This window comes from Sesamum indicum, linkage group LG12, assembly GCF_026168435.1.
Source record: "Sesamum indicum cultivar Baizhima isolate 11 linkage group LG12, ASM2616843v1, whole genome shotgun sequence".
Classification (NCBI taxonomy): domain Eukaryota; kingdom Viridiplantae; phylum Streptophyta; class Magnoliopsida; order Lamiales; family Pedaliaceae; genus Sesamum; species Sesamum indicum.
In genome coordinates, this window is record NC_142668.1 from 10,895,583 (window position 1) to 11,021,585 (window position 126,003).

Sequence of the window (126,003 nt, forward strand, 5' to 3'; positions counted from 1 at the left end):
AAAATAATAGAAATAAAACAATAAGAAAGCTTTGTGTATTGGGTATTGAGTATTTATGAGTGGAGATCCTACCATATTTAAAATATTTATTTTGTTGGATTAGGGAGGGTCTAATGTGGAGCTATTGGATATGATAATAAATAACGTAAATTACAACGGTCTCTCCCTAGGTTTGGTATAATAACGAATATCTTCTCGTTACTTGAAAAATTACAAATACCCTTCTGATGTTTGATGAAATTATGTAATTTTTATATGGAGGTATGAATTTGTTAAATTTGCCTTTACTGTAATTTTTATTTTTTAAAAAAGTATTAAAAACTTATAAAAAATCGAAGGGGATGTATGAAATTCTTTTAAGAATTATAAAAAAATTTATCCACTTAGTCCATAAAAAAAATTAAAAAAATAAATAAAATTATAATTTTTAATCGCAAGTATATTTTGTCAGTTCACCATAAAAATGGATAAAAATCTAACAGATTGGGCTAATTGCTAGACGGTCGTTAAAATTAGGGGAGGTATTTGTAATTTTTCAAACAACAAAGAGGTATTTGTAATTATACCAAACTTAAAAAAAGATAGTTATAATTTTACCCTAATAAATATTTTACTACTGCAATAGGCTTAGGTCTAGATGTTACCCGCTCTTTAACAGACCTATTTGAAAATCTGACCATTAATTGGATTTCTAATCTAGTGCCGGTGACCTAATTTTCTTGATCACGACTCTTATTAGATCCTTATCCCATGTTTTAATAGCTTAAAAATATTTAATTATATTCTAAAAATAATCTCACAAAGTGTCTGAATAAATAATATATTATAGTGTTTGATATAATATATTTTTATACAGTAAAAAGAACCGAAAAATCATCAAAGTATTAGAATTTAAAATTATGTAAATAGATCATTTTGTTTTGGGAAGACAACGTTAATGGTACGGAGGGTAAAAGTGAAAATACTAACAAATTTATGAGTGTTTTTTTGTTTATTAAATACAAAATTAAAGACCTTACAAAATCAAAAATATTTCATTTTAGAATCTTATATGTTTTTCAAAATAAAATTTCGACATACGATTTTCAAGAATTTTTAAGCTCTGAAACGGCTTATAAAATACTTTGAGGAGCTTATAGCTTAGCCAAACACCCTCTTAATTAAATTAAATAGAGAATAGCTAGCGGATAATCCTAAATAAATGATAAATCTTTATGTTTTGGGCTATCAATTAGGCCTTTAATAAGCTTGCGCCCAAATTTAATGAATATGAATTTATTTCAAATTCTTTTTAAATGGAATCGTTTGAAATCCTTTCTCCAAATTCTTCCTTCAAATTCAATCCATCAATTCTAAAGTAAACTAAATAAATAATTGTAACCGTCCTGTCATGAGATTTAGTGTAATTATCCTATCCTGAAATTTAATGTTATTATACGTAAACTCTCTATGATTTGGAGAATTATATCTAGTATATCTAAAATTTGCTTCCGTCTAACAAACAAATTCATCCGTTAGTCAAAGTTCACCGAATTTGATGATATTAATAAAAAAAAAATTATCAAAAATTCATATTTACCCCCATTAACTTATTATTGCATGTTAAACAAATATTTATATTTATATTTTCACATGTTAATGCATGTAAGGAGATATATCTTCATCATTATAAGGATAGTTTAGTCATAAAATATTTGTTTGACCTGAATAAGTCTATCAATGGTAAATATTTATTTTCATTCAATTTTTTTTGTTAATATCAATAAATTTAGTAGATTTTAACTAACAAAAAGACTTATTTATAAGACAGAAACAAATCTTAAGAGTATTGAATGTAATTTTTCAAATCACCGAAAGGTTTACACGTGATTGAAAAGATTTTAAAGCAGACGAAGAAGGAAATTGAAATCTTGAAATTCCATTAATAGATTGAAGAGAAGAAGGATAATATATATCCAATACAATTGCTGCTATTCTAATGAACCAGTGAAGAATCAGTTAAAGAAATCCAACTAACTCAACGTCTGAAAACGACTAACAAGTCGCTGTTCCTATTTAACAAAAAACGCTACTCTATTAGTAAGGGAATGAAAGACTAAGACTACAACTAATAAAGGCGTTAGGCATCATTTTGGAAGTTCTAATTCAGTCTTTGTATTTAAATAGAGTAAATTACAATTACTTTTTTTTTTTTAGATTTCGTATAATGATAAATATTGTTTCGTTGTTTAAAAATTGTAAATACTCACTTCAAATAAAAAATAATTATGTAATTTTTAGACGGTGAGGTGAATATTATCACTTTGCCTTTTCTAAAATTCTTTAGAAAATATAGAAATGAATAATCTATAAAGAATATTAATTCATAAAAATATCTTAGAAAATTCTAAAAAATATATAAAAAATTATGATTCATAATCCAAAAAGACATTTTGATCAAATCACCACAAAAATTGGATGAAAACCTAGAAAAAGCTAACAGATTATTAGACGATCATTATAATTAGGGAATATTTATAATATTTTTAAATAATAAGAAGGTATTCATAATTATGTCAAAATCACATTGAGTAATTTTAATTTACCCTATTTAAGTATGCATAGAATTTAATGAAAAGGCAGACGCATTTTACCTTGGAAATTTTTTTACCTCCGGATTATAGTTCATCTCAAAGTACCTCTTGCTTTTTTCTTCTTCCTTTTTTTTTTTATTTTCAATTTATATTTTATGATTTTCAACCAACTTATTCTTATTTTTATTTATCAGATAAAATAAATTTTAGTTTTTTCAAATTATTTTTTTCGATTTTCATAGAGAGAGTGCCGAAAAGAATGTGCAAATTTATCGAAATTCTTTCTTGTTCGTTATTTGAAACTTTTTATTAATTGTTCATTATTTTCTTTGATAACTTTTATTCAAGTCTCATGATTTTATCAATGATGAGGTTATCTTGCAATATTTTCAGACATGGAGATTCATACTTTTCAACCCACATCTCGTTGAAAGAGTAATCATTGTAAGGATTAATTGTATTTCTATATCTGTGTATTGCATTTAATTTGTAATATTATATTAATTTAAAATTTATAATATAATTAATATCTTTATTTATCAAATTAATTGATTAAATTTATAGGCTAAACTAATTTTTTAGCTTCACTACTTCCTACATTGCACCTATACTTCAACAAATCATCAAGTGCAATATCGAACATGTATTGGACATTACCACGACGCCAACGTACCTCCAACATGTATCGAAAATGATATCATTTGTGTGTCTAAAAATTTAAAATAAAAAAAAAAAAGAAAATATGTTGTTTGATACACTATTTGGCTTATTCGACGCGTATATGGGTATGACTAGATTTATTTTTTTTTTAATTTTAAGATGTATGATGGCTAACAAAAACAAAAAAGAAGAAAAAATCTATTTGACTTGTCACTCCTGAAAATTGTAAAAATACCTTTAATTTTTTCGTATTAGGTTATTCCTCTCTTTTTTAAATCTTTCTTCTCCATTATCTATTTCACTTGGAGAACTCACACAAGAAAAGTCCGAATTTATATTTCAAGCTCTATTTACTTATAATAATAAATTAATTATATATCTTTTTAAAGTCATGTGCTCGAAATATTTAAGAATATAGACTTAAGAAATATTTTATATTATTTTAATATTGATTTTTGTTCTTTACTTTATGGTGTTAAATATCATATATTTTAATTTTATGAGAATATATATATTATAGTCGTGTCAGTACAGTATTGTATTTAAATTTTTAAAAATTTTATTGTCGGAGTATTCATGTCATATCGTGTTTGTATCGTTATATTTGTGTCCATGCATAACCTATACTATTTATTAAAAATGCGATCCCTAGAGTCATTAATTTGAATGGCAAAATATGTAATGATAAAAATACCTTTAAATCTATTTACTATGCACAAAATATTCATTTCTTTAATCAATTAACTCTCCCAATAGTTCTGTATTCACGACAGAAAAATATATGTATATTCATACATATATATATATATATATTACAATTGTATAGATAATATATTACTTTTCTCATTTTATACAATCATCGAGTGTGCCGAGTGTCAGTAACTTAGAACATTTTACATATCAATTGAAAATATTTACATTTTTATATTTTTCGACAACTGGTTAACTATAATGGTTGTGATAGTCTAATTTTAAATAAGAGAATTTTATTTTAAACAACTTAAAATTTTGGAACATTGAAAAGGAAAAAAACGTGGAAATTAAGAACAGAAGAATATATAAAGATAAAAACCAACGAATGCAGAGAGCGATATTACTATGAAGGTCAAATAGCAACCATTGGAAACAGAAAATAGATATAAATGCCCACAAATCAAACTGGGCTCAGCCCACGCCAATAGTTCCGAAGAAGTAAATGAAAAGATCACCACAAATTTATTGTTGTTCGACAACTTTGGGACTTCTGCGAGATTTTCGTCTGGATTTCAGAAGGATCCTAACTGAATTCCACTCTACTATCCCTGAATTCATGGAATCCAGCTACCCTCCGCCGTAACTGACCAATGATTGATTCCTGTTTCCAGTCAAAGCTCTGATTCCCTTTCAGTTTCAGATGGGATTTATTAGTGGAAAAAATCCTACCGAACCCTCCTCAGAACTCGTATCCCCCCTCAATCCTCCAGCAAGAATGGATCCCTCTCCCTCCGCCGCGGACGGAAGATCCTACTGGCGTTTCAGCAAAGAAGATTTTTTCCCCGAGCCCACCTTCCGGAACTTCTCCACTTATCTCTCTGCCCTTTCCGAGACCCCCCACCGGCTCAAGGACCGTGTCCTTGGTCGTTCCTCCGATGCCAATGAGCTTATCCAGAGCAAGAAGCAATCGGAGAATGAGATGAAGAAATGCCTCACTTGGTGGGACCTCGTTTGGCTCGGGTTTGGCTCCGTTGTCGGATCCGGGATATTCAGCATCACCGGTCAAGAAACCCACGATCATGCGGGGCCCGCAATTGTCCTCTCTTATGCTGTTTCGGGTTTGTCGGCTTTGCTATCTGTGTTTTGTTATACTGAATTCGCTGTTGAGATTCCTATTGCTGGGGGTTCTTTCTCTTTTCTCCGTGTGGAATTGGGGGATTTTATTGCTTTCATTGCTGCTGGTAATATTTTCTTGGAGGCGCTTGTTGGGGCTGCTGGGTTGGGGCGCTCTTGGTCGTCTTATGTTGCTAGTATTTTTAAGAGTGACCCGGATTTTTTGAGAATTAAAGTTGATTCTTTTGCTGAGGGGTTCAACCTGTTGGATCCTTTGGCTGTGGTGGTTCTGGCGATCGTGAATGGGATTGCCGTGATGGGGACTAAACGTTCATCGATACTGAATTGGGTTGGCTCCATATTTGGTGTGGCTGTGATTGTGTTTATTATAATAGTTGGATTTGTCCATGGGAAGAGCGAGAATTTGGTGCCTTTTTTCCCTCATGGGGCAGAAGGGATGTTCACTGCGGCAGCTGTGGTTTACTGGTCGTATACGGGTTTTGATATGGTGGCTAATATGGCTGAAGAGGTTAAAAATCCTTCAAGGGATATACCAGTGGGCTTGGTTGGTTCAATGTCTTTGATCACTGTGGTATACTGCTTGATGGCATTGGTGTTGGCAATGATGGTGAAATACAGTCAGGTGGATGTCAATGCAGCTTACTCTGTTGTGTTTGAGAGGATTGGGATGAAGTGGGCTAAGTATTTGGTGAGTATTGTTGCTCTAAAAGGGATGACTACGAGTATGCTCGTCGGATCAATGGGACAGGCTCGATACACGACTCAGATAGCAAGAGCGCATATGATTCCTCCTTATTTTGCCTTAGTTCATCCAAAGACTGGAACACCAATATATGCAACACTTTTGACAACCACAGGTAGCTGCATTCTTGCCCTGTTCTCGAGTTTGGATGTTTTGTCGAGCGTGTTGTCATTCAGCACACTCTTTATTTTCATGCTTATGGCTGTTGCATTGCTCGTGAGAAGGTACTATGTTAACGATGTCACTCCAAAACGTGACACTATCAAATTTATGGTGTCATTGTTTATTATTTTTGGTTCATCACTTGGGATAACAATTCTTTGGAGTTCCAAGCAGAGGGGATGGATAGGGTATACCATCAGTGGAGGGTTCTGGGCTTTGGGAACTTTTGGATTGGCATTGATTTCGAAGCACAGAGTTCCAAAAGTCTGGGGCGTTCCTCTTGTTCCGTGGTTGCCATCTCTATCTATAGCTATGAATGTTTTCCTTATAGGATCTCTTGGTACCGTGGCAATCTGGCGGTTCTTCATATGTAGTGCCATAATGCTAGTGTACTATATTTTGGCTGGTGTTCATGCCACCTATGATGTGGCTCACATGGATCGACAAGAACCGAAACTCGAAGAAGGAGATAGAAATCCCAACAAAGGGATCTTATAGTTGGTAACCACTTCATGATGCCTTAACATTTTAGTTTTTTTTTTTTTTTTTTACATTGTTGTTGTAGTTTATGGTCTTGGGATTTCTCCAAGTGTATAGCTACTCCTTTGATTTTTGGTCCTACCATCTCATGTTCATTCACATCTCATGTAATTATAGACTTGACATGATATCTGCTTCATTTCCCATAATCTTAAATTCACCCTAAGAGCTCTCAACCTCATTTAACTTTTTCAGTAAAATGTCCCTGCAGTTGTCCAACTAGTGATTAATATCGTCACAGTATTGTGGGTATTTGAATTGTAGCCATATGCTTGTACTTGTTTATGTGGTGATATTCCCAACTTTATTAGGTTTGATCATGACAAGTAGTTATTCCCTACCTTGTAGAAATAAGTAGCTGATTAGGAACAATTGAGGAAGAATTTGGATAGAGGGCAACCAAATGTTTATAACAATTTAAGATGGATCGATGGTGTTTGTAGTTGGTACCAATTTGATAACTGGTTTTGGGTGCTGCTTGAGTGTGATTACTTCATAGTGCTGGTGCCGTATTGAAACACTGGTTTCGTGATTATGTACTATGTTTAGTCGACCAATAGTAATAAACGGACATAGTGAATAGGACATTAAGAATATCAGATGCACTTTCTTGAGTAACTTGCTGAATAAGATGGCGGAGATATCCTTGTATAAGAACAATTGCAGGATGCATGTGTACTATTAGGAAAGATGTATTCGATCAAGTCCTCCCACTAAACCACTGCATGGAAAAACAGACAAGCTTACACACAGACACACAAAAACACACATGCATATATAGGTTACTTATGAAGTTTGATTACTGCTGCAAAGATCGACGGTTTTAAGGACTTGGATGAAGTTTTAAGTGCAGGCTTATCAAATCACTTCAGCCATTCATTTTTGTTTTTCTCTAAGATGTCGAGATTGTTTGCTCCTGTTTGAAGTCGGCTTCTTCTTAGATTGACTCTCATTTTTCCCTGCGATCCTGGAAAATGTAAAGCATTTGATATAGTGCTGAGCTAATTCTCCATGTTCACATCATAAACTGCAGGTTTTCATTTTGCAGGTGTATTTCCTCAAGATTTGGTTAACTGTTGTTCATGTCCTATGTTGTATTTTTGTAAAGGAATATCCTGAGCTGAATATCATTTCCCATCTCTGTGTTAATATCGTCATAAGCTCCTCACCCCCTGTAAGCTACAGGCAGAAAGAACCTAAGTCTTATTAAATGGCACGTGTGGGTTTCTGCGATACGAGAATCTAAGCGTGTTTTGGTAAGCTTATAAACTTTTAAAAATATTTTATAAATATTTGAAAATTCTGAAAATATATTGAAAGTATTCATTAAATATTTGAGAACTTATAAAATTATGATTGCTTACATTTACAGGTTTTATGATCTTATCTTTATAAAAAAAAATTATTTTTTAAAATAGGATGTCCCGTCTTTTGAATCTCAAATACTTAAGATATGGAGCTCATAAAATCTTTTAAATAAATTAAGCTAAACACACTCTGTATCTCCTGATTCCGACAACACAAGGGAAGAATCAAAGCTATTTTCCCTTGTAATTTTGTTGGTCTTCTGGATCATACATATGGTATTTAATATATTGGATACAGGGAATCCATTTCGCCGTCCAGTAGCGAGAACCGTCTTTTTGATTGGTACCGCAGTCGCTCTTTGGTTGGGTATTGGTGCAACATTACCTATTGATAAATTCCTAACTTTAGGTCTTTTTTAATTTGATTCAATTGTAAAATAACACGACGTGTGTATCTAGGGAATAGTCGCTTCAAAGCGAATTCTCCCTAGATACATCTATTGAATAAAATTCTGAATTTCTTTCGAATATATGAATTGTGCTACAGATTCAAAACCTATTTTCATCTTAATTAAAAAAGACGAAAAAAAATCCAATAGATTTAAAGCTTCTTTTTTGGTAAATCAATTGCGAAATGTTTTTCTATAATGCCCAATATCTCTTTTACATCTTCTAGGCGAAAATGTTCAATTTTCATAAGATCTTCTTGACTGTTATTCAAAAGGTCCAATAATGTATATATATTGGACCTTTTGAGGCAATTATAGACCCTGGGAGACAATTCGGATTGATCAATAAAAATCGATTTCAATGCTATTTTGTTTTTGTTTTTTCTGAGTTTATCCAATTTATCGTGAAAAGTAAAAGGGGATAAAGGAACCGTGCGTTGATTGTCCTCTAAAGGTAAGTTTTCTTCTTCCTTATGTAAAAAGGGAATAAATAAATCAATCAAATTTCGGGAGGCTTCATGAAGTGCTTCTTTCGGAGTTAAACTCCCATTTGTCCATATTTCGAGAAAGAGTATCTCTTGTTTTTCATTCCCATTCCCATAGGAATGAATACTATGATTCACATTTCGAACATGCATGAATACAACATCTATAGGATAACTTCCATCTTGAAAGTTCTCTGGCATTTTTATAAGATATCTTGCGATTTCTCTCGATTTCTAATCCAATACAAAAATGAATTGGTTCTGTCAAGCTAGCTATATGTTGTGTATTGTCAACGATTTCTACATAAGGTGGTAAGATGATATCTTGAGCAGTTACATATCCAGGACCCTTGACACAAATAGACGCGTCACAAGTTCCATATAGATTACTTCTCAATGGGTAGGATCTTACCTTTACTTGGATCCACAGATTAATTGTAAAACCGAAATTCAGACCCAATGGATATTATTAAATTTAGGTTCAGATCCGGATCCATTGGAAAATATAAGTTGTGTTTGGGTTAAGTTTTTACCCATCAATACTCATGGGTGAATTTGGACCCAAAAAATATTTTTTTCCCCTAATTCAATTAAATTTTTTTATTGATGTATATTCAAGTGAACAAATTTAAAAAAATTTAAGACATCATAACGTTATGTATCATGTAATTGTTTAACTATGTATGTTTTTAAATTAATAAATAATTGAATAATCAATTATATAAATATATTATCATGCTAGGTATATTTTTAAATGACCCATAATTTTATCAAAGACTACTAATTTTTAAAAGTCACGGGACTAAATTAACAAAAAAGTATACTTATAAGACTAAAATTAATCATGGGTGAAGTTACCAGACTAGAACAATAATTTTCCGTATTTTTCATTTTGAAAAAATATGAGATACGTGGTAATCAGCATGTCAAGCTAGTCCACTAGGGTATTAAGAGTAGGGTAAGACATATATCCAAACCCATAAATTAATCCAAAGACCCTATACAGACCCAATGAATATTATTAGATCAAGACATAGAGCCATTCAAAAAATATAAATTGAGTTTGAGTTGGATCTCTACCTATCAATACTCATGAGTCTATATATCAAATTTGGACCCAAAAAATATATTTATTTTTTTTCCAATTCTATTGGATTATTATTTTTCAATTTATCTACATTCAGTGAACAAATTTAAAAACTTAAAATATCATTTTGATTTTCTTTTACATGCTTCTACCATGTCGGAAGCCATCAATATAAGAGGAGTTTGTTGGAGATTTTTTAACATGATGTGTCTCACAGTATTAAAAATACGTACGACGTGTCGTCCCCATTGTCCATTGAGTCATTCTATTGGATTGGGCTTACTTTTGGGCCTAGCTGATTAGCATAAATAGATGGCTATAAGCCCAATACTTTGCTCATACACTAGCAGTGCCAAATCTATTGGGCTATTTGTGGGGGTCTGCTTCTTTAGCTTTGGACTTGAGAAGTATGAAAAACGAAACAAAAAAAAAGGGGGGGCAATAAGAAATAAAGAAAAAAAAATTCATCAAAATTTAAGCCACAACTGAGAGTGACATAGAAATTTCATTTGAAAAAAAAAAAAAAAATCCACAAAAACCAAGTAAGAACAAAAGCCAACAATATCAAATAAATGAAGAAATAAAAAGACTACGAGTTCCAATAATAGTCTATTTAATTCTGATGCTTATTGAATTGGCATTCTGATGCTAATTAAGTTAGTAACTTTTTCAGGTGGGAGTTAATCAAAGTCTTGTTAAATATAGTTCAAAATGAGTCGAGGAACTTGCAAGAGTTTTGCTACAAAGTGTAGAATAACTTTGGTCCTTACGAAATTCTTGCAGTATTCTAATTTTATATAATAATTCTATTAAATAACATGAATGATAAATTACAAAGAGCTTCCTAAAATTTATCTTAATTACAAATATCTCTTCATTATTTAAAAAATTATAAATACATCCTTGAAAATACAAATAACGTAATAAAGACACCCTCACAATAAACTGTCGCAAGAAAGTATTTATAATTTTTTAAATAACGAGTAGGTATTTATAATTATAACAAACATTTTAAGAAAAAACTATCATAATTTATTCTAACACGAATGACGTAAAACACACGTGCTTTTTGCTAAGAAATAAAAATTAAAGTATATTTTCATATATAGTCATTGTCAAGTTTGTAGGGGCGGTAGTACTCAAAAGGGCATGATGGGCCGCAGTCCGCAAGAACTACAGTTGTCACCCAGTAGAATTACAACACCTAAAACCTTTGCAGTGTGAATTTCACGTATTGGCTCAAGAAGGGGATGAAAGTCTTTATCCGCAGTTAGGGTTTGTTGGTAGGGTTAAGATAAGTATTAAGAACTGATGGAAAGAATATGTTTGGCGTGTGAATGTGAATGGATGGATGGATGAGACATATACCTTATCCTCATTCCTCTCTCTCATCTTTTCACCTCACTGATTCATTATTGTATCATCATAAAGTGGAACATTGGCACACACCAGTTCACTCACTTTTCCCAATTTTACCTCTGTTTTTTTCTCTGATTTACCAATGGATAACTCTGACAAGTCTGCGGGTCACCAGTCATGCTTTAATCGACTCAACAACCAGGTTTCGTGAACAAGTTTGAAATTATGATCGTATTGTTAGTGTGGGTATTTATTTCAATTAATTTATGTGAATTTGTCGTGATTTATTAATGTATCGAACACTAATGATGTATTGCTAAGTTGCTTAATTTATTAAAATATTAATATAATCATATAACTTTTTTTAAGTAAATTGGTATGTTAACACCAACAATTATAACAAGCATATACAACTCAACAACTACTATTACAGTAGAAAGTAATTACTGTTAAAATAGAATAATAATTCAAAATATTGATGGGATTTGAACCCATGAACTTATAGTTATGAGGCATTAATTTCATCAATTGAACTACGGCCTCACTAGCGACACAATCATATAATTATTGATGTCTTAAAAGAAAAAAAATCGACGAGTTGAGTACCATTTGATTAATTACTTTAAAAATATCAAATTAGTTTTTAATAATAGTGTTTTAAGTTTTTGAATGGAGTAACACTTGTTCATCATTGATTCTTGAACAACATGTCAACATTAATCTTTGTAACGAGAAAATTAATGTCGATAAAGAATTTCAATAATGGTCTGTTTTTTTCATTGACATTATTATGTTCTAAGAATGATGAGTTTTAAATCCCATCAGAGTTATCTAAATCCACTAAAAAAAAGAAAAACTAATTAAATTTGGTTTAAAATTTATTTGAGATTTAATATTTATAACATATAAAATTACAATAAAAATTACTAAGTTTTAAAGTCTCCTAATTGGAAAATATTAGTATTTTAAGAACTAGACAAAAAATTTATCAATTTTAATTTTTTTCAATCTTCTATTTTCTTACAAAAAAGAAAAAAAAAGAATAATACACGGCATTATTATTACATAAATAACAAATTGATTAGTCATGCATCAGACTCCACTTTTACGGATCAACTTGAGATTTTCAGTCTTGATAGTGATCGAGGAGGGGGGGGAGGCAAAATTGTAATCCAAATTTAGACTATCTCCCACTACAGAAAAAAAAAATATAATATTACCATAAAATATCAAGTGATAATTCTAAGTTTATTATAAAAATATATATTAAGTGATGATAATTTTTATCTCATTATTAGTGATAAATATTATGTATAAAGTTTGTCATTAAATATGATTAGTGACTACATAATGTAATCATAACTATTATTTATTGTTATTAGGCCGTTGCATGTGTCATTAATTGTCTTTAATGATAATTTTACGAATATTTTTTTATTACTAATTCTAGCTATAGCAATATAAAAAAATATTATTATTGAAATAAAAATTTATTATTATGAAAAAATAAATATTTTTATTACTAAATATATATAATTTATAACAATATTAAAATTATCACTTAATCTTTTCGTCACTAAACTTCTAAGTTTTTAGTGTCCATGAATAGCTTCTTCTATTTAATTTTCGACATCTTAAATAAGTATTTTGAATATTTAATTCATTATTATTGGATAAAACAGAAGTCTTTTCGTAGAATGAAAAGAAATAAAATAATTTTAAATTTGATAAATCTTATAAAATGGGAGGTTGTGATCATTTGGACAAAACTCATGTCTATCTATTTATATATATATATATATATATATATCAGAACGATTGTTGATAAAAAAAAGTCAATTTTAGTTGAATACTATTTTTTGATAATTTTGAATTTTTTAATCATCAAGAAAAAATATTATTGATTAAAAAATTATCTATTTTAAATATATTGATTAGCTATTTCATATTTATCCAAATCTTATCTCTAAAATTATATAAATTTTTAAATTGTCAAGAAAAAAATCTTATTGATTAGAAAAAAATCATATATTTTAATATATTAAATATTTATTTTGTATTTATCCGAAATCTTATATCCAAGATAATAATTGAATTTTTAATATCCAAGAAAATTTAATTGGCCGAAAATATTATCTATTTTAATCATTAAATACTTATTTTACATTATCTAAAACATATCTTTCAGATTGTGATACTAACTTAATTTGTATCTATCTTAAATAATTACTTAAAAATTATGTTATCCATCATAATTTGTATTTAAATACGAGAAAATACTTGCATCTCTTCATTCAATATAGATGGATTTAGTTCTATTAATTTTCTTTCTCCAGTAAATGATTTCTAAAGTTAACCTTTATATGCTTATTTTCATTATTTTTCTGTATTACAGTGAATTAAAGATTTTTAAATTATACATAATGACGATCGGTGCTCCGCCCCCGAATCAAGGTCTTGGTCGTGCCTGCTGCTGTGGCCCTCCCAGCCCTTCCCAGGATGAGCCAGCAAATGCACCTCCGGACCCCCCATCCTCGGAAGGAGTCTCCTAACACCTTCGACCGTGGCCTTCCTAGCTCTCCCTAGGAGATTCCCTCGCAGTGGGGTTAGATGCAGCAGCGGGGGCTAGCGTTACATAGGCCCTGGCGAGGCCGTGGGATGCACCATCACCACCACTACCAACAACGCCACTACTTCCCTAGTGGCCCAGAGGTGTTTCATCAGCCTCCGGGATGCAAGATATGTATAATATTTGTTGTTACTTGATTTAATTTTTTTTAATTTTGAATTGATTTTAATTTATCACTTTTAGATCCGAATGCAATTTTCACATGGCCATCAATTTTGCGGTCAAGGGCATTATCCGCATCCTTGGGCCAAAATATTGCAGATCTCATAGGAGGACCAGCTGTTCTAATTCTAAAAATTGAAGTAATAATAATATTATTTAATTTTTAAGTTATGTTTATATTTTTTAAAATTAAAAAATTGTCAATTTTTCTAATTTCATACTAGTGGGACTGAGACGACGAGTCGATGTTCAAGCTCATCAAGTCGCAGGCGGGAAAGTTTCTGCAGAAGCAGTTTGCTGACGCACGGAACCAGGTGGCTGATCGAGCCCAGAATTCCAAGCACAGTCGACCAAAAATAAAGTCAACCTGGCCGCCAACCCGAAAGCAGCTGTGACCGTCTACCGCGGGGGCTCGTCATTCATTGGGGCGTACAAGCGGAACTAGGTAAGTATTTCAAATCATATTAGTAATTTCATTTAATTTTTTTATTTCTAGTCATTTTTTAAATTAATTTTTAAATATGAGACACAACTCAGACGTCCCTTCACTCAGATGTAGGTGTTCGAAAAGGTCTACAAAAAGAAGGAGGATGACCAGTGGAGCGGCTCGAAGGCAGAGGAGGTCGCGGTAAGTAATTAAAAAAATTTACGTAATTTATTCTTTTAATTTTATATTATTTTTCTAATCAAATTATTTAACATGTGCGGAGGAGATGTTTTTTAGAATGATTGAGGAACGCTAGAAACAATAGAACAACAATGAGGAGCCTCCATTATTCTCTCAAAGCTCCGTGGCCCCGAAGGAGCAACAGGTTTGGATGTCAGCAGCGGTGGCCGGAAGAGGGGCAGAGTATTCGGTCTCGGGCGGTCTCGGCTCCGAGGCCCACCACTCGATTACTGGACCATCCCGGATGACCAGTCGACTGTCCCTAGCCCTCGCCAACACAGCCGCAGTGCTCCGACATAGATGATCGGGTGTTGGCACTCGAGCCCTACATCAGAACCATCGATCCTCTAGTGCTCGAGCCTCCAGTTGATCCCCCGGCAGCTGACGACGACAACAACGAGCACGCGGCCGCTGGGGATAAAAAATTGTTATAAATATTTTATAATGTATCGTTTAGCCGCGGTAGGCCTAGCTGTTACAAAAAAAAAAAATCGTTACAATTTTTTTTTTTCAAAAAAAAAAGGCGTTCCCACAACTTTTCCAATAAAATAATTTTTTCGTAGTGTATTTAATAGAATGTCATAATTGTGTGAAAGTAATCCTCATGCAATACAAATTGGTAAATCAAATATGTTGCATATGTAGGAAATTATCTTTGTCAATAATAATCAAAATATATTAAAAATTTAAACTACTATATTTTATCTATTAGAAATAAAAAAAAATAATTTATGTAAAGAGTTCCTTTTATAGCACAATATATTATAAAAAAATTATTTAATTTAAAAATAAAAAATATATAATAATACATTAGCACGGGTTGATGCTAATAATTATATATATAAGTCATAAAAAAGGATAAAAAATTATGGGATAGTTACAATGTCATCTTTTAGGATTTGATTTACTCATAAATAGATCCCTTCAAATCTGAGAAGTTATATATAATAATGATATAATTAGACCAAATCTGAACGAATGGCACTATATTACTATGTCCAAAATCATTCCACCAGTAAGGTTTTTTAGTGACTTCTACTATTTTAGACATATTACGAAATTTTGAAAATTTAATTATATGTATTGGGATTGATAAATTTGGATCTAAGAATTTTAAAAATGTAATAACAAAATAGTTTAATTTATTTAAATAATTTCATGTTACATGGATTTTAAATCTTGAACTCTTATCTAAACTATTTTTTTGAGTTATTTTGAAATATTTCAAATGCTTCTAATATAAATCTACTCGAAATTTCTTCCCAATTGCTTCCCTAAAAAGAAAAAAAAAATTGCTTCCCTAAAATAAATTCATATGAAACTTAGCTTTGACTATAATTAATTAACTGTAACGTCTTGGGGACAAAATTATACTTTTAGTCCTATAAAATAAGGGATTCGATATTTTTAGTTCTCTATTTTATGGAACTTTTAAAATGGTTCCAAAATTGAAAAAATTCGACACATTTAGTCCTTTACTTTATGGGACTTTCAAAATGATCTGAAAATAAAAAAAAAAAAAGACTCGACACGTTTTGTCCTCTGCTTTACGGGATTTATGGGACTAAATTTATTTAGTTTTTTCAATTTTGGTACTATTTTTGAAAATTTCATAAAATATAGAACTAAATATGTCGAGTTTTTCTAATTAATTTGGACCGTTTTGAAAATTTTGTAAAGTACAAAACTAAAAGTGTTGAATTTTTTATTTTACAGGACTAAAAGTATAATTTTTCACCCCGGACATGAGAACTATCTCCAAATCCACCAAGTGCATCCTAAAATTCGATTACGAACAATTCACTGAAATGGATAACAAATGAATAATTTGAGTTTTTTTTTTCTTCCCCAAAAGCTTATATGGTACTTATCTCATAAGATCTTAATCGATGTGGGATGGAGCATTACAATCACTCCTCCTTCAAAACACGCCGTCCTTGTCGTGGCGTGACAAGCTCATGATCAGTCATTGGGCTTCAAAATTTTAGACATAGCTCCTACAAGACCGAGAGGCGGCTCTTGTGCATGTAGCACTTTGTCTGGCAAGTTCAAGAGGTGGTTCTCACACACCTCTAACCGACTCTGGTACCATTTGTCGCGCCAAGGCCTACCAGCCTATTGGACTAAAAAATTGCCTCCAAATCCGTCGAATGCATTCCTGAAATTTAACTATGAACACATAAAAAAGGAATGTCCAACAGATGCACTTGACTTCTTTTGATTAATTCTTATATAGTACTTGTCTTATCAAATCTTCTCGATGTGAGACGGAGTATCACAATACTTATCTCATGAGTTCATAATCAAGTCAACATTTATCGTGATTTTAGTTAGGGTCAAAGTACTTACCGTGGTTTCTAACTATATACGGTCAAAATATTTGTCATAATTTTTAGCTATAACTTATGATTTAGCTTCGTCTATGAAGACGACGACCACCAATCATTACAAAATCACGATTAATTTCTATCCATAATAATTTTTCACTTTTAATCACGATAACCAACCATGATAAAAAGATGATATTTAATATAAATAACTCAAATAATAATTGACATAGAGAGAAAATGATATTCAGGTTTGGGAATGGGACCAATTAGTTTGATGATTCCAATTTGGACACAAACACTTGCACGCACTCATCAAATCACACATACATGTCAATCACTTGCGACCTATTTAATTTGTGTGATGATGTCTGATTTGAAGCTGAATAATATCCTCAGAATTTCACCTTTGACTCTACCACTACCATAATTGGATGTCGACCCCATTTCTATTTTGCTTGTAATAGTCAATAACATGCCATTTTTTAAATATGTTGAATTAGAATTGATCATTGAGTACAATGTATGAAGATGTATTATGGCAGGTACATGTTCATTTCACATTGCAGTGGTGCAATCAGAATTTTATTTTTGGCATAGAATCTTCCTCAACAATTTTATTCAGGTATCACACCTGTGTTTTTCTTTTGTTTCTTTTTTTTTTTTTTATTTTCTTCTTGCCATGATTTTATTGTAATTAATTATTTCGGGACAGAAAAATTTAGCGTGATATCGATTTAACTGTTTTAATGGGAGTTTTAAATTTAAAAAAATAATCATTCATGTGTTTCATACGAAGAAAAAAAGGTGAATTTAGCTGTATATTAAGTGATGACAATCTTGCCCTTCTATTCCATAAAAAGAAATTTTTTTAAAAAATAAGCAAAATCATTTTATAGTCTATGTAAATATTTTGATCAGTTTATCATAAAAATAAATAAAAATTTAAAAAAAATTAATAGAATGAATTAATTATTAGACGTACCTTAAAATTAAGGGTATTGATAACTTTCCTTCAAAAATTCGAATTTCAAAATTGACATTCTATTCCTCCCATTGGATTTTTCGTGTACATACGCGTCTGTTGCCAGCTTGAAAGTGATGGCCAATGGGAAAATTAATTCAAACATTTGACTGATTGTAGACCAAGGAATACTTCTGTTGACCAACTACTACATTGCATGTCACCTTCATGGGTTGAGACTGCATCCCCCCCCACCCCACCCCACCCCACCCACACACAACATAGAGGATCCATGCTCAGTTGTATACAGGCCGGGTTGAATTGACCTGTCCGACCCATAACTCAAAATGTGAGTTTATATGTGAGGATATGTGGTACAATTATTAAAATTGTTGAAGTATTTTTGATGGATCAATTCCAATATACTTTTATGTACATTTTTTGTAATTTTTAAGAATTTAAATAGAAAGATCAGACCTGAATCAAATACGTTCAGATCTTCCCGGACATATTTTGCAGTTATGATTATATTTAGACCAGAGATGAGTCTATTAATAGTGTCCCACCAAAGATGCCAATTACATTAATATTGATCAGTTTGGTACGGGGATAATCCTTCTAGAATATACTAGCAACTTCAAAATCATGGTCTCTTGATCAGTTTAATATATGTGGTACACTATTAAGCTACTATAAGAAACATAATAATATAATTAGTCAAAAATATTAAATAATAATGTTCAACATGAGGTACCGTACTACATAATGCTATCATCTGTAACAATCAACAGAATATTTCTAATACCGTTAATTGTAAATAATGACAAATTAAACATAATTTTTATCTCTTCATTTTTTTTTAAAACCACTAAATATATTACCTTCCTACAAAATAAAAATAATATATATAATCATTTAATATTCTTTTTTTTTTTTTTTTTGCCATAGCAAGCACGATCAACTCTTACTAGAATATTGAAGTGACATTTGGAAAAAAAGAGTACAATACTTGTTAACATGTTTTAATTTTGGGTGAAGAGAAGTGATTGCAAATCGAAACCCTTATCCGATCCCGTACCTGCAGTCCGTCAAGCATTAGAACTATCTACATTGTCCTCAGAGGATAATCCAATGGTTTGAATACAAAATTTTACCATAAAAAATCTGGTGTTGGAACTTTGAATGTGTTGGTGTATAAATATAAACATATAATATTAATAATAGAAAAAGGACTGCCCATATTCTGTAGTCAAACCTTCAACCTGAGAAGTTGCTTTCATTCTGGACAATCTTATCCACCTTCCACCAACATTGGGATATTCGGATCATGAGCTACCAATGGCCAATCACACCAATTATTGATCCAACTTCTTGAATTCCGTCTATCCTTTTCAAGATTAACAGTCACATTTCAATTCCAGAATTTTTGGACAAACGCATGTGGTCGGAAGCGAATTTTTCGCCTGCAATGCCATCCCGACACATCATTTTATTTTTTTTCTTTGGTAAAAAAGAAATAAGATGCAATTGCATTATTTCTCGTTATAGTATAGAGAATAGGAAGTTCTCCATTAATTATAATTTTGATTCGGATCATCTTCTGACGATTATATTTTTAGAAACGGAATACAAATTGTGATATGAAAACACAATAATGGTCAAGATTGCATGAGTCCTTATCCTGTAAAAATCCTTCATTGTTAAATTAGTGTGGAATTCAAATTTTCTGTACTAAATCCGATTATCGTATATTTTATTTAATTCGGATTAGATTTCATATGTTTGATTAATATATATTAAAATTTTCACATAAGACAGAACATGATATAAAATAAAATGTCCAATCTAAAATTCGCACAGGGTTCCCCCCTCCAATTTGTCGCCATGCTTTCCATGATCAACAACCACACAATCTAGTTCAAATCGGATCTATAATGACCCCAATTTAAAGTACGTGAATCTTTAGCATTTTGGATTATTTTTTCATATCCTAAGAACAAATTATTGAATTTATCCATATCAAGTTCATAACATATGTATGAACTCGAATACTCAAAATTTCATCTCACCTAATTATATTTTCATTTTTATGAAATTCCTTGCGTATCAAAATAAATGTACATAATTAGCAAGCAAAGAGGCCTAAACCCTAGATTATATCAAAATAAATACACAACACTACACATGCCTTTGGTGTGATTTATTCACATAAAATTTCATATTAATTACTCACTTTGTCATGAACCAAATTAAGTTGATATCATGCATTGTTAAATAAAAATTGCATAATATTAATATCCTAACATACAAAATCTAATAATTCATAGATTTTTTTATTTAATTATATAACCATGCAATTAAGTGACAAGACATAAGTATAAATGGTGTGGGCTCTGCCCGACCTATCCATCATAAATAAGAAAAGGCCGGGGTAGACTTTCTTAAGTCCCCAAATTAACCCATTGTAGTCGTAAATTTTTTATCTCACTTTCATGTTACGTAATAATATATACTAACACGTGTGATAATATTTTTATTTTTGAATTAAGATTTAATTATTGATTTTAATTTTTAAAAGAGATGTAAGTATTTAATGTAATAGAAGATTCCTAATGAATCCCGTAGCAATTACGTGTAACCGCCGACACATGAACGTACGAATGAATAAGCGCCACGTCACGTCCACCGGTTGCCACAAGTGGCCGGCCCAGCGGTGGACACGCTTAGGCTACAGCAATCATACGCAGAAGAAGGGGTCGTTGGGTCTAACATTGCTGAAAATAATAAATGCGAAGGAGAAGGGTGGTAGTTCGAAATTCTAATCATGAACAATCATGCAAGAGAAAGAGATGGAAGTGGTGCGAGGGTTTTAAGGATCTGTAGAATTGACTGTCCAGATGGGGCCCCCGTGTCCCCCCCAACCCCCTCCCCAGCCTGAAAAGGGTAGGCTGACACCACTCATCGATCACCCAACCCCCCTTACGATGTTGACTACTGCTCCTGCTTCATCAATTCGGCTTCTAAATTTATAAAAAAAAAAAAAAAAATCATCAGGAAAAGGAATACGAGTAAATTATATTGATACACCTTAAAATTATGTCATATCAATATTCAATAAACAGCAAAATTTACACAAATATTTTTTGTGATATATTATATCAACATTCAGAAGTATATCTGTAATTTTACAAATAATAAGGAACGTTTGTGTAATTTAATTTTAAAATAAGTTATATTGCACTTATTTAGGGGTGTATTTGTAATTTTATAAATAATAAAGAATGTCTAGTAATCTGATTCAATATTAGGAGATGTGGATAATTTTTCTATAAAGTATTGAGGCAATGAGAATGAGTTATGGGTGGAAAGTTTTTATTCTATCTATTCTGCCCAAAAATAGAATCTAAAAAAATATCCTTTTTAATTTTAAGATTGATGTATATAGTTGCAACATTCTTTTGCTATCGTTCTTATCCAAAAAAACGTGATAATCTTATCCAAAGTTCATGAGGTGTAGGTTTACAGATGCATCATTCATGACCGTGCTACAATGTCCTAAATTGAAATGAAATAAATCTTAGGATAATTGTGACGCTCTATCTTCATATTTGGTATGTGATTTGGAGGCTTAATTCAGCCGAAGAAATTCAAGTTTTATAACTTCTAAAATTATGAGTTCGAACCCAGTAATATGCGTAGGATGTTGTTTCTACTTTAATAGTAGGTGTTGATTAGATTAAATTTATTTGAAAGTATTGATGCTAGATACTGATATTCGAAATTCATCACTCTTACTTCAAAAAAGACATTTGGTCTGTGATTTAAAAACTTACACCTAATATTTTTAATGTTTGTTTCTGTCTAATAAATAGATCCCTTCGTTAGTCAAAATTTAATTCTGTTGATGTTAGCAAAAAAAAATTGCATGAATTTCTATATTTACCATCGAATTACTTGTTACTGATCAATCTTTTTTGATTGGTGATAAAATATTTGTTTGATTTGCAATAAATTAGTAATAAATATAAACTTTCATTTAGTTAATCGGGATAAAAATGAATTTTATTAAATTTATTTTGCTAATATCAGCAAATTCTGTGAATTTGACTAACAGATGGATATATTTATTAGTCGAAAACAAATGTCAGAAATACTAGATATAATTTTTGAAGTTATATGGGACATATATATGTGTAACCACACCAAACTTAAAATGAGGACGATGTAATTATCCTAAAATTTATATACTCAACATGTATATATATTACCGAAACATGTCATTAATTTTACAATAGAAGATCTGCACTATCAACATTCATCAACAATATTCATATAATTAAATAATTCAAAATATGATATATCTAACAACTCAAATACCTGCCTTAATATATTATTTAAATGAACCGCCTGAAAAAATATTCCATTTTCATCAACATCTGCATTTAATGTTTAGAGATCAAACTAAGAAACAAATAAATTTAAATTTTGAATTTCAGTAAAAAAAAATGTATATTAAAATAATAGAACTTCGTTCCCTTTTTCAGCTCTAAATATATTTTTCAAAAGGAAAAAAAAATAAAAATCTAGTTGCAAGACATCTCGCAAAACGTGAAAAGCCTCCACCTGAAGCAGGCAAAGATAGCGATAAATAGTATTTATATGGTTCGATCGATATTTCAATAAAGTGAATAATATATTAATATAATTAAAATTAATTAAATAAATCAATAAACTTATATAAAATAATACAAATACTCAGAAATTACGGTGCCAATTATGTTGAGTTTATCGGAGACATCGAAATAGAAGGGTACGTGGTATGGACAACCATTCTAGTTCGCCTATGTTTGTAATTCATGTTCAGATGCATTGCATCCAAAATTATACAATTTCCATGTGCATACGGCACGTTTCATGTTCAAATTCCGACATATTATATATATAAATAGAGTAGTTTATTAATATATATTTAAATTTTTCTTGCTGATAATTATATTTCAATTTTTTTTTATAGAATATAATTTATTATATCATTCAATACGTTCAAATTTAAAAAATTGATTCGTACATTCAAACGAACAAAACAAATAATAAATTATTATAAAAATAAATATATATTTGTGAGACTTGAATTCAGATTGATGTTTGGGATTGATTAATGTGGTGTGTCAGATTTGAGCATATCTTATCCGTAAGGTAGTTCTGGTGATGTGAATGAACAAGAAAGGCACATATTATTAATTGAAAACGTACCGTAAAGAATTTGCAGCTTACTATATATCTTAAGTTCTTAACTACCAATAATCGCTATTCTTTCTCATTGTCGGTGTTGTCCCACTCATGTTCACCAATTATGAGCCCAGTGTAGTTGTTCTATAATTTAAGGTAGGTGTTGATTCATTGTTCCATTATAAATCTATAACTTTACCTCCATTAATATATATATATATATAAAGATTTCTACATTTATAAATGATGATTTTATTTAATTTAGATCAATGATGTAAATTTAAGATTAGAGTGATATTGAAAATGAATACATTACTCTTCTATGAAAAAAATATAGCAATTTATCCCCTATACTTTTTAATTTGAAGCAATCTACCTTCTATATAGAGAGGTAAATTGCTTCATTTTTAAAATATAAGAAGGTAAATTGTTGTATTTTAAAAATATAGGGAGATAAATCGCTATTTATTTTCTCATGAGGAGGTAATTTGCTCATTTGCGATATCACAAGGGAGTTGTTTGCATTTTTTCCTTTAAAATTATATACTTATATAATTAAATTTTTAAAAAAGTGTGATAACTCATGTATTTTATATATAATTACAAAATTAATTTTATATATATATATATATATGGGGAGTTGGGGGAGCTGATGGCGACGAGAGGGAGAGGAAGGACGACGGCGACATGGTGAGAGGGGGGGGGGGGGGAACCAGAGCAGGTGGGGCAATTGGGGGGCACGAGGAAGGGAAGGGAGGTGGTGGCGGTGCGATGGCTAGGGGAGGGGGAAACGTGGCAGCGGCTGGGGTGGGGGTTTGTTTTTTTTTTTTTTTTTTAAAATAAAAATATATATTATTATAAATATAAAATATTATATAAATTTAATTATAAAATAATATTTTATTTTTAAATATTAATAAGTATTACATTTGAGGCGCGTATAATAATATCACCCTCTTAAGGAGGTAAATTATATGAACGGTTATATATTGTATGAACATAAAAAAAGTGTGCCACAACGATTAGTATAATTGAAGAGCACCTTTTTTATGTCTTTAATTTATGATATGTCAAATTTTAATTATTTTATTATTTTTTATTTTATCTCTTCTAACTTTCCCTTTTTTCTCTTTTCAAATTTCATATTCTTTTTTTCTCCCATTTTTTAATAAGTTCTCATATTTTTTTTATATTTTTTATTTAATTAATTAATATATATTTTTAAAATAATTATTACATTTTAAACTCTAGAATTAAGTGCACAAACACATTTAAGTGTGCATATATATTGTATACAATATGAACTGATGTGAGTTTGGTTTACAATTTCTTTTTCGTAAAGCGTGTTTTTGATTTTGGTCTATCGTCTGTCGTCTGTCGTCTTTTAAGTTTCAAGTACAATTACATGTTATGGATATATTGAATAGGCCTCAATTATTGTCATCTAATATCTAAATCGGGTAAAGTCAGTTTGCGTGCGTCAGTAAGGATTGAAGTGTTTGTAAGTTCAATGTAATTGGACTAGTCGCATGACATGAGTGTTGTAAACCATCGATTTATGATACACCGGACGATCAAGATACAGAATGGCGTCATCAATTTGTATCCAGTCTATGGCACAAAAAAATATGCGGATTTCTGGAGCGGACGGTTATTTCTTCATTACTTTATAGGCATTTTAATAATTTCATCATTTAGTGAGTGAAATCCACGTTACGCACGTCAATTATTTATACTATGATTGATTTCAATATGTTTACAATAGAGAGAATTGTCACATATATATATATATATATATATATATATGATGCATAAATATTAAGCAAAATTTCCATCCCCATATGGTGTAAGAAGTTGTTATGGTTTAACTCTCATTATTAAATGATTTGGAATCTGATTTATACAAGAAAAAAACCAATACATATATGTATACGAATTTTCAATCCAAATTATATAAAGTATTTTTTGTTTTTTAATAAAAAAATTTATTGGTTAGAAAATTGTTATTTGCGTTTACCTCCCTTGAAATATTAGCTTTCGTATACTTCTCCCTTGTGATGTTTAATACCTCCATTAATTAATTTTTTTGAAATCCAAGATAAAAGAGTGGGCCATCATCAATCAGCTCTGCTGATATGTAACAAATATATTAAACCCATAGTTTTTGCACTTAAAATTGATATGAGAGGGGCAAAAACAACTTCAATTTAGTAATATGACTCCGCACACAGTAGGGGTTCCTCTCTCTACATCCCAAGTCATGACACACTAAAAAATCCCTAGCTAATTTCCTATATCAGCAGGATTGGCCAAAACAATCAGCTATAGTAACCACTTCTCATATTTTGGATTGATTGAATAAAAAACACGCAAATAAATATAACTTTGTCCAAACCATATTTTGATTCTTGTGTTAGTGAGTTAATATTTGTAGCTTTTCTTCAACGGTATGCCGCTTGATGCAAATAACATCAGGATTCTACTCTCAATCCTCCTATAAATAAAGGTTATAGTGCATCAAAAAATGTAACTCAAGTGTTTACACTCTTTACACTTTTTCTCTCAGCAAACAGAGCGGATTCTTGGCACTCCACTTGCTCACTTTAGCTTTCATTATTTTATTTCGTCACTCCATATTAATTATTGCACCTTATTTTAAGTGTTTTTCTCAACTGCTTTCGGTACTGACTTAAACATTAGAGTGTTAATCCATATTTTTCAGATTATTTTAAATTTTTGTTGAAAAATTATTTGACCATTCTGATATTGTTGGACCCTAACATGCATCAATTAAATGCACTGACTCTGTATAACTTAACCATTTAATCGATTATTATAACTTAAACATATTGCTATTTTTACCTTTAAAAGCTCTTTCCTAATTATTCCATTTAGTTGCCTTTAGTGACTTGCATATTTATTCCTTCGAGTTTTTTTTCCCAACGGGAAAGAACAAGAAATCAAAGTTAATTTTTCGAAATACACATAATAAAAGGGCACAAAACTATCAAGAAATCTTTAAACTCTAATTTTAATATTTTAAATAGACTTAAATATCTTTTTTCCTCAAATTTTTTTGTTCAATTTAATTTATTACTCATGTTTTTGTTTCTATAATTCGACGATCAGTTCACACAGTGCAAACACAATTTTTCTTAAAAGGGTTTATAGAATCACTCTTATGTTTCCATTTTTGGAAACAAAATAGAAAGGATGCAAAAGCAAATTAAAAAAAATTAAAAAAAAAGTGAACAAAACACATGAGAATGAAATTCAAATTAACAGAGTAAATTACCTACAGAAGTTAACATATGTCTGAGAATTTTTTTACTCAAATTAATTGTAGACAATCAAAATTAATTATATAATAAGTATAATACACTTATTATAAAATTTATATAAAATTCAATTAAAATAACTAATAACATAATAAATACGATAAATTTATCGTAAGATTAATTTGATTAAATGATACCTAATTTGAGTACGAAGTTTTATGCTCTGCCCTACCTACCACTGTTGGCACCGTCCCTAAGTAAAGTTGTTTCAGACAATTCAAGTAAGCAAAATGGCAATGCACTTACCATTCTAACTAATTTACCTTTACTTTTTAGGGAGTGGCTGCCGACTTCCGTCTCCTCCCTTATTATTCTTCCTATTGACTTTTTTCTTCACAAAATCTCCTCCTCAACCCCCCCCACCCCACCTCCCTACTAAACTGCCTATAAATAGCGAAGCAGCTCTTAAGGCCCATGTCTTTATATATAAATATATATACACACACCTCAGCCCTCTCCTACGACTTCTCTGCAATTCTCATCCCATAATAACCAATGGTGGTTCTCTCAAAACCCGCTTTCGACCACTTCAAGAACTGCACCACGTTCTTCCCCGGTATCCCATTGGTGGACCTATCCAGGCCCGACTCCAAAACGCAGCTCGTGAAGGCCTGTGAAGAATTCGGATTCTTCAAAGTCGTCAATCACGGCGTCCCCATTCCCTTAATCAAAGAATTGGAATCAGAAGCCGTTAGATTCTTCTCCTTGCCCCACTCTGACAAAGCAAAAGCAGGGCCGCCCGACCCGTTTGGCTACGGCGACAAGAGGATCGGCCCGAATGGTGATGTGGGTTGGGTCGAGTACTTGCTCTTGACCACCAACACTCACTCGGGTTACCAAAAGTTCGCCTCCATTTTCGGTGAAGCTGCAGAAAATTTCCGGTGAGTTTTCCTGAAACAGAGTCCCAGCTCAGAAGTTGGCTTTTTCCAAAAATTGCGACTTTTTCTCCTGACAGTTGTTTCTTTCTCTGTTGCTTCCTCAGTCGGGTTGTGAATGAATACGTGTTGGCTGTGAGGAGAATGGCGTGCGAGATTCTTGAAATGCTGGCGGATGGATTGAAGATTCAACCAAGAAACGCTTTTAGTAAACTTCTGATGGATGAAAAGAGCGACTCTGTTTTCAGGCTGAATCACTACCCTCCACGCCCCCAGGCCCAGCTCCAAGACCAATCCAACGGCAGGAATCTAATCGGGTTCGGGGAACACACCGACCCGCAAATAATTTCTGTTCTCAGATCCAACAACACTTCGGGCCTTCAAATCTCACTCAAAGATGGGAGTTGGATCCCTGTCCCGCCCGATCAAACTTCTTTCTTCATCAATGTTGGCGACTCGTTGCAGGTACACCAATACCACCCCAACATTTCCTCTCTTTTTTAATAATTAAAAAAAATTCTAACCAAAAATAAATTCAACAGGATTTGAATCAATTACACTACACATTCAATATATTTATTATATGATTGAAATATAATTTTTAAAAATTAATAATTAATTTAGTTCGATCAATTTAATTTAAATAAAAAATTTGAATAATTAGTATAAGTATAACAGTGAGTGAACGAGTATCTAGGACCGTATATTAGTAGTATACCGCACGCTTGTTCCAGAGATGTGTACGTACATGACGTGTGTGTACTTTCTTAGAATTTTCTACAACTTCGATTCTTTTACCATGATTTGATGTTTCCTAGGTTTGACTACAATTATATAGCTCAAATGTATCTTGTGAGCCCACGACACCTCCCTTCTTCCATGCACGCGTTTTACATTAATTGTAAACATTTTTTTTCAATTAAAGTACAATTAATCAAATGATAAAATTCAAATTTTCTTCATTTTTACACAAACATACATATACATCATATAATAACTCAATTTGATCCGGTCCGATAACAGTTTAAAACCCACACGAGATAAAATCATATAAATACCACGACAAAAAGATTTCTCACGTCACAATCACCCGAGTCGGTGCCTTGCAGTAAAAGAAAAATAAAAACACGAAACCAAGAAATAACGTGAATTTCGTGGGCCGTCCACGTTTTTTTCTCTTTTTTAACTTTTATTTTTCCAGAAAATTAAAATACATTATGAAAAATAATTAATACATACATAGTTTGAATTATCTAATTATCGGGACGTGCAGGTAATGACCAATGGGAGGTTCAAGAGCGTAAGACATAGGGTTGTGGCCAACAGCTCAAAATCAAGGCTGTCAATGATATACTTTGGAGGACCACCACTGAGTGAAAAGATAGCTCCATTGGCTGCACTAATGGAAGGGGAGGAAGACAGCTTGTACAAGGAGTTTACATGGTTTGAGTACAAGAACAATGCTTACAAGACAAGACTGGCTGATAATAGGTTGGGCCTGTTTGAGAAAATTGCAGCATCCTAGTTAATAATGTTTTGGTCATTTCCTAGGTTAGAGAGTGTTAAGTGGTGGTGGTGTTCTAAGTTGTATAGGGTTTTCTTTAGTAGTCATCATGTATACATATATAGATGGTCAAGTTTGTTACCCTTTTTTAGTTTTTTGCTTGTTCATCATTTTGATTTCGCTTCTCATATATATATATATATACACATGATGTACACTTTCTTGTTAATAATACAAAGTTCCACGTTTCAAATGTCGGTTGTTGTTTGGTAATGCTACAATAAGTCTATCTTGATGAATTACTGGTGGTAATAATTGAAGTTCTGATCGTACAGTGTAAAAATGAGAGTTTATAATTGTGACTTTTATACGCAGTTGGTTATTTTTAATTAGATTTATTGAAAAATTTAAGTGGGTCAGACCTAACTTGAAAGTTCTTGTAAAAAAAAAAAAAAGGAAAAGAAGAGAGAGAGAGAGTTTTAGCCTATTGTCATACTATCAATACATAGTTGGTAGTTTCTATTTTTTTTATTACTGGGCTTTAAATTCAAATATTCTGATTTGTTTATTTATGTTTTTAATTATTTCAGAGATAATAAAAAATATGATGAATGTTTGAATTGATTTTTTGTAAAACAGTATCATTCAAGGTGTTTTGCTTTATTTTTATTCACCCCTCTCATTAATGTAAATTACAGAACAAATCATAATAAAAATTCTTAAAAATTACATATATTTAATCACTTTTATTTTTCTCTCTCGATCTTATAAAAATAAGAAATAAATACATTTACTCCAATTTGACTATGGTCTATTTTCAAAAATGACCTATTTCTTTTTAAAAATTGCACATACACCTATTAGAAACATTAACATTAGTTACACAAATTATTCCTATATTTTAACTGTCAGAGATAATTATTTCTAATTACATAAAAATAAGAATAATTCGTATAAATAAATTATAAATTGGGGGTTTTTAAATATAATTATTTCTAAAACAGAACAAAGTGAAGAAAAAACTTGTATGATTTCTAATTCCAAATTTCCAAGGACTAGGGAAGTACTCTAATTTCCACTGTGGTCCCTAAATTGGAAATATATCTTTGTCAATTTGCAAAAAGGTTTTGTACCAATCTCTCTCTCTCTCTCTCTCACACACACACACACACAAAGAGATAATAAGCAACTTTTTTGTGTTATTTGGGTAATCACTTTAAAAATTAAATTCAATCAAAACCTTTGATAAAATTTACAATTTATTATTTTTAATTCGCCATAATTATTTTTATCTAATTACTAATTATGTGCCATTAAATAATTTTTTAATTTTTTCATTAATCTTAGAAATCAGGTAAGGTTTGCAATTGAACTATAATATGCATTTATATAATTAATTATGAAATTTTGAATTCAAAAATTGAAATTCATTTTTTCCCTAAACAATTATCGCATAATCAATGATACAAATGTGAAGTCAAATTAAACTAAATAAAATTGTTTCCGATTATAAAAAAAATAAAATAAAATTAGGGCAGTCAATTTCATGTGGCAAATGTCAAAGTTCCAGAAAAGTTCAATATAGAAAGTTTGAGGTACATTAGTCCTAGTCTATGTGCAATGATGCACACTGATTTGCTTTTGTGTTGGGTGGTTAAAGTGACAGCCCATAGTTTGAACCTTCAAACCACTTAACAGTTCAATTGATCAAATTTTTTTTTTCATAATTTGTTATCTATTATATTATTTAATATATTTAAATTCAAATATTGATTTAATACATCAGTATTTTTAATACTTTTTATTATTTTTTTTCTAAAGTTAAAATAATAGAGTGCACCACGACTGATCAATAGACTTAATTCTGTAGCTCATGACCAAGGTAATTGAGTCCATAACTTCATAAGGCCCAAACATAGGTCTAATTTAACAGAATGACTCAACAAATAAAAGAATTTCAAGTCAGACAAGCTCTCCATATTTTGGGTCACGTTTGTTGGGAATGACTAATGTAATGGGCATTTTCTTGTCCCACATAGGTTGTATAAAATCTTTTTCTTCTATATATATTAAACCAACTTATTATTTTTGAAATGAGAAGTGTGGTTAGGTGGATTTTAAAAAAATTACCACACGCATGCGTCCATACCGGTCAAGACCGAATTGGGCACGCGTGATTATGTATTATTTTGGGAAAAATTACATTTAAAAAGTCCTTCACTATATATATTCAGGAGGATAGCCTTGTAGCTCAGTTGTTAAGTGGTCTATAGACTTGAAGAAGCTATCTAGATAGCTGTGAAGGTGGGCCGCCTTCTATTAATGAAAAAATAACAGTTCTTTCTAGAGCACTTATCAGATACCAAGATATTAGCGCAATGCCATTAATAATGCTTGGAACTTTTATTGCGGAACAACGAATACTGAAAAATTCATACATGATTATGGAAATCTGAATTTGAGCTATTGAAAATTCAAGAGTTATATCACTCTCGTTAGCCATATTGATTACCTCACTTCACTATACATTAATCCAATCGAAAGATATTAATACTTAAGTATATTACTTCCTTCAACTCAGAAATCATATTCTTCTTTTACATTAGTCATTTGTGGGGGATTGTTGGGAATGACTAATGTAATGGGTCTTTTCTTGTCCCATATAGATTGTATAAACTCTTTTTCTTCTATTTATATTAAGCCCATTTATTATCTTTGAAATGAGAAGTGTGGTTAGGTGGATTTTGGAAAACTTACCACATGCGTGAGCCCGCTCGTCATGTCCCGGTCTGGACAAGACTGGGCATGCACGGTTATATACTTTTTTGAAAAAAATTATATTTAAATCCCTCATTTCATCACGTTTTTAGACTCTTAAGATGACTAAGTCATGGAGGTTGAGAAAAATTCTCCTCACCTCGATTTTTCTCTTTCGTTGGTGAAGAGTCCGATTTTACTTTTATTGGTGAAGAGTCCGAATTTTTCTTTTGCTAGTGAAGAGTCCGACTGTTTAATTTTCTCAACCAACCGAGCTAGCTCCTCTATAAATATTCTCAGTTTCTTATACATTTGACACACAACAAAAATTCGAGCTCTTCTCTGAGTGTTGTTGCATTCGTTGTTCCAAGCTCTCTACCATGTGCGCGCATGTTAGAGAATTATAGTTGTGTTAACCTTGGGAAGCAAACGGTTTATGCTACTAGCATTGTGGTAGTACCGAAATTTTACTTTCAAAACAGTGATTTGTCTATGGCACAACTCTTAATTTTCCAACAGCGTCATACTAAAAATGTTCCAACTAATCCTCTCTCTCTATCTCTCACTCTCTATATATATACATATATATATATATATTTATATAATTCAACAGGATCCAACCAAATAAGCAGTAAATAATTGTCTCCCCGATTTTGGGTTGATTGGGCAAAGTACCTTGCAATGATCATATCATCATCAAGATAACTCTATATCAACTTCTGATTTTTTTATTTTTTTGGTCAATGGTATGCTGAAATTCTAGTCCAAAGCCTCCTATAAATAGAAGTGTAGTCAATTTGGTAAGATAAGTCATTTTACACTCTACACTCTTTTTCTCTTGGCCAGCAACAAAGATATTTACTCCCTGCCACTTCATAAGCTTAGTTTAGATTATATCTCGATATTTTACCACTTCACACCAATTAGCGCACCACTATTTTTTATGTTAATTCAAGTTTTTCCATTTCTTTTTTCAGTAAATTAATTATTGACTTAAGTATCAAAGTGTTAATCTCTATATTGCAAATTAGTCCTCCTTTAATCTTTGAATTTTTTTCAAGATCATTCGTCCGTTGGGGGTGCTGTTGGACACCGGCACGTGTCAATACTAAACCAACAAACTTGTTGAAAAATGAGACAAAAAAGCAGCAAACTACTATAAAAGTAGATAGACATTCGTATTAGTAGAACTCAAACTCTCAATCTTACCAATCGAACAAGACCTAATTGACGATCGGATTAATTAGGTACATAATAAATATAACAATATATGCGATTAATTATAGTTTTAAATTACATATTAATTACATAATAAAATTTAATTTTATTATATATAATTTAATTAATTCAATGAACATACGATTTAAATTAAAATTTCATGCTCATGCTAACGGTGGACATTGGTACCAAAACTCACGTGCTAGACGAAAAGTATGGGCCTGCATCCTTATTTACCTGGATTTCATGCTTGAGTGGCCCTTGCTCTTATGGGCCTCTGCTTGATCAATTATTTATTTCTCCGCAGATCTATACTATTTATTAAAAGAAATATTTAAGTTAATTTTTTTAGTTGCCATTATTGTCATATAACAATAATTTACCCATTTTTCAGTTATTAAGATATTAATATTATATATATTTTTTATTAATTTAAACTTATAGATGGGGTGATTATTTAGTTTGAATGTCATTGCCGTTCATTTATAAAAAAAAGAATTACATGTAGGGTTTGCACATAAGGTGAGCACATTAAGATATTAATATTAAGGGATAATTGCAATGCACACCTCTGAACTAGGTTTAATGTAATTATACGTAGATCCCGAATGACTTAAAAAAATTATATTTAGTACCGCTAACGTTTATTTCTGTCTAATAAATATACTCTTCTGTTAGTAAAAATTTACCGAATTTGTTGATATTAGCAAAAAAGCTTAGTGAAAATTTATATTTGCTCTCGATTGACTTATAACTGACCTATTATAGATGAAATAAATCTTTTCTTGATTGAATTACCCTTATACATTTTTACATTCTAATACACGTGATAAGATATATTTTCACCCTTATAAGGGTATTTTGGTTAGAAAATATTCATTTGACATGTAATAAGTGAGTAATAAGTCAATTGAGGGTAAATATAGATTTTCAACCTTTTGCTAATATCAGAAAATTCAGTGACTTTTGACTAATAAAGAAATTTATTTGTTAGATAAAAATAAATACAAGAATACTAGATATAATTTATAATCATATAAAATTTACGTATAATTACAACAAATATCAACAAATTTTACTCAAAGAATTCTATTCATGAAGGCATGCATATCCATTTTGAATCTGAATAATATCGTCAGAATGTGTGAGGAATTTTAATTACTTTGACTTTACCACTATCATTAGGACTATAATTCATAATTTGATGTGGACAAACCCCATCTCTATTATATTTTTCTTGCTTGTAATAGTTAGTAAAAGTATTTTTTATATATATGTGATGTAGACACGCATCCCACGTTGATTGCAAATGAAGAGTTTGAGTGGCTTATAAGCTCCAAAATCTCTTTTCTTTAGTGAGGCATCTTTTCAAAACAAATTTGTGAATAAAGTCAGAGCGGATAATACCTCGTGCAATAAGACACTGATCGAATCGCGAAGTGCGAACCGCATCAATACATTTGCCTAAGATTTCAAGTCTTTTTTTCCCCACCAATACAATGTATGAAGATGTTGTTGTCCTTTGACAGATGTTGACAATGTGTTTGGGTTTGATCACAATTTCTTTTGCTTCTCTACGCAATTTTCAATCAATCAAATGGACATGTTAGAAATGAAACTTAATTAAGGTGTGATCATGTAACAAAGCATTCGTTATTTGTATTTGACAAGTTTCTGTTTATTTTATCAATGCCCAGCCCATGCTAGAAGGTACACTGCTGTTAAGTTGAGAGGAAATAGCACTTTTAATCCACGAGTTCGACCTGTCATTTTTTGTTATATTTATTATGTGATTAATATTTTTAATCGATAATTTAAAAGAATTAGTATTTTTGATCCAATTTTTGTAAGATTCAACTTATACAAATGTGCAAAGGATATGATTTAATTTTTGGGAGAGAAAAGAGAAATAGCTATGTTTTCTTATCCTATTTTCCTTCAAGATTTATTTTTTTCCTCAAAATATAGTTATATTTTTTTTCAGAAATGGAAACAAATCAATTTTCTCTCCAGCAAAAAATACTTAAAAATCATATGCTAGACACGTATGCTACACAGTTAAATTATAGAAAAAAAAGTGAATAAGGACCAAAAGTACTAATTTTTATAAGTTAAGGAACTAAAAATGCTAATCTCATAATGAATTGAATCAAAAGTGAAACGGGCTTATAACTTGTTGAATAAAAAATGTTATTTTCCCGTTAAGTTGAAATCAGAATAATGGGTGAAGTGTAGTCCGCCTACTATGGGCCCAATAAATCAATTTTCCCTTGTCCAATTGTATCTCATATCTAAGGTGGGCAACTGCTCATATATTAAAAGTTCAAATAGTTTAGATCGGGTATTTTATCAAATTGATAAATATAAAATTTATTTAATCAATATATAGTAATAATATTTATCATTCTATAGTAACAAATGATAAAATTATCCTATCCCTGCAAAAGGCCATATTTATTTATCATTATTTTATCCAAACCTAATATGTAAACTACACCTAAGCAAACAATATGAACAATCTCAACACTATATTATTACTTTGTTACTTTGTGCTCCTACATTTAATTTTGATAATGTGGGGGTTGGGGGTATGTTTGGTAGTTTAATATATTGGTATGAGAACTATCTTTGATATGTAAAATTTTTATTTTTGTTATTTATAAATTAATAAAATCAATTTTTAAGAAAAAAGAATGAGTGAATTACACAAAAATAAAGGGCAAAGTATGTAAAAAGCATATAATAACTTTCATATTAGACACAAAAGAATATTTCTTTTTATAATTAGTATAAATAATTCTAATCAATGCTATGTGCGATGTGACCAAACACCACTGTAAAGTATTTGTTCACTCTAGCCGGAAGATTTTGACATTGAAAAGACGGGAAAAAAATATTTGCGACTTATAAGTTGTCAAACCCTTCATTTTGCAACCGCTAAAAAAGGTTGTTTGCAATTATTTAAAATAAATATTTATCATGTTATTGTTAAAACTAAATTGTAAAGAGAGTTTTTTATTTACAAATTCTACTTTTATTAAATTGTTTAAATAGAGTTGGTTTATTCCAAAAGTTATAATAACTTCTTATTAAATTCTACAGTTTATTGGTAAATATTTAAATTGAAGCGTTCTCTCAAATACTCTAATTTCAACTTTTTTTCATTTCTATTTCTTTTTAACCAAAAACATCCGTCTTGCGGTGCCGCTTCACTTTCAAGTTCCCGATACTTTACTTTCGTGACAAAAAAAAAAAAAGAAATTATTGCCATTTGTTGAATTTTACTTTTTTTTTTTAAAAAAAAATACGACGTATTTAAAACAAGCAATATACTATTACAACATTCGGTGTGCAGTATAACAATATTTTGAAATCAATCAACAACTTCAGATGGAAAAAAGAATTAACATACACTCACTACTATAAAATTAGACTAACAACTATATGCGTAGAATTGAAACTTACACTTAAAAAAAAATAAAATAAAATTATTGCAATTTGCAGACACTCCTAAACAAGTCCTATTCAAGATGGATATAAAACGAAATTAAATTAAACTTTATGTTTATAACAACAAATGTATTAATTCATACATAATTCAAAATCAAAATTATCTAACAAACTTATTTAAATTTAAATTTTATCATACATAACGAAAAATCAAGAGTGGCAACTGTTCATTTCTTAACTCACAAGATGTTATCTTTTTTGACTTTCTACATTTATTTCTTGAAGCCAAACAGATTCTTAGCCCTCAATTTGGCTGGCAGTCCAAAACCCTAATAGAATCTCCATCCTCTACATTTCCTAGTTTGAGTTGCAAATTCATAAACCCATCACTCACCACAAATCCTAGCCCTGATCTCATCTCATTTCCAATGGAGAGCGAGAGCACCAACAGCAATGAAACCGCACCTACTCAACCGTTGCAATCCCTCTCCATTTCTCCGCAACCCCAGTAATCTATCTTCTCTTTCTTGTATAAAATAGTATATATATATATGTATCATTTTTCAATGGTTTTTCTGTTTAATTTTGTGTTCTCTTTTGGTTTCTGTACCACGTATGAGATCTGATTGTGAATTGTTGGATGAAACTATTGTAGGTTAAGCGTGAAAGAGAGGTTCGATTTAATAAGGAGCATTGGTGAAGAGTGTATACAAGAGGATGAGTTGGAGAGACTGTTGGCTAACAAGCCTCAGCCCATTTGCTATGATGGATTTGAACCTTCTGGCAGAATGCATATTGCTCAGGTCGCTTATTTTCTTTTTCTTGTATTATTTCGCAGAAGACTTCTCCTTTTTTACTACTATTTTCCATTCTTAAAGGGTCAGTTAGTTGAACTGGTATTCTCTAGTGTGTGTGAAACTTTGGTGCTCCTTGTAATTCTTGCCTTGCTGGGTCAAATTCTTTAACGTAAATTCATACCACACAGAAAAATGCCAAAATTTTCGTGCCTCATATTTGATTGAGAGTGGGATGATTCTGCATTACCTGCAAAATTTTAACGTGACAGAGCAAAATCTAAAGAAAATTGTAACTCATTCTAGTTGGATATGTGATTTATACTTTCACTGTCTGGGATATGGTTGTCTGTTGCTGTATTTTTATTATGTGTTCTGCTTCTGTCTAATTATGCAACTGCAGATGATGTATCTTTTAGCATATATTTTTTATTTCCTTATATTGCTGTTCTCTATCTATTTTTTCTGATGCTTAACTCTAGCTATTTCTAGGATGAGGATTGTGTTGCTTATCTATTATGTATGGGCAAGTGATTTGATCAAAATAAACATCTTAAGCTCCCAAGCTGCTTCTTTAGGAAATTAATGCCTTTTCCCTGGAAGACTAAACATCTGTAAATGTTGAAAATGGAGATGCTATTATATTCTTATCTGTGATAATCTCTGATGTGTGGCCTGTATTATATCTGAGCAGGGAGTTATGAAGGCAATTAATGTCAACAAGCTCACTGCTGCTGGCTGCAAAGTGAAAATATGGATTGCAGATTGGTTTGCACAGTTGAACAACAAAATGGGTGGTGACTTGAAGAAAATTCAAGTGATAGGCCAGTACCTGATTGAGATATGGAAAGCTGTAGGAATGAATATTGAAGGAGGTCAGGTAGAATTTCTTTGGTCTTCTGAAGAGATCAACTCCCGGGCTCATGAGTACTGGCCTCTTGTAATGGACATAGCTAGGAGAAACAAGCTTCCAAGGATAGTGAGGTATAATATTTCTTCTTTCAGTTGATCTAAATGAAAATAGAAGGATTTAGAGTCATCTCTTTCTTCTCTTCTTGGGGCGACTTAGGTGTTGTCAAATTATGGGCCGCTCGGAGCAAGATGAATTGTCGGCAGCCCAAATTTTCTACCCATGCATGCAATGTGCTGATATATTTTTTCTTAAGGTGACTTTCGTACAAGCAAATATGTGTATTTTTTGCTGCTTGTGTAAATTTAGAGATACTGTTCTATTTCTCAGATGAATATTGTGTACTAACTTTTGTTTACTAAGTTAGCAGATAATAAGTGAACTTTTTTCCACATAGATATGATTTTCCTATGCATGAAGAATAAGTTATCGATTATACTTGTACACCTATAAGATTGAGAGTTAAAATGATCTTTTTTATTCAGGAGGAACATAATGGATGATTAAAATGATGTTCTATAATCCAGTTTAGTTTGTTTTGTGCATAATTTTTAATCATATCCGTGTATGAACCTGGAGTATTAAGTCTTAGTTGTTGTGTAAGTTGCTTTAATTTCCTTCCTAATAGATTATGCCGATTGTTAGGTAATAAGATTATTTACAGCTTGTTGTGTGTCATCTGATGTTCAGTCAGTGGATTTGAGTTTTAGTGCATGCCAGCATTTTTTCCAGTATGCTTTGTTCCCAATTTGTGATGCCCTGTCCCTAGTTTTATAGCGTGGGCTATATTTGGAATCAGTATTTAAGTCCATATTCAATGTAGGTAGGCTGTTGAAACAATTAATGGACATAGACATTACATGAATAACATTTTATTTGATCCTTGCTACTAATATGGATTGTTTTAGCATATCACTGGTTTCATGTTAACTGCTGTATATTTATTATAGTTTGATCTATTATGACTTCCATAGTCAATTTAATTCAAAGTACATTGGTGCTCTATCCAAATAGGCCGACATCTGTCAGTTGGGCATGGACCAACGCAAAGTCAATGTGCTTGCAAGAGAGTACTGTGATGACATCAAAAGGAAAAATAAGCCCATTATATTGTCCCATCGTAAGCATATTCATACTGTTGGGATTTAAAGTTGATATCCGTAGTAAAATTCTCATCCAGCAATTCCTTTTTTGTTATTATCTCTTATTTCGCATGCAGATATGCTCCCTGGTTTGCAGGAAGGGCAAGAGAAGATGTCGAAGAGTGATCCATCATCTTCCATCTACATGGAAGATGAAGAGGTATTGTCTGATCCTAACAAGGACAATATCAGTAACTTCTAATATAGTTCATCTACATATTTATCTGGTTGCTCTGGTCCCTTTTCTGGTTCCTTTTTTGTTAATATGATTCTTCAAAATATTTTACCTTTGAGCTGCTATTAATTTGACATCAATGAAGTTTACAGGCTGATGTGAATTTGAAGATAAAGAAAGCATTCTGCCCTCCAAAAGTGGTGGAAAAGAATCCATGCCTGGAGTACGTCAAGTATATCATTTTCCCATGGTTCCACGAGTTCACGATTGAGAGGAAACCAGAGAATGGAGGTGACAAGTAAGTCCTGCTGTCTTCCTATTGCTTATCCTCCTTTGGTGTACTTGCTACCAAGTCCTGGAACTGGGAACTTTCCAAATTTATAATCTTAAATTTATTAGTCCCTGATTTATTGTATGGTTGAATGTTGAGTTTTGATGCAATATTTGATATCTATCTTTTACACAAAATCATGCCTCCTTCAGGACCTTTAAGAGCTTCGAAGATTTAGCCAATGATTATGAAAATGGGGAATTGCATCCTGGAGATCTCAAACCTGCTCTAGCAAAAGCACTAAACCGGATACTACAGGTCAGAATTGATGTTACATTATATCCTGTTTATCTGTCATACTAAATTATTGGTTTTCATTAGTGATTAGTCTTTTTGAATAACCCAAGCATTTGGCTCAGATGGGATGGGCACTTTATGTTATGTACATAAAATAGACAGCTATCTTCTCAAATCTCCAATTCACTATCATCAGATTTATTGGGCTTCTCTGTACATAAGATCCTAATCTTTTATTTGAAAACTGGGGATCGTGTATCATAGGGGTAACAGTTTACATGGTCCCATAGTTAGCACCACTAGTGAAACCTTGTCTTGAAACTGAGACTTTTAGTACCAACACAATGTTGAACTTTAGAGCCCTAGGAAGTGAATCTCTGTGCTCAAATTGTTCTTGTTCTTTCATCCTCTGTCTATTTACTTGGCTTATGCATCTGTTTTGCAGCCGGTACGTGATCATTTCAATAATGATCCTAAGGCTAAGGAGCTAGTGAAAAGGGTGAAGGTATGCACTGTTGACTTCTACCTCTGCTTTGCAGTTTGGAACTGAACACAAACATGTAGACGTAATGTTAATCCATTTCACAGTTTTAACTATTGAAATAGAAGATTGTTGGGGCTACAACGAGCTGAGATATTGAATATTTTCTGGTAGATACACAATAAGGATGTGATCTCGCCTCTGAATTCTTTTTTTTCAAGAAATGGAACATTTGTGCTAAAGGGCAAGTAAACAATCCTTCTCATACCTTTGGAACACAAATTGTTAAATTTGGACTTTAGAGAAGAGAAGATATATAAATAGTACCATTACAGGAGAAGTCGACAGGTACAGTAAATCGAGTGATTTAATACAAGAAAATAAATAGAGTAGTTGCAACTTTTGCCACCTCTTATTTGATAGTGACCTGCTTGAATACTCAAAATTGTAATTACATATCAGAAGTACTGTCTGACTGGTAATTCAACTCTTTTGCTCATTCTCTTCTGCTGATGTTTTCAATTTTGTAGAGATCAATATATAAGTGATGCTAAAAAAGTAATAGCATAGGTTTGTTGAATACATATTCAAATGCGCTTGCAGCATGAATATTATTATGTATCGTGCCTACTAAATTATGTTGTCACTCATGCTTATGATATGTTATTCTTTTGCTAGCACCTCATGCATTTTTCTTTCCCACCAATGCAGAGTTACAAGGTAACAAGATGATGCGGAATGATAGCAAAACTTGCAAAACGACATACCTTGAGTGCTTTATTAAAAAGTGGAAATCAACATTACGCATTTTTGTTCGTGTTAAAATACAATGATGCTGTTATTGTTTGATAATTTCGGAGGCTTGTCACTGTTCAACTATTATATTTCTATGTGATCAAAGACTTGTATTTGAATAAAGAGATAGTATTAGAATTAAGTATTTAATTTTCCCAGTCATGTCTGCTGAATTGAATTGAGCCCATCTTTGCAACACCAACATTTGGTAGAAACAACATTCTGTGGGCACAAGGGTTGCCCTTATATAGGGGCTTCATGCTCTCTCTCTCTCTTTTTAATAATTAAAGATTCCATTAAAATGAATATCAAAAGTTTAAGAGTGAATATCAGGATATTCAAAATTAATAAATTCATCCCAATTTGAAAGAAAAGTTCACTTAAGGAGTGCATGGCTGTTACATACTTGTTTGTCCATATGGGTTTCATCTTCAATTTCAGTGCAGGAGGGGGAAAAACTATTGTGTCAATAAGACAATTATTGAATGAAATTGTACATAATATTATCAACAATCCGTTGTAGTCTAGATGGTTAGGATACTCGGCTCTCACCCGAGAGACCCGGGTTCGAGTCCCGGCAACGGAATCTTTTGCTTCCTGATCCACGTTACGAAATGTTAAAAATATGCAAAACATCAACAGCAAAATCCGTTGTAGTCTAGTTGGTTAGGATACTCGGCTCTCACCCGAGAGACCCGGGTTCAAGTCCCGGCAACGGAATACTTTTTGTTTCTCGCTCCAGATCCTTTTTAAGTCATTCTCTTGCATCTGTTCCTACAAGTATGTACTTCAAAATTCGAATTTTTTGCTCTTCTGTATCTAGAAAACATTAAAATCTTCGACTTCATGTTGGATACTTTTCACTAAGAAACAATCTACAGCGACAAGATATAAAAACAACTCATCTCTATCCACTATATATGAAGTCGAGAATGTGTCGCCTGAGCAATCCTCCTTACCAAACAAGACCTTCTGATTACCAATATCATAGAGAAACCTCACATGCTGCTGCTGAAATGCACCTAGTATCGTCATGTTATCCTTTGCAAACATCGTCAGGCAGAATCCATCACTCCTAACTTGAAACAAGCTTTTCGGCCCAATCTCAAAGTTGGCTCCTTGGAAATGGAATGTCATTTTTGGAGAACTACTAGATCCTCGTCGCAGCCAATAGCACAGTTTTACTTGAGAACTAGAACCAGCTGCTATTCTACTCAGATTAAACCGACTAGGATGTTGCATTACTACTCTCAGCACCTCATTGTGCGCATGCGTCTCCAAATAGCTGCCACTGCATCAGATGTCTAAGATGCAACCACTAGGAAAAGTGCCGCTCGGCTGGTTTAGACGTCGCTCTCGACGCTTATATCCAATAAATTCACTCTGTAGTTGTAGTCATTGTACTTCAAAAAACTAGTTTCACGTAGAGCTCTAGAGGACTTAACGTCGTTTCCAAATCTTAAGATTGTTGTATTAATGCGGGAGTCGGGGCAGGCAGTAGCAGAAACTTTGCCCTGATTTTGAGCCCATTTGGCCAATTAAGGAGAGTGGAGATCTGTTCATGCCCATAATACCTGTCACTGATCTTCTGAACCGGCCGACTTGGTTGTTTGCGCAGCCAAGAACGACCCCTTCTATTCTTTCATAGGCTTTTCCGTGTGACGGGAAGCTGAAAGTGTCGACTGATACAATGCCTGATGCTGATTCTCCACTGCTGTATAGTAAGTAGATAAGAAAGTCCCCATTACCAAAGTGCCTGAAATATCGGGCATAAGGGTGATCGTAAGGTAGTTTTCTGTAGGAGATGGAGTTCCGAGGATCAAAGATCTTGGTTGAAACAGTTATTTCCAAGTTAACTCACTCCCTGGATCGAAAATGAAGGTCTTTTTTGCACTTGGTGTGCCCATTTTAGCCTCAATGGTGTATACGAAGTTTGATGAGCGCGTGATCCGGGGCCGGAGTGTATCAGGGAAGTACCAACTTTTTGATTCTGGAGTTCCATTTGTTTCATGGAAGTTGGCATCATGGTTCAAAGCGTATCGCCCATAATATTCGATGTCTTGTATTATCGATTGAATCTGATGATATCACCAATAAACAAATGCACGAAAATGGCCATAGAAAGTTGCTGACGAAGTTGCAGCAAACAAAGGATGATGACAGAGCTTCCTGAAGAAGATGACAGAGCCTAAAATCTCTCCACGAGTTCAAACAACCCACGCCTTTTCTAGTTGTTATACGCTTTATTCCTTAGTTGCTTAATGTCAAAGTCGCACTTGTATAAACGTTTCTATTATTTTGTACGTCTTTAGTTAGCGTAGAAATCAGTTAGCATTAGTTAGACTCTGTTGGCAGCAGTTAGTTTCTCTTCTCTGTATTAAAACACTTCAGAGGCAGCCATAGTAGATACAATCAATACAATACAAAGCTTCTGCATACAAAAAAATTGATCAAATGACGAATTAAATTAAATCTTGCAGCTGAGATGTATTGAATATTGATAACTCTCGTCAAAAACAATGGGTCATCAAACTTCAGTGTGACGATGCACGTTTATCTTAAGCATTTTTATGATTAATTTTATTGATGTTTGATATGATAAATTTTCAGTTTGTTTTATAATATAGTAATTTGTGATACTTAATTTTCTTTTTTGTAATTTTATTATTTTTCTTGGGAGTTTTTGAGCATTTGATGATATTTGCAGCCGATGTGGAACAATACCCACTGATATTATCACCAATACCGCGACTTTGAACTATGGTTGGCATTGAGGTCTAGTTTGTGATGGAAAGAGTCGGAGTTAGGAAAACATGGTCGAACAAGCTTTAGGCTGAAACCTGCGGATGCTGAAGTCAGGCAGAGGCGACAACGGAGCAGCGATAGCCGAAGTAAGATTAACAGCAGAGAGGGAAATTTTGTAGCCATGTTTAGGCCTATATACACAGCATTCTTGATCTGATATATATAGATAGGAGTTGATAGTTTTTCAGTTGCTTTTCTTGATAAGGAGATGTGAGTTTGATTTATGTTGTTGTCTGCAAAAGAAGGCAGAGGATTCTGGTTGATTATGCAGCAATTAGTAAAGAGAACATCCGCACATATCCTTTACATAATGCAGCACTTATCTGAATATCTTTTTCAGGCAAACAAGTTGGATGGATGTAGATTTGATTAGAGCCACTCACAAAATTTGGGAAAAATAACTGTTTACTTATAAATTATGGTAAATTACAACGACTCTCTTGATATTTGTTTTTACTATGAATATCTCTTTATTTTTTAAAAAATTACAAATACACTCCTTAAATTATAAATACCCTAACAAATACCCCATGTGACAGCTCATTGTAGGGAGATATTTGTAATTTTTCAAACAATGATGATGTATTTGTAATTAATGCAAATATCAGGAGAGCCTCTTGTAATTTACCCTTTAAATTATCCTATCATTCGTACAGAGGACATGACAGTATATTATTGAGGGGTCATGCGTTCGAATTCAAGTACTGTGCCCATTGTTTATCTATAATGTTATAAAAGAAAATTATATTGGCACATCTACTTTTAAATATTCAAATATATCCTTTCAATAAAATTTGATCATAATAATAATTTCAATATTTTTAATAAATTTATTAAAATATCGACACCTATACTTTTGTCATATTATGTTTTGAAACAATTAATATTACATAACTGATAACTAACCCATTAAAAAGATGATTTCTTTATAATATTTAAATATTATTGCATACATATAGAGTGTATATAAAGAAAAGAAAATATTAAGTTGCACAAAAATATACATGTATTTGTACTTTAGAGTGTGTGTTACTTGTGATTGAAGATGTATATGAAATAAATGATCCAAGAAAAGAAGGGAAAGAAAAAGTGCCTTAGATATAAGATGTATATAATTCTTGCTTCTTAATTTATAACTATATATATATATATTTATAAGGGGTGATTTATATTTATTATGTGATACTAACGGAGACTCTCGTAAAATATACGTAGTTAAGACAATGGAAAAAAAATAAAAAAAAATAGAGATAATTACATCTATACCACCTAATCTATCATTTATTAACAAAAATTATTCATGATATACACACATAAAATTATGAGAATGTTATCATTCGCTTTAGGAAAGCCAAACAAAGGGAAAGAGAACATAAAATATATGTAAACGGATGCTAGAAATCAATCATTTGTGTAGAACTTGTTCCTTTGATTAACATCACTTGGCTTAGCAAATTCAAGAAATTCTACCTATATTCAATTTTATCAAATTTGGATTGATAATAATAAATGTGATACATTTATTATGTAATTAGTCCAATTCGATTATAATTATAAGTGTAATAAACTTGTCATGTAATTAATTTTATTAAATCAGATGTGGTATGCAGTACAATTTTTCAATAAATACTTTGTTTAACTAGTGATGAAAATCAATTAAGCCTAGACAGAATACTTGGCGAGAAATAGGTTTACGTCTCAGCAATTACTATATCATTCATTTATGATGGTTTGGTTCATGGATATTTGTCGAAATTTATATACAGAGCACAATATAAAATACAAACTAAAATAAAATCCAAAATACAATATTTTTTATTTCCTTCCACTAGAACTTGAAAATTACATGACTGCGCCCACATGCCATCCAGTGCATATGATCAATCAAGCTTTATCCTGTGAGCAATCCTCCTCACGAAACAAGACCTTCTGATTGCCAATATCATAAACAAACCTCACATCTTGCTGTTGATATGCACCCAATATTGTTATCTTATCTGGAAACATGGCCAGGCAGAATCGGTTGTCGAGAAAAAGAAACAGGTTTTTGGGCCCAATGCCGTAATCGGCTCCCTGGAAATGAAATGTCATGTTTGGGTAATTTATGAATCCAGGGCGAGGACTATAGCATAAATCTCCTCGACTGATCGAACCAGGTGGCAGTCTGGTCAGATTAAACCGATTGAAATGTTGTATTAGTACTCTCTCAACTTCACTATACACACGAGTCTCGATCCTGCTCACTGCACATCCTGTATCTAATGTGCAGCCCCTCGGGAAACTGCGGTTTGGTAGGTCTAAACGCCGCCCTGCAACGCTTATGCCAAGCAATTTCACTCTATAGCTGTAGTCTCTGGTGCTCAAGAATCTGGTTCCCTGTAAATCTTCAATTTTCTTAATGTCGCTCCCGAATCTTAGCCGTGTGGTGTTGACGGGGGAATTGATTGGAGGAAAGCAGTAGGAGAAGCGACGCGCTGACAACGAGCGCATTTGGCTGATCAATGAGACCGGAGATCTGTTCATGCCAATGACACCAGTTACCATGCTACTGAAATAGCCTTGTTGGTTGTTTGCACAGCCAAACACGACCCCTGGTATGATCTCGGGGCCTCTCCTGTGTGATGGAAAACTGAAAGTTTCGATTGAGACAATGCCTGTCGACGTTTGCCCGCTGCCATACGCAATGTTGAACGTGAAAGCTCCGTTGTTGTAACGGGCAAAGGATGTGGTCCATCTGGTTAAGGGGTGATTTCGAGGAAGTTTTCTATAGGTTCTGGACCTTTTGGGATCAAAGAGGGGATAATTTTGTTGAAAACAGTTAACGCAAGGCGTGCACTGCGTCCAGGTTAACTCGCTGCCTAGATCGAAAATGAAGGGCTTTTGGCTGCTAGGCGTGCCGATGCCTGCATCAATGGTGAATATGTAATCTGCTCGGGTGATCCGTGGACGGATCACATCCGGGAAATGACCAGTTGATTCTAATCTCTGATGGAAGGAATTGGAGTCGGGCAAATCTCTTCGAGTGAGCCTTAAGCTGAAACCTGCTGATTCTGAATTCAGGCATTGGGAATGAGGGAGCAGTGCGAGCTGAAGTAAAATTAACATCAGGAAGGGCAATTTTCTAGCCATGTTTTTAGTTCTTACAGCATTCTTATGGTATCATGTGTGCGTGTTTGTGTTTATATAAGATGGAACTTAGTTTTTTATTTGCTTTTCTTGATGAGCAGCAGCATGAATATATGGATAAGAGCAAGTGTTAATGCAAGAATTCGATGGAAATTGAAGACGACCTCATCATCATCACAATATTCTTGTTTTACATATGTACTGAAGATGTAATAAACATATCTTTGTCTTAAATCACAGTTTCTGTTTGGATATATGAGAAAGAAAAGTTTCCCAGGTTTGACTTTAAACCGTATAACTCTACGGAGATTTACAAGAACATTACACATATATAATACACACATAGAATAACTAGGCATTCGCATTTGTCGGAATTTTAAGGGTAATTTATTTCTAACTAGAAAGATTTACATTACTCGCATTTGTGAAAAAATGGGTTCAGAAAATGCACAATTATGTGATATGTTTATTGTTTTGGATCCTATTCTATTATTTACTTGTAATATTTTTACCATTATTGCATAAAAATATAGAGAACAAAAGGGTGGATCTTCTTATGTTATACTATCTAATACATATTGAACTTTTAAATAATTTTTTATATTAAACATGTATGGGATATAAATAAATTTAGATACAAGATGAAACACTAATTGAAATAGAGAAATCAAATTGAATGGTTCGTAATAAAATAAATTAAGAAAACATGTAACAAATCCGTTGTAGTCTAGATGGTTAGGATACTCGGCTCTCACCCGAGAGACCCGGGTTCGAGTCCCGGCAACGGAATGTTTTTTTTTTTTAAAAAAAAAAGCTTTCCAGGTGTTTGAATCTTTTCCACTTGCTTGAACGGAGGCCACTAAGACTAATCAATCATCAGAACAAGAAACAAAAAGGAGTTAGTTGACAAGCTAACGGCAATTTGCAACTTTTTGTTAAAAATTAATAGAATGATGCTAATAGGAACAACTTTACAACTTTTCTTTAATGTTTTGGGACAAAAAATAAATTCTCATAAATCATGTGATCAAAACGGATACTAATCCTATTTTGTGGGAACAAATATACAATTTAGCCAAATATAAAGGTCAACTAAAACTTAATCGAACAATGGATGGCGGGTAGGATTTGTAATGCCACCAAATTAGGTGGGAATGGGATTACAAATCTGGATCAATCCTACATTTGGTGTCCATATGTAGCCCGGGCTTCTCCAATTAACACCAAATTTAACATTTAATGAAGTAAACAATCCATAATGCCGTATTGAGTTGGATATGTAGATACATCATAAGATCTTATTTATTGGTCGGGATTGGGCTAGAAATCCAATCCAATTCCCAACAATCTGTTATTTACGTTTTTTATATTATCGCGGATTCTGCTTACGGGGCATGACTAAGGTGAAAAAAAATATGATTTTAGTCCTATAAATATAGAGGATAATATATTTAGTCCAAATATGTCATTAGTAAAACTAACCAAAAAACTAGAAATTTTCGAATTAAAAAAGGTCATGTGCTAATTTCCCGTTCATGAATTTTTCGACGATGTTTAGGTAAAATATTCAATTATTTTTAGTTATAGTTCTCAATTGTAAATTCAAAGTCGACAAGGGTCAAAAGTATCATTTCCTTATAGTTATAAGATCAAAATAATATTCTCTCCCTATTTCCTATTTTCATGAGTTGATAAATGATATTAATGTTTTTACTTTATTATGAGATATTTTTGTTATTTCACTACTTTTATCACATGTCAAAAAATAAAAAGTAAACATTAGATAAATATATCCCACAAAAATCAATCAATTCCTCAAACAATATAAACTAATATGTTGTTTACAATGTGCAATAAAATTATTGATAAAAGTATGATAAGTTTGTGATGTATTTATTTATTTTTAGTTATATTTCATGATTATAGTGGGAATTTATTATTAATAGGTCAAAATGTCCAAGTCAAGTTGTCACCTCATCTCCTATATAATATTGTGATTTTTCTAATGTGGTTATATATATATATATATATATATATATCGTAGTCATGAGGTGCACTATAAACTGTAGTTAACATCTTCCTCTCAGGAAATTCTATTTTAAATTGGACTCGATTGAATTTGAATTAATTATATGGCAAGTGCAATACACTTGCCGTGGATTGACGTATAATTTAAAAAAAGTGATACTACTCTGTGTTTGATTCGATCAAACTTGACCCGAATAAGAATTTTCCCTCCAATAAGTTTTGAAATTTTCTCCATATGATAATTCTTAATATAACAAAATTTCCTTCAATTAACAGCTAGTTGTTGTTGGCTGAACAAACATGGAATAACTTAAAACTTGTGTATAGTTTTGCTATAAAATCCTTTTGTGTGTGTGTTTGGGGGGGGGGGGGCGCTGGGGTGTGGATGCCTTTTATTCCTTATGATGAATATTGTATTTTTGTATTTTCTATGTTGAAATTTAGATTGATTTAATCAGCATTGTTTGCATGTGTAGTTTCTAACTAAACGTTTAAATTGGTGAAAATACAACTCATTATATGTATTAACATGTGAAAATGTATAAAAATATTTCATTATAAGAAATTCTATTATAATAAATTAGTAATAAGTTAATTGAGAGTATATATAAATTTTAGTCCAATTTTTTTGTTAATATAATTAAATTCGATAAATTTTTAACTAATAGATGGATTTATTTATTAGACAAAAACAAACCTTAAAGATAATAAATATAAATCTTTAAACCACATAGAATTTATGTTTAATTACGCCAAACTTTAGAGAAATACAGTATAACTCTCCCTAAATAATTTAAGAAAACAAATAATAAACATAAGAAGGTCATACCACAAATCCGTTGTAGTCTAGATGGTTAGGATACTCGGCTCTCACCCGAGAGACCCGGGTTCGAGTCCCGGCAACGGATTCTTTTGCTTCCTGATCCACGTTACAAAAACTGTTAAAATTATGCAAAACATCAAGAGCAAAATCCGTTGTAGTCTAGTTGGTTAGGATACTCGGCTCTCACCCGAGAGACCCGGGTTCAAGTCCCGGCAACGGAACTTTGATTTTTCACCTTTCCAGGTAATGCGGTAGAAGTGAAGTTAGCACCCCTGTTTCATGTCTGCACCTCTGTTTCATCATTCAAGTAATGATACTTGACACTTTCCCGCTAGCCTCAACGGACTTCTCTTCTTACTTTAAAATTGGCATTATGATAATGAACATAAAATTATATTCTTACAATGTCTTATTCTAAGATGTTTGCTGCTTATCTTTTTGTTCATCTTATGCTAAAAGGATGCAACTCTGCTTCTTACAAAACAATGTTTTTTTAAGCCTTCAGGAGGCCCTTCTGCTGGACGAAAAACTCAAAGTTTTCAGAAATGCAACCCCAGCTTATAATTTTCCGGAAACTGCTAGAACATGAACAGGCTGCTTTACGTAGATTGAGGTTTGATCTTCTGAGATGGAGATAAGATGTGGATCTTATGTCAATTATGACAAACACTGTAAGAAACCAGACATTTACATTATTGAGTTACGGTTAAATATAGTCATATTCCAATACTTGGATTAAGAGAAAATGAACTTCTGAAATTGCAATCAGGAAGCCGTCTCTGGCACTCTAGCAGCTATCTCTAGCAAACGACAGCTTATCATTGCCTAAATCATACAAAAGCCTAATATTCTGCTGTTGATAGACTCCTAGAATGTTTGTCTTCGGTTCTCCCAACAACTGTAAACAAATGAAATTCGCCATAAAGAAATTTCTCCCGAACATGAACAGGCTTGTTCCGTTAATTTCCAGGTTGGCTTCCTCAAAATGCAGTACCATGCTTGGAAAATTTCTGAAACCTCTTGGATACTTATAGCATAGATTTTTCGGATACTTTCGGTCTGTGATCTTCTTGACGTTTCTGAACTGAGCAAAATAGCTTGAAAATGCGTTGATGACAACTTCATAAGCCTGTTCTTCTATTATACTGAAAGGAGCACCGGTGTCAAGAATGCAGCCTCCATCCAACGAACCCTTTGGTATTTCCAGTGTTGTCCCTGCAACACTGATGCCAGTCAAGTTCAATCTGTAACTATCCTGAACCAATTTTCTACCTTGTGGGTGTTTCAGAAATGGCGTTGTTTGGACATTTTTGCCGCTTATAACAGCTTCTTGGCCGACACTGAGAATTGAATTCCGTGGCCTGGATGATCTCAGTTCTGGCAGGCAGTAGGAGAAACGGTGCATGGCCCGGTTGCCAAATTGCCCAACCAGAGAGGTAGGGAAATTTCCCATGCCTAGTAGCCCGGTGAGTGTGGTTTGAGGGCCGAGAGGGCCATGATTATAAGTCCCGCAACCAAAAACAACGTCTTCCAGGCGCTGTTGCTTGGCTCCCGAGAAGGAAAAGGTATCCATCGAGACGATCCCGTCAGATGATTGTCCACCACGGCTCTCTACGAAATAGTAGCACTCAAGAACAGTGCAGTTGAACCAGCGCGCCAGGGTGTGGTTTCTTCGCACTCTTTTGAAGGAGACGGATTTACTCGGGTCAAAAACAGGACAATCCTGCTTGAAACACTTTACGCATGGCTGGCATTGCGTCCATGTGAGCGGAGCAGCGGTGTCGAAGACGAGCGTTGTTTTAGTAGCAGGTGTGCCGACACCTATATCCAGGGTGAACAACGGCGAGCGCAGAAGTAGCGGAAGCTGGAGGCTGTTTGCATGGAGATTAATAGCTGAATTCTCCATCCCAAATTTTCTCGAGAGTGATATTAAGTTGGAAGCTCGGATTCTTGAGGTCTTAATGTCTCTCCTGAAGGCTTTCAGCGTAGAAAGATTTGACTGAAATAGAGGGGAGTTTGGAGAGTCTCTATGGATAATTTCAGTGCTAAAACCCTGTGAGAGTGAAATGATGTACAAGAGACTAAGCATAACGCAAGCCATTCTTGTCATGTTTTATCAGAAGAAAGTGAGTTATGGCTTATGCTTGAATTTCTTACTTTCAGATTTCACAATGTGATGAATATGTCTTTGTCTTTGTGGGTATTTTAATACACCTCCAATCTTATGTAATTTAAGGATTATATAGCAATAATATAGTGCCAATCTCCAACATCTTTTTGGCTAACATTAATTAAGGTTTACTACGTTTTACTCTAGTGCATTTCTGTCCAGTAACCAAATTATATCAATGTCTAATTTACATTTGATTTGGTTATTTTATTAATGAGGATATCTGTTTTGGAAATTTGGTGAAATCTTTTTCATATTGCAGGAAATGATTGAAATTAAAGGGAAAGACTGGTTTGAAACCCGAAGCAATTGGAGTTAATGTCCGACATCTATGGAAAAAAGTAACTCATGTCACTATCGGTACCTCGTTTCATATATAGTGACAATTTAACCATAATAATTATGATTGTAATTCTTATATTATTACTAATTACTTGTCATTACGTATGAGTCGTTACTTATGACAAAACTAAAATTACACCCATTCTTCATGAGTTTGGTGTAATTTTGTATGTAAATCTTTTTGTAATTTGAAAATTTATATTTAGTATCTTTGATATTTTCTTCGTCCAACAAATAGTTCGCTAGAAAAATTTACGAAATTTGCTGACATCAGCAAAAAGATTGAATGATATTAGCTTTATTGCAGACCAAATACATATTTTTTTACGACACTACTCATACAAAAGTGAAGATATATCTCTGCCCATTAATGTGTGTGAAAATAAGTAAGTATAGTTCCGTCAGAAAAGATTTTTTTTGAGCTGTAATAAGTTTATAAAAAGTCAATAGAGAGTAATTATGAATTTTTATTCAACATTTTTGTTGATGTCAACAAATTTCATGAATTTTTATTCAACATTTTTGTTGATGTCAACAAATTTCAAAATTTTACATAAAATTTTAATGCAATTACATAAAATATGAACAATATATATATTTTTAATGATAATTTTAAAATTATAACTTAATATTTTGTTAGTATTATATTATCTTTTTGTTGCGGTGTGCAAAATATTACCTTGATCACATTTCTGTCGGTTGTGCTTTTATCACAAGTTCCCTCTTGATTTATTTCGGACCTGATTTGCCCATGTGAACAATCTTGAAGTTTCTTCGTCCTGTTCAATTAAAATCTAAGGATAATTATATTTATATCTCCTAATTGATGGTCTATTCATATAAATTATTTATACTTTTTATAATTACACAAATCACTTGCGTCTTTTAAATAATTATGTACCAGAAATGTCAACATTACACAAACCATCATCTGTTTTTTGAAAAATTGGACTCTTTCAAAGTATCGACACCATTGCAAAAATTATCATACTTTTTTACTGTAACAAATGATTTGTGTAATTAAGCAAAAAATAGGAGTACTTTATATAAACAATCCGTAAATCAAGAAATGTAAATATAATTATCCCTCAAATTTAATACCGATTGGAAATAGTAAATAAATGGGTAGGCTTCACAAAATAGCTTTGAATCAACAAGGAGTTGGCCAAATTATTTAAGTCCATCCAGATATATTCGGTAATCAACATGACAAGAATCAGAAACAACCATATAGTTGTGATGTATAATTTAATTTTTCAGTACAAAATGAGGTTTACTATTGGAAGATATCAAGCAGCAGCATCTCTTGAGCAATCCTCAGGTGCAAATGAAAGCATCTCATCCTTCAAATCGTACACGATTCTCACGTTCCGTTGCTGATAAGCCCCCAGAAGAGTCAGGTTTTTTGAGGCCATCATTGCCAGGCAAAAGAAATTCCTTCTAAACAGGAACAGGTTCTCGGATGGTACACGAAAATCAGCTCCCAGGAAATGAAATGTCAGGTTTGGAAATCTTTTGAAGCCTTTGGGCTGTGTGTAGCAAAGAAAACCTGACGGGGCTCCGTCTCCCAGAAGCCTCCTGACATTCTTGAACTTGGAAAAGTACCTCTCAAGTGAATCTTGTACAGCAGAATAAGCATTTGTTTCCAAAAGACTAATTGAACCACCTGAATCGATAACACAGCCCCCTGAAAATGTACCTTGTGTGAGTCCCAACTTCTGTCCACCGATGCTGATATCGACTAAGTTCAATCCGTAGTGTACAGCATATTGATTGTGTTTCAAGAACGGCGTGCTCTGAGCATTCCGTCCTCGTATTTTTGCTTCTACACCAAATTTTACATATGATGCTGAGACTTTTTCGGTTAGGCAATATGAAAATTGTTCTCTGATCAGGCCTCCAAGCTGACGAGCAAAAGAAACGGGCTGTTTATCCATTCCTAATATCCCGCTGACTGCATTTTTAGCACCGAAAGGGCCTTTGTTAAATGTTCCACAGCCAAATACCAGGCCAGGCACTCTGTAGGGAACATGGGCCGCAGTTTGGAATGTGAAGTCCTCGACTGAGGCCATTCCTGCTGAAAATTGTCCGCTATAATACCCAACGTAGTAAGCACATCCAAACACGGTACATGTGAAGGTCATGGCAAGTTTGTTCTTTACAGGCATTAATTTGTAGGAACTCGACTTTCTAGTGTCAAAAAGAGGCTCCTTTTGTTTGAAACATTGGAAACAAGGTTTGCATTGTGTCCAAGTAATGCCACTGCCTGTGTCGAAAACCAAAGTTCTTTGTACAAAAGGGGTGCCAAGGCCTAGCTCAACGGTGTAGATAGGTTCGGTGAATTTTAATGGAAGCCGCAAGGAGATGTTTTGGGGCTTCATTGAATTTCCCTCACTATATATTTCACTCCATCTTTGAAAGTAAGAAGCCCGAGCTTCAGAAATTTCAACGTTTCTCTTGAACCGTTGAAAATCAGAAAGGTTTGGCTGGTATAAAGGAGAGAGTGGGGAATCCCTGTGAATGAGCTTCAACCTGAAACTGCTTGACATCGAAGAAACACATGGAAGCGACGAGATTAACAAAAGATTCATGGAGAAGATGCAGATCACCGTAGCCGTAGTTTGAGCCATGTTTGAGAAGAATCGCAGGAGATGGAGACAGAAGAGATCAAGAAAACACTTTGCGTATATAAAATTTTGTAGTATTTCTTCTTTTTCTTTTGACTGTTTTACATTTAGTAAGAGATAATGCATTGAGTTATTAGGATATGCCTTGTGATTTGCTTTCTTTTCGGAGTAATTAATTCTATTTTCCCTGTTATAGTCTTCTCTGGATCAACCACATCAACATTTTATACAAAAGGAGATCTTTTTGCAATTGATTGTTGAAAGCACTGTAGCTGAATGCAACAGGTGGTGAGCTCATGATACATGACCATCCTATAATGAATTTTTTGCCTTTACATTCTTCAGAATCCAAATGCAAATGCTTGATAAAATTTTGAATGCCATGTAACAAAAAGCTAGGAGCTTTCAAGTCCATTCTTTCTCAAAACCAGCTTGAAGCAGAAAAACGTGAAAGAGGCAGCGGAAACCCAACGTTCAAGTCAAATACGGTTGAGGGGAGTCCCATTGCAGAGAAATGTAGCTTCTGAGTATCAATGTGTACATTGCAGTGAGAAACGGTGGAGATTTTTGTCGGATTTTCTCATCATGATGAGGAAAGTCATATTACGGTTTAGCACATTTTAAGCAGACTAATCAAAACCGCATCTTTCAGGGTTACTTAGGAGACTTGCTATTATGAATTCTCAATGGTAGTGACACATCAATGTAAGATGGTCGATATATAGAGCTAGAATTTTCGACTTCTTTCTCCATATGACAACCTCTGATCTATTCACATCACAGTAAAGGAAAATGTAATAGATGATCCATTGATCTCAAGTGCAGTTCTTGTGAAACATTAAAAAGAGTAATTGAATACATCGATTATATACTTAATTAATGAGGCCCTGATATTTCAAGTGGTTTTAGGCCGTAGCTTCAAGAATGCAACCATAGTGAATGATACTGGTCAAGGTATGGGAGCGAATAAGAATGGTAAGCAACCATATTCCTTAGCCTCAAGACATCAGTAAGAATGCAGGAGGTTTTAAGGTTTTACTTCTGACCCTTCTTTTTCCAAAGATCTCCCAGCATTCTGATACCAGAACCTTTCCTTTTTTCACCTCCAAAAACATCATCAGGGTCATCATTCAGTCCCGGAGAGCCTACATAACTGCCATATCCACCAAGGGGTTCGAACGAATTGGCATAGTGTTTATCCATGGATCCACACCTCTGAGATATCCTCTTGCCGTTCATCTCCACTCCCCCAGCCAGAACAGATGCTGCGGCATCTGCTGCTTTCCTCCATTGCTCAGTTTGTATACGAAGCAGTTTCATCTCATTTTCTAATTCCTCCTTTGCTTTTTCAGCAGCTTCTAACTTTTCATTTATCTGGACAAAACTGATTCGACTCTCTTCCAGCTCGTTACCAGCTTTATCCAACCTCAACTTCAGATCATCAATCTCGGATTGAGACGATGATATCTTTACCGACTTTTCATCAAGCTGGCTCTTTAAACCCTCATTTTCTTGACGAAAAGCTTCCAGTTCTTTGTCCTTCTCACCTAGATTGGTCTTCAGCATGTTTATCTCATCATTCTTCAAAGACAACTCGTGAGATAATGGATTCACTGGCTCCGACATGGCCGGTGATTCAGACGACAAGCTGACGGATTTAGGATTAAGTTCATCTTCATCTGCTGGCAGTTCTGGCTCACTCTTAAGCTCCATGGTTACTTTCTCGATAGGAACTTCAAACACATCAGTTTCCTGCTGCACATCATCAGATGTTTCATAAGCAGTAGTTCTCTCTTTCTTGTTCAATATTGCGGTCCCAATCTGGGTAGAGTGCTTCTCTTCAATTTCCAACAGCTCAGGAACCTTTTGCTGTTTCTTTGATTTCTTCTCATGTTGATCTTGTGCTGCTCTTTTGGCAGCCTCAGTTGGGACTAATTGGCCCTTCAGACTTTTGAGCTCCTCCTGTGCTAGGCTGAGTTGAGATTCCAGATCTGCAATGCGAGTTCCAAGTTTCTTTTGATTCAATGGATCAGATTGGGATCCTCGTGCTGGTCGACCCTCAGCCAGTTTTGGGCTTCTTTCAGCTCTGGGACGAACATGCAGTGGATCAGAATCAGAGCTGGACGCCCTGATATTAGGCGGGCCTCGAGGAGATTGCCGGTGAGCTATTTCTGTTACTCTATTCATGATAAAATAGAGACGATCAAAATCCATGGAAAAGAAAACAAGAAAAAATTTAACAACTGTTTAGCAAGAGAAGAATCTTAGCTCGAGAATACCTTGATCGTGGCATTTCTCCGCTTAAAAAGACAACTAAGCGAGTTTGACAGCAACAAAGGAGGTGAAAAGTACTCAATTCGATCTGCATGGTTGTAATGGAAAAAGCAGATGGATTATTTCAGTGTCACAAATATCTGCATTATCTTTCCTTCTAATAAACTTTGTTACAGAATTCAAGTAAAATCAGGTATTCTTTTTCCTTTGTTAATGAAACAGAACAGCAATTTACTTAGCTATACAACTTTATTTTTGTTTCTTACACAATGCACTCCAGCAAAGCTTGGACAACCTCAAGTCTCATATAACTTAGAATAGCAAAGTGCTCAGGTTTCAAAGTGGCATGTATACTAAAATCTCAAGTTCTCAACTAACACAATATCATTGAGAGAAGAAACTACATCCTCTTTTCCATGAAATAATTTTGATGCAGCAAACAAGCCTCGCTACTGTTTATTGGATCTACAAAGAAAGAGTCCATAAAGAGAAAAGCCACCAAAGAACAGAAAGCGGAGACCCCATTATTCAGAAAATGAAAAGTTCAAGATAGCAGTCAATTTCTTCGGCATCAATCTTTCCTGAGCCCCAGAAATCAAGAATCCTAAGACAATTAAGACAAACCCTTCATGTGAGATCTCAAAGTGGTTTATATGGCCCCGGAAAGAAAACTGGAAAAAGGTCTGGAGAAAATAAACAAAAGTTTCCAAAAAGGAAAGCAGAAGCCATAGCCAGATAACATTGAGTCACTCAAGTACAGTGGAAAATATTAACAAACATACGTAATATTATAAAATAAAGGGATTCTTCTCCATCAGCAGAACGCAGACAAGAAGCAGCAAAAACCAAAAAAATGACAATATTTCAACAAAAACTCACCCTGATCACGTTCTACTTCTTCTTCTTCTTCTCTCAGTTTATACAAGTGACTGAAACAGCAGCAATTCAATGGCTGGCAGCAACGGATGAAGACATAAGAAAAAATAAAGAAAACGGCTTTAACTTGGAAACAGTTGAAATGGCTTTCAAGAACGGATTTGTACAGTACCCGTGAATGTATATATACATCGACAGCTCTTCTTGGGGCACGAGACAACGGAAAAGCTTGAAAGGGATGGGGGCTGGAGCCCGGATGGAAGTTTGAAAGTTTGAATTAAAAGGGGTGTAAAAGGTAATAAACTTATTTAGGATAAAAAATATGAGTGACTGTTGGGATGCAATCTTTGAGGACGATGATAATAAATTTTTATGTAAAGTAAAACTCGTTTTTTTTTTTAAATTTATCATAATTATAAATATTTTTTATTTTTTATAAAATTTATAAATATTAAATTATTTTTGTTAAAATTATATAATTCTTGTATGGAAGTTTGAAATTGTCAACTTTATTTTTATTATAATTTTTCTTTTAAAAAACTAATAAAAAAATAAAAGAGATGGATGCACATTTTTTAAAAATTATAGAAGATCATTCACTTAATTTATAAAAAAATTCATAAAATTTTAAAAAATAAATATAATTATAGTGTTTAGTCATAAGGGTAGTTTGATCAATTCACAGTATAAAATAAATAAAAATCTAACAAAAATTAATAGGTTAGGCTAATTATTGAACGACCATTAAAACTAAGAGATATTAATAATTTTTTAAATAATAAAAAATATTTATAATTATATCAAATTTCAGAAAAACTTATCGTAATTTATCCTAATTTTTTTTACTAAAGTTGAATAGAGGTAGAGGAAGTAGTAACAGAGTGTAAGTTTGTTGCTTACGTTTAAAAGAAAAATAAGCACTGCAAAAAATTAAATGATGAGTTAATGTTATTATAAATTATAGGTAAATTATAATGATAAGTCCTAATGTTAGATTCAAATATACAAAAACTCTTGACATTTTACAAAATTACAATTATACCTCTTGAAACTGAAGTTGTAATTATAAGTACACTTCTATGACAATAGTTTACATAAACACCTCCTAAAGTATATTACACTAGCACCCCTAAAAGGGTGTATCTGTAATTTTTCACTAACAACCTTAAAAGGGGTGTATATGTAATTTTGCACAAAATATTGGATGTTTATGTATTTAAATCTAATTTGAAGAAGTGTGTTGATGTAATTTTACCTCAAATGCACTAATTAGTGACAGTTGAAAGCAGATAATCACTTGCAAATATTTCAAGAAAACACCAAAGTGGCCAAATAACTTTACACTTTTATAAGTTTGACATAACTGAATAGTCCATTTAATTAGATTTTTGGTAGAGAATAACATCAACTTCAATTAAAAGAAGAAAAAAGAAAGAAATTGTTAGAGAAGTAACATAATATTTAATTGCATCTGCACATGCTAACCTAACATTACCCTTAATTAAATTAAAATTATTAAATACTTATATTCGAGTTTAATTTGAGATTATTTCAAATTTGAATAGTATCTAGCGTTTAGATTTTAGTTCCGATCTCATGTTGTAGGTACTTCTTAAGTGTACTTCTGCTCATAAAGATTGATAGATCTGATTATAGTTCTCGAATGCTTAAGTGAATAAAATTAATATGAAGTAAAAATCGAGAATATACCTAACAACAGATACTTGTATGTATAAAAAATCACCAATTAGTGTGATTGCAAGCAAACCGTTGATTTGTGGATGATTAGATGATTACGGAAGTGATGAACGTTATTCAATCAGCTTCAGATTGAATCGACTTGAATAGAAAACACACGGGTGTTGGAATATTGGGCCGCTAAAAGATTATGAGTGGACATTTTATTAATTTGAATTGTCGTGAACGTGATCCTAATTTCGACATTGACTATTAAATGAAACTTTTAAAATAGATTCATTTAGAACTCAATAATATTGTTGGGACCCTAATTTCAAACTCGACAATTTAATAAGTTAGCTAAATAGCGTTTGACAACGAATAATGCATAAAGTATAAATAGTTCATTTATTCAACTTTTTCATTGTAGCCGATTTTTTGAATATTGCCATTCGTAAATTATGGGTGGTTGATAGTTCAGTCCTTTATTAGTTAATTATATTAAATAATCCAATTTATTAGTTAATTATATTAAATACTCCAATAATTGTTTCTTTAAAATATAATCTCAATCTAGAATTAATCATTGGGGTCCTTTATTTGAAAAAAAAAATGAGGGGCTTAAATTATTTGAATGAATCGACTACAATTCAATTATTAGTTTTTAATGAATAATTATATCATTTTTTTCAAAAACTTGGTGTAATTATACATTGATCACCTATGGTATAGAAAATTATATTCAGTTGTTTTGATCTAGAAATAGATTTTTTTGTTGATTAAAATTTATTAAATATGTTGATATTTGAAAAAAAAATATCAAATAAAAATTTATATTTACTCGAATGATTTATTATTATTTTATTAAAAGTCAAATAATCTTTTTTTGGTTACTTATTAAAGTCGACACAATTGGCATAATGCAATTGTAATTGGATAGAGCTAATAAATGATGGACAGAATGAAGATAAAAAATGGTGGGGAAGGCGGCGGTGAGTAGTTAGTTCAAATGGGTCCAAAAAAGTAGATGGGCTTTTATGTATTTTAAAGACAAAGCATGTGAAGGTTAAATGTAAATCCAACTACTCCCTCCGACCATAACACCATCAACATCTTAAAATATTTTGAGTGTGATTGGCTTAGAAATGTATATTCAAAATAAAATAAAAATTCAATGAATAGTACAATGACTTAATATATATATATAACATATTATTTAACTTGACAAAGGGAACTGCATAATTACAAAAAACAGGCTAAATATATATATATATATATAATTACATCAAGTACTTCAAAATTCACGTATTTTGTTATATGACTGAAACAATCCACCTTACAACTTATAATATGAGCTGTCAATAGCTTTACATGTGGCGCGATCTCAATGGACCAACATGCATCCGTAGAATGGGGCACGAGCTATAAATACCCCCACAATTATTCATTTGGCATGTACATTGCTATATATTTATGGTTCATTTTAGATCTTGGGACGTATGAGTGTGGCCTATCAACTGACTTGAAGGTCAGAACGGTGTTAGTAGCAACGTTGTAGCTAGGAGCTTGTTCTTTATTAGGGTTTCTAGTTCCGTGGGGAAAGAGAAGGACTTACAACAATATAGGCCTTAGAATATTTAAACGTGAAAACATTTTCTTAGGTGTTACATATGCAGACAACTCATTTTATGCTTTCGAAAAGCACACATGCTTTAATAAATAGGTTTATGCTTTTTTTGTAAAATAATTTCATCATATTTTTTTATTTTTAACTATAATAATTAATTAATTATGATGAAAGTCATATTTCATTTCATGTTGAAAACATCCATATAGATTTTCGGGTGAGTAAAGCTCACGCCCCACTTGAATATTTATTTAAATATATATTAATTAAATATTAAAATATCAAAAAAGTATTTCAATTTTTTTAAGTTATATTATTTCATAAATAGTATTTAAATTAAAATTTATCATTACATGTAACATAAAAAAATAAAATTATGTCTGTTTAAAGATTAATATATATACATAATGTATATATATAAATGAAAAATATATTTACATATTAGTTACGAATTCTTCATTTCTTACTATTAAAGATTAACCGCGGGAAGAGGTATACATTATTTTAAAAAAGACAGGAGTTGTTCACCTATTACATTAATTCAAGGAAAATTTCAACTAATTTTGCATAATATTTATCCCTGAAATTAATTAAGTTTAAGTCAAATACTTATAGAGTAGAATACCATATCTTGTCTAGGGTTTCGGTTCTTGATCATTTCTCCATCTATCCGATTAAGAGAGAGAGAGAGAACTCCTGATCATCATGATCAAGATCCATGAAGTTGTTTACACTTTACAAAGCAAATAATTGTAACTAAAGCAGACCCACCATTCAAAGGTGATGAAAGGTGGATGTTATTTCTGTTGCATTGAAGAGAGCAAGAAACTGTAACATGCGGCAATTGAGTATGCATAATCGCTAATGTTAAACCAATAACAATTCGTTAAAGACCGGAAGACATTCTAAGAACAAGTAAGAAAACCAGAACATGGAATAACAAGGGTTTTAGCGATTCTCAGAAAAGAAAAATTGCACCTTTTCTATAAATCTATTATACGCTATTCTACTTATGAAAGACCTAAACCTTCCTTGAAACCAAAGTCGCACCGGACTCCGCAACGTAATCGTAACGCCCAGGATCCGATTTGATGGAGAACGCAGCACGACAGGAAGGGCACTCAAACTGGAATCTGTAAATCTCAACGCCTAAACATGAGTCCTTTCCTGCTTCCTCTTTCAACCCCCGAAATCTGTCGCCTTTGTACGTTCGCCTCCCACACTCGTTGCACCGAAGGTCAAACGGAATAAGCATCTTCACCGATTTCTCCATACTCAATCCGAGAAAATTGAAGTTTGAGATGGCAATCTTGCTCAACAATGGATATCTTTGTTGTTTGTAGATTGTTTGTGACTGTAGATGGTGTGTATATATAGAGAAAGGATGAGAGTTTCAAGTTGATGAGGACTGACTCTAGAGTTGTCCTATTTGAATTGAACTCTCCCACACATAATTAGATGAATCATGAGTGGGCTAGAACACATAAATTAGAATGAAATACTAATATTGAATAATATTCTATGTTCATAAAATTAGTTCCCTTCATATATCGGACTAATATTATTCCTCTATAAAAAAAATAATATTCTATATTTATGAAATAAATCTCATTTTTTATCCTATAACTATACGTTGTAGCACCAAAATTTTCAAAGTTCCTATGGAATTCATTAGTTACAAATCCTTTCAAAATTTGGAGAGTTCTTCTGACTATGGAATTCATTCCAATATATACATATATATATATATATATTATGTAATGTTACGGGCCGAAATTGCCAGGGTCAAATTTAGAGACCTTAAAATACTATCCACTAAGTTACAAGTCAGTTTTTGCAATTAACCCTTTTTTTTTTTAATAGTGAAAGCTCCACCTAAAAATTTAAGTCGAATGTACTTAAACGAACAATTTTTTGCTCACATCAATATTGTAATAAGATAATTATTTGATCACAATGGGTTCAATTTGAGTAGATTATTTTTTTACTTTTTTATGTTTTCATTCTTTTATTGTTAAAAAAATTTCATTGGTGGCCTCCTAAATTAGAATCAAATTTAATGGATCTCTAAAGATTTTATTTAGTTAGAATTTTTTAGTGTTTATTTTCAAATTCAATGATATTTGTTAATTACACATATTTTCATTAGCAATATTATATTTTTGGTCCTAGTTATAGGTCGTTAGTACTTTTGGACCTGTAACTTACTTCATTTACATAATTTTAGTCATTTTTTGATGAATTTATTTTTTAACATTTCACGTTTGATTCTTTTTTTTTTTTCGGCAATTTTAGTCAAGTGTTGAAAATTTTGGTGCTACAACGTATAGTTATAGGATAAAAAATGAAATCTACTATAAAATCATGAATATACAATATTATTTTTTTTTATAGAGGAATAATATTACTCCAATATGGAGGGAACCAATTTTATGAACATAGAATATTATTCAATATTAGTATTTCATTCTAATTTATGTGTTCTAGCCCACTCATGATTCATCTAATTATGTGTGGGAGAGTTCAATTCAAATAGGACAACTCTAGAGTCAGTCCTCATCAACTTGAAACTCTCATCCTTTCTCTATATATACACACCATCTACAGTCACAAACAATCTACAAACAACAAAGATATCCATTGTTGAGCAAGATTGCCATCTCAAACTTCAATTTTCTCGGATTGAGTATGGAGAAATCGGTGAAGATGCTTATTCCGTTTGACCTTCGGTGCAACGAGTGTGGGAGGCGAACGTACAGAGGCGACAGATTTCGGGGGTTGAAAGAGGAAGCAGGAAAGGACTCATGTTTAGGCGTAGAGATTTACAGATTCCAGTTTGAGTGTCCTTCCTGTCGTGCTGCGTTCTCCATCAAATCGGATCCTGGACGTTACGATTACGTTGTGGAGTCCGGTGCGACTTTGGTTTCAAGGAAGGTTTAGGTTTTTCATAAATAGAATAGATAGGTAAATAGAATAGAGTATACATATTAGATTTATAGAGAAGATCCGATGTTTCTTTTATGAGAATCACAAAAATCCTTGTTATTCAATGTTTTGGTTTTTTTACTTGTTCTTAGAATGATTTTCTCTATCACCTTTGAATGGTGAGTTTGCTTTAGTTGGAATTATTTGCTTTGTAAAATGTAAACAGCTTCATGGATCTTGATCATGATGATCAGGAGTTCTCTCTCTCTCCCTCTTAATCGGATAGATGAGGAAATGATCAAGAATCGAAACCCTAGACAAGATATGGTATTCTACTCGATAAGTATTTGCCTTAAACTTAATTAATTTCAGAGATAAATTTTATGCAAAATTAGTTGAAAATTACCTTGAGTTAATGTAATAGCTGAACAACTCCTGTGTTTTTTAGAATAATTTGCACCTTCTCCCGCCGTTAATCTTTAATAGTAAGGGATGAAGGATTCATATATTATACTAATATATAAATATAATTTTCATTTATATATATATGTTATGTATATACATATGATATATAATATATATATATATATTAATCTTTAAATTGAGATAATTTTATTTTTTTATGTTACATGTAATGATAAATTTTAATTTAAATACTATTTACGAAATAATATAACTTAAAAAAATTGAAATAAATTTTTGATATTTTAATATTCAATTGATATATTTTATAAATAAATATAATGTATTAAAAAATAGTTAAAAATGTGTAAATGAAATAAATTATAGGTCCAAAAAATACTAACGACCTATAACTAGAACGAAAAATATAATGTTGCCAAAGAAAATATGCACACTTAATTAACAAATGTCATTGATTGTACATATAATACTAAAATATATATAAAAAATAATTTCATTGAAAACATACAAAAAGGGGGAAATACGTACATTTAGTTGTTGTACGTACATGTGAAAGTTAATTTCTCTTTTTATAATATTATATAAGCAAAAGTGAGTTCAAAGAAAGAAAAAAGAAAATTTGATGTCAAACAACATATGAAGGAATATAAAGTAGGGAGTATTATTTGAAAATAAACATTAAAAATATGCTGAAATAGTAGGCCACCAATGAATTTTTTCAATAATTAAAAAACCATAACACAAAAAAGTAAAAAAAAAAAAAAAGATCATTTACTCAAACTCAACCCATTGTGATTAAATATTATCTTATTACAACATTGATGTGATCAAAAAGTTGTTTATTTGGATACATCCGACTTAAATTTTTAAGTGGAGCGTTCACTATGAAACAAATAAGTGTTAATTGCAAAAACTAACTTGTAACTTAGGGGGTAGCATTTCAAGGTCTTTAAGTTTGACTCTCGCAATTTTGCCTCGTAACTTAAAAAAATGTGGCAGTTACTGTCCTCCAACTAAATCTGAACAAATTATGAATAATTTTACCCCTCTATAGCTTTAAAAAGAGCAGTTTAGTCATGTTTCGCAATTTTAACATTTTGCTGCACCATGCTCGCCGAGAATGGTATCAAAGTCTAAGTTTACTGAAAAAATATTTGTTTATATTGCATTTAGATATTATTTTTCACTAACGGATGAGACTCTTTAAGAGAATGGAAAAGAATAAAATTGGAGTTACAATAGGAAATACTTTCAGATTCTAAAAGATCGAAGATGGAATTTCTTTATGGAAATTCTTGAAAAAGGAGAAGATTATCTCCGAACCCCAAATGAGGATTTGAGTTATCACAATCAGGAGTATTTCCAAATCTTGAAAAAATAGAAAAAGAATTTCGTCCTAGGAATTCTAAAGAAGGCTAGAAAGCCGGATCCTGAACCTCTTATCCAGAAAGTGCTACTAGGAAATGCGATAAAAAGCATACAAGCAAATATTATTTGGATATGTGAATTTATTTAGATAAATACAAAGTAAATTCCTAATTAATTTAAATTACATGAGGTCTCGAAGAAATGAATTTTTTTCTTTATAATGTAAACAATTAAAAATATTCAAAAAAATTATTATTTAATCAAAATTACCTGAAATTGCTATATATATAGATAGTCATTTTTATATTATTAAAACATAATTTTCTCGTGCCTTGGCATATAATACTAACTAGTATTCAGTATAGTTTAAAGCTGGGATAAGCTCAGGGTAAATTACAATTGATTTGACATAATTACGAATATTTTTTTATTATTTAAAAATTATCAATACCTCCTAATTTTAATTGTTGTCCAATAATTAGCCCAAATTCATCCGTCTCCATTTGATTTTATCTATTTTATAGTAAAATAATCAAAATATCTTCATGAATTATAAATTATAATTTTACTTATTTATAAACTTTTTTTATTAATTAAGTGGGCAATTTATTTTACCATTTTTTAGTTTTTTAGATCCACATTGTCTGATTTGTTTACAAAAACTTTCATTTTCTTTAAAAAAAATAAATAAGAGGACAAAGTTGTCAATTTAGGCGCTTATTTAAGAATTATATAATTTCATCAAACTTTAATTGAATATTTATGATTTTTTAAAAAATAAAAAAGTATTTGATATTATGTTAGACTTGATGAGATCTCGTTGAAATATACCCAAAAATTTATTAACAAATTACCCTATCTCTTAAATACTGTACACCAGAATTATCCCTTGTCAAGAAAAAACTACTGTTATTAGCTTTTTCCAATGATCTTCTTCCTTTATCCAACGTAATTTACAGATCACCCTAACCTTTTTACATGCGGAAGTCTTGAGGGGGTCAAATTAGTGGACTTTTTGGTGGAGAAATCACATTTATCTTTCACTGGAAAAAAAAATTATTATTGATTATAATTTTAATAGCTATAAACTAAAAATTATGATAAATAATTTTTATTGGTCATGGTCAAATAAAATCGATGCAAAAATATAGATTTTCCACCATAAAAAAAGTTATTTATCATGGAAAGAGCTGTGGTAAAATATTTGCCATATCTTTTAGTCATATCAAATATTTTAACTACCTTTGTAGATACCACGACCAACAACTATTGCATGATCTTAGTCAATAATTATTTGTTATGATTATTTTATTATTAAATATGACAATTAACTATAATTAAATATTACAATTTTTTTAGTGTTTGGTCCTCAACATTTATACACCTACCCGTCAGCGTAGAAAACTCGTGTTAGGCATGCAGTCAGTAGATGTAGCAACTAGCAAGAACAAGGGACAAATTGACCAATCAAATCAACACATAGGTCCAACTCACGGCTGCCATAGGCACATAACTTTATAGTACCATACTATTCAGAAATATTCCTCAGTATAATCCATTTACACCAACATAGAATGAGACGACTACATATAATATATAAGGCTTAAATATATTTTTAATTTTCTAATTTTGATATTTTTATTTTTTATTTTGTAAGATTATAGTCTATAACTTTGTCATATTTTGCAATTTTTGTGTGCTGAATTTTGCAAAATCGTCGAAATAAATCATGTGTCTCTCACGTGGTTCATTTAAATAAGAATCTTTGTTTCAATTGGTTCGCTTCTGTAAATATAACGACTTTTAAAAAAAAAATAACGTGGCACATGATTTGTACGCATATTTATATTTATACGATAATATTTATTTTTAGAGTTATATATAGGTTTTTTTTTTTTTTGGAGAGAGACGATGATGTATAATTACCACAATCCAAGTATCAGCCTGTCACCATGGTATATGCGTCAGTGCTCATGCCACTCTCCCAAAAGGACATTCCAGTAATCTGTGTCGCGACGTCTCCACCTCCGCTCCACAGAGAACACAACTTACTTCCAGTCCGGCTTTCTCCTTTCAATATTGCTTCATTTACCAACAATAAGCATTAAAAGGAATGGACGAAGTCGAGAATGCACATGAACGATCGTTGATTTATATTGCCAGCTGTAAAAAGAGGTGAAAAAACTATTACAAGTTTATTTTATTTGTTTCATATGTCATACATATCTTTCTTAAATTTTAATATCGAATCACTGTAGGTGTTAATTTTACTTTTATTAGTTTCTTGGTGATTGTGCATTAATTGCACTTACCATTTTCATCAGTTTCTTTTGAAATCATCTCTGTTCTGATTATTACGGCTTTTAATATCTGATAAGTCATGCATGCACGGTTCATATAAATAGTATTGGGAGAAATGGTACTGGTAGTTGATTGGACTTTAAAATATTTTGAGCGATTACTAAGCACTCTTCATTTTCACTCTCTATCTATGAACTTAGAAGTCATATTGTTTTTTCAGCTAAACAATTGTTAATTTTTTAGTTTAATTATTGAGATTAGTGTGCGGTTGTTTTTTTATGAAGAATTGATGATCTGCTGTGGATTATGGCTTCTTGAAAATTACTGAAAAGGTTGTTTTAAATAATGGGTTCGTTGCATTTAAGGCTTTTTTCTGAAGCAGTTGATTTTTTTTTTTAGTTTTTATATCCTTATGTTTTTTTCTTTTTAATTGGAATCCGGTATTTTTTTCGGGTCTATTGCAGAATTATTGATGACACTTCCTCAACATTGTTTCTGCAATTTCTTTATCAAATTGTTGAGCTTAATGTTCTTCTGTTTACATTCGTCTCACTTATTCTTTTTTTATGATGAAATATTACTATTTCTATACAAACATAATAATACAAAGATTTGATTTGTTTCTATATATCCGTATTATTAATCAAAACTCGCATACGAGTATAATACTAAAAATTATATGCAATATATTTAGCAAGAAAATAGCATTCTAGATTATTCATGGTGCATGATGGAAACTATTTTGATTCTATTTTATATTTATTTATTTGTGAAGAGAATGTTAAGAGAAAAAAAGCAAAAGTTCGTGAGGGAAATGAAACATGAAGTAGTGGGTTGAGAAAATTAAATAAGTTGCAATTATGTGGTTATTAAATTTAGTTGAAATTATTATCGTGCCTAACTTTTTTCTTTAAAGAACTAGTATAAATTAAAGAATACAATAAAAGGATACTTAATGCATGGTTAAAAAATCAATTGGGGAGTATATTAGTGGTAGTCGCAGTCATTAGCTCACCTTACTTCTAGCTAAATGGGTCAATTAATCCTAAGTTTTATACTAAAGTTTTTATAATTTTTTTTTTGTAAAATTCTTTTGAAAAATTAATTGTTTGTTGATAAAACCCTTTTGTTGTACAAATTCTTGGATGCCTTATATTTACCTTTAGTTCATTTCTTCAGTTAAAAAAATTGGTCATAATAATAATTTTAATATTTTTTAATAATGTCATAATTATTTTTTTTTTCCTTTCTCTCAATCCACTACTCTATGTTTTCTTCTCACAGTCTCCATGTGTTTTGTTTTTAACTCACAAGCTTTATATTTTTAATAAATCTATAATTACAGTTTAGTTTTTTGTCTCGCAACTTCTCCTACATTTATTTCTTCTCACAAATTTCTTTCTTGCTCCTCACCTTAAACTACGTATATATCTTTTCACAAATTTTTTCTTTAATCTCACATTATGATTCTTTTTATTTGCTTCGCACGGACCGCGTGCAACAACTACTAGTTGAATAAATTTCACCGAGTATAACTCAACTTCTATTACAAACACTACAAGAAAATTGTTCAATAGCAACGAGAAAAAATTAGCGTCGAGATAATTAGTAAGTAAAACTCTCGTTACTAATCTATATTATCTAATACAAGAATTTTACTTGCTAATGAATTTAGTAAGGAAAACTAACCTGCTACAAATTTAGCAACGAACTATTTGAAAGATACATTAAATAATATAAATTAGCAACGAAAATTTTACTTATTAATTAACTCGACGCCGATTTTAGCATCAAACTTTTTGTAGCTATTGATCATTTTTCTTGTAGTGAAATAAATCAACAAGCGTAGGCTCATTGAAATGTTTTTATTTGTTAAGCAACACAACAAATCGAAAAGAGAGAAACAGAAGCAGATGGAGACACTAGGAAAAAATTATCATTGGCTACAACATCAATGGTCATCGCAAAAAGTATGGTAAATAATTATTATTAATCTTAATTAAATAAAATTAATGCATAAAACTAACTTTTTTACTGTGAAAAAATTATTTGCTATATCTAAGAATTATGGTAAAAATATTTGCTATGTCTTTTAGCCATGACAATATTTTAGCCACCTTAACAAAATTACGGTCAACAATCATTGTGTGGCCATAGTTGATAACTATTTGCTATAATTATTTATTATTAACCATGATAATGAGGTATGATTAAGTATTATATTTTTTATAATAGTGAGAGATCATGATGTGAGTTATGTGAGTAAAATAGGGGTCAAAATGAAATTTTACTAGAATAATTAAAGGTAGTAGATTTGTTTATATACTTCACATAAATGTATAAGGGTTTAATTACCCTTACACCCTCTCTAAAATTATGAAATTTTGCATAATCTTTGGTTTTGTTTTTAACTTGTTTTGGGATATTTTGTGAAAATAGAGAGAGAAAAACAAAGATAAATAAAAATAAGTTAGAGATAGTGTGTATGTTTGGATTTATTTTTGGAGATAATATAAAATAAGTATGGTATGTTTGATGTTGGGTAGTGGGGAGACAAAAAGTATTGTTGATTGTCAAATCATGTCTCTTTTATATATATTTATATATATATATGTGTAAAAATATATATAATTTATTTAGTTGTGAGTGATTAAAATAAATATTATTTTTTAATTAATTATATTTTTTGGACAAAAAGTAATTAAAACTGTTTTAAAATAATAAAAAATATATCCAAAACTTACAAAACCAAACAAGACAAACATACACTATATTTTGGCCCATCTCAAAGATGGGCCAAAATTGAAACCAAACATACTGTTGGTTTCTTTGAGAAAATCTTAAAATTATGTTTTACACCCCTTATGAGATTTCTCCGTTTACAACTGACCCCTCTCCTTAGGGTTTGAATCAATGGAAAATGTTGATATGTGCAAAACAATGATATAAACTTCCAATTTCACCCGTCATTTGACGTTCCTCTGGTAATATTTTTATAATTATATAGGGATAAATATAATATATGTAATTATAATGATGTAATTGCAATAAAATACTATTTTAGAATTATAATTATTAGATAAAAAATAATCATTTATTAATGAAAATTTAAGTCATTTTTTTATACTTTTTTTGCTTCATATATATAGGATGGGTGTACATTATTATTGCATCTATTTCTTATAGCACTACACGGAGTAATTGAATAAGGTATTTTCAACAAATAGATGCAACAATGATGCTAATCTCACCTCAAATATAAAAAGTAAAAAATAAATAAAAATAACTAATTTTTTCATTTATCAATAGTTATTTTCTATCCAATTGCTATAATTAAAGAATAGTATTATTACAACTACAGCCATTTGACTTTAAATATTACATTTACCATCTCACAAATATAAAAATATGACCAGGGCAATGTTTAAAGAAGGAAATAATATTGAAAATATGTGTAATTTTTTTTGCTGAAATCATCATTTTCTGTTCAAACTCTAACAAAAGAGTGTTAGTTATAATAAATGGAGAATTTTCGAAAAAGAGTAAGTCTAAATTTAAATTTTTTGGGTGAAACCGTAATTTTTTACTTTTTGAAAGAGAGATTAAGTGTAATTAATTCAATATATAATTCCAAAAGTATAAGATAATCTTTTAATTATCTACACTCTACCTACTCCGATTTTTACATAAGATGCTTGTTCTGTGATTAGATAACTACTCTCTCTTGTTATTGGCGGCTTGCGGTGGAGTCTGAATCGACCACACAACATGCGAATCAACTTGTCATTGAGTTGAAATGTCTGAATTTTAGCAGCCAAAAATTAAAATATCTTTCTTCAGTGTAAATAATGGAGGATTTTGGTTGACCTGGCATGGAGTTCCGCTATCTCAGTTCGGAGTCTATATAAGGTGGACTTCTTGCATTTTAAATCCAAGCACAAGCCCATGGCTTCCCTTCTACTTTCTTGCAGCTCCACCCCAACTACCACCACCACACCCACTTTCGTCACAGCCCCACCAGGTTTCTTAACCCATAATGCAAAACGAACCCGTCAATTTAATTTGTCGTGCAAGGCCAGAAATGGTAACGATGAGCAGAGAGAATCTCCCGGAAAAGAGGAAACGTTCCAGGGTAAATTCGACAGAAGAAATTTGCTTGTGGGCATGGGAGGCCTGTATGGTGCGGCAAATCTTGTTTCGGCTGATTATTCACCAGCATTTGCGAGTCCAATTTCAGCTCCTGATCTCTCCAAATGCACGAGAGGTACAAATCTCAACACGCAGCAGCCATTAGACGTGAATTGCTGCCCCCCGCTGTCGCAGAAAAGCATTGATTACAAGCTCCCGCCAGTCACAAAGATGCGCTTCCGCCCTGCCGCCCATCTGGCTAGCCAAGAGTATATAGCCAAATATGAGAAAGCGGTTGAGCTGATGAAGGCTCTTCCTGAAGACGACCCACGAAGTTTCATGCAACAAGCAAATGTCCATTGTGCGTATTGCAACCTCACGTATGAACAAACGGGGGACCCGTCCTTGAGACTTCAAATTCACAATTGCTGGCACTTTTTTCCTTGGCATAGATGGTACTTGTTTTTCTATGAGAGGATCTTGGGCAAATTGATAGATGACCCAACTTTCGGGCTGCCGTTCTGGAACTGGGATAATCCTCCCGGCATGGTCATGCCAAACATGTTCGTAAAAAAGGATTCTCCACTGTACAATCCGCGGCGTAACCAGGACCATCTGCCGCCGGCCACCACCGATCTCAACTACGCCGGCAAACCCACCACCGATCCCTCCAAGATAATCCCCAACAATCTCACTGAAATGTACAGCGAGATGGTTCGGAACGTCTCGACGTTGGAGGACTTCTACGGAGCAAAATACGTCACCGGAACTAAACCAGATCCAGGGCCAGGGACGGTGGAGCGCGGATCCCACACAGCGTTGCATGTGTGGGTTGGACAGGCCACGCCCAGCGGAGAGGACATGGGCAACTTCTACTCAGCCGGACGGGAGCCTCTTTTCTTCAGCCACCATGCGAATGTGGATAGGCTGTGGTCGATTTGGCGAGGCCTGAGGGGCTCGAAGCCGAAAGACTTCCCGGAGTCCGACTGGCTAAACGCAAATTTCCTGTTTTACGACGAGAACGCACAGCTCGTGCGCGTCAAGGTTGGCGACACGCTGGAAAACCAGAAAATGGGATATGTCTGGCAGGAGGTGGACCTTCCGTGGTTGAAGAACAGGCCGACGGCCCGCGTCAAGAAATCCAAGGTTGCCACGACTTCGACTGCCCCCAAGGCGACGGAGACTGTTTTCCCGGTGAAACTCGACAAGGTCGTTAAAGTGTTGGTCGACAGGCCTAAGAAATCCAGGAGCAAAAAGGACAAGGAAAAAGAAGAGGAATTGCTAGTGATCGACGGGATAGAGGTGGACACCGCAAAATTCGTGAGGTTCGAGGTTTACATTAACGACGAGGACGACAAGGCAGATGAAATAATCGACAAGGCGGAGTATGCGGGATGCTACTCTCAGGTGCCACACAAGAATTCGACAAAGGTAACGAGTAAAATCAGGTTGGGATTGACAGAGCTGCTGGAAGATTTGGATGTTGAAGATGATGACAAGATACTGGTCTCTTTGGTGCCAAGAGCCGGGGGCGAAGACATTACCATTGGTGGTATCAAAATCATCTATGCTTCCTGATGACCAGTGCAGTTATCTCATAGTCAATTTTTTCTTAGTAATATTAATAATCTTAATGTGTGTTGCATCAACAGTTCGTGCCAGTGAGAGGGTACCTTCTGCCATTGCATTTCTGTACATGTCAAATGAAGCAACTTGTGAGGTGTATAATTTAGAAAAAGTCTTTTCTAATTTGAATAAAAGTTTCTTCATCCTAAGTTATCATCTCAAATTGGCAGCTTCCTAGAAAGCCTTACGGGGCATCACTGTAGGAAAATTGAAAAAGAAGCAGGTACGAAGGAAACATCCGATTCAAGGAATGTGGACTTGTCATGGAGCACGTGATCATGCCCTGGTTTTATTTTCTTCATGGACCATTACGAACTGTTTGGATGATTATTTGAGTGGACATTATTCATCGACACGGGTAATATTGTGTTGTCACGTTCCCCTCATTTTTTTTAACAAAAGAATTAGGATTGAATAAATTTTGCACACTTAAAATATGGCCATTATCGAAATAAATATTACTTTTGGTTCTCTAATTATACTTTTATTCGCATTGAATTCTTCAAGTTTCACATCCTAATCCAGTTATCGACATTGTTGCTTTTGTTCCAACCTTCTCGCCTGGAAGCTAGAAGGAAACTCTTATTCGAACCAAGTGGAAAAAATTGGGATGTTCATCAATATTTATATCTATATTTATACTATATAAATAAAAAGGACTTTTTCTCTTATAAATAGTGATTATGACTCTACAATACATTTTATCATTATATCAATAATATCCTTAAGTTGAGTTTTTTTTTTTTTGGTTGCTTTCTTTCTTACTTTTTTTTCTTTTTTGAAATATGATGTATATTGGTTTATATATATTTTTTCTTATTCATAATATATTTTAAGAAAAAAATATTATTTATCATATGCACACGGAGGGGTCATGCTACGGCGACTAATTATTATAAAAGAAAGAGGGTTTATAGACTCAAATGGTACTTTTGATACCACAACACCGAATTATTATAATCCCAAAAATGCCCTTCAACTTCTCAACTTATGTTAAATTAACTACTTAATGAAGTTTCTTTAGAAAATTAATTCAATGCAATACATGTACTAAAACATTAATTTACTCTCATTTTGTTGAAATTTATTGTTAATCGAAATTAAAATAACTTAATAGTGTTTGTTTTGCATGTATATACAATCATCATTATCAATAAAACATATATTCTACAATGTCTAAACTTTTAAATTAATTTGAGTAAAATATATATTAATAATTACTGTATTAAAAAAAAGTTACCAGATAATTTTTATGAATGATATTGTAAGACATATGATAAATTTTAATATAAAAGAATAAATTGAAAAAAGTTACCATATCTTGTCTAGGGTTTCGATTCTTGATCATTTACCCATCTATCCGATTAAGAGAGAGAGAGAGAGAGAACTCATGATCATCATGATCAAGATCCATGAAGCTGTTTACATTTTACAAAGCAAATAATTCCAACTAAAGCAGACCCACCATTCAAAGGTGATAGAGAAAATCATTCTAAGAACAAGTAAGAAAACAAAAACATTGAATAACACGGATTTTTGTGATTCTCAGAAAAGAAACATTGGATCTTCTCTATAAATCTAATATGTATACTCTATTCTATTTACCTATCTATTCTATTTATGAAAAACCTAAACCTTCCTTGAAACCAAAGTCGCACCGGACTCCACAACGTAATCGTAACGTCCAGGATCCGATTTGATGGAGAACGCAGCACGACAGGAAGGACACTCAAACTGGAATCTGTAAATCTCTAGGCCTAAACATGAGTCCTTTCCTGCTTCCTCTTTCAACCCCCGAAATCTGTCGCCTCTGTACGTTCGCCTCCCACACTCGTTGCACCGAAGGTCAAACGGAATAAGCATCTTCACCGATTTCTCCATACTCAATCCGAGAAAATTGAAGTTTGAGATGGCAATCTTGCTCAACAATGGATATCTTTGTTGTCTGTAGATTGTTTGTGACTGTAGATGGTGTGTATATATAGAGAGAGGATGAGAGTTTCAAGTTGATGAGGACTGACTCTAGAGTTGTCCTATTTGAATTGAACTCTCCCACACATAATTAGATGAATCATGAGTGGGCTAGAACACAAATTATAATGAAATACTAACATTTGGATAATATTTTATGTTCATAAAATTAGTTCCCTTCATGTTATCGGATTAATATTATTTCTCTATAAAAAAAATAATATTTTATATTTATGAAATATATCTCATTTTTTATCCTATAATTATACGTTGTAGCGCCAAAATTTTCAACACTTGATTAAAATTGTCGAAAAAAAAAAGAATCAAATGTGAAATGTTCAAAACTAAATTAATCAAAAAATGACTAAAAATATGAAAAATGAAGTAAGTTACAAGTCCAAAAGTACTAACGACCTATAACTATGACCAAAAATATGATATTGCTAATGAAAATATGTACAAGTAATCAACAAATATCATTGAATTTGAAAATAAACACTAAAAATTCTAACTAAATAAAATCTTGAGATCCATTAAATTTGATGCTAATTTAGTAGGCCACCAATGAAATTTTTTTAACAATAAAAGAATGAACACACAAAAAAGTAAAAAGAAAAAAATTACTCAAATCGAACCCATTGTGATGAAAAAAATTATCTTATTACATTATTGATGTGAGCATAAAATTGTTCGTTTGAGTACATTTGACTTAAATTTTTAGGTGGAGCTTTCACTATTAAAAAAAAAAAAGGGTTAATTGCAAAAACTGACTTGTAGCTTAGGGGAAAAAGGCTCTAAATTTGATCCTGGCAATTTCGGCCGGTAACATTACAAAATATATAAATTGGAATGAATTCCATAGTCAGAAGAACTCTCCAAATTTTGAAAGGATTTATAACTTAGTTCGAATACTTTTTTTGGCTAATTTTTTGTGATGCAGCTTCTGACAGAGCAACATAGGTTGGAAAATTCGAATGCCTTTTGGACAACATAATAGATATTGGGACGGTCTTTCCAGAATCCAAGTTTGTAACGGTTGTTTGTTCGAAAGGCAATCCCAAAATTATTGGAATGACGGCAGGATAGTTTAAAAGAAAGTTGGAAAAAAAAAAAAAACAGCTACTCACAAAGGTGCTTTTAGCTTTTGGATTAGAATTATTATTTTTAACGGCTTTAGAAGCAAAATATTGATATTTCAACCATCTCGGAAATATTTTTTGAAGCAAATAGTTGAAAAATACTTTAGACGCTCTCACAAATATGAAAATTTATACGTTTGATCACAGACTTTAAAGAATATTGCACTTTTGATTCCCATTTACAGGTCTAGTACATTTGGATGTCCCATAAAATAAGAAATTGTAGCACTTTTAGTCCAATTGGATAAAGAATAAAAAATTGTGGGACGATTTCATGAACTATTTATAATGCTACAAATTTCTTATCTTTTGAGTAATTTTAAATTTATAATGACAGTAGTCGATAAATTTTATTAAAATTGATTTAGTTTTACCATTTAAAAATTTTAAAAGTTATTTAAATTTCCTAACTGATAATGATGAAGTGAGTCTTGCTATGATGATTAGTTTTTTCTTTCTTTTGGATAAACACTAATTAATAATTATACAAAATAAATTATTATTGAGTCAATGATATATGTTATTTGATATATATTAATCTATTTTTTTTCTTATTACTATCTATATACGTACGGAACATTCAGATATTCTAGTTTATTATGTATTAGATATTAGATAATCATATCAATTATTGTATCTTATACAAAATATTGTATAACAAATATCATGGATACATTATAATAACTCATAACTAATAATCAATTCAAGGAATATTTCATATTATTGGATATATAATAAACTATAACTGATATTTATATTATCGATATCTCAAACCAAAGAAATTAGAATATGTTGGATAGTTAGATATTTTGAATAAATATGTTTTTGATATACTTAAAAAAATAGATAAATAGATAATATTATAATATTAATTAGATTTTTTTGGTAAATACTAAATTTTCGTTTTTCTTTTTTATATAAAAACTTGTGGAAAGTACTGATTTGAGGTTGTCCACATCTATGCATAGGTTAGGTGGAAACAGAACAAACCACCATCTTTCAACACCTAAATTGGAAATCTGAATGGGTAATGGGATATGAAACTAACAGTTAATTGACTATATTCCGATCAAGAACAAGGTACGAAGTAAAGAAGTCGCAACCCAAGAACAAAATACAACGATGCACAACTCATTGAAATACTTCAAATTTCTTGCAATGGAAACAGAACACACCATCAAATGCTCGAAAGATGTTCCAACTGCCGAGAATCAGAAAATATGTTGGCTGAAGATCCCATTTCACCCTGATCTGGGAGGCGATGGAATGATCTTGATACCACCAATGGTCACGTCATCCCCATTGGATCTTGGAATGAGGGTCACCACTATCGTATCATCATCAGCTACATCAATGTCCTCATACAACTCCGTCAATCTCAGACTAATGGTGGACTTGCCCTTCTTATCCTTAGTCTTGTGCGGCACCTGCGCGAAAGTTCCTGCGTACTCAGCCTTGTCCAGCTCTTCGGCATTATCATCTTCGTCGTTTACGAACACATCGAACTTTATGAACTTGGTCGTGTCTGTTTCTATGTTTTCAAGAACCAGCACCTCGTCGGCTTTTCCCTTGGCGGACTTGGGAACCAAAACCCTGGTGATCTTTTTCAGATTGAGAGGGAAGAGATCCTCTGGCTTCTGGGCACCCTGCGAAATCGTCTCAACTTTTGCTTTGGCGGCCTTCCTCGGTGGCTTGTAGTTCAACCATGGAATATCCACCCTTTCGAAGTCGTATCCCATTCTCCTGTGGTCTAGGCAGTCGGCAACTTTTACACGCACGAGCTGCTTATTTTCGTCGTAGAACAAGAACGCAGCGTTTAAGAAATCTGGATCTGTAATGTCCTTTGGAACGTCGGTCTTCAGGGTTCGCCATATCGACCACATCCTATCGACATTAGCGTGGTGACAATAGAACAGCGTGTCCCTTCCGGCAGAGTAGAAATTTCCCATGTCTTCTCTGTATTTATTCTTCGGGTTTCCAACCCACACGTGGGCAGCCACATGAGAGCCACGCTCCGATGAGCCCATGCCCGGGCTGGGTGAGTTTCCAGCTCTATAAGGCTGCCCCATGAAATCTATAGTGGAGTTGACGCTGCGAATCATTTCACTGTACATCACAGTGAGGTTGTTCACCACTTTCTGCAGATCATCGCTAGCCCCCGAGAAGCCAAGATCGATGATAGCTGGGGGCCTGTTGGCCTGGTTGCGGTTCGCATTATAGAGAGGTGACCCAGTGTTATCAAAGATCTTGGGCATTTGCATGCCCTTGGGGTTGTCCCAATTCCAAAACGGCAACACAAAAGTTGGGTCATCAATCAATTTCCCAAGAATCCTCTCGTAGAAATACAAGTACCACCTGTGAAAGGGAAAGAAGAGCCAAGAATTGTGCACCTGAATGTCGAGATTCTTGTATCCAACCTGATCGTGGGCGCCGTTGCAGTAAGCACAATGGATATTGGCTTGCTGCATGAACCCGCGAGGATCGGTTGGATCGTCCTTGTCGAGCGCTTTCATCCGCCTAATAGCTTCCTCAAACTTGGCCAAGTATTCTTTGGTGACTTTATGAGCGGCCGGCCTAATGCGCATCTTGTTAACCGGCGGAAGCTTATAGTCTATGATCTTATCCGACGGCAGTGGGCAACAGTTGACGTCAAGAAGATCGCCGGTGGCTACGTCGCGGGCCTCACCACAAGCCTTGAACTCGGGCGCCTCTATAGGAGCTGCATAGGCCTGTGGATCAGAGACGAGGTTGGCTGCGCCATACAGACCACTCAAGCCAAGAAGCATGTTCCTGCGGTCAACTTTTCCGTCCGCTGTAGGTTCCTGGTTTGCAACACCTTTGCAGGAGACCTGAAAGCGGTGGCGGCGACTTGCATGAGTGAGAAAATGGGATGGCTTGGCGGAGAAAGGCTTAGAAGAGGTCGCAGTGCGGTGGCCGGGATTGGGAGCAACCACCGTGCATAAAGATTGAAGGGAAGCCATGGTATGCACTGCAATTGCTCTCGGGTAGTGGACATATATGTATATATATAATCAAAACTCCGCGTTCAAATTCTCTATTATTATTGGGATAACGTTTATTATATTACACTGCACCAACAGGTCATTGAACAAGTTGCCCGAAAATTATAGTACTAAGCATAAATTATTTATAGAACAATTGGGACTAGTTTATGTTTGACACAATATACCTGTTTTCCATGCTACGGCTGCGCACAAAATTCATGTTATTTAGTATTTAAAGAAATATATTTTATACATACAGCGCCTATATCTTGAATAAACTATAAATTAATGAAATATTCAAACTATGTATGATTTATTCCCCAATAATATCCAAAGAAAGGATGAAGTTAACTACGAAAAAATTTAATATTAAAACTAACATCGACCTAATTTGCAAGTCAAATTTTTATTGTTAGTTATCTATATTATTTAACATGTATTTTAAATAATTCATAGCTAAAATTATTAGCAAATAAATTTTTATTACTAATCCATTAACAATTAAATTTTTTTTTATTAACTAATATAGATTAGCAACGAGAATTTCATTGGTTAATTAATTCAAAGTTAATTTTTTTCATTCTTATTGTTGAGTCAGTTTCTTGTAATAATTTATATATTGTGCTATTTCAATAATTACTCAAACTAGCAAATACTAAAGAATGCAAGGTTTGGATTAGCGTACTTGTAATATATCATATATGTGCTGATTAAAATTATGTTCTATTTTTGCTATTCATTTATAAAAATAAAATTTCACATGCCTTGTTCATACATGAGGGGAACATATTCAGATATTAATATTAAATAATATTTTTTATTAATTTAAATTTTTCAATAAAGTTACTGTCTAATAAAGTAGCAAAATTAAATGTTAATTGAAACGAGATATTTAAGCATCACATGGGCAACTTGGAAAATGTCATGATTTCACATGGGCACGAAATCAAAAGTGCACCAATGATTTTTGGTAAGAGTCTGGCCTTTTTCAGAAATATATATATATATATATATGTAATAAATTGAAACTTTTAGGCTTTAGTCGACAAGGGGGTAGGTGAATTACATTGGTTAACGTTACTGTATTATTTTCTTAACAGTTTTTTATGTCCATTTGACTTAAACAAAAACATGGTCTGGTAGGTACCAATAATATATTTATTTTATTTGTATACAAATTTTGCATATGACGAGACGGGATAACATATTAAATATTAAATAATTCTTTTTTTAATTATGTGGACTTTTAATAATTGATAAATATAAATTAATGACAGGTCTAGTAATTCGTGAGACACATATCAATGTTACATTTTGCCTTCTATTTATATACATAACAAGTTGCTTTAATTGGTCATGTTATTAGTAGTGAGGTTGAATTAAGTCTCTTGAGAAGCCTACCGACACTTATATTTATAATCACTACAAAAATTATGATTTATTCTTACACTTAATTACTATAATTAAAAGAGAAAAATTGTGGCAAATACAAATCAATTACGTCTTTGCAACAGTCATTAGCCGTTACGTTCTGTAAGTATGGCCAAAATATTAATCATGATTAAAACCATGACAACTGTTTTGGATATGACTGTAATTCATGGTGAGTATTGATCAATCGTGAATAAAAATTTATATTTTTGCTTTGATTTTATTTGACCGTAATTAATCGTATTGATTTATCATAATTTTTTGTGATTATTTAATGTACCGAAAATTCAATTTTTTTTTAGTGAAGCATAACCTAAGCAGAGTGCAATTTCATTATTAGTTTATTAATTAGTATTTGATGAGCATATATCAATCTATTGTCTAAGATGTTAGTTGGCTTAATTAATAAAATGATATTAAAAAAATGCAATTTTAATGCAAGTCGTCGCCCGTAATTTTTTTTTTAGAAAATACAAAACACGACTGGAGTCGTCACTCTGAGCGTGATGACTCCAGCAAATTTTATATTTTAAAAAATAAATATGAAGTCATTACTTGGAGTAACGACTTCAAAAAAATTTTGTTTGGGGGGGTTTCTGAAAGACGGCTGGAGCCGTTCTCGGAGTAATAACTCTAGCCAATTTTTTTTTTGAAAAAATAGTAATTATTATAATGTATTTTTAATAATAAATTTAATTACTAATTATTTATTTAATAATAAATTTAATATTTTTATTAATATTATGTACAAAAATATATATATGTGTGTGTTAAATGATGATTTTATACACAACTTTTTATATATGAGATATTCTTGCTAATAATAATTTTTATGGAGTATCAATGATCGGTTGTCTGAATGGTGAGCAGAGGTCTTATAATTAAAAGATTGTGAGTTTGATTCTGCAGATGTGAAGGTATTTAGTGTACTTTTAATAGTGGTATTTCTTTTTTTGTGCATTTTGAATTTATTGATTGATTTCGAAATATTTGATGTATTGCATACTGAATATTGTAATAACAGTATTATAATTTAGAAATATCGATATTTTATTTATAAAGAAAAAAAATTATGAAATAATAGGTACTATTAAAACTATGAAATTAAAATGAGCAATTACCATCTAGTAATACAGTTGGGTTCCTTTGATCAAGACCCTGGCCTTTTATATTAAGCTAGGCTCATTCATCTATAACCCATAATTGAATATATGGATTAATTATACGTAGAATTTCTCTAAAAATATAAAATTATAATTTTTTTTAAAAAAAAATAAAATTATACTTATACCTCTTTGAGAAGTGATTCTTTATACTCGATTCTCTTTTATTAAAATTTAGATGAAAAATGCTAAATCTAACCAAAAAATTGCATAAATTTTTAATTTTATCCATCATTTAATAATTTTATATAATAATTTTGTATTTATGAAGAAAAAAATATATGATATTAACCTCACTCTCTCTCTATATATTATATTTATCTCTTTATAAGTACAAAAATATACATGAAAATTAAATGAGGAGCAAAATTTAAAATTTATGTATTTTTCGTTGCTTTCTTCAGCATTTTTCATCCAAACCCTAACGGATGAGAGTCAGGTGTAATTGAGAATTTTTTAAGGGGGAATAAGTATAATTTCAAAAAAAATTTAGAAAAAAAATATAATTTAGTATTTTTAGAGGGAATCTAAGTATAATTAACCATAATCAGATAATTGAAACATAATTTATTTTTAAAGACTGAATTGGAAAATTCTGTCAAAAAAATAATGGAAAGTTTGCTTAGGACGAAAATTGCAAAATGTTATGAGTTAAAGGCGATGATGTGGTGAGATAAAAAAAAATATTGGAATCATATACAAGCGGCTTAATTTATCAGATGTAAATGAAATTTTTAGTTTTATATATATAGATGAAAAATAAAGTATAAATTAAAATATTAATTTAAAATAAAATAATAGAAATTACTTGGGCAGAGTCTCAATTGTTATATCTCATCAAATTATACTATGAATTTGATATTTTTTTATTTTTAAATTAATTATATGATAAATAAATTGGAGCATACCTTAAGGTAAATTGGAACATAATTGACTAGTTGTGCCTTAGCGTGGGGACTGAATTTTTTATTTCAAATTCTGTTACTCCCATCGATCTCGCCTTTTTGCCATTCCTTCTTTGGTAGCGACAAATTGGACAGATTTACCATATATACACGATAAGTAAAAAGTCCTTTCAAAAATAAAATAGATGATGTAATTTTTGCATATATGATAATTTTTTCACTATTATATATATTGAGTAAATTAAAGCGAGCTTTTTTATTTTTTGATATAATTAAAAATATCTCTCGTTATTTGAAAAGTTATAATTACTCTTTTTGATTTTAACATTGGCCAACAATTAGCCTATTTCGTTAGTTCCTATTATGTTTTTATTTACTAATTTTTTTGGTGAACGGATCAAAATGTCCTTAGATTATGAATTATAATTTTACTTGTTTTTAAAAAAATAATATTTTTTATAGATTAGAAGGGCTAGAAGGAAATTTCACCCCGTCAATTAATTTTTTAAAAGAAAAAAAAAAGCAAGGACAAAGTGGACATTTTTAGGTCTTTATTGAAGAATTACATAATTTCATTAAATATCATGAGGGTATTAATAATTTTTCAAATAATTGTGTGATATTTATAATTAGGGTTAAATACTTTCACCACCGCTGAAATATCACTCAATTCGCAAAATCGCCCTATAAATTTAAAATGTACCAAAAAAAACCCCTTTTATTAACTACTAAACTACAAAAAAACTTAACAGCGTAAATGTTTAGCAACAAAATTATGTTTATGCCCATTGCACATCAGCCCAAAAAAATAAGTCAATATGACATGTTATGACACATCAATGGATATAATGTAATTCCAAAAATGTCCAGAATGAGGATTCGTTCAAATAATATTGTGACTTGCAGCTTGATTCGGGTCGAAATCAACGCGATCTTCTTGGTCGAGCGAGCTGGTCTTCCAAGCGGTTCGAGGTCGCTACTTTTTCCAGACAAGTGATTGGGCCCTGAGAAAAGAAACAGATCGTTAGGTTTGTTGGGGTGGCCCCCAACTAAGACCCTCCGATGCTTAAGTTAGTGTTTGGTTCGGAGGTCGTTTAAGTGGGTCGCTTAGCATAATAGCGAGTTGAAGCGACCTGAAAGTAAAATATGGTCAAGACAACGTACCCTTTATACACTGACCGGGAGTATTTATAACGTGGAGCTGAGGGTTTGGTTGATCCAATGCGCATCTGCCACGTGTAGCGACCCGACCCAGTAAAAAGGCGCAAATCCTGCTGATGACGTTGTAATTTTGTGCCTTTTTAGGAGCAAAATTGTCCTTTTGCAATGTCCAGAATACGGGTGCGCTCAAATAATGTTGTGACCTACGACTTGAAAAGCAAGAATTTTTTAGCTAGAGCTGCTACCAATGGACATTGCAATTGTTGGCCCAAAACAAATGTCTCACAATATTTCTAAAATTTCCTGAATTTATGTGGGTAATTATTGCAAACAATCAATAAATTGGTGCAAGGAAAAAAAACTCTACTGCCAACCGTTTTTATATTTTTGAACTAAAGTATTTTGGTTCTAATGGCAAGATGGTCAATGCCATGTCAACTTTTCTAAACGGCTAGAATAATGATTGCAAATAACAGGTGTCTTTTTGGTAGGATATATTTTAAGGGTCATTTTGTAATTTGAATAATAATTTATAATTGATGAATATATTTTATATTTATAATTATGTCAAATATGATTAGCAACTCATTGTAATTCATGGTATTATATTTTGCTGAAGTGATGTTAAATGCAATAAAAAAAGGATACGGTTTTCAAATAGCTGGTCCAATGCGCTCAATAGTAAGTGCCTGGAATCTATAATCTGACGAGTAAAAAAGAAGAGGAAAGCAATTAGGGAAGGTGCAGAACGCATTTTTATTGGATTACAAACATATTCATACATCGTGTAGTCAAGATAAGGTACAGAGCAGACAACCATAGAAGAACACATGATTCACTGCTTATTGGCACAAGTAATTGAAGTTCTGAATTCGTTGAGTGGAGACAGGAAACCTGGCTTCCACCAACTGCTCGACAAAAGTTTCAAAAGACCAGAAATCCTTTGGTTGAAGGTCACCTTTCACGCTGATTTGGGAGGTGATGGAATGATCTTGATGCCACCAATGGTCACGTCATCACCATTGGATCTTGGAACGAGGGTCACCACTATGGTATCATCATCATCGATATCGATGTCTTCATACAGCTCGGTCAATCTCAGGTTGATGTTGGATATGTCCTTCTTACTCTTAGTCTTGTGCGGTACCTGGGCGAAGGTTCCTGCGTACTCGGCCTTGTCCAGCTCCTTGGCATTGTCATCTTCGTCGTTCACGAACACGTCGAACTTTATGTATTGCGTTGCGTCTGTTTCTATATTTTCCAACACCAGCACCTCGTCGGCTTTGCCCTTGGCGGACTTGGGAACCAAAACCCTGGTGATCTTTTTCAGATTGAGAGGGAACAGACCTTCTGCCTTCTGAGCACCTGACGAGATGTTCTGAATTTTGGTTTTGGCCGCCTTCTTCGGTGGCCTGTAGTTCAACCATGGAATATCCACCTTTTCGAAGTCGTATCCCATTTTCTTATGGTCTATGCAATCGGCAACTCTTACACGTACGAGCTGCTTATTTTCATCGTAGAACAAAAATGCAGCGTTCAAGTAATCTGGATCAGTAATGTCCTTTGGCACGTCGGTTTTCAGAGTTCGCCAAATCGACCACATCCTGTCGACATTGGCGTGGTGGCTATAGAACAATATGTCCCTTCCGGCAGAATAGAAATTTCCCATGTCTTCACGGTATCTGTTGTTGGGGTCTCCAACCCACACATGGGCCGCAACGTGAGAGCCACGCTCTGATGACCCCATGCCGGGGCTTGGATTGTCACCCTTTCTGTATGGCTTCCCCATGAAGTCCAGAGTGGAGTTGACACTGCGAATCATTTCACTGTACATGACAGTTAGGTTGTTCACCACCACCTGTAGATCGTCGCTAATATTGGATAAGCTAAGATCGATTAGAGCCGGAGGTCGATGGGTCTTATCGCGGTTTACGTTGTAGAGCGGTGACCCCGTTTTATCAAAGATCCTAGGCATTTGCATCCCCTTTGGGTTGTCCCAGTTCCAAAATGGCAAACAAAAAGTTGGGTCATCTATCAATTTCCCAAGAATTCTCTCGTAGAAATACAGGTACCATCTGTGGAAGGGAAAGAAGAGCCAAGAATTGTGGACCTGCAGGTCAAGATCCTTGAATCCAACTTGATCGTGGGCGCCATTGCAGTAAGCACAATGGATGTTGGCTTGCTGCATGAAACCACGAGGATCCGTGGGATCATCCTTGTCGAGCGCCTTCATGCGCCTAATAGCTTCCTCGAACTTGGCTAAGTATTCTTTGGACACTCTGTGAGCAGCTGGCCTAATCCTCCAATTGGTAACCGGCGGAAGCTTATAATCTATGATCTTGTCAGTGACTGGTGGGCAACAATTGACGTCAAGAATATCGTTGGTTTGTACATCACGGGCCACACCGCAGTTCTTGAACTCGGGAGGCTCTATAGGAGCCGCATAAGCTTGGGAATCCGAAACGAGGTTGGCTGCGCCATATAGACCTCCCAAGCCAAGAAGCAGGTTTCTACGATCAACCGTTCCATCAGCTGAGGGATTTTGGTTTATGCCACCATTGCACGAGACCTGAAAGCGGTGGCTGCGCCTAGAATCAGTCAGAAGCTGGGATGGCTTAGGGGAGAAAGGCTTAGAAGAGGGGCGGGAATTGGTGGTGAGCACCGTGCATGAATATGGAAGGCAAGCCATGGTTTGTGCTGCCATCGCTTGGTTCAGGGGATATATATAGCAAGAATCTAAGCTAGCCAGCTTGTAGTCGTATTGACATTCATGAGAACACTATAGATATGTAATAAATTATAATAATTTTGATTCTGGTACAATATAATTATCTGTGGCAGGATTTGTGCATAAAATTTTTACCATACAAAATTATTAGAAAATTTCTTTATAGTGATGACAACTATTTTTCATGTCAGTAATTATTTTTAGTGATAGTTTTATCTACAACTTTTTTTACTAATTTTTCTAATAACAATTTTTACAAAATAATAGTCAGTATTAAAATTTTAAAACTTGTTATTATAACAAAACAAAATTCTTATCAATTAATAATGATATTAATATTAAAACTATTACTTGATTTTTTCCTGCCTAATCTTCTTTTTCTTTTTGAAAACTCCCCATATAAGCCACTATATGATAATGCTCTTGCTCCAAATTCTTGTTGGCAATGATGTTTCTTACACTATATTGCATGCACTAACACATGCATTTGACCAGCTATCAACCTCACACTGCTTGTCATATGCTACACTCTCTGCACAATACATCACATGTTTTATTTTTTTAATTTTAAAACTACGTATTATTCAGTTAAACACTCAATACACAAAATATCAAGTGTAGCATCTATTTTACGGATCAGATTTTACATTTCAATTACCCTGTTATATTTTTTTATTTTAATTGGTATATATATGGTACGTGTATAAAATATTTTTTTAATAAAATAAATAATACATCTTTATACACATTATATATATAGATATATTATATAATAAAACACACAATATGATTTGTCCAATTATTGCACCACTTCATCCCCTCTTCCTTAGCCGCCAGTGATGGTTAAAATACAAAATAACTAATTGGAGGAATAATTCCTCCACGTGATTTGAATTATTTGTGGGACAAATACTTTAGTACCAATTAATAATTGCGAGACTTGGTAGGGATTGAGATTTAGATCCACACATGAACAATACCCTGCAGTTATAAGTTTATAATTTCATACCATACATGTGATGGACAATTCAAAATCCACCAGTTTCCAATATCGCTAAGGATTTTCGAAATAAGGAGGTTTAAAAGAATAAATCAAAAAATAGTGAAGAAAATGAGATAATCCAAAATGTTAGTAATATTTATTTACAGTTTAGTGATATTATTATATTTTGAATTGTTTTCTTTTTTTAAAGAAAACTGATGGGTTCCGAGTCAGGTTGGAAGTCAAGAATGGAAGATTCATCTAAACGTGAAAAACGTACGCAATGTCGGCTGCATTATTATGTTGTAGGGACAATTATACTCTCTTTTCTTGAAATTTAGTATAATTATATGTAAATTTTTTATAATTTGTAAAATTATATCTAATACTTCTAATGTCTGCTTCCTTCTAATAGATAAGTCCTTCTGTTAGTCAAAATGCTGCGAATTTGTTGATATTAATAAAAAAATTAAAAAAGAACTATATTTACGTTCGATTGACTTATTACTGATTTATTGCAGGTAAACTAAATTTTTATTCAATCGAGGGTAAATATCAATTTTCATTCAATTTTTTTTTAATATCAACAAATTTCGTAAATTTTGCCAAACGGAGGGACTTATTTGGGAGACGAAAGCAAACCTCAGGCGTGCTAGATGTAATTTTTAAACTACAGATTTGTTGTAGGTCGAATAATTTTTTTTGACCAAACTCCCCTCCATTAGCGTGTGAAGTTGTATGACCTGGACTTGCAATAAGTTGTACTAAATCAATTAACTAAATATAGATTTTTATTTATTTTTTTATTAATATATATAAGTTCCATAACTTTTACTAATAATGAATTTATTTATTAAATAAAAATAACTATTAAAAATACTAAATATAATTTTTTCAACCATAAAAAAGTTACATGAAATTTCACTAAATTTTAAGAGACGACTATATAATTATCGTGGTCGTCAATAGACTCGTGGCATGCGCATCTTTTCCATACAAAATCCGGAACAATTTCCACCAACTTTACATTTACTTCCACCATAAAAAGAGGAAACCATTATTGGGTCCCCATTTATGCACTCCCCAGCCTCTGCATGCGCGACTTTCCCCCTCACTTTCATATATCTTTTTGCATACAAAGACCCTTTTTGGTGTGGTAGTGATTCGACTGAAGGATGAAACGGAAAATTTATTCTCGATACAGTAATACACTCTACTATAATTTAAATTTAGTGGATGATAGGTCTTATCAATGAATAGTAACTTAGTTTAAAAAATAATATGGGGTATTTATAGTGTATTGAGGGTTTTAAAATGTATGTGTTTATCGTATGACTTGCATGTAAAATATATTTTTTTATCCGTATAAATAAATGAATACTACCATACACATCACTTTTATTTTCAACTTGCACCTCACAACTCACCAATACTACTACACAAAATTATCATTCTCCATTTTCTTTTAAGGAAAGAAATTTTATAGACTCAAATCGACGGATTGAAATGTGGTATTTCAAGCAAAATATTTTTTTAGTCCTATAAAATAAAGATAAATTTTTTTTTGGTACCACAACTATAACAGTGTCGCTTTTAATTCCATAAAATTCATAATCATGCTTTTTTAGTTTAAAAAAGTCACGTGCGTTGTGATTTTGAGACTATAAAATCGTTGTGTTTTTTGGACTAAAAAGTTCCAAAGACGTGATTTTGAGTTTTATGTGACTAAAAACATTAGTTGTCATAGTTGTGGTGCTAAAAAAAATTCTAACCTTATTTTATGGGACTAAAAAAATATTTTACCTATAATTTCACTATATGGTAGTTTTTATCCATTAATATGCTATATTTTGATACTCTAAATATGTAATTATTGATATTTAGAGTAAATTACATTGACACCTTTTGAAGTTAAGTCTAAATACACGTACTTTAAAGGATATTTGGGTAAATTTGTAGGGTGGAATAGCTTAAAAGACATTGAAAAGTATTACTAAAACTTTTAGAAATGAACTTATAAGCTTCTTTATAAAATAAAAAACAAAAAGTTCTCAACTTATGTTTAATTCTTTAACAAACCCTTTCAATTTTTTTAATCTTATTAATTATAAAATTATTATTAATTACTATCATCCTATAAGTCACAATCTCATTTTATCTAAATATTTTAAAATTTTATTTTTAAATAATATATCATATTTATAAGCTTTAAAAACATCGATTTAATAAATATATATGGTATATAAAATATTTTAAATAAATTTAGCTAAAATTATCCTCTAAATCAAAGTGTGAAATCAATTTTTAGGATCGCTATAGTCCAAAAGGATTTCGAGTATGAAACTTGGTCGGGCAACTCAACCAAAATTCCCAAAAAACCTACCTACCATTCTAAACCTACTCATACTTTTTGACAAAGTGAGAAAGAAGTGGTAGGTAAATAAAAGCATCTAATGAAGGCTGGTGAGTCCAATAAATAAATTTAGAATCGTGAATTTAAATTTTAAATATATGAATATTTATCTTTATTTATATTAATGTGTTGCTTACTTTCAATCAATATATTGATTGAGTTCATATAATAATCATTTCAAAATAAATAAATAAAGCAAATGGCGCGACGATGTAGATTTTGGTACCGGGCATTGATGTCATTCCGATACATGGATGTGTTACAGTAGAAGAAATATTACTTTTTACTAATGACTAATTGTTATTATAAAAGTAAAAAAATACGATAAATACTAATTAACTACAATTTTACAACGGTTATTAGTCATTGTTTCTGTAAAGGAGACTAAAACATTAGGCATAACTAAGAATCAATAAAAATATTTAGGCTATGGTTAAAACTATGTCGAATGTTCATTAACTTGATCATAATTACTTAATTTTTTTTTGTATCGAATTTTTTTTTAACTGTAGTGGATAAATTTGATTTACCATGATTTTTTAACAATGATAAGTACAACATAGTGAGTAATTCATTTTTTTAGTTTTATTTTACAAATATGAAAATACAATTAAATTGTATTATAATTTAAAAATGAATAGATATTATACACACATGAATATAATATCAGTGTTCGATCTTAAAAGAGTGATTACGGGCCCCGAGAAGGGAAAACGACCTTTATTTTCACTGTTGTGATTGTAATGGTGTGGAATTTAAAGGCATGAAGAATAATTTCTGCTGTCACAAACGTCAAGATTATGATTGATTAACATGGAATCAGATTAATCTTGATTCATGGCTTTGCTTCAGACACATTTATAATGTTCTATATCTGGATTTGTCCTAACCAAAATCGCTTTACATGTTATAGTAATTTATTTGAAAATGTAGTTTGTACTTTTCTTTTCAAGTAGGCGTGCATGTTCCCAAGTTAAGCTCTCGGCTTAAATATATTTTTGGTTTTATAATTTAGATTTCGTTCTTTAATTTTTAGGATAGTATTTTGATTCAATATCTTTTTAATTTTTGTGGATTTTTTTTTTTCAACTAGAATTCATGCTTCTAACAGAAAAAATGCATGTATCTCCATAGCATTTTAAAAGTAAGGCTTTTAAAATTATGTTACATATTACAGTAATTTATTTGAAAAAGAAGCACATATTTTTCTTTTCAAGAATTAGTCGTGCATGTTCCCTAGTTAGGATCTCAAGTTAAATGTATCTTTAGTCCCGTAACTTAAATTATTTGATATTTTCGTCCTTCAACTTCTAGATATTATTTTAGTCTCGCATCTTTTTAATTTTTATGAATTTAGACATTTTTCTACTGAAATTCACCCTTGTCGCTGAAAAAATGCATTTGTCTTTTACGTGACATTTTAAATTGAGGTTTTTGTTCCTATTGTTAGAAACTAAAAATTATGTTGTGGATAAACCACTGGTTTAAATCGAAATTTCGATACTGATGTGGTGCAGATAGTGTAAATCATTCGCTCCCTAAGGTTAACACAGCTATAACTCTCTAACATGCGCACTCGTGCTAAGAGCTTGGAACAACGAACGGAAGAACACTCCAAAAGAAGAAGAGAGAAAAAGAATAGAAGCACAGAGGAGAGCTCGATTATTTTTGTCTCAAATGAATGAGAAAATGACGCTATTTATAGAGAAGTTGGGTCATTATTGAGAAAAGGTAGCAAACAAGACTCTTCATCAGCGAAGAAAAAACAAGTAAGTGGAGGATTTTTCTCAACCTTCATGACTTGGTCATTTTGAAGAGTTTGAAAATGAGTAGACTGTAGGATTTAAATGTAATTTTTCAAAAAAAAAAAAGTATATAATCACATATGTCCAGCCCGGACGGACGCACATGTAGTAATTCTTCCAAAGTCCACCTACCATAAGTTTGCTTAATATATATATAAATGGAAAAGAGTTTATGCAACTTATATGAGATAAGAAAATCACCATTAGTTTATTCATTTCTCACATTTGCCCAACTTTAAGCAGTAAAACTACTTATGTTGTCATCTCACTATTACACAACTCACAATTACAATGTACAGCTTCATACTATAACAATGAAACAATTATTTCGGTAGGTAAAGAGTAGAATTCCTACTTTTATGTTTGTTCATGTCGCTGTCCATTATCATACTCCCGTATATGTACTTATGCCGTTTTATGTTTGTCCGTATTGGTGTAAATTTTTCCTATGTAATAATTATCAAAACAGCTTCTCTATATCAATTTTATTTTCAAACTAGTTACTTATGTTTTATGTGTGTATATAATAAATAATTTTTTTATTTTAAAATATATTATAAATAAAAATATATATAAATTAATACATCATAATTTTAAAAAAGATTAAAAAAATAATTTAGATGTATTATTAATATTTATACAAATCCTCATAGGATCCCCAATTATGCACTCACAGGGGACATATTGCATGCACGATTCTCCTCTTTCACATTCACATATCACATCATCTTTTGGTTTCACACTGTTTTATCAAAAGTATTATTTCGTTAACACAATTATTATTTCTCCATTTTTACAATTAAAAGCTTCTATATTATTTTAATTTATTTTGTTTTAGAAGGAGGATCAAATCTGTTTACCCAACTTTTTTCTGGAAATTCGAGTCCGCAGCCTATTTTTCATAGGAACGAGACAATATCTTGTATAAGTACCTGGTAAAATTGAGATTATGTGACCACATGTAATATGATTTTTTGTTACAGTTATTTTTCATAATTAAATAGAAAATCACCTTGAATGCTAATTAACTATGCTTGTATAATAGTTATTAGTTGTTGTTCCTACATATGTGACCAAAACATTGTTCGTAGCTAAAAATTATATGGGTTTTTTTTTTAAAAAAAATGACAAATATTGATTAATCATGATCAATATTTAAGATTTTACATAGATTTTTTTCGACCGTAGTAAAAATTATTAATTTACCATAAATTTTACACCATAATCATTTATAATGTAGAGATTTTAGGACATAATCCATTTTCTTATAGTGTCAAGAAAAATTTGTTTCGACTATGGGTGTTGGTCTACTTATCTATATAACGACTAATTTTATTTAGTATATGATAATTCTAATACTATGATCAATAAGGTAATTATTTATACTTAGTGAACTAAAATTATATTTAAATGGCAAGATCAGTATGTATTCAGTAAATTCTAAGAAAAAAAGTAATTTTCCTTTTCCTTCTATGCTTAAAGAAATTAAGATTTAAGAAATTTCTAGAATCAAACTATAAAAAGATTTTTATGGTTCGAAAAAAATTACCCGTTCTTGAATTTACAATAGTTTTAGCTGTTTACTACTTTTTTAAAGTGAAAACGATAAATTAGATTATTTTTTGAATAAATAATCATCGATATTAAATATCATATCTAACAACAACAAACAACTATAACGATCATATACTAATAATCAATGTTAGATAATTTTATTTACTCGACAACTACTATTAAAGTAGAATAACATTCCACACATTGATGGAATTCGAATACATAATGTTAAAGCCACAGGGCCTCAACTTTGTAGATTGAATTAGGTCTTATTGACAACTATCTACCACTTAAGAAACTTATAAAATCTTGATCGTGAAATTATCATCATTTAGAATAATTTTAGCTATGATCAAAATAAAGTCGAGAATGGCTTTTTATGGCGTATTCATTTATTGGATTTAATATTTTCCAATTAAAGAAAATATAAGCTCGTCTTATTTTTATATAAATTTTTTCCACTTCATATAAACTTTTTTTTTCTTTTTGAAATTTTTATTTTCATGTCAAATATCTGCATTTTTATTTGTAGAATATCAGCCCAACTCGTATTTACATTAATATGGGCTTCTATTTGGGCTTCCTATGTTACAAATTTAAAACAGCAATTGGGCTGATTGATTTCTTCAACACATGAGCCCAAGATATTGGCCTAACAAAGTAACATAGTAGATCAACATCCCGCGTACCTGAAATTTGAACTCAAAAATTTTTGGCTAGTTAAGAGTTTTTTGGGGCCTCGACTTTATTGTTGATGCAAATGACTGACTGAGAATTCTTGAATTGAAAATATATAAATTTGGACCTAATTAACAAGATGTTAGAAAGTGGTTTACCCCTCAAAAAGAAAAAAAATATATCAGAAAGTGTTTGGTAAAATATTTCGAAAACGAGCTTATAAAATTCAAAAATAAGATGTTAGAAGCTTATAAGCTCCTTTAATAAAAGTAAAGATTTCTCAAACTTATTTTCATAATCTTAACAATTTCTTCAAGTCTCACCATGCAAATTATAACATCAACATTATTGAATTCTTATTAACTCCATGATCTTATTTAATCCAAATATTTAAAAATTTTAGGACTAATTACACATAAATCCCTGAAAAATATGAAATTACACTTTTTTCTAAAAAGTTTCAAACTAAACTTACACCTCCTTCAAAAATTCCCTGTTCACACCTAATCCCCTACTATTAGGATTTGAACTGAAAATACTGACATTAGCAAGAAAAAATTATACAAATTTTTTATTTTGCCCCTCAAGTAACGTTCTCATATATATTTTTGTACTTGTAAAGAGATAAATAAGAATGTTAAATGAAAGATAAAACTGAAAACTTATGTAATTCTTTTCGCTAATTTTAGCATTTTTATCCACACCATAACAAAAAGGGATCAAGTGTAAAGAATGAGTTCTCATAAAGGGTCTAAATGTAATTTAGCCAAAATTTTATGTCTAAAATAAAATCAAATATTTTATAAACTCTAAAAAATAATTTATAAGATATTTTAAACTTTTTTTTTTCACCACAGCTTCAACATAAAAATCAGAGGAAAAGAATGAACTTTTATCAATTTCAGTCATTTATCAAGATAATATTGGTAATGAAATCTATCCCACATCGGCAGAGACATGGATTGAGGAAAGAAGCTGGTTAGCATTAAAGGGTGGTTCTACAATTTTGTGACTCAACCCGTCCTGTCGGGGTGATGAGTCGACTCGCTAATGATCGACTAGAGATGGCGGGTCGTGCCGACACCCACGATTGCGAACACACATTACCTCACGGCGAGCGAGTTCCGCCTTACTTTGGTGGTCTTGTTCGTCAATTTTTGGAAGTCCCTAATTCTCTTTGGGGGCTCACCAATTGCTCTTAATTTTATCAGTAAAACATCGTCTTTCAATATGCTCTGGAGTTAAAAAAACAGGGACGTCGGGGTGCATCAGTCCGGTGATGGCTCTTGGGCTTTTCCGGTGTTTGTTTGGGGTCTCGCAAAATGAGATCGAAATGTTTAAGATAAATTATAATTGATTTTTTTGTCATAATTATAAATATTTTATTTTTATTTGAAAAATTATAAATGTTCTTTTAATATTATAAATATCTTAATAAATATTCCTTGTGATAGGGTATTTATTAAGGTATTGATGATTTGAAAGTAATAGTTATAATTTTTAAATAATGAAAAGTATTTATAATTAAGGTAAATTTTATTGAAGCTTATTTTAATTTACCTATTTATTTGCCGCTTTTGGAGGGATGCACTATCCACCTTCCTCTGTTCTCCTCAATTTTTGCAAAGGCTAATGCCAATATGGCCGATAACGGACTTAGCTTGGCATCTTGTCTCTCAGTTACGGAGTCACCGTGGCGTAGGTCAACGGAAACTTGGTGGTCCTTTGCATCAGCATTCGCAATTGGCAAAGGTGGTGGCGGAGGTGAAAAAATTATCAAATTATTCTATATTCACTGAGATTAATCGATAGGAAGGTTGTTTAAATTCAATTTATTATTTTACCAAATCAGATTTGAATTTAAATTTTTTGTTCGGGTAGACTTTTAAGCACAGTTTGAGTTTGAGTTAATTATGAGAAATAATAATAAAATATATTTAAAAATATTAAATTATTCGAACTCAACTTACGTCCAATTTAACTAATGCTTGTTTGAGTTTGGTTCGATTATTGATAAAGTTAAATTCGAACAATAGCATGGTAGACTCAATTTGACTTATTTACAACCGCAGTGACGTGGTGTCACCGACCGCATTTTAGCCAAGAGCATCGGGCAGTGACTCAAGGAGGACGTGCAGACGACAAGGGGATGTCAGCATGCACGGATGGCACAAATGGTAAGTGAGCAGAGATTCTTACATATTAAGAATTGCAATATTTCCCATATGGGAACTTTCTTGAGGTATTAGGATGTTATATGCCAACCATGAAGTCATTTAATGGACATTTGAGCATAGAGATAGGCCGACAATCAGGCGCCACCTTGCCTGCGAGCAAGAGATTAATGAGTAAAGCATAATGCTTTATTGAAGTTGTTTCATTGACAAGATTAGTGGAGTGTTGGAGCAGCTCGACCATGTTTCAAAGTTTGACGACTCAGTTTGGGTAGGAAACAATGAAGATGTTTGAAGTTTGGCAATGCAATGGCGGAGCAGTAATTTCAAATTATTGTTAGGGCAATTTCCTAACGATGGATAATCTGATGGGATTGAAAGTCTGCAGTATTGATAGAAGTCCAATGCTACACAATGGTTCAAGCGGCATGTGATTTGAATGCCAAACGAGAAAGATGTGAAAAACGTGCGCTCATCCACTATTTTAATGTCTACTGTTGGAACAAGAAAAAATACTTCTAAACTTATTATAAAAGGAGCATGCATGGTGAGCTCCAGCTAACCCTTCACGTGCAATGAGATACTAAATGAGCAATCTTTAAGGGCATACCGAGGCCTCCAAGGGTCAGCCCTAGGCATTTCAAATGCGTGTTTAGAGTCTCCAAACGAGATATAAATCGAACGGGCAGTGTAGGGCTAGATGGGCCCACGTTGGGCACAAAAGCAAGCCAAGAGCTTCTAGGTGAAAGCAAGGCTGCCCCGTTAAGTAAATTAGGGGCAATGCCTCTAGACTTATTGGGTGATCGAGACAGGCACTCAAATGCTTTGTGAACCAACTCGTGACATGTGCTATTAGGTTCTAGCCGAGCATGGGCAACACTTTGAAGTGGGTAAGTTGAGAAGCCAAACCGAAAGACAAGAAGGCATATTGGGCATACCGTGTGGGATCCATGTGAGATGCTGGCATAACGAATGGGTCTCGAAATTAGGATGCGACCGTACTGGTTTAGACATGATAGACAGGCATGATGAAGGCTTGAGCCGATTATGCAATGAGTGAGCGCTAGGCATGAAATGGACGTTGGGGGCACATGAGTGGCCCATAATGGTGAAGTGAATGAAAATGGTCCTTGCCATTAAGGGATGTATTGACATCATCCGAAATTGTTGGCGAGACACATGGTGGCAAACTAGCTAGTCGTGGCTGAACACACTCACAAGGACGTATGAATTGAGAGTCTTGGCGAATATGGGCAGTTTGGATAGGCGAGTACATGGGCATGAAGTGCCGCACTGGAAGGTGTTCAGATGTCGTGTTAGCGAGTTTTAATGTTGACAACACATGATAGATAATCAATAAAATTTGAGATGAACAAAATGTAATCTAAGACATTTTATTAAAAATAAATAAATTATATGTTCCGTTAAAAAATAAAAGAGTTCTCCCATGATATGCGGGGACCCGGCGTAACATCAATCCACCTTGATGTAGTTTTGTCTAGCACACAGTTACAGCACGCTTTGGAATCTGCACATCGTCCTCCTTTACGCTCAGGTGTTGGTAGCTAGGCTCTTTTGATGTGAGTTGTGTTATGTTTGGCCATGGTACTTGGAATGGCTTTGAATTATTAAATAGGAGTTTCGTTTTATTATTAAACAAAATAACTAAATTTTATTAATTTAATTAGAAAACTTAATTAAATACAAAATCCTCATTTAAATCCAATACTTTTATTAGGGGTAATTATTCTGCGATTTCGACTTTTTTAAAATTATTTTCAAATCAAATTATTATTGATGATTTTATAAAATAATTTTTTAAAAATTGTCACTTTCAAAATAAAATCACAAGAGCAACTTTGGGTAGTTTGGTAGTTTTAATACTTATAAATAAGAATAAAATATTGAGATTAACAAAAAGGTAGAATGTATATAGTTAAAATCTTTCATTGACAAAGAGTAATAAATTATCGGAATAATTAAAGTAAAATACACAATAATTTAATAACATAAATAGCTAAAGTATTTAATTAACAAAATATAACAAGTTTCAAAATAATTGAAGTTATATACATAATAGTTCAAGATATAATACAAGTCTTTAAAAATATCTTGATAAACGAAACAATTATGCAGTAGAAATAGAAAATTCAATATTAGCAAACAAATAAAAAATAAAAAATCATAAAAAAAATATATTTAATCAATCGTACAAATTCAAACCTGACGAAAATTCATTTTAAATTAATCTTATATGCCCATCGAGGAGAAAAGGTAGAATGGGGTCAGGCGTAAAAGAGAGAAAAGGGAAAGGAGGAATAGAAAAAGAAAGAGAATAGGAGGAAAAATGAAAGAGAATGAGGAGGAGAAAAACTCTAATGGGTTTGATTTGTTATTTCAAAATTTAAACATATTTTTTTGGACAAAAATGTATTTTTAGTCCCTTACGATAGCTTTTAGTACTCTACTTTGAAAATTTTCAAAATAGTTTCAAAGTTGAGAAAATTTCGGTATATTTAATCCTATGCTTTACAAAATTTTCAAAATGATCTCAAAATTAGAATAACTCGACACATTTAATCTCACAAATCTTGTAAAATAGAGAATTAAATATATCGAATTTTCTATTTAGTTTATAGAACCTCCCAAGAATACTGGTCTAAGATCTTATTAGAAATGACTTTAAATTCTTCGACTTTTATTTTAAATTATATTTTTTTAATACAGAATACCTTTTTTTAATTTTAAATCATTTATATTTATTTGGATGATTCTGTATTAGAAATCATTTCAAATACTTCGATTTTTATTTTGAATTAAGTTTTGTGAAATATTCATTAAATTTATTTTTTTAATATAGAATAGCATTTTTGAAAAAAAAAGAAAAAAGAAAAAGTTTTCATCTTTGAGAAAAATCTGTGGCCACACTGTGACACTGAACTTGACCAATAGTGCATGCACTACACTTGTGGTAATAATGAAATTGGTAGTGCAATTTGTGATGTAGTACAAAGTGCACTGTTACTATCAACTTGTCCTCTCCTTTCCCAACTCAACCCTCAAAACATTCATTATTATTTGTACCAGAAAATTGCAATTTTGGTTGGGTGGTTTGTAATATTAATTTCATACTTTTTAAAATAGTTAATATTATTACCATATTTTAAGAAAACGTTGTAACGTTAATTTCATAAAAAAAATCGCAATATTTTTTTAAGATGTGGGACTAACTTTGTAACGTTCTTTTAAAGTAGGAGACTACTACTCCAAGAACGGAACTAACTTTACAATGTTTTCTTAAAATATAGAATTAATATTGGCTTTTTAAAAAATATATGAGACCAATATTACCAACAACGCTGTATTATTTTGATCGAAATTGTAATTTTCTCTTATGTGTATATATGTGGTAGTACATAGTTTTGGTGTCGTAATTCAGTAGTACAGAAAGTACCACAGCTGATACCAAACTCCCTTATCATTTAAGGTTGTGTTTTTCATCTGTCCATATAAACGGCCCGGAAGTAATGTGCCCATTATCCACTCCGCCTCGGCCTCCGGGCGGCGGCAGCTTTACTCAACGGCAGAGCTACCACTGTTGTTGGTATCAAAATTGAAGAGATGCTGAATCTCTTGGTCGATCTTGATACCACCAATGGTGGCGGCGGCGCCGTCACCCAGACAGCTGCCGCTTGCCAACTGCGACAGCTACTGAATTGGATTGGACAAGATTGTTCAAATAGGAATTAGGTATGTATGTGTCTTGATAATTTTGGGAATTTGTTCTATGAATTTGTTTACTATTTATTTTTTCTTTTTTTGGCAGATGAGTATGGGCTTTGGATGTGACGCTTAGAGCTACTAATTATTAAATGAACATTCAACTTTATATTATAGGCATAAATGCAAATTACCCCTGAAATATTAAAAAAAAATAAAAAGAAAACTAAAACAAATAAAAGGGCAAAAAGTCTTTCCAATCTTTTAGTAAAGAAGAATATTACTCTCTTCGCTGAGCATTGTAGTTTATTTGCTCATTTTTTCGATTGATTTAGCTATTTTGATTTGTAAATCATCACTTTTACCTCTAGTTACTAAATATAAAAGTTGAAAATATTACAAATTTTATATTTTTTTATATTGGAGGACGTTTCTCCTTGTTCTCGAATTTTATTCTATGGATTCTATCTAGTTTATGTGGAATTATGTGCAGTTTATAGATTTTATGTAACTCAAAATAGCTAAATCAATCACAAAAATGGGCAAATAAACTATAGCCAACGGGAGGGAGTAATATGCTTCTTTATTAAAATGTTGGGGAGGTTCTTTGCCCTTTTATTTTTTTAGGGTTTTTTTTGGTCTTTTTCCAATATTTGAGGGGGTAATTTGCATTTATCCCTTATATCATGTACCGTGATTTGGTAAGAGTTATTGAATTCAAATTTTATTATTGGTCGTTTATGCAGAAAAATAAAAGAATTTTATATGGGAGACTTCGACAATAAAATTAATACTTGTGCATAAATAACAATTTAAATTTTTAGATGAAATAGGTATACGAAATAAATGGAAGTCAGAATGGTAGTTGCCTTTCCATATCTGAGCTCAGCAAGACTGTGATACTACTTTTGGGATGCTGCTTTTCTTTCATATATGCGAGAGTGAATGATTAAGCATAGAGATGAAAGTGGAATGAGCAGAAAATTTGAAATAATAATTAATCTTACATTTAGAATTATGTATTTAAAAATCACGATTTCAAATTTACAGTAATAAATTTTCTACACTTGTTTGCATAATTTTTACATTTTAAATACGGTAAGTTACAATAACTTCTCTTGAAGTTTATCATAATTATGAATACCCCTCGTTGTTTGAAAAATTACTAATACCCCCTAATTTTAATAGTGATCTAACAATTAACCCAATCTGTTAGGTTTCCATCTACTCTTGTGGTAAACTGATCAAAATGTCCTGGTGGATTAAAAATTATAGTTTTATTTATTTTGTAAGATTTTTTTATTATTTTTATGGATTAAATGGATAATATTTTTATAATTTTGTAAGGTTTTCCATCCACTCCATTCGATGTTTTTATAAATTTAATTTCTTTTTAAAAAAAGCAAAAAGATATAGTAAGAGCAAAATTGACAATTTTATACTTCTATCTACATTATTTTATTAAATATTTAAGAGGTATTTGTAACTTTTAAGTATTCATAATTATATCAAATTTTAAGGAAGGTCATTATTTACCCTTTCAAATAATTTGATATTCTTTTGCTTGGATAAAGCTATTTTTAGTAACATTTTAAGGGAATTTCTCCATTTAAGATGAAATCCATTTTTCAGATCTAAATTCGTCATGCAAATGAAGCCTAAGAGAAGTAAATTAGAGGGTGTTCCAGAATTAGAAATAGCTGTTGTAATATCTTCCATACAAATCCAAATTGTACATTTTTATTATTTGATCTAAGAAGCAAAAATTTAGATATATACTTCTCTTATATACCTTGAAAATTGTCCGATAAAACCATTATTATTTTAAACCGCTGCATATTTACCTGTCTAGAGAAAATATGATAAAATATAACAGGGATGGCATGAGAACAAATATGACCCGTATTTCTACTGATTCGACTGAGGGTGGAGGGTACGTATAAATCGACCTGGTAAATGATCATGCATACGTATGAAACCAGGAGAACAACAAGAGATACGGTCCAGCGATTTCCCTGTTTCATAACAACTCGATATTCCATAGAGAATCAGTTAAACCACTGGCATGTAAGAAGTCAAGATGGGAATTCAAGGCTGCATTCTATAGCAAAGCACAAAAACGATCGAATACGAGCAACAGATTTGACATAATTCGGTCCAGAAATGATGTTTTCCTCAGACAAGGGGATTCCAGCAATGAGATCATATATACATTCCCTTGCGCTTACCTGATACGAGTACGGAGAGAATTTTTCCATCCATAACATTGTAATAAGAGAAACGATGGTGGCGTTGTGCCCTAACTGACGAGAGTCTAGAAATGAAGTCATATGTATATATCTACATCCCCCTCCGCTTACTGATACTAGTAATGAGAGACGGCTTTCTTCCATCCTTGACATTAAGAGCAACTGGTGGTAGCATTGTGTCCTAACTGATGCTTGAAAAAAAAGGCCTTCAGAACACGTACTGGTGGAATGCGACTTTGTCCACTCTACTGAGGCCTCAATTGTAATCGAACGTGGAACTCTTACTGAGGATGAAATATTTTTTTCCTCAATTGTAATCGAACGTGGAACTCTTACTGAGGATGAAATATTTTTTTCCTAGGTATAGGAATTAATGCTAGCCATCAACAGCAGTTCAACATAAACAAGCACTCTGCATGAGGTACCAAAGAAGTGGAAACAGCAATCAGCAAACAATTTCTATCCACTACAAGAATTATCATTTTAAATGAAAAGAACATACTTTTTGTTGCGGGTTTCCATGGAGAGAGAGAGTGGGACAAAGGATTCAACAATACCTCATCTCAAGAGCTAGTGCCAAGCAACTCCTGGAGTATTAGTCCTGGCTCGTGCCTCGGCAATGGAAACAGCCATGGCCAACATCATCTGCTCCTCAAAACTCTCCGGAATAATTGGGCCAGTGACAGGTTGAAGGTTGCACTGATTGTCATCTTGCTGGGGAAGTGCAGCAGGGCTTATTGCATCGTCAAATTCGTCAGACCCTCCATAGCTAGTTCCTACTTCAGCCACCTCGGATCTATGATCAATCCATTCTCCAGCATCCCCGGTCATTGCCACGGGGCTATCAGGGACGGCACTCTGTGCAGGAAAATGATTTTCAGATTCTTGCTCGTCCCGATCGGAATACCTGCTACAGCAGGGCATGTTATATATAGACACATCCCCGCCATAGTTATTAGATGTCTCTCCACTCATCTGTTGACGTTCAGCAAGGGCAGCTATTGCGCAAGCCAGTCCACCAGAAGGAGATGACGATGATAAGCCAGCTACTGCTAAGGAGCTCCGCTCTTCTACCATGTATTCTTCTGATTGGGCAGCATTGCTATTGGGTGGTTCTTGGCATTTGCCATTTTCCTATCATAATTATCAAGGCAACATATTAATAAGTCGAGCACTTTTTACATACTCAATTGGTAAAGAAAATTTAAGATCAATATCATATTATGATAATATATGGATGCTGATAGCCAGAGCAGACTTTGATTATTTCAAAGATCTAAAGCCTCTCAAGAGACACCAGCTTTGACTAAAGCTTGCAGATACACAAGAAATGCATAAAGCTGTGTGTAACTACAATTATTACTTTTTGGCCATAAGCAAGGTCGACAATCAGCAGAATTCATAAATGGTCAGCAAAGCTGAGCTGCTGAGAAGCTTCAAACTTTCTCAGACAATAAGGAAATATCTACATGTTCAAATAAGTACCTGAATAGACAGCCAAATCGCTTCCATAACCATTATGTCCTCAAGATCAAGGTCAAACTCATCCTCCCTGCATTCAGATTCAGCATCAGAGCAACGTAAAAAGAATGTGGCAGTGTTAATCATCTATAAATCTACAGGAACCAAACTGTGATCCCATTAACCAAACGCTAAAGAGTTATTACATTTATCTTTAACAGTCCATGTAAATGCGGAAAAAATAATTTCCTGAGCATGAGTGTACGTATAGATATCTTCTGTGTTTGTCCGGGTGGTGGTATATGGATGTGCTTGATAGTCGTGGGTAAGATTCAGCCTTATCAAACTTCTATTGAGCGTTGAGCCCATTTCTGATAAAGTGGGGAAGCAGGTTTCGCAAAATAGCGGTTCCATCCAAATGCTTGACCAAAGCAAAAACTCAAAAACGAAGAAAGAAAAAGGACTGAGGTGAAATAGCAAACACTTCTAATTGTCTCTCTCCTACTTCTCATTCAGGCCCCCATAACTCATATTCAACTTCTTTCCCTCCCATGTATGTGTAAGCAGTTCACGAATACCTCAAAATTCTCCATCAGCTCCACAGATGAAACAAAATCAACGAGGTTTATCAACTTTAACGATCGCTAGTTACCAAGTACGTGCCCTTTTACATGAGACTTGAGAGGGAGAGAGACTCCGAAGCCCACTTCAAGATCCACAAACTACTTGAGCCTTGTTTTCCTGCTTTAGCCCAATGGTGAACTTTAATGTGATATGGATACATATGGGATAGGTCTGTGTGTTTGAGAGGGGGAGGAGGCAGGGATCAAAAACTTTTACGTAAAAGCCAAGACAACAGAGATTACAGAGCAATGGACGTTGTAAATTCTTGGAATGCACTTAAACAATGCAACTGATGCATAAATTGATGCCTTAAACCCTCTCTTAGCCAGTTTCGCAATACTGTTCTAACAGCTTGCCAAAAATATCGAGCTTTCAATTTTATATGGGGAATGCTGCTCCTATAAAAGTTCTTTCATGATATCATTCATTTGAAGACTATCTTGTACAAGACAAATCTTCAAACAATCTGATAAGCAGACATGGGTATTAAGTGGACCACCTCAGATATCAAAATGTTGGAGATAACACTGGTCAAATCATCAGAATACCTGATCCATATATAACTAGAGAAAACTAAACTGGAATAGCAATGATTTCAGATGAGCTAAGCTGACAACAAAAGAATGGTATACCTATTTTGCCTTTGGCACGGAGGCAGTCTGATTGCTGGAGTTGCATCAGGCTCCTGTGAGCCAACAATTTCTTCACTTTCTATAGCAGAAGCAAAAGATGGTGCTGCGTATGAAAGGGCAATGAGTAGAGGAGCAAGAAAGCACTAGCTGTTGATTCAAGCTTCAATCAGTTACCTCTAGTCGAGCAATAATCAACCTCAGTTGGTCCTCTCATACTGCTAGAAGAACTGAATTCTCTTCGTTTCAACATCCTTTCCTCTTCATCCTGAAGTTCTTGTTGCCTCATCCTTATTTTGGCTTCTATAACTCGTTGTTCTTCCTGCAACAGCAAGTTAAAATGCAAAGTTCTGCAGTGAGTATACCGCCCAAGACATCTGAAAGAAGAAAAATTGAAGTACATAGTAACTTCAAATCATTCTCACAAGTTGCTCCACGCCTTTCTCCTCCTTCGTCTTAACACCTCGATACTCCACAGCATAGTTCGAAGTTTTACAGAACGGACATCTTTTACAGTTAAGCAAAACTTGGCAACTTATAATGCAATTCAAACACAATGTAGATGAAAATATGTTTATGATACATATTAATAAACATTTGGATGCACACACAAACAATCATTTCAACCAAAATAAAAAAGGGACAACCAAATTGAAGAATCAAGGATACTGTGTAGGCCGGGTAGAATTTGGAGTCTTCATCTGCAAAAAACACTCTAAAAGGGAAAACCATTGAATATATAATCAGAAACACAAAACCAAATCAGGAGTACTCATTATGTGAAACAGAAAAAAAAATTGATGAGTAAAATTAAGAGATAAACGAGCAACTCCATACCTGTACAAATGCCTTTCATGCAACATCTTGACCGATTAAGACTTGGATAGTACTGAAAACATCCAAAACAAAGAAAGGAAGATATCAAATGAAGGGCATGTGCATGAAAGAGACCGGACATGCTGCAGCTGCACATAACATACTGCAAATTCTAGGTCATCAAGAGCAAACACGTCTTTTTCTTAGTTCCTTCCAGGCAATTTTCTCTTTTTAGAAATTGAAACTATGTAAACAAATTGAAGTATCACTCTGAGTGCAGTCAAAATAAAGATATAAACCACTAATTACTCCAAGTTGTCAGAAGACAAAGGGTATCAGTTTCTCATTGAGCAATTTTAGTAGAACAATGCAATTCTTGCGGAATGGGTTGAAAAGGCCTTTGCCCAACTTCTGCAAGAATTGTTGCATTGCAATTTCTTCTACGCTAAAACATATTCTTTAATCCTTCTTGAAACAATCTACTTTGGAGGAAAAATAGAACTCTCGAGTTCATCCTAATGTAGTAATATACCAAACAAGGCAGTCTTTCAATTTCATTGAAGTCGCAGATTACATAGTAACTGAAATAAATTTTTGATTTGGAAAACGAAAATAAAGATAATGATAGAGGACAAACCAAGAAGCAAATGGGACATTCCTCAAGATCACAGCCACAATCATCATCCCCAGGGTAACAAGGTGCTAGCTTTGAGTCTAGAATCAGCTTCCTAAGCTTCTTCTGATCCACATCTTTGTGTTGGTACAATCCCTGAGGCCTAGTGTACTTCTCATCCACCACCTGCCGCCTCCTCCCCAATTTATTCCCCATACAACCAAAACCACCCCCCAAAATTTTCGATCTTTACTCTTTCTAAAAGCTACAAAATTCCACTATTTCAAAATTTAAAAAAAAAATTCACCGCCACAACAACAAACTTTTCTCCATTGCATAACAAGACTGATGAAAATTTGCAAGAGGTACACATTGAAAAATCCTGCAAAGCACAGAAATGAGACAAAAACCATCATTTGATTTATGAGAAATACCAAAGGCCCATCAATCATACTCAAGAAAAAAGGGAGTCCCACCAAATATACAAACAATAAAAAGACAAGAAATTTGGGATTCAAGGGAACTACAACTTGAAATGAAATCTTGGAAGGAGAAAAAGACAGCCAGGATGGAATTCTCAAGAAGAAAGAGAGCAATAAAGCAGAGTTCCCCCACTGTATGCATACAACTATGTGTGCCTATGTTGTGGAATACATATATCTGTCTACTGAGATAGAGGGGAAGAGAAGAGATTGAGTTGTGTGGAGGGATGGAAGAAGGGAACAAGATCAGAACTTTGCCTTTTGTTCCCTGTAGTTATTAACTGATTCCGAGGCTTGTTCATTTGAATTTTACCTTTTGTTCCCTAATACAGCCTCCTCAAAGCGTTCCCGACCATCAAAGCCTTCTGCAATGTCCATCCATTTTTTTCATTTAAATACAGGGTCTTGAAAAAATTTGCCCTATAGTGACCAACTAACCACCCAAGAAAAGAAAGAAAATCGATTTCCCACTGATATAACCAAGTGGAAGAGGGTAAGTTTAGGTAAGTAACACTTGAGCAAATAGAAAGCAATTTCCCTGAATCTGGGAATTCTCTGGGCAATCCTATAGTTTAATTCAATACCCAAATGAAAGACAGAAAGAGTATTTGAGACTAGCTTAAAGATTAGTAAATAGGTTCATATGATTCTCAACGATAAATCCAATTTTTGTAGTTTCTAGAAAAACCATTGAAGAAACAACGATCACTGACATTTCTCCGATTCTTGAAATAACGATTTGCACTCTTTTTACGAGACAATAAGCTGTGGAATCATTGGGTTGATTTCTAAAAGCAAACTCCAGAAATTTATCAATTCGTAGATAGACCTCTGTCTTGCTTTCTAGATCTATCCAACTTTTTTCCGTTTAGGTGTTATGTTTTTCCACCTTATTACATAAAACTTAGATGAATAACTTATCATTATAAATGATAACTTATTACCAGAGCATATGACTCAATGAATAATCATAGTATTGATAAGAAAAAAATAGATACAAAGTCTACCTTCATAAATACAATTCCCAAAGATTTTTCAGAATTTCTCGGGGCACTTAAAGAACAATAGATAAAACTTGAGAAAAGAAAGCAAAAAATAAAAGCAACTAGTTGAAGAAACAAACCACGGTTGTATTATTGTATATACACACTGATATCTCCTAGTGTAATGATTCTTGATACATCTGTAACATTGGTTTTCTCAAGGAGATCCTGCATATAAATATGATTTGATACAAATAACCAATGTCAAATAAAAAATGAAAAAACAAATGATTATATCGTTGTTGTTTTTTTATATCAGACTCAAACATAGAGCAATTTTTAGTGTTAAGTTCAAAAGACCTACACATAGAAAATTCCAATTTACGAAAGATATACAACGAAGAGGGAGTCAAGTATGAAATCCTGACATAGAACTTGACCAAAAGAAAAACCAGGTAAAAACATTAAAACTTGACACCAGCAAAAGGGAAAAAACTAAGTTGATCAAATTTAGAGAAGTTATAAAGTAGAGCTTTTATTTTTTTCTCCTCTATAATTTACCAAAGTCATAAAACAGGGTGAAAAGATGGTTATCACAACTATCAGAAGATAAGACTATAACCATCATATTTTATACATATAGTGGAAACTTGACGTTGCAAGGCTGAAAAAATATGATCAAACCCCTTTTCCAATTAAATTATATGTGAATATCAATTGTTAATATGATCAAAAAAATTTCTTTAGTAAATAAGATTGTTGTAGGATATGCACTTCCATAAGAAATGAATTTCCTACACTATCATTAATCATATACTGCCAAACCACTTGGTCTTTTCAAAGAAATGGCCATGCTGTAATGTCTTAACACTACAGTCATTTAATGCAAAGCTCGGCATTAACTTATCCTTGGTCACAAATTGGTATCTTAACTCTCATATACATCTTGCATGTTACTTCAGGCATCGGCATTTATCAAAATCCCCATTTCTCATGAGTAGTTAATCCTTAAATCATATAAATCTTAATCAATGACATCAAGCAGTTTAGTTGAAAAACAATCTACATAATCTGAAGCTTACACTAAAAATTGTTCGACTGCAATGCCAACCAAAATAAAGGCATAACCAGCCCAATATGATAGTCTCTTGCAACATTAGTTAATTCTTGATGAGGTATTCTTCACAGTTTGACAACAGGTATTCTTGATGAAGCTATGCAGTATTTGTTTAAACTAGTGTGGATAAACTCCTAATATGATAGTTAAGGGATGCTTATGCAAGCTCGTAGCAAACTTGACGTTTTTTAATTTATAGTTTATACTTTTAAATTGCTTAATTAAACTAATTTAAGCTAAAAGTTACAAGTATCTCTTGCCAACTTTTGCAATGTACTGATAACACAGTAAATATTAACATGTTTCATACAACTCTATAACCTTTTTCTTAAATCTCACTTTTTGTCTCAAACACTCCAAACTTTCATTATAACGAACTTAAGACTTTTTTCTACAATTTATTAAAAATAAATAAATAAACAGAACTATTACAAAAACGCCCTTAGTAGACGGTATTGTGATTAAATTATGAATTTTATATTTAAGAAATGAACTGTCATAATCAGTTCAGGCAATACTCCAACACGCTCTAACATAAGAAACATTTTGTGGCGGACAGTATTAACTAAGAAGGAGAATGATTTCTCCAACAAAAACACTCCCAACTAAAGAAGCAAACATATCATCACAAATGATGAATGCCAAAGCGAAATCAAGAGAGACATCAACCTTTTTCCTTTCTGTAAGGGATTCTTCCTATTTCTCCGCGGGAGAAAGAGAAAGGAGATGAGTAGAACAAACATCAAATCCTTCGCATTAAAATGTTCGATATTTTTATGAATATAGTGACTATACTGTAACAGGAGAGATACAACAAGAAGCGAAGATGCACAATGACAAGACGGGCAAGTTTACAAATTCCACAAACCATGTCTTTCAAGCTAACGAATAACAACTTACACACCGGAGCAATCTTTTCGAAGTTCTCGTTCGCAGTGTAAAATCCCTCTCGAACTCACCCTTCCTGTCTTTAAAATCTTTGGTTCATATCTCTGAAACGTACCCCAGAAATCGCCCAATCTTTAGAATATCTCGAAGATTTTTTCACAAATTCACATATTTCATACGACGAAATGTTTGATTCGAAGAGTAATTTCAAGGGGAAGCAAGGGAATCGGAACTTTGAGGTTTTAGGGAAGAAGACCAAGCAAGGGGAGAAAAAAAATAGGGGAAGGTTAGAAGAATTTCTTACATGTTTTTTATTATGTTTATTATAAGATTATGAATAAATTACAAGGAGCATCCCTAAAATTTATATAATTAAAAATATTTTTAAATATTTAAAAAATTATTATTATTATTTTATCTTAACAATCACCTAATAATTAACTCAATTTATTAATTTTTTATCCAATTCTTTTATGAGCTAACCAAAATGTTTTTATAAAACTTTTTATCTTTTTTACTAAATGAATAATTTTTTTCCATCCCATTGTCTAATTTTAATTTTTTATTCTTAAATACAAAGGGCAAAGTTATAATTCCAAAATTTTACATTATTTTAATACATCAAGATAACAAATACAATTAAATATATAAATAATTAATTATCTATATTTTATTATTAAGTGATCATTATTTTCTTATAAATTTAACAAAAAAATATGTTATTTTAAATAGTATCATAGAATTTACATATACATAGGGTTTGTCACGAATTATTAGTTTTTTTTTTTTTTTAGAGCAAAAGAAAGCTATTTCATTTACATACAATCATAAGCCATTACGAAAAGGGAAGTCTTTTACCTGTGGCACACAAAAATATTATCAGAATTTACAATTATTTTCAACAAAACCAGGTAAATGCAAGAAAATCTGCAACGATAGTTGAAACAGTTGTTGATTGAGCCAAAATATCAGCTACTTTGTTGGCTTTCCTATAGCAAAAGGTGGATCAAACTGGTACTAAATCAGTTAAGATCGACCAACAGTCCTTGAGTAAAGGAATGAAGTCCCTAAGGGCCGATTCCTTCATATATTTCGTTAAGAAGTGCACAACAATCAGTTGTATTATTTGTATTTATCCCGATATATTTTGAGACAACAATAACAAATTTGAACTCAAAACCCTATAGTCCCACCACAACCCGAAGGTCCTGAATCCTAAAGGCGAACCATCAATATTTAATTTTAAACAAAGAGGGAGGAGGTGGAAGCCATCTACATAAAATAGCACAAGTTTTACTAGATGTATTCTGTGAAGACTTGGTATATTCCAAAGTAACGAGTTTATTAAACATCCATTTATTCAATGGACTTCAAGAACACCTGCTGAAACCAATAAAACCGCGGCTGAGCTTAAAGGCTTGCAAAGAGACCATCAGGCCCACATAGGAGTTTCTGATAACGTCTGTTTTGAAGAGGGAAAATATCATTTTTGTCTCATATATTGGTCTTGTTCAATTTTGATCTCGTTCATTACGAAAATCTCAATTTCAGAATAATATTTTTTAATTTATCTTAATTTTGGTCCCACTATCAAATAATTGACGGAATATGTTAATTGCCGTTAAAGAGGCACGCGCCTCTCATATGGTATCACTGAATGCGTATTTGGGGAAAACGTCATACTTTTTTAGCACTAATTTCTTCCCCAAATCCTTTCTTATCGACATTACTTCTACCAAAAACCCATCCTAAACCCTCCCCCAAAATTTCCATCCAAGAAGTGAAGAAGAAGAGATTATTACTAGAAGATTGAGGCTTCGTGATCCAAAATCAAATGATTTTCCCTCTTCTTCTTCATTTCGGTCACCTCTTCTTCCATTATGCAAAAAAAAAATCATCTTCTTCCTTATTTTAGAGATTTCTTCTTCCATTTTATTAAACTTGCGAAGGAGCTCATGCATGATTTTCTTCGCCCTTGTGCACATTGGTGGGTCTTCCAATTGTAAAAGTCGAATGTCGCTATTTTTTCAGAAATTGAAGTTGGATTTGGGTTGGGTGGAGGAACCCTAATTTCTAATTTTTTTTCCTCTTTTCTATCAAGCCTAGTACTTATTTTCCTTCAAATACGCATCATGTGAGATACATGTGCCTCTTTAACAACAATCAACGTATTCCGTTTAATTATTTGACAGTGGGACCAAAATTGAGACAAATCAAAAACTATTATCCTGAAATTGAGATTTTTGTAATAAACAGTACCTAATATATGGGATAAAAAATCAAATTTTCCCTTTTAAGGACGATTAAGTGACCTATCTTTTATAAGAATAAAGCGTCACTATTGAGTCATTTGATAGTCTCATTTAAACCAATTTGATTCAATCATTGACAAGTATGAGCTCACGTTGATCTTTGGAAGGTAAACCACTTTTCTCTTTGAGAGAGTGTTTGGTGAGTTTATAACTTTTTTTAAATATTTCATAAGATACTAAAAAGTGCGTGATTTTTTTTTCTTCAAAAAAAAGGAGTTCATACGAAAAAAAAAATATTAAGAGTTTATAAGCTTTTTAAAAAAAATTAAGGGGTCCTCAATCAAGTTATTTATAAAATCCAAAGAGACAATGTTGCTCATATTATTTTTAAAATTATTACTAACATTTTACAAGCTCCATAATCTCAGTTTATTCAAACATTTAAAACACTTATATTTAAAGTAAGATCCAATGTCTTATAAGCTACAAAATTATTTATAAGATGTGCGAGCTCATAAGATATTTTAAATAAATTAACCAAATATCCGATAAATATTATTATTCTGCAAAACTTTAGCACACAAGATCTTGAATAAGTTATTATTTTTTATCTTCACTTTTATTATTGACTTAAATTTTAAAGTGCTAATTTATTTTTTGCAAATACTATTCCGTTATGCGAAAACACAATTTTTGCATTTATAAATTTTATGGTGCAAAACTTGAGTAATATAATTTTCAATTTTAAGATATAATTTTTAATTAATATTATCAATTTGTCCACAGAAAAAGTTAGTAAAAAGAAGTAAAAAAAAAAATTATTATTAACAAATGGGCCACAATTATTACGGTAGGTAAAGGATAGAATATATCCAAGTCATATTCTAATGTACTCATGGGGCTCTTATTCTGTTTTCTAGGATCCCTTTGTCCGTGCAAGGCAATAATGCAATTTCATATAATTTAGGAGGTGGTATTTTTGATTTTGCATGAATTGATTTCGTAATTTAATCTTGTAATTTTAAAAATTTGGCAATTTTATCTTTTTCCGTCCAATTTAATTGAAAAATACATTTGACTTGCGTAATCCATTCAAATTGCAATTTTAGTCCTGTAATTTAGGGGGCACTGGTATTTTTAGTCCTATAACGTAGGAGAGTTGGTATTTATGCTCCTACATAAATTTATTTGCAAGACTAAAATTGCAAGTAAATTGCAATTTTTGGCCAAATTTACCAAAGAAGGATTAAAATTGTAAAATTATAAAAATGAATTACGAAAATCAATTTATACAGAACTAAAAATGTCATCCCCTAAGTTACAAAATTAAAATTATAATTTTCTCGTCTGTACAAATTGCCAAAACAACTTCTGCCAAATTTTCTTTTATACTAACTAGCGGTGTGGGGCACACTCTGTGCATGTACAAAACTATTTAGAAATTATAAATAATTAATATTTTTTATTAATAAGTTGGTTATGAATTATGGAATAATGGCTTCAAAAACATAAAAGAGCCAAAAGTTGTTTTAATGGTATTTTAATGAATTCATTAAAAAACGTTAAAATTACTATCATGACCAAGATTTTACTGAATGGAAAGAATTAGCTAAAGGATAAATTTGAATATTTAAAAATTGATACAAAAACAATATATTTTTTTATAATAATATAGATAAGTGTAACATAACCGGACAAGACTACTCGCATCAAATACAATTTTAAAATATATTCAACACAAATTATAATTCAAAGTAATTGATAATATTTAGAAATAAAATACTTCATTTTTTATTTTAATATGTAAAATATGTATAGTAATTTAATCTGATGTAATAATATTCCTGACATATAAAATTTTAAAAAATATTATTTTTTTGAGTATTTATCATGACTTTTTTTTCACCAATATATGGAAAAGGTAAAAACTTGAACAGAAACAATAAAAAAACAAATACTGAATAAGATAGGGGCAATTATGTCCATTCAAAAGGACAAAAGCTTAAAATGGTTCAAAATATTATTTCATTCGCATTTCTAGCGCGTGTAGGCACCCTTCCTCTTTTCTTTTTCATGGAGAGGAATTTTTTCGCAAAGTTTATGATTTGGAAGGTCTTATTTGACTATTTAACTAACACAGTTACACATGTAACCTTTTAGCAATTTTTTTTATATTTCAGAATGAGAGTTATGCAATTTTTTTCCTAAAATATTTATAATTTTTTTAAATATATTAATATTTTTAAATCAATCAATGTGCATTTATTATAATATTCAGTACATAATATATCAATAATTATAAATTAATAAACAAACTCGAAGTAAACAAAGAATTAATATACTACTATTAAAAATAGACTAAAAATACCTACATTTTTAAGATTCGAAATCACAATCTCTTGATTATGAGACCTCAACCTAAATAATAAGGATAATTACACTCCCTTCCTCGAGGTTTGGGTATTACATATAAACCCCCTATGATTTGAAAAATTACATCTGAGGTTTGGGTACCCCGGTTTGCTTCTGTATAACAAATAGATTCTCAATTAGTAAAAAATTACTGAAGTTGCTGATATTAAGAAAAAAAGCTAAATAAAAATTATTTGCTCTCGATTGACTTATTACGGGTCAAACAATTTTTTCTGATTAAACTACCCTTATAACGATGAATACATACCTCCCCACATGCATTAGCGTGTGAAGAGTCTAAAGGTGTATGAACATAATTTGATCATAAAAAGATTTATTGATATGTTATAAATCAGTATTAAATCAATCGGAGATGAACATAAATTTTTATTGGATTCTTTTGTTAATATCAACAAATTTTTTAAATTTTGACTAACATATAAACTTATTTGTTAGATAAAAACAAAACTTAAAGGTATTAGATATAATTTTTTAAGTCATAAAAAATTTATGTGTAATTATATTAAATGTCAGAGGAAGTATAATTATCTCTAAATAATACATATAGTTAAATATCAACGTGATAAATGTGGTAACATAATAAGTCAGACACATTTGCAATCAATGGGTCTGAAAGACTGATGCTTCTAGCAATTATTATATTCCACAATGAATAGCTGAGAATGAGAATCACGTGCACCACTTTGCAATAGCTTTATATATAGCTTTATCTTTTTCTCTTTTCCGGCCCCATTTGATTGAGCTATTGGATGTGATCACGTGATAAGTCCCCCTCATTCTTTATTATTTATTTATTTATTTTTATATATTTAATACTTTAATGATTAGAAGTTTTTCTAGAAATTATCTATTACATTATTTAAAATATCAAGATATACTATTCCAATTATATTAAGTTAATCAAAAGGAATAATTAAACTCCCCTTTTCTAAAATTTGGTATAATTACACATAAACCTTCTGTAATTTAAAAAATTATATCTAGCACCATGACATTTACTTCCGTCTAATAAATAAGTCCCTCCATTAGTCAAAATTCACAAAATCTGCTGGTATTTACAAAAATAATTTATATTAACTCATAATTGACTTACTACTGACGTATTGCATGTCAAATATATGGCTAAAATGCATTTTTCCACCTGTATTTTGTTGAAATAGCTAAAAACTCCCATGTATTTTCGAAATAGGCTAAAACCCCCCTGTGTTTTGTAAAATTCAGCAAAAACACTCATTCCATTAGTAATTACCGGAAGGTGCGTTACACGCGCTCCTTGTGCATTTGAGAATTTTTTTGATTGTTTTTTACCTTATTTTTGGGTTGATAAAAATACCTCATAGTGTTTATATATTTTCACATATACATTTTCTTACTTGTTTTGAGTGTTTTTTTATATTTTCATTTATCTAAAGAATAAAATACTTTTTAAAATATATGTACTTAAAAATATAAAAAAATTATATAAATTTTTGAAGTTTTTTATTTTAAATTGAAATATTAAATTAAGATAACAACAAAAATTATTATAATAAACTTATTTTTTAAATTTAAAATATCTTACTAATATAAATATTAATAATTATGATAATTATATAATATTAATAATTTAATTATTTTTTAGCAAATAATATTTAAATAAATTATATTTAATTTAAATAATTTTATAATCATTAAAACTGAACTTTCCTTTAATTTATATTTAAAAATATTTCAATGAATTATTTTTAATTTAATTAATATAATATTTTAGTTATTTTAAAAATCAAAAGTTTAGAAATTAAAAAAATTATCTAAAATTATCCTTAATGAATTATATATTTAAATTAATTTAAGTATAGTTTTAATTTATTCTTAGTTAACTAATATATATTTAATAAATATAATTAAATTAATTATTTTTTTTTTAAAAAAATTGGGGGCCGATCGTTAGCAGAGCGACGACGGAGCCGTCGCCTTTTAGCTGTCGTCACGCAAACGAGATATGCGTGGCCCTTATCTGTGGGAGACCCAAATGCAATCTGCGTCGCCCTGGTCTGCGAGAACCGACAAATCTGTAGGAGACGATGGGGGCAGAGAGTGGCGGTTATTGGGGCGGGTGTGGTGGATTGTAATTTTTTCTTTTTTACTTTTTCTTATATATAATACTATTTTTTATAATTTTAAATAATTTATATATAATATAAGTTAAATAATTTGTGAATTCAAACATTTCATTTTATTAAAATTAAAAGTTGAGACTACTTGATTAGATATAATTATCATTATTTGACTAAAGAAGATTCAATGGTCTTTAAAATAAAAAATAATATAAGTTAAATAAGGGTATAAAGGTCATTTAATAAAAAAGTTAACTTCGTTAGTTAGATTTAACGGAGAGGGACGATTGGGCTAAGTTTAAGAAAACAGAGAAGGGTTGCTTCGCCTCTTTTTAAAACAAAGTGGGAGGTTAGCAAATTTTTTAGAACACCGGGAGGGGGGGGTCTATGTATTTTAGCCCAAATAAATCTTTTTATGATCAAATTACCCTCACAGGTCTTTATGTGTCAACGCATCTTAAGGAGATATATCTTTACCGTTATAAAAATAGTTTAGTTCGAAAATAATTATTTGCTCTACAATAAGTCAGTAATCAGACAATTGAGGATAAATATCAATTTTTATTGATTTATTTTTTAATATTAACAAATCCAGTGAATTTCAATTTTCAACTAACAGAAGTACTTTTTCTTTAGATGAAAGCAAACCTACGAGGTGTTAGATATAAATTCTCAAACCACAATAAATTTACGTGTAATTACATCAAATCTTAAGAGACGAGAGTGTATCTATCCCTTTTAAATTAAAAGTATGTAATCAAAGAAAATAAATTAACAATATTTGTCTAATTTAATGTGAATTTACTCTTCTAATTAATGTGTTCAGTGCTTTGCTCCTCCTCCGTCAATACAAATGAACTCCTCAGCCGACAAATCACCTACCCCACACGCGAACTCCTCGACCAACCCACCAGCTGATTCAATAATTGATTCAGCCGAGCCTCGGCCTACAGACAATCAGGAGGTGATAGCCTCGAATTAGGATCTTCTTTTTTTTTGATGAAATTAATTTTCACAATAACAGTATTTGAGTTTCAACATTTTTTCATATTAAATTTCTATTTACTAATATATGTAAAAAAAGAAAACAAAATCATTTTGTATATTCGTTGCAAAATCGCAAAGAAATGTGAAAATCCATAGAAAAATGTTCCTAGTAATAGCAATCATTTATCACAAATTTATTGATGAAATTACCAGCATAGCACCATCGCAAAACTTTGCAATGAAAGTTTCGTGGCAAACACCGTTCACACCTTGCCGCTGTTGCATATTGTTCTTTTCGTCGCAAATCATGTTTTCCCCATTTCTAAAAGTGCCGGGACAACACCAGTGTCAAATTCCGTCGCAATGGATTATATATCCTGTAGTTCTTGTCCTATCTTATATATTTGAACAGGAAATGTAGATGCACTTCCCCAGATTCAAATACTTAAATGTGAGTAGAAGAGGATGGTGACGAGCAATAAATGACGAGACGCGGTGGCCGGAAAAAATAAAAAATGTCTATTTGTTACTTCAAGACAGAAAGTTGTCCGATGGCAGACATACAATTGAAATTTTTCATCATGATTTTAGTTAAATCTCCTCAGTCGCTTTCTTATCTTTGGGAAAAGTATGCAAATGTTCTAACAATTCTGGAACTTCATGGGCTCCATTGCTTTAATAATTCCGCATGGTTGCTTTAATGCTGGACTGAGGCCACCACTGTTTCACTACATCTATCAAAAATATATCCCCTTCCAAAGATACGATGTTACATTTTTCTGAAAAAAGTTTTGAAATTTCACTTATATCCTATCTAAAAATTCATTTTTTATACATAATCTTTTTTTATTAGGATTTGAATAAAAAATATGGATGTTAGCAAAAAAATAGTATAAAATTTTAATTTTTCTCACCATTTAATATTTTTATGTAATAATTTTGTATTTATGAAGGAAAAAATGTAATTACGTTAATCTTACTCTATGTATATATATCACATTTGTCCCTATATAAGTACAAAAATATACATGAGAATGTTCAATGAAGGGAAAAAATAAAAATTTGAGTAATTTTTTTTGCTTATGTTAGCTGTTTCCGTCCAAATCCTAACAGAAGGAGGTTAGGTGTAAATTAAGAATTTCCAGATGGGTGTAAGTGTAATTTTAAATTTTTTTTGAAAGAAAGTATAATTTAACATTTTTAGAGGGGCTTAAATATAATAACCTAACAAAAATTATAATCTCATGAAATCTTTTTTTTAGATCTTTATAAGCCCTTCTTTCTAAAAGATTACCAGACACATTGGAATATCTTATAAGTTTCCAGACATACTATAGAAATAGTTTAAAAGACTTACAAGCGCAACCGAAACACATTCTTAGTATTATGAGAATGTGTCGCCACATCCACTCGTCATTTATTTTAGAAATAATTACATCTACATGGTTATATCCCTTGACTTATGGTCCGTTTATACAAAACGTCCATGCCTTTAGAAAAAGTAAACAACACCCACCAAAAAACGTCAATATTATTTCTACAAAGCACCGTTATTTTTAAGAAAATTACACATACACCTCCAAAAATATCAATATGTGTCTTACATAAACTACTTCTGCTTTTTAGCTGCATGTGGGTGATTTTTGTAATTATACGAAATATATGAATTATTTATTCAATTGACAACCATCTATACATTAAAAAGTGTAACTGTAATTATCCCTTTATCATATGGTGTATACCTATCGATTTACAGAACTTCTAGTATTAAAATAAAATTATAAATGTTATATTACACATTATAGTGTCAAAATTTCATATTATTACAAATATTGCTTACTTAGATCTTACTATCAATTGTTGGATTATACATGAACAGTAGATGCTAGCTTCACACTCTATGTACATAATTGAAAATTATAAGTTATGTGATTTTGTTCATTATAATAAATGAAAAGCTTACCAAATTTCAAATAATTAAAAAGAATAATGTCATTTGAAAATTAAAAACAATTGCATAGATTAAGAAAAGAGATGTAAAGACAAGAAAAGTTAAAGTAGAGATAAATTAAGATGAGAGGAAAAGAGGAATGTGTGTAAAGTTGATAGGGGAGTGAATTCGGAAAAATAAAGACAATAGTATATAGATTTTGACATTTCATTTCTTTTATATTGTTTTTTTTTTCATTTAAGTTCTTATATTGTTGTTTGGATTCGCATATATAAATATATATAGCTTAAGTACATTTTTAGTCATGTAATTTTGTCATTTTGATATTTTTGTCTTTTATCTTTTTATATTTACAAAATAATTCTTCATTTTTTTGGCATTTCATGATTTTGATCCTATCATACGCGGATTTGAAAGTGTCTATGTACATAATAATTCAAACATATACATAAGTGTTTAGGGAGCAAATATGTCCAGAAAATTCCAATGGATATTTTCAACAATTATAAAGACCACATCCACAAATTTAACGATTTTACTAATGGTATTAAATCCGTTGAATTTTTTCGGTACGTTTTAGACATTAAGGAGTGTTTGCGGCACTAGATATACTTCGAGGGTACTAAGTGAAATTAACTCCATATTTTAATTAATTATTGTATTATTTACGTATTATGAATGTCAACGTGAATGATAAAAATTATTCATATACTTTTCAAAATTCACTAATAATAAGTTATAATCAATTACAATTTTATAAAAATAAACAAAAATAATGTGATTTTAGGGTCCAAGCATGCACAATGCGAAAGAAGTCTGAGCAGCCAAGCTAAAAAAGGTAAGTATAAAAAAAAAAGAACATTTAATATTTACTTTCCGTAAATCAAATTAAACTTTAAAATATATTTCAAAATTTTCATATGTTAAATTGTTGGAAAATAATGAATAAAAAAATGCAAATAATCTCATATATACAAGTTTATGTGCGCACGTACATACTTGTGGATCGATTAACCAAATGTAGTAAAAATATATGAATCTTGGTAATGGAATTAAAGTCACCATCTACAAATCCTTATTTTGATTGGCCTATATACGTCTTTTTCATCGTCTCGAAACTCACCCGCAAGAACATCTTGAAATAATACTAGAAACAATAATTCACGGGGTCTCTTGATTTGGTGCAAACCAAGAAAAAACTAATGGAAACGAGTAATTATCCGTTTTGAGGAAAAAAACAACCTCGTGAAAACAATGAAGCTATGAATTTGGGCATAAACAGGTCATTCGATGCCCTCTTCCCTATTCTTTAATTTGCATTTACCTTTTACTTCAATTTAGCACAACCAAATTCAAAACCCTTTCAGAAACCAACAACCCTAAATGATTCTTTTTTTGGGATTAATTCCATTCCATTTTAGTTTTGTATATTATTGTGTTCAAAAAGGAAAAATAAAGTCAGAAAACTGTGCACATTGTTTTCTCTTTTTGTATATTATTGTTGGTATTATATTTGGGGTTAAATACAGTTACGATTCCTGAAATATTCGTCATATATTGATTATCTCCTAAAGTATTAAAATTTTCAGAAAAAATCCTAATCTTTAATTTTTAAATTTGTAAAGTCCATTTTACTCTTATCAATATGATTTAGGATTTGATAGCAAATATAGTATCAGAGACAGAATCATAGACGAAAATGTGTAAGATTTACAGGTGGAGGTACCAAATAATTTACTCTTTATAGAAGGAATCACAGGCAGATTAGAGACAAAGTTTTTTTCTTTATGGATGGAATCAAAGACGGATCTCTTAGATGGATGATTCTAAAAATTTATTGTTGTTTGCAAAAAATAAGAGAAGGAAGAACTTTCTGTCTATAAAATTTAGCCATTGGGGCTTTAGCACAGTGTGCGGCTACTAATTTTTTCCTCGTTTTTACTTTCAATGACGAAAATCTTAGTTTCAGAGACGAAAAACTCCATCTCTAATACTTTGTTTTCTTATAGTGAGATCAACATACACTTTGTCAAGAAAATGTGATTACTTTTTCCCCTCACATTTAATGAATAGTATACATAAATATACTATATACATAGACAAATATAGATACTGAATAAATTAAGAGGCATTGTTAATTAATTAGGTAAACTTCTAAACATTTTAGAACAAGATGTTCAAAACTTTGGGGGAATTTATTTAATAAATGTCAAAAAAAAGAAAAATTAGTAAAGTAGGGTTGTTTTGAAAGTTTTAGTATTATTAATTAATTATTTATTATAAATAGTATTATTAATTAATAAATAAAATTTAATAAAATTATAACTATTTTAAAATATATGTATTTTAATTGAACAAACAAATACTTGATGAAATTGAGCAAGACTGGTCTTGTTGGAATCGTCTGGACGACAGGATTTGAACGGCTATGGTCTTAATCTGTGATTCGTCCTGACGGTGGACAAAATGACAGCAAACAGCTTCAGCGCGAATTTTGGCGGAAAAATCTTCAAATTTTCATATCTCAACAAATATTTAATAAAATTGAACTAGGTTGGTCTCTTAGAACCGTTAGGTTGAGGCGAGTCCAGTGGTGGTGGTCCGTAATCGTGGGTCGCTCCGGTGGCTGCGAATCGACGGCCGCAAGGTGCGCTGGTCGTGCTAAAAATTCATTATTTACGATTGATAAAACTTGAAATTATTTGTGGGGAAATGTTTGCCTCATCAAGGGGAGTCGAACGGTATATTTGATGGTTGACAACTCGCCATGATGGTGCCGAAATTTTAACGAGAAGTTGGTAGCAATTCGTTGTGGAATAAAAAAAAATTTTAAAAAAAAATTATCACCGCGATGACACATTAAATTTTTTTTTAAAAAAAAAAATAATGTCACCGCAGTTAACCAACGCGGTGACATAGAGAAATTTTTTTTTAAATAAAATTGTGGCACCGCGATGAGTCTTACTTTTCTAAATCTTTTCAATTCACGTTACTTTTCTAATTTCTTTTTTCAACATTTTTTATATAAATTCCCCTCCAATTTGGCAGTACAGTTGAAACGTTGAATCCTTCCGTGCAAAGGACAAGTGAAAAATGGATGCACGCGCCCGCACCTACCTACTACCAAGGCGTTGGAATTACCACTCATCAATCTCTTCCTAATTCAGCTCTATGTATGATGTCACACGTTTACATGTTCAAGTGATTGAATATATATATATATGGAAATGGGGTTTTCCTGACTACTTATTTCGAAAGTTTGAACTCATCACAGAATAAAACTAACAAGATGGAGGGTAAGAGTTATATCTCAATATCGATTCTATATGCGTTGCTAGATTTATAGAACTACGCATACCAGTATTTACAGGAATTATATATATATATATATATGTCAGAACATGTACAGATACACATGTTTATTTAATATAGAGTATATGTTATCTGGTAAATTAAGTCCTTAGGTAGGGTTATTTGGACCAGAATGGGATTCGAATAAAAAACTTGAAAACTTTTGTCCTATGTTGTTATTTATTCCTCTTTTAACGGTATTTTAATTATTTCACTATGTTCAATTTATAAATCTAACAATAATGATGATTTATCGATTGAGATTGAATTATTATAATGCACGAAAGCAAGGATATTGTCGCGTGTCATAAAAAGTAAAGTACTGATTTTTTTATTCCTAGCATTAAATAGAAATAATTGGAATATATATAGTTTTTAAAATTTAATTTTCAAATAAGTATTTTTGAAATGAAAGTAGGTTTACCAAGTGCAACAAGAACAGCATATAAAAGAGTACAGTACTAAAAGTCTCACACCAAAGGTATGGGCATTATTCCCAAAGGACTAAACAAAGGTGAGTTGAGGTGAGAAACAAAGTAGGTAGAGCAGCACAGTGGTTGGTTTTATTTTATGAGACGACAACATTATTCCCAAAGGACAATGCTGTGTATAATTAAGAAAATTAACAAAATTAATTCTCAATTATTCAATATACTGTGGGAATATGATTATATGAAATACCCATATAGTTTTATAGATTGATATTAGTTCATAATTAAAAGTTGATTTATAATCTATGTTAACAATATTTATTATTCTTCTTCAGAACAATGTCTTAATACACAGCTACTTTGAATGAGTCAGATCTGAAATATTTATAAGGTCTTATTTGATATTGTAGATCAGTCCATGTGTTTTAATATGAGGCTCCTAGCTTCGATCATGTGGTGCTAGCCTTCTCCAAACCTCGGGTCAATCCACGGGGCGGGTTTCAACAACTCGACCCACGATATGTTGCGCAGATCTTAGTTAAGATGACCATTATGCCCTTAACAAAGGGCTTTTCTGTCTTTTAACACTTTAACCCTCATCAAGTTATATAAAAAAGTGATGAGTTTGTAGCACTTGGAAGGAAGAGCAAGAAATGCAGTGATAGAAACAGCTCACTGGGCATTCCTGTTGTGATTAGTACGGCTCCTTAATGCACTCCATCAATGGTATTACTACCAGTAGATAAAACTATTCAATCTCTATTTATGTCAAAATCAAGACAGTGCAATTATATTTAATTTTGATACATGTTGTATTTAGGTTTCCTCCTACATACTTTTTTATTAATATTCATTTTTTTTCATATTTAATAATTGTTGCGGTACCGATCTATGTGAATATCTATATTATTATAAAAAAATTATATTAATTTTAAATTGTCCTAATTTACCCGTTATTTCATTTTTTTCTCTTTAAAAATATTTGGTCAGATTAGTAAATTTAATATTTTTTTAGTAATTTTATAATTATTTTTATCTCTTAACTACCCATTACGCCACATTTTTCTCTCATCTTACTTCTCCATATTCATTATAATTTACTCTGTTAACAAATTTAATCTTCTTATCATTTCACACCAAGGTTCTTATTGTATGCTCGCGGGAACAACAAGCAACGGTAACTGGTATATATACAAAAGTATGAGGTGAAATGGAAAAAAATAAATTTGTGAAAAGTAACAAAAATATGATGGTGTGAGGTGAACCAAATGAAAAAACCGTGAGAAAGAAAAAAAAAATGTTGAGTGAGGTGAGAGAAAAAAAATTATAATTATAAATTTATTAAAAATATAGAAATTTGTGAGAAAAAAGAAATATGGAGAAGTAAAATGGGAGAGAAATGTGAAGTAGTAGTGGGAAAAAAATTACAATTGTGATATTATTAAAAGAATATAAAAATTACTATTTTGACTAAAAAAATTTGAAAGGA

The 126,003-nt window shown here is 31.9% G+C and overlaps 11 protein-coding genes, 2 long non-coding RNA genes and 5 other non-coding genes across 27 annotated transcripts; 11 read left to right on the top strand and 7 right to left on the bottom strand.

The window, feature by feature from the left end:
• Positions 1-4,360: 4,360 nt before the first annotated feature.
• Positions 4,361-8,339, top strand: CAT8 (cationic amino acid transporter 8). The gene is made up of 2 exons (XM_011084569.3): positions 4,361-6,465; positions 7,553-8,339. Exon 1 carries the CDS (start codon positions 4,627-4,629, stop codon positions 6,460-6,462), a length of 1,836 nt encoding a protein of 611 aa, XP_011082871.1. The 5' UTR covers positions 4,361-4,626; the 3' UTR covers positions 6,463-6,465; positions 7,553-8,339.
• Positions 8,340-13,504: 5,165 nt separating this feature from the next.
• LOC148784851 (uncharacterized) lies at positions 13,505-15,179 on the top strand. Its single transcript, XR_016063332.1, has 4 exons — positions 13,505-14,122; positions 14,207-14,427; positions 14,536-14,610; positions 14,707-15,179. It is a non-coding gene; the product is annotated as an uncharacterized LOC148784851 (long non-coding RNA).
• An 11,742-nt stretch (positions 15,180-26,921) lies between these two features.
• On the top strand, positions 26,922-29,139 carry LOC105165523 (gibberellin 2-beta-dioxygenase 1). Its single transcript, XM_011084568.3, has 3 exons — positions 26,922-27,388; positions 27,490-27,847; positions 28,656-29,139. The coding sequence occupies exons 1-3, from the start codon at positions 27,003-27,005 to the stop codon at positions 28,905-28,907; spliced, it is 996 nt and encodes a 331-aa protein (XP_011082870.1). The 5' UTR covers positions 26,922-27,002; the 3' UTR covers positions 28,908-29,139.
• A 7,444-nt stretch (positions 29,140-36,583) lies between these two features.
• Positions 36,584-41,334, top strand: LOC105165521 (Tyrosyl-tRNA synthetase, class Ib, bacterial/mitochondrial). The gene is made up of 10 exons (XM_011084567.3): positions 36,584-36,819; positions 36,967-37,114; positions 37,800-38,089; positions 38,175-38,271; positions 39,030-39,135; positions 39,235-39,317; positions 39,485-39,630; positions 39,816-39,921; positions 40,346-40,405; positions 41,093-41,334. Exons 1-10 carry the CDS (start codon positions 36,740-36,742, stop codon positions 41,111-41,113), a joined length of 1,137 nt encoding a protein of 378 aa, XP_011082869.1. The 5' UTR covers positions 36,584-36,739; the 3' UTR covers positions 41,114-41,334.
• A 355-nt stretch (positions 41,335-41,689) lies between these two features.
• TRNAE-CUC (transfer RNA glutamic acid (anticodon CUC)) lies at positions 41,690-41,762 on the top strand. Its single transcript has one exon. It is a non-coding gene; the product is annotated as a tRNA-Glu (tRNA).
• A 61-nt stretch (positions 41,763-41,823) lies between these two features.
• On the top strand, positions 41,824-41,896 carry TRNAE-CUC (transfer RNA glutamic acid (anticodon CUC)). Its single transcript has one exon. It is a non-coding gene; the product is annotated as a tRNA-Glu (tRNA).
• A 3,969-nt stretch (positions 41,897-45,865) lies between these two features.
• LOC105165836 (aspartic proteinase nepenthesin-1-like) lies at positions 45,866-47,110 on the bottom strand. Its single transcript, XM_011084999.1, has one exon. It carries the CDS (start codon positions 47,108-47,110, stop codon positions 45,866-45,868), a length of 1,245 nt encoding a protein of 414 aa, XP_011083301.1.
• Positions 47,111-47,823: 713 nt separating this feature from the next.
• TRNAE-CUC (transfer RNA glutamic acid (anticodon CUC)) lies at positions 47,824-47,896 on the top strand. Its single transcript has one exon. It is a non-coding gene; the product is annotated as a tRNA-Glu (tRNA).
• Positions 47,897-49,970: 2,074 nt separating this feature from the next.
• TRNAE-CUC (transfer RNA glutamic acid (anticodon CUC)) lies at positions 49,971-50,043 on the top strand. The gene has a single exon. It is a non-coding gene; the product is annotated as a tRNA-Glu (tRNA).
• A 63-nt stretch (positions 50,044-50,106) lies between these two features.
• TRNAE-CUC (transfer RNA glutamic acid (anticodon CUC)) lies at positions 50,107-50,179 on the top strand. The gene has a single exon. It is a non-coding gene; the product is annotated as a tRNA-Glu (tRNA).
• A 566-nt stretch (positions 50,180-50,745) lies between these two features.
• LOC105165835 (aspartic proteinase CDR1-like) lies at positions 50,746-52,059 on the bottom strand. The gene has a single exon (XM_011084998.1). The coding sequence runs from the start codon at positions 52,057-52,059 to the stop codon at positions 50,746-50,748; it is 1,314 nt and encodes a 437-aa protein (XP_011083300.1).
• Positions 52,060-53,759: 1,700 nt separating this feature from the next.
• Positions 53,760-55,111, bottom strand: LOC105165834 (aspartic proteinase CDR1-like). The gene has a single exon (XM_088876532.1). The coding sequence runs from the start codon at positions 55,098-55,100 to the stop codon at positions 53,760-53,762; it is 1,341 nt and encodes a 446-aa protein (XP_088732658.1). The 5' UTR covers positions 55,101-55,111.
• A 769-nt stretch (positions 55,112-55,880) lies between these two features.
• Positions 55,881-58,503, bottom strand: LOC105165520 (interactor of constitutive active ROPs 1). Of its 3 annotated transcripts, XM_020694250.2 has the most exons (4): positions 58,420-58,503; positions 58,251-58,323; positions 57,377-57,459; positions 55,881-57,276 (listed from the first exon to the last, which is right to left on the bottom strand). In XM_020694250.2, exons 3-4 carry the CDS (start codon positions 57,388-57,390, stop codon positions 56,133-56,135), a joined length of 1,158 nt encoding a protein of 385 aa, XP_020549909.1. In that variant the 5' UTR covers positions 57,391-57,459; positions 58,251-58,323; positions 58,420-58,503; the 3' UTR covers positions 55,881-56,132. The 3 variants fall into 3 exon arrangements, with proteins under 3 accessions (XP_020549909.1, XP_011082868.1, XP_020549911.1); XM_011084566.3 differs by lacking the exon at positions 58,420-58,503 and having other exon boundaries at positions 58,251-58,410; XM_020694252.2 differs by lacking the exons at positions 58,251-58,323; positions 58,420-58,503 and adding an exon at positions 57,638-58,203.
• Positions 58,504-72,249: 13,746 nt separating this feature from the next.
• LOC105165519 (polyphenol oxidase I, chloroplastic) lies at positions 72,250-74,471 on the top strand. Its single transcript, XM_011084565.3, has one exon. It carries the CDS (start codon positions 72,514-72,516, stop codon positions 74,272-74,274), a length of 1,761 nt encoding a protein of 586 aa, XP_011082867.1. The 5' UTR covers positions 72,250-72,513; the 3' UTR covers positions 74,275-74,471.
• Positions 74,472-78,470: 3,999 nt separating this feature from the next.
• On the bottom strand, positions 78,471-80,488 carry LOC105165833 (polyphenol oxidase I, chloroplastic). The gene has a single exon (XM_011084996.3). It carries the CDS (start codon positions 80,411-80,413, stop codon positions 78,674-78,676), a length of 1,740 nt encoding a protein of 579 aa, XP_011083298.1. The 5' UTR covers positions 80,414-80,488; the 3' UTR covers positions 78,471-78,673.
• Positions 80,489-85,829: 5,341 nt separating this feature from the next.
• On the bottom strand, positions 85,830-87,813 carry LOC105165518 (polyphenol oxidase I, chloroplastic). The gene has a single exon (XM_011084564.3). The coding sequence runs from the start codon at positions 87,799-87,801 to the stop codon at positions 86,059-86,061; it is 1,743 nt and encodes a 580-aa protein (XP_011082866.1). The 5' UTR covers positions 87,802-87,813; the 3' UTR covers positions 85,830-86,058.
• A 13,028-nt stretch (positions 87,814-100,841) lies between these two features.
• LOC110012080 (uncharacterized) lies at positions 100,842-101,881 on the top strand. The gene is made up of 2 exons (XR_002287177.2): positions 100,842-101,181; positions 101,258-101,881. It is a non-coding gene; the product is annotated as an uncharacterized LOC110012080 (long non-coding RNA).
• A 1,353-nt stretch (positions 101,882-103,234) lies between these two features.
• LOC105165517 (E3 ubiquitin-protein ligase DA2L) lies at positions 103,235-111,324 on the bottom strand. 8 transcript variants are annotated; one of them, XM_011084561.3, is made up of 12 exons: positions 111,030-111,324; positions 109,149-109,236; positions 108,339-108,390; positions 107,568-107,925; positions 106,952-107,003; positions 106,784-106,829; positions 106,540-106,621; positions 106,292-106,436; positions 106,118-106,220; positions 104,886-104,952; positions 103,958-104,534; positions 103,235-103,812 (listed from the first exon to the last, which is right to left on the bottom strand). In XM_011084561.3, the coding sequence occupies exons 4-11, from the start codon at positions 107,757-107,759 to the stop codon at positions 103,971-103,973; spliced, it is 1,251 nt and encodes a 416-aa protein (XP_011082863.1). In that variant the 5' UTR covers positions 107,760-107,925; positions 108,339-108,390; positions 109,149-109,236; positions 111,030-111,324; the 3' UTR covers positions 103,235-103,812; positions 103,958-103,970. The 8 variants fall into 8 exon arrangements, 7 of the variants coding, with proteins under 7 accessions (XP_011082863.1, XP_020549838.1, XP_020549842.1 ...); XM_020694179.2 differs by having other exon boundaries at positions 111,026-111,324; XR_016063404.1 differs by lacking the exon at positions 108,339-108,390 and having other exon boundaries at positions 103,903-104,534.
• Positions 111,325-126,003: the final 14,679 nt, after the last annotated feature.

Bases quoted from the DNA above. Each gene is read 5' to 3' on its own strand.
- LOC105165523 (XM_011084568.3), top strand. From the start codon at position 27,003: ATGGTGGTTCTCTCAAAACCCGCTTTCGACCACTTCAAGAACTGCACC. The intron at 27,389-27,489 runs GTGAGTTTTCCT...TTGCTTCCTCAG, and splicing joins GAAGCTGCAGAAAATTTCCG to TCGGGTTGTGAATGAATACG. The intron at 27,848-28,655 runs GTACACCAATAC...CGGGACGTGCAG, and splicing joins ATGTTGGCGACTCGTTGCAG to GTAATGACCAATGGGAGGTT.
- CAT8 (XM_011084569.3), top strand. From the start codon at position 4,627: ATGGGATTTATTAGTGGAAAAAATCCTACCGAACCCTCCTCAGAACTC.
- LOC105165834 (XM_088876532.1), bottom strand. From the start codon at position 55,100: ATGGCTCAAACTACGGCTACGGTGATCTGCATCTTCTCCATGAATCTT.
- LOC105165518 (XM_011084564.3), bottom strand. From the start codon at position 87,801: ATGGCAGCACAAACCATGGCTTGCCTTCCATATTCATGCACGGTGCTC.
- LOC105165833 (XM_011084996.3), bottom strand. From the start codon at position 80,413: ATGGCTTCCCTTCAATCTTTATGCACGGTGGTTGCTCCCAATCCCGGC.
- LOC105165517 (XM_020694182.2), bottom strand. From the start codon at position 107,759: ATGGGGAATAAATTGGGGAGGAGGCGGCAGGTGGTGGATGAGAAGTAC. The intron at 107,004-107,567 runs GTTTGTCCTCTA...GGATGTTTTCAG, and splicing joins AATGTCCCATTTGCTTCTTG to TACTATCCAAGTCTTAATCG. The intron at 106,830-106,951 runs GTATGGAGTTGC...TTTCCCTTTTAG, and splicing joins CATGAAAGGCATTTGTACAG to AGTGTTTTTTGCAGATGAAG.
- LOC105165519 (XM_011084565.3), top strand. From the start codon at position 72,514: ATGGCTTCCCTTCTACTTTCTTGCAGCTCCACCCCAACTACCACCACC.
- LOC105165835 (XM_011084998.1), bottom strand. From the start codon at position 52,059: ATGGCTTGCGTTATGCTTAGTCTCTTGTACATCATTTCACTCTCACAG.
- LOC105165521 (XM_011084567.3), top strand. From the start codon at position 36,740: ATGGAGAGCGAGAGCACCAACAGCAATGAAACCGCACCTACTCAACCG. The intron at 38,090-38,174 runs GTATAATATTTC...GGGGCGACTTAG, and splicing joins AAGCTTCCAAGGATAGTGAG to GTGTTGTCAAATTATGGGCC. The intron at 39,631-39,815 runs GTAAGTCCTGCT...TGCCTCCTTCAG, and splicing joins CCAGAGAATGGAGGTGACAA to GACCTTTAAGAGCTTCGAAG.
- LOC105165836 (XM_011084999.1), bottom strand. From the start codon at position 47,110: ATGGCTAGAAAATTGCCCTTCCTGATGTTAATTTTACTTCAGCTCGCA.